The following is a 144179-nucleotide window of genomic DNA, read 5'->3' on the forward strand; positions in this document are numbered from 1 at the left end:
TTCACTCTAATTCACATGTGTTGAAGTGGATTGGAGCGCATCCAAACAAGGTCTAAACACATATGGATTGAGGTAAATTTGATAACATCTAAATAAGGGATATGTGTGTATCCACTTCAATCCACGTGTGTGTTGGAGTGGATTAGAATGGAATTTAGTTAATTCTACTCCAACATATATGGATTAAGAAAAATACATGCACATCCAAGGCCTTAGGTGGTTTCATTATGCAACTTCAGAGTGTTGCTAAAAATGGATGGCTAAATCTATGATTTCAGCGGCGGACGCAGGAATTTAAGATTGGGTGTACGGCTACATATACACATATATATGTAAAACTAAATGTCTATCAATTCAAAGCAAATAGTACTAGAGCAAAGCACATTAGTACAATTAATTAATACACTTGCAGTTGCAAGCGGTAGCAATAGCACTCATTTCAGAAGCTTGTAGGCATACGAGTGTAAGACATGCTTTCACTTTGCTAAATCTTTCGTTAACACGCATATCAGCAATAAAGTTACCAAGCTGATAGGTTCGGTGATTGAAAAGTAAACTTTGCAACGACGACGACCGGAATTGGCCGACGCCCAGTGGTGCCATGGTGGGCTCTCTGTGCGACTGCCGTGTCGCCTACTGATGCCGATTTTTGGTCGATTGGGAAGGGTGAGTCGGGTGCGAGCGCTGGAGGCGCCGTGAGTCTGCTTCTTGGGCTAGCAGGCCGGCCCAGCTTGATGGTGGATGGGAGGAGGCAAGAAACGTGGCCTTTTAACTCTTAATTGGGTCAAATATACATAGTTTAGTCTACTCATATGTATAACACATGTATATGCATAGTACCTGTAATTTTTTTTCTCAAACTTATTGGGTGTACATCATGTCCACATACTGCGTCCGCCCATGCATGATTTAACTATTCTCTAAAATGGAAACCTCCTTCATACAGTAGGGTACTGCAACAGTTTATGTAAATTTCCCTTGTCTATATTTGAAACTTGCCATGTCACCATTTTTCGATCCACTGCTTGAAGGATTCGCGTCGTTCCGCGCCACCGTGTAGACAGGGCCACAGCGTTCTGCAGCCGGCTGAGCAGGCAGCAAGCTACTACAGCCTGCTGCTCCCTGGTCTTCTTCGTTTCCTCTCTTGCTCTCTGTCTCCTTCGTTCAGCAGGCAGCAAGCCACGCCGTGTTCTTCACCCTGTTCTACCACTGGTTGAGGTAGCTTGTTGTCTGATCGAGCTCCAGGAGTTTCTGCAGGCGCCGTGTTCTTCACGCTGTGGCGGCGTCCAGGTCCACCACCACCAGCAGGTGAGGTGTCCAAACGAAGCCCCACGGAGGCCGTCAGGCCGACGAGCACTAAGAAACAGGCGCCTGCAGAGCACGGCGCCAACGTCGGGAGAGTTTAAAGCTGTAACAGGTCTCGCCGCGGCTACTGCTTCTTCTATTTCCGTGCCCGCACACCGCTTCTTCCTGCTCTCCGATTCATCTTCCTCCACATCACACATCTCTCCGACTGCCATCTCGTCGTCGCCCAAGCAGCTCGGATTCTTCCTCCACCAGTCTACCTTGACGAGTCCCTCCTCCATGCCATCGATGATGAGCAGGATAGGCCCACACGGGAGAGAAGCGTGCCACGGGAACCAAGGATTCCCTCCGGCGGCAAGAAGAATGTGCGCAAGAAGCTAGCAGACGCGCGGGAAGTCAGAGAATCGGCGCGGGAGGTCCCGTTTGGCGAGCGGCGTTCGCTGGCTATCTTTGTCAACCGGATTTCACGCCATAGCCGATTTGCTATTTTGGAATGCAGGATACAATATCTGTTGAAGTCTATTTTATGCCCAAAAAAGTCTAACGTAGATTCAAAGCTAGGAATAGCATCACTGTTGGAGTTGCTCAGTTTGCACGGCTTTTTCAACACCTTTTGCGGTTAATTCAAGGAGGAAATTCAGACTCATACGATAGTTTACAGAGGCAAATAGAACTTTTTGGTACTCTATAAACCTTTCATGTAGGATTTTTTTGCGAAGATTTTGTTGGAACCGATCTTCGGTAAGAGGCTCGGCACGTCACGGCACCGGCCGGTGGTGACCGCGGCGACTAAAATCCTACCGATGGCGTGAGCACACGAACACGAGAGAGAGCGAGCAGTTTTTCACTGCGAATGGCGCAGCTTGTTTGATGCATTCAACTTGGCCTTTCTAGGCTCTGATCCGCTCCCCCCGCCACGATTGGGCGCTGCACGGTGTGCTGTGAATTCCGGTCACCCGTGCGACATGCACGGCGTGCCAGCCATGGCGGGGAGGCGCCTGAAGACGCGGTCCTAGTGTGCACGTGTGCAATCACCATGCACCTAAGATTCTACGCGATGTTACAAACTGTTCACAACTGAAGTGAACCTATTACATGCATCTAAAACATGAAAAGATAACTTGCCACGATTACAAACGTTGGTGATAATATTTCACCCCCTTAATCGTGAGCAACAGCACTGACACCCAGCTTGTAGCGCGTCTCCACGAATTTGATCCTCCCAAGTGGCTTCGTTAGAATGTTTGCCAGTTGCCTGTCAGTGCCAATGTGTTCAACTTCTACAATTCCATCACTGACACACTCCCTGATGAAATGGTAGCGTGTGTCGATATGTTTGCTTCTCTCATGATAGACAGGATTTTTGCTCAGCTCTAAGGCCGACTTGTTATCCATCAACAGCTTGAATTTCTGCAGCCTCTCACCCGTCAGATCTGCAATGAGTCTGGTCAACCAAACACCTTGGCAAGCTGCTGAAGCTGCTGCAATGTATTCAGCTTCACAGCTTGATAATGCCACAACCCTTTGCTTTTGTGATGTCCAAGTCACCACATTGCCATTCAAGAAGAACACCACACCAGATGTGCTCTTTCTCTTCTCTAGGTCACCAGCATGATCACTGTCAGAGTATCCTAACAGTTTCAGGTTTGTGAATGAGCTAGTGGTATATCTGCAACCATATTCAGTGGTGCCTGCCAAGTATCTGACGATCCTTTTGACAGCAGCCCAGTGTTCAGTGGTTGGACACTCCATATATCTGCTCACCATACCAACAGAATAGGAGATGTCTGGCCTAGTGTTCACTAAGTATCTTAGGCTCCCCACTAAACTCCTGAATTTGGTCACATCTTTAGCCATGTCAGGTCTCCCAGGTACTAGTTTGCAATTTTGCTCCATTGGAGTATCTACAGGGTTACACCCTGTCATACCACATTGATCAATGATTCTTGCTGCATATGCTTTCTGACATAGAGTAATCTCACCAGGTTTTTGCTTGACTTCCATGCCCAAGTAGTAACTGAGTAACCCCAAATCACTCATATTGAAGGTTCTGCACATCTGATGTTTGAATTCAACAATGTACTTGTTGTTTGGCCCACAAATGATGAGGTCATCAACATACACTCCCAGCAACAACAGTGAGTCACCATTGCCCCTCTTATAGACTGCATGCTCCTCCTCACTCCTGTAGAACCCCAATCTGATCAATTGTTGGTCCAATTTTGCATTCCAGGCCCTAGGTGCCTGTTTGAGGCCATAGAGTGCCTTCTGCAACTTCAGTACTTTGCCTAGATATCTTGGGTTTTCAAAACCTGGAGGTTGTTTAACATACACCTCCTCCTGCAACTCACCATTGAGAAAAGCTGATTTGACATCCATGTGGTGTACTTCCCACTTCCCACTGGCAGCTAGAGCTAAAATCAGTCTGACAGTTTCTAGCCTAGCAACAGGAGCAAAAACCTCCTCATAATCCACTCCATGTCTCTGAGCATATCCCTTTGCAACAAGTCTTGCTTTATGCTTGACAACATTCCCCACAGGATCCCTTTTTACCTTGTATACCTACTTTAAACCTATTGCCTTGTGACCTTTAGGCAGATTAGTGTAATGCCAAGTGTTGTTATCTTGTATTGACTTCAACTTAGAATTCATAGCCTTGACCCAGCAATCTTCCTCCAAGGCATCTTCCACCCCACCTGGTTCATCAGCAGCCAATAAACAGATACCACTGTATTCATAATCTTGCATTTCATCAGTGGAGTCTAGGAGATCAGACAGAGTTCTGAATCTCAGTGGTCCTCCAAATGTATTTTCATAATGCTGACTTGGTGGTGTTGCATAATTGATGTTTGGAGCTGCAATAGATCCTGGAGTGTTTTGAGATAGTGGTGAGTCATTGTTACCTACACCACTCCCCAATCCTGCAGAGTTACTAGCTTTTGTCCCTGCACCTGGACTAGCTGGCTGTTCAGTCACTGCTTTTATTGTTGGATTTTGGTCAGGCAGATCATACGACACAATGAAGGTGTCTGTCTCTTGTTGATCTGAGTTGCACATCCAGTTGTTCCATTCCCAGGGCATTTTTTCATCAAAAATCACATCCCTACTCACCACCAACCTGTTGGTAGAGGGATCAAAGAGCCTATAGCCCTTAGTGCCTGACTCATAGCCTATAAAGACCGTTCTTCTAGATCTGTCAGACAATTTGCTTATGCTAGGACCAACCAGCTTTACATGTGCCACACAACCAAATATTTTCAAGTGACTGACCTTGGGTTTCACACCATGCCAAGCTTCAAAAGGAGTTATGTTGTTCAGAGCCTTTGTGGGTGACCTGTTTAACAGATAAACTGCAGTTCTCACTACCTCTCCCCAGAATACTGATGGGACTTTCATAGTTTTCAACAGACACCTAGCCATCTCAACAACTAATTGGTTTCTTCTCTCCACCACTCCATTCTGCTGTGGAGTATATGGGGTGGTGGTATAGTGTTTTATCCCTCCCTCACTGCAAAAGATAGAGAACAGATTGGAAGTAAACTCTCCTCCTCTATCTGTTCTCAGGGCTTTTAGCTTTGCACCAGATTCATTTTCAGCTCTAGCAATGACCTTCTTGAAGCTTTCTAGAGCCTAATCTTTGCTTCTTAGCATCTCAACCCACATGTATCTACTATAGTCATCAACTACTAGCAGAAAATATGAGGCACCCCTATGCTTTTTGGAGTAATTTGCCCACAAAGATCTGTGTGCACTAGCTCTAAGCCTTTGTTTGCTCTAAAACTTGACACATGTGGAAAATGTTTCCTATGTTGTTTTCCAAGAACACACCCATCACACACCTTCTCTACTCTCCTGACAGTTGGTAGTCCCTCAACCATGCCCTTGGCACTGAGATCACTCAAGGATCTAAAATTAATATGCCCATATCTAGCATGCCAATCCCAAGACACATCTTCAGACTATGCTAGTAAACAAATTGGTGGAACCAATCCAAACTTAGCCAAGTACAGCCTGTTACCAACTCTAGGAGCAGAAATCAATAGTGTATGTTCCTGATCATAAACACATAATCTCCCATTCTCTCCCACATACTTAAAACCCTTTTCTTCCAATTGACCCAAACTAACAATGTTGCTTTTTAACTTAGGTATGTAGTAAACTTCAGTAAGAACTTTGTGACCCTTGTTTCGATCTTGCATAACTACTGAACCCATACCTTTGATTTTGACGATGGAGCCATCACCAAACTTGACTGTCCCTTGCACACCTCTATCAAGCTGTGTCAGCGTTGACAGTGATCCTATCATGTGGTTGCTGGCGCTGGTGTCAAGCACCCAGACGCCATTAAGGACGTCCATCGGCACGACCTTCTCCTCCATCAAGTGAACGCATTGAGATGACCCGTGCACGACATCGCATGTGGCCAGCATCAGCACGCCCGGCTGATCATCGCCGTCGATGGCCACGTTTGCCTCCGGTTGAGCCTGATCCTTCTTCTTGTCTTTCTTGGGGCGCTTACATTCCTGCTCCCAGTGGCCATAGATGCCACAGTTGCGGCAACGGCCTTTGCGTCGTGGCGTGCCCTCAGAGGTCAACTTGACCTGCTTCGAGGCACCGCCGTCAGTGCACGCCGCTGCCTTGTGCTTTGGAGCGCCGCCGCCCGCATCGCTTCCTCCGGGCTTGAACCTGGATTGGAAGCGATGTTTGTGCTTCTCGATCCAGTCATCCTCAGCAAGGAGCAGCCGACCCATCTTGTCGGTGACGTGTTCGGTCTTGTCATCGAACCGCTGAAAGGTCCTTGTTTGGTTTTGGTAATTAAGTGACAACCTAGGTGGACTAATTGTGTTTATGTGAGATACACAGGTGATTAGTCCATAGGTACATATGTGTGAGCAACATATGCCATGAAGGTGAAAATGGCTTGGAGATGTTGCAAAGCTCACACATGTGATGTTGAAGGAGCTTATTGTACATGAGACATGACATTAAGTCATGTGATCAAGGTGGAGAAGATCAAGACAAGACTTGGCTTGATGGACCGGTTGTAAGCGTGAAGGGCAAGTCGAAGGCTTTGGAGTGATGGACCGCGTGGCGGTGAAGCTTGAGCAAGACTTGGCGCCGATGGACGATAGCAACGGTGAAGAGCAAGTAAAGTCAAGATCGATGAACCAATATGATCATGTGATGATATAAAGTAGATCATATCATTGTTGATCGTGTTGGTGCATGTGTTGCATCGATATTGGAGGAGATGGAATGGAATGCGCAAGGCAAAGGTATAACCTAGGGCATTTCATTTCATCGGTCATAGGTGTGTAGAGAAGTATATGTCCGAGTTTAGGATAGATGGCCGTACTATCAAGAGAGGCAAACTTGTTTGCATATCGGTCATCTAGTGCCACTCGAGTGATCTAACTTTGCATTGTCGCTAGGATCGAGTGGCGTGGCAAGTTGAGTGGCTAACATCCTTTGGGAAATGATTGTGAAAATGCTAACACACATACACATGGTGGTGTATACTTGGTGGTGTTGGCACATTTACAACGGAGGTGGTGTTTGCAGGGTTGAGATGGGTTTGGGTCCCTCTCGATTCGGCGCTTTCGGGAAAATGGAATGCCTATTTTCTATTGCGCCGGATGCAAGTTCTTGTGGTTAGCACATTGGAGCAAGGGTGAAGAAGTTAAAAGTGAAAACGAGTTGATCGCAAAGACGCTGGCGTCGGTCAACTGACCGGACGCTGGGTCTAAAAGCACCGGACGCTGGCAGGCTGCGTCCGGTCAGGCTGATGTACAGTGACATAGAAGCTGGAGTGTGACCGGATGCTGGGCTGCGTCCGATCAAGTGTGACCGGACGCGTCCGATCGAGGTCGGTACCTTACTGGAAATGACCGGACGCTGGGGGTTCAGCGTCCGGTCAGTTGAAGCTGCTGCGTCCGGTCAGGTCAAGTGACCATTGGAATCGGGACACATGGCCGTCTGCGGACGACCGGACACTGAGGTCCAACATCCGGTCAACACGACCGGAGCGTCCGGTCGGCCCGATTTTTGCCCAGTGAAGGGGTAACGACTAGTTTAGCCCTTAGGGCTATAAATAGAAGTGGCCTTCGGCCATGGCTAATGCTGAGCACCTTGAGAGACTTTGTGTCCATGCTTGAGAGTGCTTAGGAGCCCTCCATCTCACACACATACTTGATAGTGATCATTCAATTATGTGAGTGAGCGATTCTAGTGCGATTGCATCGTGAGGTTGCATCGAGTGGCACTAGGTGATCGAGTTGCAAGCCGGTGGTGCTTGTTACTCTTGGAGGTTGCCACCTCCTAGACGGCTTGGTGGTGGTCTGCGTCGAAGCGCGCAAGAAGCTTGTGCGGCACTCCGGAGAAGTGCTTGTGAGAGGCATTGTGCTCGCCCCGCGGGAGCCGCGAAGAGCAACTCTAGTAAAGCGTGTCATTGAGCTACCCTCACTCAAGAGGTAGGTTCTTGTGGCGCCCGACGTGCGGGCTTAGCAGGTGATGCTAATTAGCCGTCGAACCACCAAGTGAGCGATCGACACAACGGAGACTAGCGTGTTGGCAAACACGTGAACCTCGGGAGAAAAATCATCGTGTCAACCTTGTTCTTCCCATTGGTTTGCATCCCTATTACACAAGCTTGCAATTACTTTTATACATATTAAGCTTGTGTAGTTGCTCGTGTAATTAGATAGCTTGTGTAGCTTGCTAATTATCTTCTTGCTTGTGTAGCATAGAAGTAGCTCCCTTGCGTGGCTAATTTGGTTTTAGTAACCTTGTTAGTCACATTGCTTAGTTTGTGTAGCTAAGTATTTACGCTCTCTAATCAGGCATTGGTTGCCTTATTATTGAGCATTGCTAGTGAGCTTTGTTAGCTTTGTGCTTTTGCTTACTAGTATGTGTAGGAGCTCTCTTGTTGCTTAAAATACTAGTGGCGTTGGTTTGTGTAACCTTGCTCCTATAATTGTTTAGGAGAGCTCTAACTAGCCCGGCACCTTTGTTGCATAATTGTTATCTTTGCAAGGTGCTAGTGAACATATATAGTGGGGTATAGTCTTGGCTAGACCGATAGTTTTAATTCCGCACTTGTATCGATTAGCCGACGCGATTAAGTTTTAGAAAAGACTATTCACCCCCCCTCTAGTCGCCATCTCGACCCTTTAACCGCTCCTTCGCCGCGCGCAACCTCCCGATCAGCTCCTCCATGGTCAGATTCTTCAGGTTGCAGAACATTTCGATGGAAACCACCACCTGCGTGAAGCGAGGCGGCACCACGCGAAGAAATTTCTTCACTACGCGGACATCATCGATGTTCTCACCTAGGGTTTTCAGGTTGCCGACGAGGTTGGTGATGCGCATGCCGAAGTCGCCGATGGATTCGCCCTCTTTGAAGGCGATGTTCTTGAATTCCTTCAAGAGCCTCTGGGCATTCACCTCCGACTCGATCAGCGCCGATCCGCATCGTCCTCACCGCCTCCCACGCCTCCTTCACCGTCGCCTTTCTTCCCAACGACTGCCACATCTCCTTCGGGACTGAGCGCAGGAGCGCCCTCATCGCCTGCCGATCCTGCGTGCGCTTGACGCCGGTACCTGGGTCGATCACCCCCCAGATCTCGAGCGCCTCGTAGTTGCACTGCATCAGCATCGCCCATTCGGTGTAGTTGTCGATGGTGAGCATCGGCCATAGGAGAGAACTCTCCTTGACGCCGCTGCTGTTGGAGCTCCCGGCGTCGCCCATGGTGGTCGGTGGTGGCGTTCGCGAGGGGATGACGAACTTCTTTCTCGGTGGCTCTCTCGGTGGGCTCACAGAACCGTCGTATTGCATAAACAAGGCTCGGTGGTGACCACCGAGTTCACGATCTTGGAGTTGGCTTGCAGCTGGCCCGGCTCGTTACGAGCCTACGCTCCCACAGGTCTCAGATCCACCGGAGCTACAACATATAAGGTATTGGGCATTCCCAACCCAAAAGACTAGCCTGATAGGTGGGGCTTCTTCCGCCTTATATGTTGATGTGGGACTAAACCCCAACAATCTCCTCCTTAGTCACACATCGGGGTGCCCCCGCCATATGTGTGACGCTCTACTCGATTTTTTATTGGGTTTAGCTTTTTTGACCATGGACGGCTCCGATACCAATTGTTGGAACATGTGGTGATCACCGAGTTCACGATCTTGGAGCTGGCTTGCAGCCGGTCCGGCTCGTTACGAGCCTGCGCTCCCACAGGTCCCAGATCCACCGGAGCTACAACATATAAGGTATTGGGCCTTCCCAACCCAAAAGACTAGCCTGATAGGTAAGGCTTCTTCCGCCTTATATATTGATGTGGGACTAAACCCCAACAGATTTTATGTAGGAGTTTTATCTAATCATTTATTTATTTAAAACGACTCAAGCAGAAGAGCTTCCAATCATAATGATGATATATTGAAAAAGATAAAGAAGATACCACAAACAACACCCCGAGGCTACTATTTCCTAATTGCTATACATCTGTGCATTCTTTCGTCTGAGCTCAAAGATCAATCTCTATCCAAAATACAGATTTTTTAACCTCGTACATTCCTTTTGGATGGTCTTTTTTTTTACCTCATACAAAGCACCCATAATAATCGATCACAATGGAAGCATTGGTGAAGAAACATCTGATTCACACGTCAGTAATAGGCTGTTTGGTTCCTAACGGCATCGCTACCGCCTACCGGTCGTTCGATTTCAAGTGCCTGGGATGCAACTGCCTTGGCGAGGACCCCCAGTTCAGAACGCCACCCAAACAAGCCCTATAAGCACTAAGGAAGGCGAAATTTTACATCTGGTGGTGCAGGAGGATATGTGAAGAGAATGTATATTTTCTGAATGCCATTCCCCACAAAAGTGTGTTCTTGATTTACACTAGGATTGGGAAGCTCAGAGGTCAAACAATGAAGAATGCTGATTACTACAGAACAGCACAACATGCCATGGATATAAAAATTCCACTCGAAACCATCGAGTGACATGGCCTAAAGACTTCATTTTCCAAGCGCTAATTCTTTGGCAAGGTCTCTCGTAAGACTGAATGCCAGTGTGTTATGCCATGGGAAAAGAGTACGGGTAACTGGAAGTTTTCGCCGAAGATCCTGCCCACAAATTATGGAGAGTTTCAGTACAACTGAAACAAAGAAGCCATAATGACGAGGATGACATAGCACTGTAACTAGTATAGGAACTATCATTCCATAATGACGAGGATGACATAGCCTACCTTGAAAGTTGCATCAGACAAATTTAAGTATGATTCCTGCATATGAATAAAGCAAAACATTATTCAAGTTCATGCTGATGGCTAATTGTCTGAATAAACATCAGACAGATACAGACCTCGAGAGATGACAAATATTCAGACTCATGATGTCGAATGATGTTAGTTATTGAAACCGCACAATCGTCAGGTGACTGAAACATCAAACATAAGAAATATTATGTTAGAGGCATGGTTTAAGTTTATTTGACCCTTTACTCCTTTTTTCTTAAGAAAAAGAAAGAAGAGAGAACCAGGTTACATTTCAATGCATTATAACCAAAAAATACATGGAATATTTTTTAAGTTGCCAACACCTTGTATTAGAGGAGAAAAAACTAACACAAACAGAATATAATAACATGTGGATCGAATATTTTGCAGTGTAGACTGAACTAATTTGTGCAAGTGAGGCATATCATGTAACAAGTGACAACCACTGAAACAGTAGCGGGACTAAATGTGTGAGGTCAGAAGAAGAATGCCATCACAATATTCAGGGCTCAAATTCTTGCATTAACTAACCTGCATCATGGTGGAGTCCTTGCGATCAATGTTAGTATCCAGCTGGACATTTCCCTCTTCAAAATAGTGAGCATCTACCTGGCGTATATGCAAGTGATATTTACAAAAAATTAACTTCTGTTATATTAACATAAATTTAGAGCTCTTACCTTGTTAAGTAAAAAGGCCAACCTGTATCTTTCCTTTAATATCAACAAACTGCAACTCATAATTGAAATCCATAGTCCAAATTGAACGCCAGCTGCCATTGCTGGATGACACAATATTCAGTTGGCCTTCATCAGAGGCTAAACAATTAAAAGATCAAATCTTTTTGGAGCATTCTTAACAGTTCTATTGAGATTATGCGAAGCAATCCCTCTGATACAGAAATAGAAAGAACGGGCAGGCATTAAACATGTCATAAGGTTCTAGGCCAATGATAAAATAGCATACTCAAAACAAACAACAGTTCACAGGGATATTGACAATGTCACCCATGAAAAATCTGAAGACTAAAGGTTGCATGCTGAATGGAAAAATAAATAATAGGTTCTCAAAGGAATGCAAGGAGACGCTGATAGGAAACTAAAGTTTAAGGAATTTCCGGAATAAAGTTTTAAAACTAAAGAGAATCTAGAAACAGAGGATTGGGAAATCGCCTTAAAGGCTAAAAAGGATCTATTAAATTTTTTAGTCATTATAATGCAGAGCAAAACTAACATCCATATGTGCAAGATTTAAGAAAATATGGCAAATTTCTTCAGGAACAAGGAAAAGTCAGAAGACATGAGCCAGACAATACCAAAAGTTCTGTGGGCTACGCTTAGCAGCAGAAATAACTGCTGTGAAACTGAAATCTGCTCCTGGTCCCTCTATATCCTTTCCACTAGTACAATAAACGGCACAGGCCCCTTTGGGATAAGCTTCAACAACATATTTTGACAATTCAACATCTAAAGCACACCTGTATTAATACATAAGATTAGACAACATATGTGCAGTTGTGATATAATATGGAAACTGGAATAAGTCAAAGGAAAGACGCACAGGTAGTCTACCTAAACTCTTCAATGTAAGCTGATGGAAGCTCCTCATCTTCAGCAGGCCTCAGTTTTGTACAAGTCTTTTATCATGAGAAGACAAAACATTACAAATTAATTTGATGAAGGGTCATCTACAATTGAGTGGCCAAATAAAATCAGTAAAACTACAAAAGAGCCTTACATCCATATTTTTTAAATAAAACATGTTACCAAATACATTAATGTATTCAGGCGTTAAATAACTTATATCAACATATGACAATTTTAGTATCGACGTCTAAATCTATTGTGCAGTTTATTTTATAAACCAGAACGGAAGAAACTGTGCGATCAGATTCTGCAATGCACAGCTCATGTCTGCTACTAATTCATGTGGAGCATATTGGTTGACGTGAGTACGCAACATACCCTTCATGAGACACGTTAACACGCTGCATGAACTTTAGGCAAGAAATGTTAATGTAATGCTTCAGATGCAATGTTCCATTTATTAAATGTATCAGAATATTTAGATTATCAAGTTCAAGATGCTGGAGATGCTTATTGCAGCCATGAAGCTGCTCGGTACACTTTTCTCTAAGATGACTAGATTGTGTGGTGCTTAAGTTTTCTTACAGATTAAAACATCACTTGCACAGTTGGCATCACAGATCTGTTTTAACATAGCAAGAGAAACATAGGGTGTGATGTGAAACATTACCTGTTTCATATGATCTATAGTAGCCACTTGCGCAGTCCTGGGGTCCAGATAATTGTTCTTATCAATCTCCCCATAAGTTGAGATGATTATCTGCAAGCATACATATTCAATGATGGTCTGGTGTGATTTCCGCTATTCTTAACGAAGTAATATCACTTAGGCTTTTGCCCCAAGAAGGCATTGCAAAAAACTCCACCACCTCACCAATTTACATAACTAATAAAGGTTAAGTTTCAGATGTTCAAATAGTTAACCCAAATGTTTCACATTACAAAACATAACGAGTCACGAATAGGGATCTATCCTATTACAAGCTCACTGGAGCTTCGAGATTTTCTGTCTCAATAAAATCTCTAAGTGAACTGCCAAAATACATCAGGGCAGTGGCAGAGTGCAAGAAACGTTCTGACGGCGATTCCTGTGCGCAGTGCCTTCATGCGAAATCCATAGTGTGCTACGTTCTGAGGATGAGTCACAATCTCTTGGACTTCATTGTTGTGGTCAGGGTCAGGGATTAGCAGCAAAGAGCGGAGTTCTGCACTAAAGTAAGTGCACAGAGGAGGAAGAGCACAAATCAAGTCATGTGTCGAACAGACAGTGGCTACTTGATAAGTCCACCATGGCGTCCCACTCTTGTCATGGGGCTCAAACGCCTTCATTGGAACCTTCAGTTCTCGGAAGGTTGAAGCATATGACATATACCGAGTAATTGGATACTCAGAATTAGCACGCCCATCATGTTGAGTGTTTTAAGGGTAAGTAGGGATGTACAGGTAATTGGTGGTGAGGCACGAGGTCTCAAATGTACCAAAGGACTCAATCAACAAAGCAAGCGGCAGGGGAAGTTCAATCTCCTTGGCAAAACTTGGTGGGGTCGGATACCTGGAAGGGTGCACTCCGTAATCATGGTGGATGTTGTATAGCTTTGCATACAGCGCAGTCATGCACACATCGATAGTCGAAGGGACAATCGCTTTAAGCTCGGTATTGATATCAGCATCACACATTGATCCACTGTCAAAATACAGGATCATTAGCGAGTCGTTAAGGACGCTAGCCATGCAGTGACGTAATTCAGTGACGTTGATTTCAAGAATTTGTTTGGCCAGCTCTTTTGTAGCAGTGGTCCTCCGATAGCCAATTTCACCTCTCGCAGAGAGAGTATTGATATATGATGGATCAACACGGAGTCTAAGAGCTCGTGGAAGAGTTTCAAGCATAGGATTGTCATTTGCAGTAGCTGCAGGTGCCCCCATTGCCAATGTCTGACTTGTGGCTTGTCTCTTGGATTGGTCGGCAGAAGCTCCAGCATCCGAAGCTTGGGCTTCATCAACTTTGCGCTTTACCGTTTCCTTGCATTCAGCCATGGGGACTATCGTTGAAAGTCTATCTGCCGCAGGGGGCTTGAAAAGAAAAGGCAAAATTAAAACTTCTACATGTATTTAAGACAATGATCTTCCATGGATCATTATCCATTATCTGCAAGCATATGTCACGCAATTTAAACAAATGTTGCGCGTCATACCCAGGGGCGGATCCAAAGGGGGGTTGCCGGGGCTACAGCCCCCCTAGTGAGCCTGATGTCTTTATTAGACCACGGTTACTTAGCCTCAAATCACCATTAATCTCTAGCTCTAGCCCTAAATCTTCATTATTTAGCCCCGCCCCCCCCCCCCCCCCCCCCCCCCTGTCCCCATCCTGCATCCGCCACGCCCCTGGTCATACCCAAATTTCACTTGGCTATTATGAAAAAGGGCAGGCCTGGTGCAGTGGTGAGAGCTGTCTCACTGAGTCACCAGGTCGTGGGTTCGAAGCAGCCTCTCCGCAAATTTTGCGGGGGGAAGGCTTGCCTCGGTTTTTCCCTTCCCCAGACCCCACTCATGTGGGAGCCTCCGGCACTGGGTCTGCCGTTTTTTTTTATTATGAAAAAGAAGAAGAAAATGACAGTAACCATTTGAACACGAAACACCCCTACTTATCATGTTATCAAAGAGGGATCTGCCCAAATGTTTTCCAAGTTCTCATAAACAACAATTATGCAGTTCCCAAGTGCTCTGAGCCTCTGAGTCTAAAAACATAGTCCGGGCCTCGGGGGTTAATTTAGCAATAATTGATGCAAAGGCAGGATTGCTAAGTCTTACTGATAATTGATTCAGATTGTGATGCACATAATAAGAACACGAAAACGCCAAAACGGATCAGGAAACTGGATGTGAGAAGAGAGGTGCTCACGTCGCCACTGCGGTCGGGGAGCTCGAGGGACACGAGGCGGGCCTTGTTGTACTCCGGGAAGGCCTCCGCGGCGGCGGCCTCGTACACCGCGTCGTCCCCCAGCAGCGCGCGCACATCTGCGCACGGACGCCACGCAACACGAGTCAGATGCCGAGCTGGATTATATACAGGTATACGGATCGGAGGGAGGAGTGGGAGGGGCGAGGCGCGTGGGGCTTGCCTTTGGCGACGTAGTGGATCTCGCCGGCGGGCGCGTTGGAGAGGAACCAGACGGCGATCTCCCGCTTCTGGCGGTCACTGAGCGGCTCGCCGGCGCCGCCTTCGTCCGACATTTCGGGGCCCTGGAGCGGCGGCGGCGGTGGGTAGGGAGGAGGAGAGGAAGGGGAGGGGAGAAGCCGAGAAGGCGACGTGGAGTGTGTGGAAATGGTGGGAACGAAACGGAGCGGAGCGGAGCAGAGGGAGGAGGGGATGACGATGGCAACACGGACGGACGGCACGTGAGAGCAGGCGGGAGGCGGTCGCGACGGTTGACGATGGTCCAGGGTACCCATCTGACTGACGAGGCCTGCAGATTTATGGTAGAGGGCCGTTCTAGATTGTCACTTGCACAAAGTTTAATGGGATGTTTGGTTCGAGCTACTAAATTTTAGTAGCTGCTAAATGGTTTAGTCATTTTTAGTAACTCTAGAATTAATGGAGAGGACTGAAGTCCTTTTAGTAGCTTTTCGTCATAGCGTTCGGTTAAAAAGTTACAAAGTGACTAAAAGCTACTAAATTTAGTAGCTATTAGGCGAACCAAACAAGCTCTAAATCTAGTCATCCGTTTCAAATTCAAAAATAAAAGATACTCCCTCCCTAAGCCGTTGTGATTTTCTAGATACATTAATTTTATTTTGTATATAAACATAATTGTATCTAAAAACGTAGAAAAACTATAAACCTATAAAACGTCTTATAACGTATAATGAAAGGAGTAATATGTTTTAATCTTTTTTATATAACATATATCTAGATACATGTATTATAATAACATCTATATCTATACATTTAAATAGAAAAGTTAAAATAATTTATAATTTGTGGTGGAGAAAAAACACTTAGAACTGTTAGAGTAAATGGTAATTGTGTTTCTAATAGTTTACTAGATTTATTTAAACATTCCATCAAGCAAAGTCAAGACTGTGATACTTAGATATATACTTAAAGTAAATCATAGCTCACTTCATCCTAAAGCTTACTCTTTCTCTTCTTCTAGTTGTGTTTGCACCCACCCAAATTCAAGAACCTAACTTCTACGATCCATCTTGTAATTCAAATACTCTAGATTATGATCCTAGGAATTCGAACAATCCAACCTTTAACAAACTAACATAATCCATAACCTACTAGCTAACTTAAATGATCTGAGATTTGCTAGATTGTAGAGATGTGATTACAACGAGCGTATTCTTTTAGAGATTTAATTAAATTTAAGAATATTTAATTTTTTAAAATTAAATCATAATAATTGAATTTTCTAAGACTAAGGAAGTACCTAGCAGAAAGAAAAAAAATATCATTTTGCTGTCACGGTCACGGGCTCAAGATACTCTGCCATCCGCGATATGTCGTCTCGCCAAATCTGTTGTTCCCAATTCAAATCCCCACCCCGGTGGCCGGCGCCCGCCGCCTGCCGCCCGCACCCTTACAACGCCGCCGCCAGCCTTCCCAGCTACCGTCCATGCGCCGTCTCTCAGTGGCGTCATGAACAGCGCTGCAGCCCACAGCTGCCGCAAGCGCCGCCACGCCGATGCCCACGAGGGCGCCTCCTTACCTCGCCGCCGCCGCCGCCTCACCATCGTCCCCAACTTGTTCCAGGCCGTTCGGTCCTTCGCTATCCGCACGCTCGCCAGCGCCCCCCACAAGCGCCGCCACGACGACGCCACCTCCTCGGCTCGCCTCTGCCGTCGCCGCAGCAGCCGCCGCCGCCTCAGCCCCGTACCGTTCCCCGCCCTCCGACCGCTATCCACCTCCCCGCGCCGCCGCTGCAAGCTTCTCGTCGACGACGCCCGCCACGCCGTCTCCACTCCCCGTCGCCGCCGCAGCCGTAGCAGTCTGCTTCCCGGGGTCAGGCACTTCCCAGTCTTTGGTCCATTCGCATTCCATTTCCTCCTCACGACCGGCGGATTAGCCCCGCGCCGTCGCTGGAAACCTGCGGAGGTAGATATGGGCAACCGCACCTCACAGCTACTGGGGAAGAGCACCAGCGACGGTGTATCAGAGGCGCACACAAAGCGGCTCGATGGGTCGCCGGAAGTGGTGGATCTCACAGTGGAGGCAGAGCTTGAAAATATCTATGTCGTGGGGAGGCGAAATGGCGACTGGAGCGTCCCTGCACTGGGGTCATCAAGGTCGCTGGAGAAGAAGGCGATGTTCTGCAAGGCACTTCAGTGGTCGAAGAAGCGCGGTGGAAGATTACGTGAGAAGCTCAGACTTGCCGAGCTGCCTGATCCTCTGGACACTACACCCAAGGAGGTTACCATTTTAATCTTAATTCTCATGGAGTTTACTGAACAATGTATACATGGCCTTTTATTTTTTTATTTGAATAGTAAAAAATGGGTAATGTGTTGGTGTTTTCGGAACTTTAGTTCTGTGAAATACAGCACCTATCGAAAATGGCTAATTGTGAGCTTTTGAAACAGAACTGGTGTAGCAATTTTCTCTAAAGCCTAAATTTTCTGTACGCACACTAATGCAAAAATTAAATCATTTTCCCCAAAGGTGCTTTGCTTTGTTACATTTAGTTAGTATAGTATAATACATGCTCTCTCTGTTTTTAAGTATATACTAATTAGAAGACGGAGGATGTGACGGGCTCATCATCACAGTCGAAGCAATTGGTTGCTCAGTGTTTGGTCTCAACAGATGCAGTTTTGGGTTGGCCTGAAGGGCTTCTGAGTGTTAGTGTCAGTAGCATTAACTGTGATGTTCTATGCCAGACCCAGGCTTAAGGCCTTGTTGGCGGGCGCGCAGATACGCTTATGCACTGTGAATGTTTTGCTTTTGTAATACAAAAGCGGGGGTACTCCCTTTTCTCTAAAAAAATATTTAAAAACTGAGGGAGTAAATTAGTACACTGGCTTATTGGTTTTCTGTTGTTTGAATTGTTATAACAACTTTTCATATGTATAATATACTTTGAAACTTGATTATTGCAGGATCTATCTGAACTATTTACACCTCTAAGTGACAAAGAAGAAAGAGAAGTTGATACTCTGTTGTATAATAGGAATCACAGGTATACTTAGCATATGCTCATGTTATGGAACTTTTTTCTTCATATTGCTGGCACAACCAAATGATATTCTGGTTTCTCTTATTTTTGTAGTGATAAAGTCATAGTGATACATGAGCCTTCTAACATTGAGATTACTAATGAGAAACTTCAATGTTTGAGGCCTCGTGGGTGGTTGAATGATGAGGTAAATATATTGAGTATTCCTTTTTCATCTGAGATAATTCTGCAAAAGATCTTTAATAATCACTCAGCAAAAATATGTGATGCTAGGAACCCTAGTGCTATCTCTAACATTGTGTTTTTCGCTGCTTGCAGGTTATTAATTTGTACATTGAACTGTTAAAGGAGAGGGAAGAAAGGGAACACAACATGTTTTTGAAATGCCATTTCTTCAATACATTCTTCTACAAGAAGGTATTGGATTTTCGCTTCACATACTGCATGCATAAATGTCCTTTGAAATGCTGGTTCTATTATTATTATATTTAAGACTTATGGTCTTATACGGCATAGGAAGCAAAAGCATACAAGATCGTACAATTACTTATGAACAAGCATCTTGTCATGTGCGGGCGGGTGTACGCCCGGCGCAGGCGCGCCCGCGACATTCGCAGGGCGGCCGAGCGCGCGTCCCAGGCGTGAAACGCGCCCAGCGAGGCCGGTCATGCGTGACGTGGCTAGGAGGCCTCAGTTGGAAAGTTATCAGGATTAGTTTCCTTATTATTATTAGCATCTATTTGTTACCTTAAGAGTAGGAGTTGGTTTTCCTTTTGTTGGCAGCCGCAAGGCTATATATATATTATTGTAACCGGACTTGAGGGAATTAAGCAAGATTATTATCCTATCTCCCATCTAATCTCAAGCCTGCGGTAGAGGGGCATAACCTCACCGGAGAAGACGGCCGAAGGCTACGAGCTTCGTAGCCGAGGCCCTGCGCGTCGAGGGTTCGACGCCCTTGACAGCCTGGTATCAGTGGTCAGCCGCTCATCCTCTTCGCGTTCACAGCCCGCCGCGCCAGCACCCTCCCGCAACCAGCCGCCGCCCACCAACAGCCCACCCTCCGCGCCCAGTCAGTCGCCGCCCATGGCCGAGCCTTCCCTGACCGATCTCTTCAACGAGATGAAGAAGGTGTCCGCCAAGATCTCCACCCTGGAGGCCGATGTCGCCTCACTCAAGGAGAAGGCGCCCACGGCTGAGAGCTTCGACAACCGTCGCGCCAACAATCAGCGCGATCTCGAGTTCCATCCGAAGCACAAGAAGTGGGATTTTCCCCACTATGATGGCACGTCCGACCCCATGCCGTTCCTCCACAAGTGCGAGGCGTACTTCCGGCAACATCTCACCATGCCGGAGGAGCGCGTGCGCATGGCGGCCTACCACTTGGACGACGCCGCACAGCTGTGGTTCATCCAGCTGCAGGAGGACGGAGGCACGCCGTCCTGGGGGAATTTCAAGGATCTCCTGGACCTGCGCTTCGGTCCCCCCCTGCGCTCGGCCCCCATGTTCGAGTTGGCGCAGTGCCGCCGCTCCGGCGCCGTGGAGGAGTATGCCAACCGGTTCCAGGCCCTGATCCCTCGCGCTGGCCGGCTCGACGAGGCGCAGCGAGTCCAACTCTTCACCGGCGGCCTCGGACCTCCGCTCAGCAACGCCGTCCGGATCCATCATCCGGACACCCTCGTCGCCGCTATCAGCCTCGCCCGCCAAGTCGAATTGATGGAGCTGGACCGACCGGCGCTTCCTCCCCCGAGAGCAGGCGCGCGCGGGCCACCACCGCTCCACCGGCCGCGGCCAGAGCCGTCCTGCCGGGCCCGCCGCCCCTCCTGGCTCTCCCTGCACCGCCGGCGGCTGCGCAGCCGGGCGACCCGAGGGCTCCCAGCGCCGTCTTACGCAGGAGGAGATGGCCGACCGCCGTCGCCTCGGTTTGTGCTTCAACTGCAATGAGAGGTACACCCGTGGCCATAACCGCTTCTGCAGGCGCATCTTCTTCGTCGAAGGGGTCGAACTGGAAGCAGAGGGCGAGGACGCCGCCGTCGTGGACAACGCCGCGGCGCCCTGTTTCTCCCTGCAGGCGCTGGCCGGGGTGCCGATGGCGGGCACCATGCAGATCACGGTGGGCCTGGGGCCCCTTAGGCTCGTGGCTCTCCTCGACTCGGGCAGCACGCACAACTACATCGCGGAAGACGCAGCAAGGCGCTCCGGCCTGCCCCTCCACCAGCGCCCCCGCCTTACGGCGCTGGTCGCCAACGGGGAGCGCGTCGCGTGCGCGGGCGTCCTCCGCGCCGCGCCCCTGCGCGTCGACGGCGAGTCGTTCCCGGCCGACCTCTACGTCATGCCGTTGGCAGGGTACGACATCGTCCTCGCACACACTGGCTCGGCGCGCTCGGGGCCGTCGTCTGGGACCTCAGCCGCCAGCGCCTGTCGTTTTCAGCGCCGCGGCCGCACCTTCTCCTGGACCAGCGTCGCCCCACCGTCGTCTCCGGCACTGCGCGCGACACTCGACACCGACTCCCTCCTCGAGACGCTGCTGCTCGCGTACGGGGGGGGGGGTCTTCGCCGACCCGACCGGTCTACCCCCTGTGCGCGCGCACGACCATCGCATCATGCTCAAGCCGGACGCGCAACCGGTGGCCGTCCGACCCTACCGGTACCCGGCGGCCCACAAGGATGAACTGGAACGCCAGTGCGCCGCCATGATGGAGCAGGGCATCGTCCGCCGGAGCGACTCCCCGTTCTCGTCGCCCGTCCTCCTCGTCAAGAAACCGGACGGGTCGTGGCGTTTCTACGTCGACTACAGGGCGCTGAACGCGCGGACAGTCAAGGATGCTTTTCCCATCCCGGTGGTCGACGAGCTCCTCGACGAGCTCCACGGGGCTCAGTTCTTCTCCAAGCTGGACCTGCGCTCGGGCTATCACCAAGTCCGCATGCGCCCAGAGGACATCCACAAGACGGCGTTCCGCACCCATGACGGCTTGTACGAGTTCTTGGTCATGGCGTTCGGCCTGTGCAACGCCCCGGCGACCTTTCAAGCCCTGATGAATGATGTGCTCCGGCCGTTCCTCCGCCGCTTCGTTCTGGTATTTTTTGACGATATTTTGATCTACAGCACGACGTGAGCGGACCATCTGCGACACCTCCGGACCGTCCTCGATACACTCCGCCGCCACCAGTTGTTCGTCAAGCGGTCCAAGTGCTCCTTCGGGGCGCCCAGCGTTGCCTACCTAGGCCACATCATCTCGGCGGCTGGGGTGGCCATGGACCCGGCGAAGGTCCAGGCGATCGTTGACTGGCCCACGCCTCGCTCCCCCCGGGCGGTGCGCGGCTTCCTCGGCCTCGCCGGATACTACCGCAAGTTCGTCCACAATTATGGGACAATTGCGGCACCGCTGACGGGCCTGCTCAAGAAGGATGGCTTCTCGTGGGACGACTCCACCGCAGCGGCGTTCGCGGCTCTCAAGGCCGCTGTGACGACGGCGCCCGTGCTCGCCATGCTCGACTTCGACAAGCTCTTCATCGTCGAGTGTGACGCCTCTACGTCCGGGTTCGGCGCCGTGCTGGTCCAGGAGGGCCACCCCGTCGCGTTCTTCAGCCGGCCGGTGGCGCCCCGCCACTCCTCGCTCGCCGCGTACGAGCGCGAACTGATCGGGCTGGTCCAGGCGGTCCGGCACTGGCGGCCGTACCTTTGGGGGCGGCGCTTCATAGTCCAGACAGATCACTACAGCCTCAAGTACCTCCTCGACCAGCGCCTCGCTACGATCCCCCAGCATCATTGGGCCGGCAAGCTCCTCGGGTTCGATTTCTCGGTGGAGTACCGGTCGGGCGCCACCAACGTCGTCGCCGACGCTCTCTCGCGGCGCGATCAGGAGGACGGGTCGCTGCTGGCCATCTCCGCTCCTCGCTTTGACTTCGTCGACCGCCTCCGTCACGCCCAGGCCACGGATCCGGCCTTGGTCGCCATGCACGACGAGCTACGGTCGGGCGCCCGTTCTGCGCCGTGGGCGCTGGTGGATGGCATGGTCGCCCACGCAGGGCGCCTGTACATCCCGCCGGCGTCGCCGCTGCTGCAGGAGATTGTGGCCGCCGTCCACAATGACGGTCACGAGGGGATCCACCGCACCCTCCATCGCCTCCGCCGTGACTTTCATTTTCCCAACATGCGTGCTTTGGTGCAGGAATTCGTCAAGGCCTGCGTCACCTGCCAGCAGTACAAGGCTGACCACCTGCAGCCGGCCGGCCTGCTGCAGCCGCTGCCGGTGCCATCGGCGGTCTGGGCCGACCTTGGCATCGACTTCATCGAGGCGCTTCCCAAGGTCCAGGGCAAGACGGTCATCCTCTCCGTGGTGGATCGCTTCAGCAAGTACTGCCATTTTATTCCTTTGGCACATCCCTACACTGCCGAGTCCGTCGCCAACGCCTTCTTCGCCGACATCGTCCGCCTCCACGGGGTGCCGCAGTCCATCACGTCGGACCGCGACCCAGTCTTCACATCGGCGTTCTGGCAGGAGCTCATGCGCCTCACCGGGACAAAGCTATACATGTCCTCCGCCTTCCACCCACAGACGGACGGCCAGACGGAGGCCGCCAATCGGGTCATCGTCATGTACCTGCGATGTTTCACCGGCGATCGCCCCCGCCAGTGGATCCGGTGGCTGCCGTGGGCGGAGTACACCTACAACACCGCCTTTCAGTCGTCCCTGCGTGAGACCCCATTCCGCGTGGTTTACGGCAGAGACCCGCCGACCATTCGGTCCTACGAGCAGGGCGAAGCTCGGGTCGTGGCCGTCGCTCAAGAGATGGAGGAGAGGGCCGCCTTCCTGGACGACATTCGTGTCCGTCTGGAGCAGGCCCAGGCGGTCCAGAAGCGCGTCTACGATCAGCATCATCGTCGCGTCGTCTTCACCGTTGGGGACTGGGCGCTGCTGCGTCTCCGGCAGCGTCCTGCTGCGTCCATGCCCCGTGCGGTGCATGGCAAGCTGAAGCCGCGCTTCGTTGGCCCGTATAAGGTCACCGAGGTCATCAATGAGGCGGCCGTGCGCCTGGAGCTACCACCGGATGCCCGTCTCCACGATGTGTTCCACGTGGGCGTCCTCAAGAAGTTTGTGGGGTCACCGCCAGCTGCTCCACCGGCGTTGCCGCCCCTCTCCAACGGTGCCGTCGTGCCTGCGCCATCGCGGGTGACCCAGGGCCGCCTGGCTCGTGGAGTTCGCCAAGTCCTCGTCGAATGGGAGGGTCACGACCCCGCTGCAGCCTCCTGGGAAGACCTCGACGATTTCCGCACTCGGTTTCCTTCGTTTCAGCTCGAGGACGAGCTGGACTTCGAGGCGGGGAGAGATGTCATGTGCGGGCGGGTGTACGCCCGGCGCAGGCGCGCCCGCGACATTCGCAGGGCGGCCGAGCGCGCGTCCCAGGCGCGAAACGCGCCCAGCGAGGCCGGTCATGCGTGACGTGGCTAGGAGGCCTCAGTTGGAAAGTTATCAGGATTAGTTTCCTTATTATTATTAGCATCTATTTGTTACCTTAAGAGTAGGAGTTGGTTTTCCTTTTGTTGGCAGCCACAAGGCTATATATATATTATTGTAACCGGACTTGAGGGAATTAAGCAAGATTATTATCCTATCTCCCATCTAATCTCAAGCCTGCGGTAGAGGGGCATAACCTCACCGGAGAAGACGGCCGAAGGCTACGAGCTTCGTAGCCGAGGCCCTGCGCGTCGAGGGTTCGACGCCCTTGACACATCTCCTATATAATACATGGCCTCTTGTCATGTTAATTAATGCACATAGTGTTATTCCAGACCTTTGCCTGGAATGCCAAGCAATGCATGTGTTTCGTCTTCTTATGCTAAATTGAACAATTTTCTTGTTCTTCTGGAGTTCTCAGAAGCTAATATTGATGAATTAGTGTCATCGTTCCTCTTTTAGGCTCTAAATTCACTTACTTTTTTAACACCTAGTTTACAAGCAAGGATAATAATTTCGTAACATTCTTGTATTGTATCTTAGCATTCCTCTGAGCCTAGTTAGAACACCTGCATTTTGGTGGAGGTTAACTCTTCCTTTAAGTTACAAGTTAATTTTTCTCACATGTTCTAGCACCCAGCACTAGCAGGGCTCATGACTTCTGAATTATTGCTCAGCTTACTTGCGGAATAGCTGGTTATGATTACCAGTCTGTTAGAAGATGGACGACGTTCAAGAGGTTGGGTTATGGACTCGTCGAGTGTGAGAAAGTAAATTGCTATTTTGTCCTTTTCCTATTATTGGACTTGTCTCCGTTTCATGCTTATTACCCACATCCAACTTACCGTCAGAATTTATGTTACAGATCTTTGTTCCAGTGCATAGAAATGTACATTGGTGTTTGGTAGTTATAAACATGAAGGATAAAACATTGCAATACCTTGATTCTCTTGGAGGTTTGGGCCATGATGTACTGAAAGTACTGGTAAGCTTATCTGACCAAACAGAAAGTTACACTATTCTTACTTTCTTAGACTAGAGTGCCTGAAATGCATGGGGTTGCCTTTGCAAATTATTGATGTAATAATTGTATATGTCTTTCTTTTACGATGTACATTGTTCTTCATAAAAGGACCCAACACAAAATTAAAGGGCCTGCAAGATTTCTAGTGTTGGATTGAAGCTCTACAGTTACTTTTTCTGTTTGTGGCAGACTAGGTACATCGTGGATGAATTGAAGGACAAGAGTAACTTAGAGGTAGACCCTAGTTCATGGGTGGTAGTGTCAGAGTCTCTCCCCTTGCAGCAGAATGGGTAACCTTTCTTCTAGTACTAATCACCACAAAATTCAGCATGTGGATGCTGATTGGTTTGATTAAGAAAGGAATATATATAAAGTATTAAATTCCAGTCAACGGGTTACTGGATTTTCAACATCCAACTGTTTTTTTATTTTGAATTCATGTGGAGCACATTAATGGGCAAGCATGGCTATCTGACACTATTCTCTTCTTATAGGTGGGACTGTGGCATGTTTATGCTTAAATACATTGATTTCCATAGCAGAGGTATCAAACCATGTTTCAGTCAGGTAAAGTTGACCGGTGAAAAACATACATACATATCTGTAGATATACTTAGATTGAGGGCTTGAGTTTTGTCATACTTTAAAAAGAACTTTAACTTGCTGATATGAAGCTTAACTTCTGATGTTGGAGTACAATCATACACTGTGGTGTTATGTATTAAGAAGTTTTTGTTTAGGTTGATGTTTGTCTTAATGTTGTTTGCAGGAACACATGATGTATTTTAGGAACCGAACAGCAAAAGAGATCATGACATTAAGAGCTGACTGAAGAATGACCGTTTCATGGCCACCATTCTTTGACATTTTCTCAAGTCAGGTGTTTCTTTTCAAACAGTAGAGATGTGATTCTAGGCTGTTGGTGTGAATTCAAGTCCATGTCACCACACCTTTGTAGGTATGTATTTTTTAGGACCTGCTTTTGTTAGGGAAAAGGGAAAAGAGAGGTAAAGGTAAAACAATGCATGGTTACAGAAAATGTAGTAGTTCAGAATTAGTTCAACAAAATGGTCACACCTATGTAATTGCATTGGAACTAACTAAAGTTAGTACAAGGAACTGACACTTCGTTTTGTTTTGTTCAGTTCTTGGAATAAACATAACATATGTTGTGAAAACTAAAGCTAGTGATTGCATTACTCCAGTTTGAATCTTCTTTAGCGTTTTATGTATTTGGGAAGTTTTTGGTTGCGCATGGATAAACAATTGTGAATCTTGTTCCATGGGTTTCGCGACCTATATAAGCATTCAGTCGTTATGGGCTTAAACCGGTCCAGAAAAAAATATGTAAGATACTCTGTAGTCAAAGGAAGCATATGGGAACAACTTCAAACTTTTCAAGCTAAAATCATAAAGCTGTACTGAGAGGGCCACATATGTACACATTTGCAAGTATGCACTTGAACAACCAACCACCACTACATTTTCTCTCTTTCTCTAGCAGCTAGGAGCACAAGACAGAACATTGAATGTTAATAGAGGGTAGATCACTTTCTGTCACAAAAACTTGTGACAAAGCAAGATCTAACCAACAACAATCTTAACAAATCGAATCATCTTTCCACCAGTAGAAACTGACTATTTAGATGCCTAAAAATGCTCTGCACTGTGACTCCCAATGCTCCTTAGCCAGGCGAACACGTTCAACCCGCTCCAATTGCATTCTTTTCTCCCAGTACTCTGGACAACTGTTGAGAGATTGATAATTCATCAACACACTAGTAGTACATAACATGATCCTAGAAAGCTTTAAGGTCTTGTACTTACCTATGGCTCAACAGCATGTTGAGTTCATCCAGGTGCATAGCGTCAGGAAAGACGCTTTGCTGAAACAGGCAGAAAAGAATGGTTGGTTAGACGATGCTCAAGTATTTGCTCATTGAAATAATAAGTGATAAATTGTTTACCTGTCGGCATAGGGGACATTTTGATTTGTGATCTGCAGACTTCAGCCCATCAACAATTGTCACAGATGCAGCAGAACAGCAACATAAATAGCAGAATATGTGACCACAGGAAAGAGAGACTGGATCAAAAACTGTGTCCTGTAAATAAAAATATGAAACATGAAGAGTTTGATTATGGATTTTAAATAGAGAGGACGGGGAACCTCGGAATCTTGAATAACATAACAAGGATATACTGTTCTCTTAATCCAAGTTTACAGGGCAAAATAGCACTGTAATGTAATTGTCAGAAGTGCAACTCACCAAGCATATGGAACATGTCAAGCTAATATCAACACGCATGGAGTCAAAGAGGTTGCATGAGAGCGTTGGTCTGTCATCATCGAATACGAGGGAACAGTCGCCAAAGAGCTCCATTGCAGCGTTGTTCTTCTTGCTCCTCCTCAAGTTCATGTAGAATGCCATCAGCTCACAGAGCCATGGGGACTGAAGTATCTCAATGTGGAGGCTCTGAGCTTGAGCTTTGAACTCTTGCCCTTGCTTTGAGTAATGTATCTGCAAAAGAGTTGGTTTTCATAAATTCTCTGTGATTACCTATTCGTGTCAAGTTATTATTATAATCTGAAATGCAAATATAGATATGCATTTGATTGATGGATTTAGTTAGCTCCTATCCAGTTACTGAAATTTTTTGTAATCCAGCTGAAACATACAGTGAATGTATCATGGTAACAAGTAAAACTGATCCCTGTAAAATTCGTATGTTCCAAAGGGTTCTAAGAAGAACCAAAGTGCTACACTATTATTCGATAAATGAAAAGTCAGGGAGGTCAAGATGTAGGCCATGCCTTGTCATACTTCTTGAGAATCTTCCTCATGGCCACGGCGTTTATAATCGCATAGGTAACCAAGTCTTTGCCTTGCCGTATCAACCTCCCGTGGCTCTTGTCACCCTTGTTGGTGAACCACATGGTGTATTTCTTGAAGCCTGACGCCAGGTGCAGTTCGAGTAGCTTCTTGGCTTTCTCGTTGAAGCAGCCGACCACAGCTGACATCTCGTTCAGAAGAGATGGAAAGAAACTCCCATCACACACTGCATATATATATGGAGTTATTACTAATTCGTTAGCGAACCATCCGTGAGTCCATGACAGGCAATATACACAAAAGATGGTCATCATGCATGTCAACTCTAGTGAATAGTTCTATGTTTTTGGGGGCATTGAAGCCTTACCAAAGTCGTCCAAAAATCAGATGAAACAAGTCAAGTCATTGTTGTTAGAACAATGCGTAGTTGAACTCGTTGCTAAAGCCAAAACTAAAAAACAATGCGTTTATATGTTATGGGGGCAATATACAAATGTCATCATGCTCAACACCTGTGCAGTGTGGAAGGAAAAGAGTGTAATAAGCACTTGGAATTTGTTTAACAGGCACGACGACCTAGTCGGCCAATGGTTGCAGACGGACACCGTTTACCAAGAAATGGAGTTATTTAACAGTTAGGGCATGTTCGGCTGATATTAAAGCCGGTTACCGGCTGAAGCTGTTTTATTGTGTGAGAAAATACTGTAGAGCTGATAAGCCTGAACCGTTGACAAGGATGGACTTTGTCGATCAAGACAAGAGACCAAAACCAGGCGGGACGTGTTCCGTGCCAAATTTGCCAAGCGGCCCAAATTAACATGCAAGTAGCGTGCATGATGCAGCCACAATGCGAAAAGTCATGCTGCCACCTGGACAAGGAATTGTGATCCTGCATGCGCAATTGAAGATATCTTGTCCTTTTGCTGAAGCCAAGCCAAGATTTTTTTTTTTTTTGTATTTGTATTTGTTTAAAGCGGGGCTTTGCTGCTTAACGAAAGCAATCGATCGAAATTGAATTTGGACGAAAGGAAGAACGGAAATCACGATTCACGAACAGCAAGCAAAGGCTATAGAGAGAGTTGCTATGGTTTTACCAGTGCAGTGGCCAGTGCACCGGCGGTCACTGCTGGCGGCATCGGCCGCTGCGGCGGCGGAAGTTGAAGAAGGCGAGCGGCGGCATGTCTTGAGCATCTTCTTGAGGCGCTTGATCCCAACGGCGGGGAGCTCCGCCTCCATGGCCCTCATGTACGCCTCGTACTTCTTGCCGAACTTCATGGCTGGCGCGGCGGCTCGCCTGGGATGGTGTGGTGGAAGCGAGCTACGGCCGCCGCAAGAAGAAACGGGTCACGCGGGGCGCGGCCAGGATGGGATATGGCGAAAGTAGGAAGAAAGGCCAAGCTAAAAAGCGGAGGGATTGGATGGAGTCACGGAGCGGAGGTGGAGGCAAAGGCAAAGGCAACAACAATCAACCAACACACAGGCCGAGCTTTTATAACTTTTGTCGATCGATCTTAGCAGAGGAGAGGAGAGCGAAAGGATTGCATTGCATTGCACCGTGGGGCCGGCCGACACGTGGGCCCGCATGGCGCGGTGGGGGTGGCCAGGTGGAGCGAGAGACGGGTCGTGGACCGTCAGCCGGACAGTGGGATTTCATTTGGGGATTCGAAAGGGGACTCCACTCGCGCGGTCGGGTCGGGTCGCATCGCGTGCGCCAGCCGTTCGTTTCGTGTCGGGAAGCCTTGCTCATGGTGCGTGTGCGAGCGGCTTTGCATGCCAAAACGGAACCCGCACGTTCAGTGATGTGTGTATATCCTCATTTCTCTTTCGTCGAGAGCTTTTGCTTTTGGGATGCCTCCCAATCGGGATTGATTATTTATCTTGTTGTCTACAAACATCTTTCCTCTTGGGGGCAGAAGCAGAGAGTTACGTTAATTCCGAGTAAACCCCACGAAGCCATGCGTTGATCGTCGTCCACACGCCATTACATTTATCGTCGTCGTCGCCGCCGCCGCCGCCGCAGCCTCAAAAAGGCAAAGTTGAGTGCCGCCTTCTTCGGTTATACACGCGATCGTAGACCATGCATGAATGAATCGAGGACCATGAATGCCTGCCCGTTCGGCTGGTAGAATTTTGGCTAAAATTAGCTGAAAAATACTGTTCTGGTTGAATGGCTGAATTGTTGTGAGAGGAAAACACTTTTCCGGCTGAAAAAAGAAGCCGAACAAGTCGAATATGGGGTAAGCCGAACAGGGACAATTGTTGTATACTATCTGGCCGGACTTTGCCTTTGTGCGCATTTGGAATAATCATTTCATTCTGAGGAAACAAAAGGTAAGGCCTCGTTCGTTTTGCTGAAATTTGACTTATACTAATGCTTATGCTGATTTGTCGTAAGAGAAAAATACTATTTGTTCGCTGAAAAATACTGCTGAAGTAGGATGTTGACGAGACTAGTACGTGTCCTTTGCATGCGTTTAATTGGCGCCTCGAGTTGGATCACATCGTGTGACTAGTCGATATCAAAGAATGGGCAATGTTTACACGATATACTCCATCCATCCAAAAAAGAGCGTCGTTTTTTACTTGTTTAACCATTCGTTTTATTCAAAAAATTTATATAAATATTATCTATTTTGTTATGACTTATTTTATCGTTAGAGATACTTTAATAATGATTTATTTATTTTATAATTTATATACTTTTTTGAATAAGACGAACAGTCAAACATGATGTCTTAAAGTAAAAAACATCATTCTTTTTTGGGACCGAGGGAGTACATATACTAATGATCCATTCAGACATTGAGTGGTGATCTGCTTATTTTCTCGGTCCCAAAAAATAATACACATCTTCATTTTAGACAAGTTAGTTAATACTAGGTTTAACTACATATATAAAAGGGAAAAGTCCATTTTTGACCATCGAACTTTTGGCGAAGTCCAAGAACGACCATCGAACTCTAAAACCAGTAATCTTTGACCATTTATTTTTTGAAACCAGACACAAAAGGCTATGGACTGCAGTCCACCTGGTTTTGACGCCACCTACACATGACATTCATAGTTCACACGCTGTCAGGTAAAATTAAGCCATCAATCAGGCATTACACATCATAGTTCCTAGTTTAGATGGTAGCAACATGAACTTAAGCCAACAGTCTGACATTACACCTCACAATCCATAGTTCAGATGGTAGCAAAATAAACTTAAGCCAGTATTCTGGCATTACACATGGGCATCACAGATACTTCAGATGGCATCACCAGGTGCTGGCAGAAAGAACATAGGGCCTTTGGCTGGTCTTCTAACCGGGAGCTTCTTTGGAGGGGATGGTCCTTGAGCATTCAAACGAACTTCAGCTTTTCCTGAGTTTATAGTGATAGACACACTTGAGCCAGCTTTGGTAAATGGCACATTGGAGTGCAGGTGCATAGTTGCTAAACCAGAAGGAGTTGTATCAACTTTGGCACTTGCAGATGTCTTGGCCAATGTATTTGAACCTCCAGCCTTGCAAAAGAAGAAATAAATCATTGAACACACATATCTTGTAGAATTTGATAAGCTTCCTCTCAACTAGACCATGTTTCTTTCCACTAAACTTCATTCCAATTTCAAACTTAGGAATTTGTTCCTTCTTATTAAATCTTGGACACTTACTAGTACACTTCTGAATATCCCCATCACTCATCTCTTCTACTGAATCCTCATCATCACTGCTGCCATCATATGGGGTCAAATTTTCTTCATCCTCTATCTCATACAAATTTGGCACCTCTTTGGGACTGTCCAATATGACTTCATCTAAGTTGGCTACCTGTCCAGCCTTTAACCTCCTTTTAAACACCGTGAACTTGGTCAGAATTTCTACAACTTCATCATCATCCTCAGAAGAACACTCAACACCAGGTAAGTAGTCACTATCACTGCTATCCCCAGACTTTGGATCATGGACAACTACTTGCTTGCCTTTGTCTTTTCTTGAATTTTTCCATCCCTCATCAAGTTGTATTGGTTGTTGGATCCCAGCTCTATTACCACTTGGAACAATGGTTGCACCTAAAAATTCATTGGCTACCTACACAGGCTGAGTATCCTCTTCTATCTCAGGTTCTTCATCATCCAATTCCTCCTGCACTTCCTGCTCATTCAGTGAGTCATCTTCGTCACTTGTTCCTTCATCCTCTTCATATTCACTGCCTTCGTCACATTCACTTTCTTCCAAAGCAATAGGTTCTTCAACATAGATTTTAGCTACCTCTTTATCAAATGGCATATCAAATGGATTAAGCACTCCTACTCCCCAACCCAACATACAAGCAAAACAACAAACAAAGCGACATATCAAATGCAGCAGTGCTGCTTCACCTCTTTATACGTTTTAATCCATAAAGGATATAATGGCAGCAATATACAAAAGGCATAATCTTTACCAATCTGGAAAGCTAATGGAAAGTACTACAAGCTTCTCATATTTGGAAAGTCTAATAAGACATTTAAGGGTTTCGAAAGGCCCCTACATCCAGTTCTGTCCAGAACATTGTCATAGCATGACACCTAATTTCGAAAATACATATCTCTGAAACTGCTTGAGATAAAATCATGAAATTTCATGAGCTAATAGATCCGAAGGTCCTCTACAACTTTGTAGTTTACCAAAACACTTATTTCAGTCTCTAAATAGCCCTAATCGTTTCCCCAAGAAAATCTACAGAAACTGTTCATCTGAAATCCGAGGAACAACATTCAAGAAACTTTTCTCCCCCACTAGTCCACCTATTCCCATGGCCAAAATCCACCCTAAACACCAAACTTGTGCAGAGAAGGGGAAAATCCAACTCACCTTGGTCAGCCACAAACCCTAGGGCGACGGGAAGGGATGGGAAAGGACCGATCCACATGCAAAATGCACCTCTTCTTGCTCCTATTGTTGTCCTCGATCTGATTTGCAAGTTTCACCCAAGGATTTGGTGCTGTAGAGGGGATTTAGGGAGTGGCAGCCATGGGAGAGAAGGGGAGGAGAGAGTAACGTGAGAAGAGGAGAGGGCTGGTTTGGAGGAGAAGAATGAGAGAAGGGGAGGAGTTCTGTCAAAACCAGGAATGTGTAGGTGGACTGCAGTCCATGGCCTTTTGTGTCCGGTTTCAGAAAATAAATGGTGAAACATTCCTGGTTTTCGAGTTCGATGGTCGTTCCCGGACTTCGCCAAAAGTTCGATGGCCAAAAATATACTTTTTCCTATATAAAAGGATGTTTAGTATCAATGAAAGATGCAATAATAAGGCACCTCGCCACAAATCAAAGCTTCTGCCTCTAGCCTGGTGGCATGGGCAAAGGCTTTATAAGACAATCGCACCACCACCGATCGTCTTCAGGGAATCAGGAAAGAAAAAAAAAAAACGCTTGCACAGCTTTGCAAAATTGTAGTACTTACTTGAGTGTGAGACTTAGATATCCATGGACACGTTACGGTGCAATCTGCTACGCCGTCTTGTCTATAGCTAGCTAATCGCACAAAGGTCCCTACCAACCTTCCCCAAGTGGAGTTTTTATATCTTTATTTTTACAAAAAATTATTGTTGTCATCATAAATATTTATGCTGACATCGAAAATAATGCTTTAATTGTAAAATTATTTCTAAAAATACATATTTAAATATTATTTTAATCCCTCGATTTTCAAAATAAAAGTTAGAAAAAACAATAAAAGCTTTGCCACAATTTTTAATAGACGATATAAAAGAAAAGAAGAGAGTTACAAGTATTTACAGGCCGGCCACAACTACTGAAAACGCAACCTGCACCAAAGAAAAAACAACTAGCAAAAACGAAATAAAGGAAACGAAGCACCGGGTGACCACCACGCCAACACGCACACACCACTAGAAGAAAACTAAACGGCAGCTGCTGAGCTGCACTTGTGCTTGGTGCCATGGCCAATGTCTTCTTTGCACATGATGGCAACTTGAGTTGGGTTAAGAGCTTTCCGTTGAAATTGCTTTCTATTTCTCTCCTTCCACATGTTCCACCAAAAATAGATGAAGCGTCTGCACCTCCACCAGTAAGCGTACAGTGATCCTGAGGTGTTTACTGCCTGTATTGCAGATAGTTGGAACCGTTGCTTCATGCTCTCCAAAACTTGCTTTGTGAATGGGCAATCTTTGCACAGGTGCACCGGTGTTTCTAGTTCGTTGCCACACAATCTACAATCCATTTCGTCCGTCCACCCCCTCTTCATTAGATTGTTTGCCGTTAGGATCTTCTTGTGCAGCAAAGTCCATGCGAAAAAATGGCATTTGTGCTCCGCTTTGGCCCTCCAGACGACTGAGATTTTGGTTCTGGAAAAAACTCCAACGAACTGAATTGAGGTAAGCACTCTTGGCGGAGTATTCTCCATCCTGTGTCCATCTCCATCTCAGTTCATCCTCTAGCGAATCATTGAGCTGTACCGAGCTAATGGCCTCCCAAAGTTTGACGAATTCTTTTACTTCTTCAGTTGTTTCCAGCGGGAAAATATGATCTATCCATTTCATGTTCGTCATCCCTTGCTTAACCATGATCTTTTTTCTTCTTGTCTTTCTGTAAAGGTTTGGTGCAATCGACTTCGTCATTGCTCCATTTATCTAGCTCGACATCCAAAATAGAGCTTTCTCTCCACAATAGAGCGAGCCGAGAGTCCGAGACCGAGCCAGAGAAGGTTTCGTGTCCGCCCGGGGCTACGGTGCATGCCCACATGCATATTCGTGTGCGCGCTCGCCTCCCAGGCAGGCTACGGTGCGAACCGGAGACCGAGCGAGAGGAGGTTTCGTGTTGCATGTGGGAGTCTGGATCGACCGACGACCGCACAGTGCCGTTGCCACCGCACCTAGCCCTCGCCAAGTCGACCGCTACGGGCAAGGCCTCCGATCCGCACCCTTGCCCTCAACCTCGCCAGGTCGCCGGCCGCCGGCAAGTCCTCCATCGCGCCCTTGCCCCTTGCCCTTGCCATGTAGCCCGATGCCATGCTGGACTTATCTCCACCGCGCCATCGGAAAGGTCTCCACCGCGCCGTCGGCAAGGACAACAAGCCGCTCGCCGCCGACTTATGTGCAATCTTGCAACCGTGATTTCACACCAGCGAGGAAATCCTGGCACCGATCCTGAAGAACCAAGCACGCCTCACTGCAATTGGCGGAAAGCCCAACCCAAAAACCACACCGGAGCTCCACTCTGCAGCCACAGTCGCCGCTCGGATTCAACGGCATCAGGGCAGCGAAGCGAAAAGGTGATCCGGCCAATGTTGCAGTAAGAATAGTTAACCTCAACAGACGACAGGTATGTATTTGTTTTAATGTCGTCAGAGTTAGGCATCTACCAGCGCGCGGCTGACGGCCAGCTGCCGGTCATAGCACTTGTGCAGGCACTGCAAATAAACCACGGCCAGCTTGTGAAAGAGGCCAGCGGCTTAACCACTGCAGAGTGCATTAAACCAATCACTTAAAGCATTATTTTTCAGCGTAGAAAATAGAATTTGGAATTTTGCGTATCTCTTATAGTAGATTTCAGTTGATGTTTTATTGGGCCAGGGCCTATAGGATCCAAGGACGATGATACAAGTTTCACACTGACCATGAAAACATTTAGCTTCGAAGAGCTCTCTGCTGCTAATGATAAGCCACGCGCGTCGTCATAGGTGTGGGTATGAATTTGTAACCCCGGTACAACGCACGGGCATATATCTGTCTACCTGTTATTTGGATGTTCTGTATCCTTCCAGCAACCCGAGCAAACAACCGATGCGAGACATAAGAAGAATCGAGTGTTTCAAGAGCTTTCAGCACATGAATTTTGAACCATCAAATTCTAATCTGATGTCTTTTAATTTGTTGTTTTATTTGTTACGTGGGCCGGTTGCTTAGGTGGAAAACCCAATCGTCTCGTCTAATTATGTATTGTGTTGTTCTTTTTCGTTGTTGCTCGATGATGAGCAATAACTGGGCCATAGGTCTGATGTTTATACGGGCCAACTGTCAATAGTTATGGGAGCCATCGAGCCTAGGAGAGCGCCGGCTCGCTGGAGAAGCCCCAAGACAGGCCGGGTCGTCGAGCCCGGGAGTGCGCCGACCCGGGAGGCCAAGTGCCCGCTTCTTCGGCCCATTGTGGTCCAATGCTTGAGAACGAGAGGGAGTATATGTATTCGAGAGAGAGAGACGAAGAGAGGAATCATCGAACAGACTTGTATACTTGAACCTTCTTGCTAAGCACTCTTCGTCTGGTTCCTGCCCCTTTGCTGTGCTATCAATCCCCAATTCCGATTCCTCTGATCCAAATCCCCTCTGCTGCTAACAGATCATCACAGGTAGCCGTAGCTACTTGCTCTGCCCAATCCAAAACGACGCCCACTCCAATCCAAGCAGCAGTCTCGTTCATTCCACAGGCACAGCGCACAGACAGACAGTTGTGCTCCAGTTTGCTTCCGATCCGTTCCATTATTTCCACTGTGTTGAGTGTTTTGTGTGCGTGCGAACATGGCGGCGGCGGGGTTGGGTTTGGCTTCGGAGGAGCAGGAGCAGCCGCAGAGGAAGAAGACGGTGGTGGTGGTAGGGGTGGACGATAGCGACCACAGCTACTACGCGCTGGAATGGACGTTGCGGCACGTGGCGGCCGGGGGCCGATCTCATTCATCATCGTCCACGCCAAGCCCTCGCCGCGTCCTCCGTCGTCAGCTTCGGCGGTCCTGGAACGAAATACAGATATATATCGCCGCCGATATATATGATCTCCGCACGTCGTCATCTTCCTCCTCTCCTCTTCTAGTCTTCTCGTCACCTTAACTACCTTCCTCTGTTGCATGGCATGTGTGCTCGATCGGTCAAGCCGGCGAGCCCATCAGGTACGTGGACGCCGACCTGCGCAAGATGGCCGAGGCTGTCGTCGCGTCGACAGGGCGCGCCGCGTCTGCCTCGCCAGCTCGGTGCACCACGCCCTGATCGAGGCGGCCGGTGGAAGGTGAGTCCAGGTACGTGCTGTGCAGCGCGGCGGAGAAGCGCCGCGCGGACCTGCTGCTGGTGGTGGGCAGCCATGGGCTACGGCGCCGTCCGGAGGCGCTGCTGGGGAGCGTCAGCGACTACTGCGCGCACCACGCGCATTGCTCAGTCCAGTCATGATTGTGAAGCAGCAGCCCAGGTCCAGATGAAAAATGCTTACTTGTCAGACTGCTTGCAAGCATGCGCTGATCGATGATCCGGCGGCTGCAAATTAAAGCCATTTGCCGGTTGGCGAGTGCAGTCACAAACCCAGCGTGGTACCATGTACGCATGTAGTACTCCCTCCATCCTAAATGGCTAAATTGTAAGTTACTGTGATTTTTCTAGACAGTAGTACAAGTTTAATGAAGATCTACAGCGACAGTCACCATGGTGGTATGGTTTTCACTTTTATAGACGCAAGACACTACTAGGCGAATAAGGCCCCCACTTGGGTCAGGTCGAATCGGATGGCCCATGATAATTAATGTATATGTAATTTTTTTTCCTAATAAGTTAAATTCATTATCTAATTCGATATATAGAATTGTCTTCTATAGAAGAACTGGTTTATTTTAAGACAATTGGAGTATATATCGGTACCTAGCATTGACCTCAACCTATGGTCACGACCGGATGTTTCGCATCACTGCCCGGCTGTGAGATTTCCATGGATATGGATCTGGGTCTCTTGTTTGGTCTTGCATGCACGGATCCGACTGTCATTTAGACGATGAAGTCACTTGGTGGATATGAGGCAAACAACGCTATATATTTATAGTAGTACCTATGGTGAGGACCGGATGTTTCGCATCACTACTCAGTTGTGAGATTTTCATGGACAAGGATGTGGGTCTCCTATTTGGCCTTGCATGCACGGGTCTGACTCCCATTTAGACGACGAAGTTACTTGGTGGATATGAGGTGACCAACACTATATATTTATCGTATAGTGTGTTCCCGACATCGCACAATACATGCCTAGCTTCTCTTTCCAAAAGCATGGCGTGCACTACCCTTTCATTGCTAGGACACCTCTTGATCACTGTATTGCTCGTCCTCGCTCGCGGCATTATCACAACCGGTGTTGTCATAGCTCCACCTCCCACTCCTCTACCTCTTCCATGGCTACGTGCACCCTCTCCGACTCCTCGTCCTCCGGGTCTTGGGGCCCCTGCTCGCACTCCTCTTCTTCCTTCCCCTCGGATAGGCACTCCGCCTCTAACTCCTCTTCCTCGTCCATGGTTGGGGGCACCTTCTCCAGCTCGTGTTCCTCCACGGCTAGGAGCACCCCCTCGTAGTCCTATTCTTCCTTCTCCTCAGGTAGGTGCTCCACCTCCCACACCTCCTGTTCGTCCTCCGCAGTTGGGAGCACCTCTTCCTACCCCTGTTCCTCCTACTCCTCGGTTGGGGGCTCCCTCCCGCGGTCCTATTCTTCCTCCCCCTCGGAAGGGTGTTCCACCTTCTACTCCATTTCCAGCACCACAGTTAGGGGCACCCCTCCCATCCTCTCCTCTTCCTCCAACTCGTGCTCCTGTACTTCCTCCCCGTCGGAAGGGCGCTCCACCTTCGTCTCCTCCGCTTCCTACACCACAATTAGGGAAATCTCTCCCGTGCCCTCCTCCAGCTCATGCTCCTGTACTTCCTCCCCGTCGGAAGGGCGCTCCACCTTCGTCTCCTCCGCTTCCTACACCACAATTAGGGAAACCTCTCCCGTGCCCTCCTCCAGCTCATGCTCCTGTACTTCCTCCCCGTCGGAAGGGCGCTCCACCTTCGTCTCCTCCGCTTCCTACACCACAATTAGGGAAACCTCTCCCGTGCCCTCCTCCAGCTCATGCTCCTGTACTTCCTCCCCGTCGGAAGGGCGCTCCACCTTCGTCTCCTCCGCTTCCTACACCACAATTAGGGAAACCTCTCCCGTGCCCTCCTCCAGCTCATGCTCCTGTACTTCCTCCCCGTCGGAAGGGCGCTCCACCTTCGTCTCCTCCGCTTCCTACACCACAATTAGGGAAACCTCTCCCGTGCCCTCCTCCAGCTCATGCTCCTGTACTTCCTCCCCGTCGGAAGGGCGCTCCACCTTCGTCTCCTCCGCTTCCTACACCAAGATTAGGGGCACCCCTCCCGTCCCCTCTTCTTCCTCGACCTCGTGCTCCTGTACCTCCTCCTCGTCGGAAGCTCACTCCACGTCCTACCCCGCGGTCTAAGGCACCCATTCCGTCTCCTATTATTCCTCCCCCTCGGAAGGGCATCCCACCTTCCACTCCTCCAATTCCTGCACCACGGTTAGGGGTACCTCTTCCGTCTCCTCTTGTCCAGCCCCCTTGCACTCCTATTCTCCCACCCCCTCGAAAGGGCGCTGCACCTTCTAGTCCTCCACTTCCTCCACCACGGTTAGGGGCACCATTTCCATCTCCTCTTTTTCCTCCCCTCAACTAGGGGATCCCCCTTGCACTTCTGCTCGTACGACACCCGGCTTAGATATTGCTTCTGGTTAAATCTACATTATTTTGTTATTATTTACTATTTGTACCGATATTAACAAATAAATGTAAGCATTTTCATTATTTTTCTGCATGGAGTATATGTCGATGCACATTTCCTTGTTTTGATTGATTCCCAGCTTGATTTGTGTTGGTTTTAATTACTTAAGAAAACACGTACAGATGTAATAGCGAAAGTTCTTATAGCATCTCCAAGAGATGTTCTAAATCTCTCTGTAAGATCCAATATTGCTATTTAGGGATAAGAAAACGTCTCCAACATCCTCTCTATCCCCTTCTCTAGTGTTCCCCATCCTGTATCCCAAAAGGCGAGTGCCGTCTCTCGCCATCCAGGCTCGCTCCTCCCTCCCAGCGCTCCCCGTCTGCTGCACGCGCCCCTCTCCCGCGCTCGTCCCCTTCAGGTGCACGCCCTTCCCGGCCACGGGCAAGCCCGCAGCGGACTTTGGCATCCACGGGCTGTACGTGGCCCATCTACGCCATGCCGTGGCCGCCAGGGCCTTGCCCGTGCAGTGCTCGGCGACGACGTATGCCTTCCTCTCCGTCGTGGGGCGGCGGGCAAGTTCTGTAGGTACGAGTGGCAGAAGAAGCATCAAGCATGGCAGTTGCTCCAACATGGAGCAGCTGGACGAGTACTTCGCGCTCGCGCTCAAGGCGAGGCACGACGACCCAGCTGGTCGCGATCCTCGCGGACGTCGGGATTATGCCGTCGTACACCGAGACGTTAGCGTCAGTGACGCCATCGCACGTACAGGAGAGACCGGGTTCACGGCGAACCGGCCTGGAGTGCAACCGCGACGCGGACGGCGAGGCGCAGCTGTTCCAAGTGTACCGGTGCATGGACTGTGGACAGGGAGGAGAAGGAGCTCATCGCGCTCGCCATGCCCGACATGTGCACCGACGTCCGACGGTGTCAACTGTCAAGAACTCAAGATGCCCGTCTTCTGATTCTGACCGTTGTTTGTAAAACGCATGCAGATATATAGTTCTGTACATGTGTGCATGCTTTTTAGTAGAAAAATCTGCAGGTTTTGTTATTGCGCTTGCCTTCCGCCCTGGTCTTAATTTGTTCCGTACCATTTGTAGTTTCTTAAAATGCTAGACTAAATAGGATCTCTCTTTTCACCAGGAGGAAAAATCAAGGCATTTATATCACGCTAATTTAAACGCGTTATTAGTAGTATTGTTTAAACAACGCAGGCTGTCAGGCTCTCGATGATTAAACTCCTATAATGCAGTTATTAGTTACTACCAAATACAGTATGCAATTTATTAAACGGAAATCAGTCAATTATTTGGCGTGACAGTTGCCAAATCAGCATTTCATTTTCACTGCACTCTCCCCTATTTAAAGGCTCCCCCTCCTTCTCAGCATTTTCCACAGCGCACAGCACCTCCACTCCAACCAAAACCCCCTCATCGATCAGACGATCACCCATCACTACGCGTCATCAGCCATGGTGCTCACCATGGCCTCCGGCCAAGAGGACTCGCTCCTCCTGCTCCTCCTCCCAACCACCTCCCCTCTCCCGCCCCTGCTGGCCGTCTTCCTCCTAGCCGCCATCCTCCTATGGCTCTCCCCCGGCGGCCCCGCGTGGGCGCTCTCCCGCACCCGGCGCCCGCCGTCGGGCCCGGCGGGCGTGGTCACCGCGCTCTCCAGCCCCGTGGCGCACCGCACGCTGGCGGCGCTGTCCAGCGCCGCAGACGGCGGCAAGGCGCTGATGGCGTTCTCTGTCGGGCTGACCCGCCTCGTGGTGTCGAGCCATCCCGACACGGCGCGCGAGATCCTCGCCAGCCCCGCATTCGGCGACCGCCCCGTCAAGGACGCGGCGCGGCACCTGCTGTTCCACCGCGCCATGGGCTTCGCCCCGTCGGGCGACGCGCACTGGCGCGGGCTCCGCCGCCGCGCACCTCTTCGGCCCGCGCCGCGTCGCGGGCGCCGCGCACCACCGCGTCTCCATCGGCGAGGCCATGCTCTCTGACGTCGCCGCCGACATGGCGCGCAACGGCGAGGTCTCCCTGAGGCGCGTGCTGCACGCTGCGTCGCTCAACCACATCATGGCCACCGTCTTCAGCAGGCGCTACGACCTGGCTAGCCCAGAGGGCGCGCTTCTCGACGAGATGGTCACCGAGGGCTATGACCTCCTGGGCACCTTCAACTGGGCTGACCACCTGCCATTGATCAAGTTCCTCGACCTCCAGGGCGTGCGCCGCCGGTGCAACAGGTTGGTCCAGAAGGTTGAGGTGTTCGTCGGCAACATCATTCAGGAGCACAGGGCGAGGCGCGCGAATGGAGGAGTCGACGAGGATGAGTTCATGGCCGACTTCGTCGATGTCCTTCTTGACCTCGAGGGAGAGGACAAGCTGTCAGATTCAGACATGATCGCTGTTCTTTGGGTAAGATCGATAGCGTCTAGTTTGCATGTTCATTCACATGTATGTTAAATTTCACGTTCATGCAAAAATGGTTTGTTTTTGTGTTTGATCAGGAGATGATCTTCAGAGGCGCGGATACCGTGGCAATCTTGATGGAGTGGATCATGGCGAGGATGGCGCTGCACCCGGACATCCAAGCCAAGGCGCAGTCCGAGCTAGACGCCGTCGTGGGCACTCGCAGCCTCGCCGACGCCGACGTGGCGAACCTCCCCTACGTGCAGAGCATCGTGAAGGAGACGCTGCGGATGCACCCACCGGGCCCGCTCCTGTCGTGGGCGCGGCTGGCCATCCACGGCGCGCACGTCGGCGGCCACCTGGTCCCCGCGGGCACCACGGCCATGGTGAACATGTGGGCGATCGCGCACGACCCCGCCATCTGGGCCGAGCCGGAGGAGTTCCGCCCCGAGCGGTTCCAGGAGGAGGACGTGAGCGTCCTCGGTAGCGACCTCCGCCTGGCCCCCTTCGGCGCCGGCCGCCGCGTCTGCCCCGGCAAGATGCTCGCCCTCGCCACCACCCACCTCTGGGTCGCTCAGCTGCTACACAGGTTCGAGTGGGCCCCTGCAGCGGCCGGCGGCGGCGGCGGTGGCGTCGACCTGTCGGAGCGCCTCAACATGTCGCTGGAGATGGCCACGCTGCTGGTGTGCAAGGCCGTCCCCAGGTCCCAGCAGGCCTAGCTAGCTAAGCGGCCGCTGTCACGGTGCATGTCTCCATGCATGCCGTCGTCACAGTGTGTCTCCATGCATGCCTCAGCTACTCCAGCTTGTGGCTTGCTAGTTTTGGATGTCGAGGCCGGAAATAATGTGGTGTGTTCGACTGTTGTATGCATGCGTCATGTTGTTCTCACGACCGAAATATGGCGTGTTCGCCGGCCTTATAGTGTTCATGCTGCGATGTTGGTTGGAGGTTGTTGCCTTGTGTCATTGACAACGCATATGCTGAACGTCACTCCAGCAGTCTGGCACCATCCAACGCGCGCCTACTCCCTCCCTCTGTCCAAATACATAACAAGAAGCATTAATATTTATATGATGCATAATAAATATTAATAATACTAATTGTGGCGTATATCTACATAATAGCTAGATTCATTTATAGAGATACAGATACAAAAATGTTGATATTTTTTTTTCCATAAGGTTAATCAAATTTAGAAAGAAAAATTGTTACTCGTCAGGGTAGCTCCCCCACTCACCATGTGCACAAATAAAATAGTGTTTCTTTGCCCACGCGTAAGCGCGTTTGCACTTCTTCGTACGACTGGTTTCTTTTATTCATCCGCGACTGAATTCTCGGTTCGGTGCGTCTGGAGCATCCTATTTTCGTTCTGACATGTATGGTTCGGCAGCCACAATGTTCTCGAGTTTGATTTTGCTACGCCACTAGAGCTGCTCTCAGGAAGTAAGATGTGAATATGGAGAACGTGCGTGGTAACATGGCCGCATGCATGCAAGAAGAAATGGTTTGTGCGTGTCTATCGAACTGTAGAACACTTGTATGCGGCCTGTTTGTTTGGGCTTATTTAACTTATAATCCATGGCTGAAAGTACTATTGACTGGTTTGGTGTGAGAAAAAAATATTGTTCGTTAGGTGATAAGCCCTGACAGGCCCTGTTCAGTTTACCCCATATTCGGCTTGTTCGGTTTCTTTTTTCAACCAGAACAGTGTTTTTCTCTCACAACAATTCAGCCGGAACAGTGTTTTTTAGTCAGTTTCAACCAAATTTTAGACCAGCGAACAGATCCTTGTAAGCCAAATACGACCAAACGAACATGCTGATGCTACTCACACTCTGTCGTCTATCCCAACTCGGTCGTTAATCGTGTGCTTCATGCTTTGTTGGTAGAAACAACTAAGTGCTCAAGTCTTGTGCTGACTGCTGATGCTGGTCGTCCTATAGCTGCATTGGATGTGGTTTATTTTTTTCCATGATCTTCCATATACATTTTTTAATCTTTTCTTATGCAATCTAATTCTTGATTGTAAAAACTAAAAAGAGCGCAAATGGTTTTGGCCTCTCGACGATGTTTGTCAGATCGTGTGCTATTTTTTAAAATCTTTTCCTTTTACTAGAGTTGCGAATTACTATGGTACAAGATTATATAAGATTATGAGTTTGAGCCATTTCTTGTAGGCAAAGGGAGCCAAAGACCGGTAAAAGATTAAGGTCCCGTTTGGCAGAGCTTCACTTCACTAGTAAAACCTTTTTTTAGCTCTATGAACAGTTTCACTGGTGGAGCCGAAGACGTTTTGATAAACCGTTTGGCAAAATGGCTTCCCTGTAAAAGCATGTTTTAGGGGCCTGAAGGAGGAGCAAGGAGAAGACACTTTTTTTTTTGCTCCATCCCACCATAAATAACTGTGAGAGCATGTTTTTAGGGGCTTCACCAGTGAAGCCATTTCACTTTACCCTGTTTGGTAGAAACCGGCTCCAAACGGCTCCGGAAAATGAAACTGGTGTTTGAGTCAAAGTCAACTCTAATACAAATGCATTACTGCCGAGAGAAGATTAGTTTACTTTCTGCGTACCCAGTGATCCTGAAAGTTGACTCGTGGAGAAGTCAGTGACTGTAAATCCCCTTTTGTTAATCAACGCCTCGATGTGGCTCAGATCACGATCATCTTAGCTAGGAGTATGTGCCAACAGATCAACCGGCTTATCAACTTGAATCTACAGTATTTTTCTCTCACAATAAATCAGTTTCGACCAATTTTAATACTAGCCGAACATGCCTCAGAAACGGCCATAGCTGAAGATGCAAAATGGTGCAGCAGTTCAAGACCTGTGAGGTCAACGCCTACACTTTTCAGATATGTGTTGTGGTGCTCTGCAGACTGCAGTTGTTGTCAGGGCCACCACTAAGAAATGCAGGAAAAATTCGAAGTCCAATACGGGGACAATGAGCACTGTTTCGTCCAAGGAAACAGAGAGCTGGGCGCCGAGTAATTTTTTTTTTTGTTCAACTCCTCACGCAGTCACGCGAAGTGATGTACTCATGTGTTACTTTCGAGGAAGCAGCCATCTGTTTTGACTGTTTCACAGTGATTCTCGCACTACCCGCTTGTTCACGTTATCACGTAGTCAGCTTGCAGGCTGCAGATAGGAGCTAACTACCATATTCAAGCTCCTACTCTAGCAAGTCTCCTAATCGATCTCTTACTCTATTTTTAAGAATTTGGGGGTACAAAATCAAAAGTACAATACCCCAAATTCTCCTCTCAAAACCTACTCCAGAGATTAGGATAGCCCTAGTTTCTGCTCTGTAACACCCTCGATGTTGCACACTAAATCATTTACTAAAACATGTCATGAGCATCATATTTACGTGTTAATCCATGTGATAGAATGTGTAGATAAATTTTTTGTAATTTAAAATGATCAATAAAAATGTTAAATGAAAGTTGATTCAATAGTTCAGGTATATCAAGTAGGGTTTAAAACCAATTTTTATTAAGCAAAAATACTATAGAACATGTGTGTGATACTTAAATAAAGTTTGAAGTACAAACTTTATAGATTACAGTGAAATACTTGCTGTCAAAAAATGATATTACTAGCTAACATTTCTACTACCCTAGAAATTACAAATTGAAATCAAGTTCAGCTAAAAAACTTAGAAAATTTCTAAGTCTGTCAACAGCCAGACATTGCTATGTTTAGCAAATTATTTTGAGAGATTGGGTTAAGGGGTGGTGTAGTGTTATAGCTCAATTTGGTAGTCTCATATGACATCTTGAGCATGGTGAAGATGGTTTGGCTCCTGAAGCAACCATTTAGTCGTTTTGGGCGCTTTAAAATTCGTGCACGACACTACCTCGGGATGGTTGGCGTTGTGCGCACGGCCACCCCATGCTGCCACACTGGGTCGGTCGGGCTGCCTAGGCTTGGCCGAGGCCGGCCACAGCGAGCCGCTGGCCCCGCGCCCTACTGCCCTGCCTCGCGCTGCCGCCATTGGTGCCGCCACGGCCGTGCTGCGCTGTCGTCGCCTCGCCGTCGTGTCTGCACCCCCCTACGGCTCTGCACCCCTATCTGCCCTGCCGGTGACCCTACCGCTACTGCGTGCGCGCTTGGCGTATCCGCGGTATCGACACATAGTCGTACCTGTTGTCGCCTCGCCCATTAAGGCATGGCAGTCGCTCGTGCCATGTCGGCCGCGGACGCGCGCACGCCTTGTTCGTAGCGCCTGCGCATGTGCGTCCTGATCGCGCCGCTCGCGTCCCGCCAAGGCGAGGATGAGCCGAGCTCACCTGCCACACCCCATCTCTCTCTTTATCCCTCTACGGTCGCCACGAGCCGCGACATCTAATTTACCCAGCGAACGATCACCTCTATTCAATCCATCGTAGCCACGGCTTCACCATCATGTCCTCTCGCTGTCCGACCCTACCCAGTCTTGAACCATGCACGACCAAGCTCCAATTTGGAGTTTTGCTCGGCGTCGTGCCGATAAGGCCGCGTTCGGCCATGGACGAGGGCAACCCTTCTACCCTCCCTCCCGAGCCAATTCACTTGTGCCACCAGCTTCACCTTGCCTCCCTCTCCACCTTGCGTACGTCAGCGGAAACGCTACCGCCTCCCCATCGTCGCTGACGCGACCGTGCCATCGCGGTGCGCCGCCGCATAGCTCGGCTGCACGTGGCCAGCCCTCATCCGTCATCCTTTGCCCTAACTGTAACCTCAGCCTGGTCCAGGGTAGCCTCCTGATGCTCATAGGCTAATCAATTAGGCCTGTAGCTACCCTAGCCCACCGAAACAGTGGCACCACCGTCGTGGATGACCGCGCGCCACTGCAGCCTTCCCCAGCCAGTCGTGTCACCCTACACCGTCGCTTAGCATAGCCGCTCAGGTCAGAGATGGTGATCAACCCGTTAGGTGGGCCCGCGCAGGTCCTAGGTGGCCGGCGTAGGCGCTCAGTGCCACCGCTCGCCACGCCGCCATGCACTGAGTTACCGAGGGTGCGTAGGTGAATTAGGGAAAGGCTAGGGGGTTAAGTGAGAAGATTTGATAGAGGAGAAAATAGTGTTAGTACTTAATTATAAATTAGGAGGAGTTCGAGGTCTCTTTTGCAAAGTCATCGAAGCGCGTGGGATTCCCTGGCGTGGGCCGGCCTCGCGTGGGCCGCGCCTGTGGGCCACCGTGCGCGTGCTGTGTCGTGTGGACCACGCGGAAGAATTTGTTTTTCTTTTTCATAAGGAATTAGAAATAGTTTTCTAATTTATTTTTTGAGCTGATCTTTGGTAAATCATATAAAATCATGTAGGTGTCCAAAAATTATGAAACAAATTTTGCTAGGTTCCTAAAATTGTGCTATATATGTTAGTGCATTTAGTTTATATATGTACATGTTGATACTAGGAGCTATTAAATCATTTAAAAATATTTAATATTGTTAGGAGAATTATTCTATGAATTTTTGCGGTAAATTGGTGATAGCTTTAGCCCTAAAAATTTATATCAGCATCATGGTATTATTATGTGCTCACTATAATTTTTATAGCTTTAGAATCGACTAAACATTAGGGTAGTTAAATGCTCTTTGTTTCAATATACATTAAATCATTAGTAGAAACAAAGATATATCCTTTATTTGTAAAGCTAGGTGTTTGTTAGTTGAATCCAACACCTTGCTTGATAAAAATGATAGTTAGCTTAGAACCTTAATCATTAGAGCTAGCTTAATAGCTTAGTGTGCGTATTCTTAGTTAGGAGTTGCTATTGCTTAAATGCTAAGTGTTGTATCATCATCGCATGCATGTAGAAAACGAGTTGGCGGAGATCGTGACCATCGGCGATCATGAGTTCGAGGAGATCGTCGAGGAGTAAGAGAAGGAGATTCTCATGCAGGAGAAGGTCTCGGAGACGCCACTGACTGACTCAGCTGACACCGCGCCTACCCAAGGCAAGCCCCGGTGCATAACCCTTATTTTTTATAATCACTAAGATATATATATGTGATGTGTATTTACATTACATGAATTTTATGAAAACCACATGCATAGATATAGCTGTCCTATGAGTCCTACTAGTACAGGTTCGAGTAGCTGCTATGCTTAGGTTTTCGATAGCGTGAGTAACCTGCTGTTACTCACAGTAGGTGATTATTATCCAGAGCAAAAAATGGAGATATGGCAGGGATATGGTATGGATATTGGTGGGTGTAACAGGTTATGTCCCATGGCTAACGGGGCTTCGCTTGGTTACACTATTTTTTCTATTCGTGTTGATTAAGGATCGTCCGTTGCTGTGGATGATAGTCAGGACATAGACTTATTATCCAGATCACATACTTGCTTATAGGAGCGGGAACGCTCGTTATGATTTTGTCATGGGTTTCGGCTCTTTTTGAAGCGACTGATTGGAGGCGGGAAAAGATGGAGGTCTAAGCACCATACTGAGACAGGGTCTCAAGTGTGGGGCTTGAAGTCTAAGTTTGGATGGGAATCTAGACCCCATGACAGGAGTGGAATGGGTTGGTCTTGTGTTGTGTCTGGGGTACAAACGGGATATGTGTTTCGGGGTACCCAGCTAGGATACATTGGTTTACGAATCACTATTTCCGTGAGATGGTATGACTTGGCTATGGTCTAGCACCTTAGTAAGTACTGGAAGATGAAAGATGGTAAAATAGTTTTGATGGCTCAACCCTTGCTTAAAAGTAGAACATGTGCTTACCTAGAATGGTTAGCTAATGAAGTAATCATGATTGCTAATAAAACTTGACTGTAAGGACGAACTATTAGTAATGCTTTTCGCAAACAAAAAGAAAATAATAAACCCATATTGCCTATCATACTCCTTGGAGTCAGGAAACTATTTTCACTAGTCGGGTAAGTCTTACGAGTACATTGTGTACTCAGGGTTTATTTTACCCCCTTGCAGGTGCAGTTTGAAGAGTAGCTCTTGTGTAGAGGATTCTTCTGGTGGGTATAAATAGATCCTTGTATAGTTTCCGCTAGATGCTTATTTTCATTTTGTTGTTTAATTATTGCACTCTGAACTCTGGTATTATAATAAATAATTTCTAAGAACCCTTGTTGTATGAAATGGACTAAGTATTGTAAGCTCAAACTCGTTATTGGATTCTGGATGTAAAACGTGGATTGTTTCGAGTTCTCCCTTAGGGTGTGCTCGACGAAACTGTCCGATGTAGCTCTCTTTCGAGGTGCTGAGTGTCTAGTGGAAGACGAGCGCCTCCGGAAGTGTGTTATTTTGGGCGGTTCTACCACATGCTCCCATCGTTGTTTCCCTTGTGCCCCTTCGGATCGAGTCCCGAACCCTATTCTTCGGACCCTGCCATCCAATCCACCATGTAACGCTCATGTCGTCCCTGAGCTTCAGATCCGGTGGCCCTCCGTCCCTGACGTCGGCCTCCCTCCGTCTTGGAGGGGCTCCCTCTTGCCTGACGTCCTGTCTCTAAACGCAACTACCTCCTCCCTGGATCCTACCCTATCCCGATGCAGCCTTTACCACGACAGAGTCCCATCTCCCGATGTGGCTCCTTCCTCTCGACCTTCCTCCCATTTCCCTCCATCCTCGGCCTCTCTCCTATACCCTGCCTTGGTGCAGCCTCCCCCACTGACCTCCCACAACTACGGTGCCCCTCCACCACCATGTGCCCCTCCCCTAACCGCCTCCACTGCTGCTCGAAGATCTAAGTTGAAGTATATACTTTATTTTTAGTTGTTTATCAGTGTAGTTACCGATATACATGTGATATTTAAGTGGATTTATTTGATACAATTGACAACCAATTTATATTTAGGATTCATTTGATTTAATTGATATTTCATTCCTACGTGCCAATTAGCGGATGATGGTAGCACATAAATACGATGTGATTTTTTGGCGATTCCGAGCAGAGCTCTACTGGGAGAGTCTGACTAAAAGTCTAACTTTCCTCAATTTGACACTCCCATGGACTTATGTTCGCAACCATCCTACTTTTAGGGGGCAATGCTAGAGTTGCGAGATGGATGGATCTTGGCTATATCTAACTCATCAACCATAGTTTTCAATGTTTTTCGTGTGGGCACCCTTGACTCCCAATGAAAGTCATGTTAGACAGTTATAAAAAAAAGAGTCATGTTAGACCGTTCACGGCCTGAGGAAGGCTAAGTGTAACTATTTTTTTTTTCTTGCGAGTTAAGTGTAAGTGTGTAACTACATTTTACTCCTATAAGACGCAGGGAGTACTAAATTTCATTTTATATAAAAAATGATTCAAAACACATTTATTTGAATGAGACAATATATAAAATGACTGACTTAACCAATGGTTAGTGATTTTCCCCCGTGCTGTGATTGAATCCATTGGACCACTCCTGTTTGCTATAATAAAAATTCTAGCTCCAAAGATATCTATCATGCGATTTATATATTGTTTTAACCATATACTCCATCCGTCCTAAATTATGTATAATTTTGGTTCCATAGATACATACATATGTATTTGAATATAAACTATGTCTAAATAAACAGTAAAAACTACGTATAGAAAAAACTAGACCTAAAATTCGGAACAAAGGTAATACTATAGTTTGAAACTTAAGTACAATTTCAATTACATGTAGTCACTCACTCATTTATGATGCAGCAAGTTGCCCCTCATCTAATAGCATTTGTATAAATCAGATTGAAGATTGGTTCCTAGTAGTATATGGACAAGTCTCAACAAACTTTAAACTTTAAAATACGCATGCATCAAATTAAAGCGTTTTTTCCAGAAAAGAAAGAAAATATGTAAAAAAGGCAACGATATATATATATAACACATGGGGATATTTACCATAACATTATAGTAAACCACTTAGTAAGGAGTTACTATAATCTCGTAAATTAATATAGTAATTATTGTAACTCAAAGTAGCTACAGAATAAGTTATTTTATAACCGACTAGAGGGTAGTAGTTCTGTATATATGTTTGGACATTCTCCAAAATTAATTGACACAAAGGAAGATACAGCACCACCAGTCGATACAGACAGGACAGGACGCAGGGGAGACGTGCCTCCTAACGATCGATCGATCGATCCGATCAGGCCCTCTTGACGGGGTCGAAGTTGGAGACGGCGACGACGGCGCCGACAATGGCGACGAGCACGACCCCGCCGGACACGATGCTGAGCAGGAAGTTCTTGAGCGACGGCGTGAGCGACTGCGCGGCCTCCGCGACGTCCGGCACCACCAGTGCGGCCGCCAGGGCCGCCGCGGTCAGCCCGGCCGCCGCCTTCTCCTTCACAGACGACGCCCGCACGACCGTCATCCTCGCTGCCCTCGGCCGCGCCTGCAGGGGCCGGAACGACGACGCGCCGAGCGGCTTCCTGAGCCCGGCGACGGACAGCGGCGCCGCGACGGCGGACAGAGACGCGGTGGCGGCCATGGCAAGCGAGCGACACAGTGATCGATCGAGCTCACGAGCGCGCTGGCGTGTTCTTGGAGCGGGGAGGCAGGACCTGAGCAGGAGTGGGGATGGTTGGCGAGGAGAAAGGCTAAAGTAGGTTGGGTCGATAGGGAGGAGCTTGTTCGACGCGCCATGTCAGCGTGGGAGTTCGACGTGGGGCGATGTGGTCGCGCCATTGCAGGATAAGGCTTATCTTGAGGATGCGGCTCCGTGGCTGTGGTGTGCTCGTGTGTGAGGTTTAGATTTTGCTGCTTTCTGATTTTCATGCGTACGTCCTTGTTAGGCCTCGTTTAGATTGCGAAAAAATTTCAACCTGATGAATAGTATCACTTTTGTCTTATTTGACAAATATTGTCCAATCATGGATCAACTAGGCTCAAAAGATTCATCTCGTGATTTCCAACTAAACTGTGTAATTAGTTATTTTTTTACCTACATTTAATACTCCATGCAAGCGGCTAAAAATTGATGTGATAGAGAGAAAGTGAAAAAACTTGGAATTTGGATGGCATCTAAACAAGGCCTTAGTAACTTTGGAAAGGTAGGTTAGGGAGAAGATTTTTTTTCTTGAATACACAAAAGCTTTGCATATTATTGTATTAAGTAGAAGAGTTTAGACCAGAGAGAAGCCTTTTCATGGTTTCTTTCCTACTCGTTAGCCAACTAGTTCGATAAGTGCGCTTCGCCGCGCCCGCTTTTGTGAGCGGTGACTGTGGACCGTGTGAGTAGGGATGAGAGTAGATTGAGTGGACCATATACATTGCGTGAGGCGGCACTGCTAGTGCGCGGACGTCGGGACAGACGCCCATGGCTACAGTGACATCGGCGTCTGCTGCTCTACACCCCCACTTCACGCCTCTGTCCGGACGCCCGCACCCCCTTCGCTTGCCGCACCCGCATGCCACGTGGGGATCGCCTGCGCTCCTGCCGCCATCGCCCTCCGCTTCCCACACCCACTATCGAGGAGCGCTCCATCCATCCGCTCTGCCACGCACATGCACGGTACCCAAGTAGCTACAACAGGTGGTTGTGATAGGGTGGGTCACATTGCAACATGTGCAACATCTCGATCTACTTTTTAAAAAACATCTAGATGACACTTGCAACATACATACTAAACAACTGAAACACTTGCAGCACGTGTCTAAAACACTTGCAAAACACTTGAAAACTCTTGAAAATCATTGCAAACGTATGCAACATCCAGATAAAACACTTACAACATACATGTGAAACATCTGCAACATACAGATGAAACGCTTGCAATGAACGTCTAAAAATAGATGAAATATTTGGAACATACATTTGAAATATACGTGTATAGCCATTGCAACATGTGCAACATCACGATCTACTTTTACAACATCAAGATAAAACACTTGCAACATCCAGATGAAACATCTGAAACACTTGAAACGTAAGCTTGCAACATGTACTGCGCAAATGACACATTGTTGCTTGGACATTGTACCCGAGCAGTGCGGGCACACCGGCGAAGGAGAGCACCGCGACGCCCAGGAGGTTCCACATGCCGAGGTCAAGGTCCCCGCCAGGGAGGTTCGCGTTGATGAGCGCCTAGAGGATGTCGTCGTTGTCGTCCCCCGCGTCGTCGAAGACGTCTGACACGTCGACCACTCCAGCGTCGATGAGGTTCTAGAGGAGGAGTGGGCGTGGCGGCAGACGTAGCGCGGAGCAGGATGGGGGCGTCGTGCGACTCGCGGCGGCGAGGCGGAGTGGGGTGGGCGCTTGATGGGGTGAAGCCGTGACGAGCGAAGCGAGTGGGGATTTTTGTTAGTGGGAGTTCTGTCGCAGGGTAGAGATGGAGGAGAGAGCATAGAGAGAAGCAGACCGATTGCCTATTGGACCCGATCGCTGCGTAGGCCCGGGAACAGGGGCGTCCAGAGTCCAGACACACACGCCCGGAGAGACGCCTTAATCATAGCATTACCGTTTTCAATTCAATATATATAAAAATATTAATATTTATGGTGCACAAATAACTAGTATCACAATATCATATCTAAGCGTCAAATATATTTTTATAATAGACTTATTTTAAGAAACAAATATTATAAATATTTTCTACAAAATTAGTTAAGCTTAATTAAATTTGACCGAACCATGTAGCGATACTTTTTTTTTAAGGATGAAGAGAGCACCGCATATTCACATTGGGAGGGTTTATAGGCACGTTGAACCAAGTGCCTGCAAAAGAAACGCTAACGCTGGATGCCACTGTTGCAGTCTTGAAAAATGTGTGCTCATGAAAGAGGCAAAGAATCCCTAGAATGGACCTACAGATTGAGCCTACACCGCGTGTGTGGTTACCTATCTCTAGGAAAAGTGATCGAAACGATTTGCACACCTTAACAGAACGGATGTCAATGGCACGTAAAGAGCACATCAGCCGCGGATAGAAAAGGCAAGGGACCAAAGGGGGCCGGCCAATGCGACGCTTCCCATGCAACCGATGGCCAGGGCCCGGTGGACGGGGCGTGCTAGAGTTCGCCGTTCAGACCGCAATCACCGTCCGGCATTCCCGCCCAAAAGTTTCCCGCCGTTCCGTTCTCGTTCCCAGCGCGTGCGCGTCGAAATTCCCGTTCGCGTTCGGGAGCTGCCGGCAACAGCGCTCGCAAAAAATTCGCAGAGGGAAGCACGGGTGCGGATGCTGGCCAATCGCGTACAGGCCCACCTCCGCCATGTCAGATCTGAGCTCACATTAAATTCCGATTACACCATCAAATTAACATTCAAATTAAACATTTAAATTAAATTCCGATTACACCATCGGATTTCTTGTAATAAATTCTTCAAAACAAGATCTGACATTGATATATTTAGATAATTTTTTAAAGAATATTTATCTTATAAAAATAGAATATTTTCTTTTATTGAGCAGGACGATGATCTAGGTTCAAAGAACAATGTTCCGTCTTTATAAAAAGAATATTCTCAATTTAGGTTTATGATATTGGTATTATAATATACATAAAAATACATAAATAAATAATAATAAAATCTAGAGTAAAACATAAGGAATAAAAATATAACGTAATAGAGAAAATTTTAAAAAGAACATCACAGGGATATTTTTCAAATATCCTAAAATATACTATAGAATATTATATGTATACTACATCATAGAATATCGCTAAATACATTATAGAACATCGTATATATATTGCGTGAACATCACTAAGTATATCATAGAACATCACATGTATACCGTGTGAATATTATAAAATAGATCATAGAATATCACACATATACTATGTGAACATCACATGTATATTACGCGAACATCGCAAAATACAGCATAAGACATTACATGCATACCATGTGAACATAAAAAAAAAATCATAGAACATCACATGTATAACACATGAACATAAAAAACATAGAACATCACATGTATATTAGATAAACATCACTAAACACATCATAGAACATCACTAAATACATTATAGAACATCGCATATGAACATCAATAATACGTCATAGAACATCACATATATACTGATGTATACTGTGTGAACATAAAAAACATCATAGAACATCACATGTATCTAAGTGAACATCACTAAATACACCATAGAACATCACTAAGTACATTATAAAACATCGCATATATATTACGTGAATATTACTAAATACATCATAGAACATCACATGTATACTGATGTATACTGTGTGAACAAAAAAAACATCATAAACATCGCATGTATACTACGAGAACATCACATGTATATTACGCGAACATCATAAAATACAACATAAAACATTACATGTATACCACATGAACATAAAAAAACATTACGAAACATCATATGTATAACACGTGAACATAAAAAAATATAGAACATGACATGTATACACATGAACCACGTAGCGACACTTTTTTTAAGGATGAAGAGAGCACCGCATATTCACATTGGGAGGGTTTATAGGCACGTTGAACCAAGTGCCTGCAAAAGAAACGCTAACGCTGGATGCCACAATTGCAATCTTGAAAAATATGTGCTCATGAAAGAGGCAAAGAATCCCTAGAATGGACCTACAGATTGAGCCTGCACCGCGTGTGTGGTTAACTATCTCTTGGAAAAGTGATTGAAACATAAATATCACAGGTATATTACGCGAACATCACAAAATACAACATAAAAACATTACATGCATACCACATAAACATAAAAATTATTACGGAACATCACATGTATATTACACGAACATCGCAAAATACAGCTTATAACATTACATTCATACCACGTGAACATAAAAAAGCATCACTGAACATCACATATATAACACGTGAACATAAAAAAACATAGAACATGACATATATACACATGCACATAAAAACAACAACATAAAACATCATAAAAAATAAAAGAAAAGAAAGGTAAAAAATATAAAAAAAATGAAAAAACTAATAAACACATAAAACATAAAAAGAAAATAAAAAATGAACGATGCACGAAAAGAAAAGGAAAAAAGAAAAGAAAAAGAAATAAAATAAAAAATAAAAGAAAGATTAAAATATAAAAAACATGAATCAAAGAAAAACATAATTATAAAAGAAAAATAAAACAAATAAAAAGAAATCAAAGAAAAAAGAAAAGAAAAGATAAAAATAGAACCTCACATTTACAACACGCGGGGGCCATAAAAAATTATAAGAAAAGGGAAAAAAAGAAAAAGAAATAAAAGAATAATAAAATAAAAATATAAAGAATTAAAATAATAAAAAAAAATCACATAAAACAAAAAAAAATAGAAAATAAAGTACAAAAAAGAAAAAATAGAAAGAATAAACAAATGAAAAAAATGAGAGAAGAATAAGGAAAAGAGAAAAAGAAAAATTAAAATAAGAATGAAAACATAGAAAACTTAAAATGAAAAGAAAAAGAGAGAATAAATAGAAACAAGGAAAAACAATAAAAAATCAAATGAAAAAAGAAACATAAAAGGTAAAGAAAAATAAGAAAAGAAAAGGAAATAAAATATGAATGAAAAACATAGAAAACAAAAAAAGAAAATAAAAAGAAAGAATAAATAGAAGCAAGGAAATAAAATAATAAAAAACAAAAGGAAAAAGAAAAGAAAGAAAAAATAAATAAGAAAAAGAAACAGAAACATTACGTACTGCCTTCCGCGCCTGGTCTGACGTGTACGGTTCCCGCGCGTGGCCTCCCACCCACCGTTCCCGCGCTCTGTTCGGGGCGCGCCTCCGGTCCCATTCGGACCGGATGCTTTCAGCCGGTGAACAAGCACCGAGCAGCGCGTGCGGCGTGCCCCACCGGCTACCGCGTCAAAGAGACGCAACGTTAAGCTCTTGTTTAGTTCCAAAATTTTTTCCCAAAAAGTGTTACAGTACCTATCACATCGAATCTTGTGATACGTGCATGGAGCATTAAATGTAGACGAAAAAAAACTAATTACACGGTTTGGTTGGAAATTACGAGACGAACGTTTTGAGCCTAATTAGTCCATGATTGAACACTAATTATCAAATAAAAACGAAAATGCTACAGTAACCCAGAATCCAAAGTCTAGCCAGCTGAACACGCGCTAAAGATCTGGCACCACGAACATGGAGACAACACGCAGCAGGGCATGTTTGGATGCAACCCTGAGCTATTTGCCTGGGCATTCCACCTGCCTGTGAGCTGCCTGCCACCGGTTATAAAAATGCCTGGTCAGGCAGATGAAGAAACTGTTGTACCGTTTGGTTAAAGTCCTAGATATTTGCCTGAGTGGACAGAATCACAGAAGAACGGGGCAACCGTTTGGTTCGTTGGTTGCATGGAGATAAGACAACAGTGTTTTACTGTGATTAAAAAACCAGGCAGCTCGGCGGCCTCCCAGGCGATCAATTTCATGCGCCTGGCCACAGGCAACCAGCACAGGCATTCACACCAGGCAAAGAAACTCAGGGCTCCAACCAAATGACATTCAGGCAACGTACAGGCAAGGGGCCTCCCCAGGCAATTTTGGCCAGGGTTGCATCCAAATAGCCCCTGATGCAGATGGCAGGCTGCACAGATAGACAACAGTCCTCCCACGGGTAAAGATTTCTGTATATAAGCTCTGAATTTTTTATGGTCGAGTACACATGTCTTGTATACAGGCTCTGTTTGGACTTTGGACGGCACCTACGGATGCCGTGCCAAAAGTTCATCGTACAAACTAGAAAACCAGGCGCGGCAGCAGCCAGCCAGCCAGGACAGCAAAATGATTAAATTTTTGAGTCTTCCTTTGATGTGGCTTGGACACATGACTATGTAAATGTAAAGTACATATAAAAAAACAAAATGGGAGAAATATATAACGTGAATGATATTTCCAATCCGTTCTAATGCAGCTAGCTAGCTAGCTCTTTCACTCTGTCTTCAAGAACAACATTACTCAGCTTTTATGAAACGAGATTAAGGCCTTGCAGCATCCAGATCACAGGAATTTGTAAGTGCTACTAGGAGGGCTAGCCAAAACGATAGACCAAAACAGTGAGGATAATGCATAACCAGCACCAACTGATCTACAACTTGTGTGCTAAGGGCAAATCTCAAATTTTATAGTCCAATCAGCACAGGTTCATGAAGCCTTCACTACAACAACAACAACAACGAAGCCTTCACTAATCCCAGAAATCCATTTCGTAGCTTCGTCGCACCAGCCTAGCATTTGTCTCTTACTTAGTACTTTGAGTACTGGTATCATTCTGCGGCTTGTTCAGATCCAAGTGTTGTACCTAAATTTGGAAATACACTAAGTAACTGTATAACTCATTCTCTAAGTTAATTAGATTGCGATTTCATCGAATTTCCATTCAGCAAACCTACATATTTCAGATAACACATCGAATCCATTGAATATCGTCCAAACTGTGACATGATGCTCACTTTTCCTGAAACTAAGCAGTCTATAAATAAAGGATCAACCCTTTATATAATAGCACAATAGTGCATTGAATTAATCATTCCTTGTACAGGAGACTACTTTATAAATACCAAACCTGCTACCGGTTACTAAATACACATTCTTGCAGTTCATTTCAAATTAACTACGAAAACATACATATAGGAGGCATATAATTGTTACATCCATTTCGTTAGTACACAGGGAAATCAGGATCAACATCTCATCCCCACGCCTGCAGCCCACCGATGATATCCTTCGCAGAAGCAAATCCCTTAGGATGAGCGGTCCTCGGCTCCTGGGCGACCGTGAGGGCGAGCGAACCCCGGCGTCCTCGCCGGCGGGGGACGCCATTCCGAGAGAGAGGGGCGAGGATTCCCAACCACCTCGTTGCGGCGGTGAGGTTTCGACGCCTCTGCATGCCAGGGAGTCGTTTCCGACTCGGGATTCTGCCGACCGACTCTCCTCGGCGAAGCTTCTCCGACTTCGAAAAGAACTCCTTCGTCTTCGGGATGCATGGCGGGCTTCCAACATCGCGCGCGAAGATGAGGCAAGGGGGACGCCTGTTGTGGAGGCCACACCTGCATCCCCCTCTCCTTCGCTGACTTCATCCACCATCGCCTGCTCTTCCCCGACGACTTCATCTTCGGTGCCTGCTCCGGGATGGAAGCCAATCCAGAACCAGTTCGTCGACGACAAGTCGAGGGGAGCGGAACCGAACAGAGTGGATTTGGTCAAGTTTGTGGTGGATTTTCCGACGATTGAAGAGAGTTCTCGTCGGTGAATCAAGGGGAAGGTCTTCGGGTTTCCGGTTGATATCAAGCAGCGTGGATTCGAGCGGTTGGAGAAGACGAATTCATTCCCGTTCGAGGTCATAAGTCGTGATGAAGTGAAGATCAAATCAGTCCCCATTAGCTTCCACTGGGCCTCCAATGACGACACGGATGAGGATCCCCGGTGGGGGAGGAAGAAGACAAGCTCCAAATCGCATTGTTCTTAAGGGACCTACGCGTCAGAGACCCTGGTTCCGCCCACCACCCCCGGTGCGAATTATTCCAGGGATCCTAGGGCGTGCACCGTATGAAGGGACACGCGTCGCTCATTAGGCTGGAGGTGAGCGAAAGGTCAGTGCAAGAGGGGAATCAGGTTACCCCCAACCCTTTTCCACCGCAACTCCACCAGATACGCAGGCATCCCTATCCTCGGGGTCTCCCAACCCTAGGCCGACTCCACAATCTGAGCACCCAATCCCTCTGGCCAGATCTAATCTCTCAAGGTTCGTCGGGCACTTGCGGAAAGGTTCACCCTCTAGATGCTTCGCGGCTGCAGTTCGATTTGAACCTGCAGTCGCGATCCGGGTCAAGATGCATCCAGGAGGGGGCCGTAAGAATTTCTATGGTCCTAATCAAGGGTGGGGGCGTGGATCTAGGGGACAAGGATGGGGCAGTGGTGCTCAAGGGAGGGGACAAGGAAGAGGAGGTCCGGGAAGAGGGAGAGGTAACAACGTCTGGGATCGTAAAGATCATCAAGAAGGGAATGTCAAGAAAGTTGCATCTGAAGAGGCACCATCTAACGAAGAGAAAGCTGATGAGAATTGGGAAAAGGCAGCTGAGAAGACTGGAGAGAACCAAGGGCGAGAGGTTGAAAGGCAGTAAGAAATCCAAGAGAATAAACAAGGTAACATCACCCTTGAAGCTCCTGAAGGTCCTCGCAACCTGCCTAATCCTGCTCAGAATAGAGTTGCCTGCGAAAACTGTGGTCTATTCAACCATTTGACTAGAGAATGTAGAAGGTTCCTGGGGGTATGGCCTCCAAGACATGGGCTGCACTATCAGAGGTGGCCCAGCCCACAAGATCAAGGTGTACACGGCGCTGCTCGGCGTGCACCGTAAGCTATTGTATAGTACCAAATAGGCTACTTTCCTTGTAACCCTGCTCCTCCATACTATATAAGGAGAGGCAGGGGTCCCTAGCGGACACGATCCATACATCATGTATTCAATACAATACACCAAAGACACGGGACGTAGGGTATTACGTCGATCAAACGGCCTAAACCTGTCTAAATCGTTGTCTCTGCGCCTTGTGTCACCATCCGGTTTCTGATTACGCGCACCCCCACCGACAAATCTACCATCGCGGGATACCACTCGATGGACTGCCGACGATATTCTGTCGACAGTTGGCGTGCCAGGTAGGGGTGTGCACTTGATCCATGGCGAGCCAGATGGACCTCAAATCAACAGCGCGTTCTCGTCATCAATCTCGTGGAGATCCATGCTGGTCCATGACGACGATTCATCGTTGACTATGCTAGCCCCCGCGACAGCAGATCCGATCTCAGAACCACCTCCGAGGTCGTCTTCACCAACAACTCACCGCCCACCAGGTGCTCGCTGTCAACGCCAACCAGATAGCGTCATACGCCTCCGACCAGACGCTTCGTCCAAAGCTAAGTCACGCTTTAATATTTTTCTAAATATTCTCTAGTCTCCATATATCGCCGCAATGTTTCTCCGAACTGTTTTCTCCATGTTTGCTCTTCAAACGATTTTCCGAACCCCCGAACAGTCATGTTGATGCTCGGACGCCTCCAGAAACGGCCCTGTCTTCGGCTCCTCCCTACACATGCACGAGCGTCTACCCTCTGCGTTATGGGTGGTCGGCAGCGGCTCCTTGGTCACGCCTGTTCCTCCTACACGTGTACGGGTTCCGCGCTCGACGTTATGGACTATGGGCTAGCTAGAGCTGGAGACTCAGCTACACATTAACTGTTCGGATGGTTTATATTAAATATAAATATATTTTCACACCAACTGATCGCCAAGCTACATACGCTATTTTTTCCTCTGGAGTTCATATATTTTTACATCATGTACTACCCGTTCTACATGTTTGTTTTGCAAGATCATCGTCCAGGTGATCGGATCACCTGGTGCTCGGACTTCTCCACCGATCAACTGGTCAGACCGTTTGGTTCATGGACTCCATCGCCGACCAGTTGATCGGACTGTTCGCCGCTCGTGCTTCATCGCCAGCTACCCCGGTTACTCCTCAGCGCTCGGATTCTTCGTGCTCGAGGACTAAGTGGGCACACTTCACCGCACGGACGTTGCCAGCTACGCCAGGGACTCCTCGCTCCTCGGTGCTCGGTCATCGCCAGCGACGCCGAGGACTCCTCGCTCCTCGGTGCTCGGTCATCGCCAGCGACGCCGGGGACTCCTCGCTCCTCACTGATTCTTTTTTTTTTTGAAAGATCGAATCATTGAATATGTTGTCTCGGAGGGACTATGTTGCCACTATCCCTGATTCCATGTTCCCTTCATTCCCAGAGGACTACACTTCCGGAGCCAATTGTAGAAGAAGATCGAGAAGGGAATCTAGGAAGGGGATAGATCCATCATGAGATGAAATTCTGCCTGTACCTCATCTAAGCCTAGGAAAGGCAATGTAGGAAGGGTCCATATTTATCTTCAGTTAGAAACATATTCGTCTTCAGTTAGAATGCAGAAGAAAAATTCAGGAGGGAGAATTTACTTTTGCTAGAACTAAAAATCCTAGGGGTCCACATATGTTAGACCTTGTTGTACTTGAGAATGCAACATCATCACAAGCACATATACCTATAACCAGTGAAACCTCAAAATCACAGAATAAGCACATATAGATCAATAATCCATTTGCATGAGTTAGAACTCCAGATTCCAGGATACGGATACTTGAGGAAATGTTTGCCAGAATGGCCTTGTATTCTGATCCCTAGAGAATGGCTTTTTTTTATCTCAGGTCCTACAAACATTTTTTAGCATATAATTGTGAGGTCAATCGGTCATCATTTTTATACCCTTTTTTCATCTGAAAAAAAACATTTATCAGAAATACAATAAGCCTATTTGTAATCTTATTAGACAACAATTCTGGTCTTGTTAAAATGACAAGGATAGCTATTTGAGTAAACATACGTCAGTATGGCCTGTTTGTTGGGAAAGAGATATGTATATAACAATAATTGTTGTTAGGTTCTAAAGTAATTGTTGTTTGATCTAATTCTTCGTCTAATCCTTCATATTTATTTAAATGGAGAAACCAATACAATTGGCAGACAAACTCGAGGACAATCTTCCTGATGCTGTGTGAATTAACACTGGCAGTATGTACAGTCAGTGGTCAGAACTATATATTTGTATTTTGTAATGTAAAAACAACAAAACAGAATTGCTACGCTTTTGGCTGTGTAAAGCAACATGTCAGTCCAATGTGCATAACACTGAGAATGACTGTGGCGCTTACCATGTTAGCGGGCTGTGCATTTTGTCAAACTCCTTGCAGGCAGTAGAGGAAACTTGGTTGCGCGGATAGGTCGCAATGTCTTGCAAGTCGCACGCCCGTGTTACCACCACGGCTCCACCTTCCCCCGCAGCATTGCTGTCCCGGCAGGCAGCAACGCTATCCTTGGCGTGCGAGCATAGGGTCGCGGAGGGAGCGCCGCCGGCATCTCATCGAGGACGCCGCGGGAGTATAATGCCCTTTCCTCGAGGCCTGACAGCCGGATTAGGCGGAGGCTCGGGACGCGGGAGATGCAGGTGCCGAAGCAGCGGCGAGGTCACAGGCGCAGGGAAGTCCTTATTCCAGTACCGAGCCGCGGCTGCGAGGAGTGGGGAGCGGCGATCTCGATCCGGGGATGCGTGGAGTGGGACGGGCTGCCGCTTGGCATCGCCTATGCGCCGCGGCTTGAGGAGGCGGCCGCGAAGGGGGCTGGGAGCTGCGGCGCGTGGGCAGGTCAGCGCCCGGAGGAAGGGGTGGCAGATGGCGGCGACCAGCAGGCGCAAGACGGGGCAGGAGGACGAGCGGGATCGCGACGTTTCGCCTTTCGCGACTGATTGGGTTGGCGGCTTAACGGGGACGGACCCGCTGTGACCCAGATCGAACGGTCCAGGGTTATCGGGCGACGTGGCACTATCGGGTGCCCAAGCTTGGACTCTGGATTCGAAAGTTAGAGATTGTGTGCCACAGTTTTGATGAGCTTTGGCTAAAAAAAATTGTTTTGCGCGGCGTTGGCGAGATGCGACAGCGCTAACACTGGTAATGAACCAAACGCTTTGACAAAACTGCGGTGTCAGAAGAGTGGCAGGCAGTGACGCATGTTGGTAATGAATCATACACGTTCATAATTATTTTTCTTTTTCATTATAAGAAAATTATCGTAATCCATGGGCAAATACAAGTGCTCTAAAGTTGTTCCCCAAGTCTATTTCTACATAAAAATGTTTCTTATTCTTGGTAATGAGTAACAGGTCCCAACAAACAAGCCCACATTATGGACATCAACTCTCTGCTACGCCGTTGATTTCGCTAAGCAAAATCAATGAGGCACTACTCGAGCTTCTCTTATGGGCGAAAAACTATTGTAGAATAAATTCAAGGAGAAATTGTATTGTGAAACTATCCTATTTAAAATTAGGGAATTTGGTGTTTCTACCCTTATTCTATAGTGCAATGGTGATTTTACCCCTCATTTTTTAACTTTGTGATTTTACCCTCCTTATATTCAAACGAAGCTCCCATCTACCCCTCCTTTGTAACAACATCTAAAAATATTGGATTAACTGGTTAAAAAAAAGAAAAAAGAAAAGTCACCTACACAAAAAGACAATGGTACCCCTCACTCCCTATCTCCTCTGTCACGGTCTCTCGAATTGTCCCTGAAGGGAGTCGCGACTCACGGCTCGACGCCCGGACTCGCGCTAGGGTTTCGCTACCCGGTGGCGCGGCAAGCGGCGGCGCCACTCCTCCTCCCTCCGGCACGCTTTCCCCTCGGCTCGTCTCCTCCTCCCTCGGCGGCGCGGCTACCGGTTGGGAGCGCTGCACGGGCTCCGCCCAGTCCACTACCCCCGGCTCACGCCCTCGGTGGTGCGGCTGGGGGTCTCGCTCAGCCCCGCCCCACAGGCTAGAGCCCGCAACAACAGCATCTTGACCGACATCTCCAGTCAGACACCATGGAAGAGGCGGCCACCATGGAAGAGCCCAGGTATATTCAGCAATTTCTGATATGTGTGCTTCAATGCAGTAGAAAAATAGCCGCGATTAATAAATGTGTTAACTCGTTTCTTCCCTGTTGTGATTTGTAGGCTAAATCATAGTAAATTGGAACTTGTTGTTAGAGTGTGCTCGTTTTTCAACTTGCCAGACAGTGGTCCAAAAACATGGTGGCAAGGTAGAACTTTTGTCAACCAAAGTTGTTGACACAAATAGCTTTGGGCTGCTGCAGCTAGTTGATTTTATTATTGAGCATTGCTTGTGGGGTTCTAAACTATACATTACCTTGTGGCATGATTTGGAAAATGATTCTATGGAAATTAAATCTGATAAAAATTTGTTAGAGTGGTTTCTAATCAATGTAGAGAACGGATTAGTATGTATCAATGCTCAGATAAATAATTTTGAGGGACCACTGTAATTTTCTTCAACAAAGAGAAGGTTTCACCCTACTATGAGGGCTAGTGTGCTCCTAATTGAGGAAGGCACCAGTGAGAGCCACAAATGAAACAGCTACAACCCCATCCAAAAAAGACAATGTCCACCAAAAAAAGAGAGCTGCCACCAAAGAAAGTGCTTATGAGACTATTGATGCAGAGGTACTAAGTGATAGCAGCTATGACACTGATTTGGTTGTATCATCTGACTTTGATGATGCTTGGTCTGACTCTGACACTGAATTTGATCCTGATGGTGAGATTGTTGATGAGGAAGATGAGTACGATCCTCCCATATTTTCTTATGATGCTGATGATCCATGTATTGATGTAAATATGGTGTTCCTAGATGTGGATCAGTGCAAGTTAGAAGTCACACATCATGCTATCTTGCATGATCATGCTTTTCATACCTTGCAAGAAGACGAGACAAGATTTAGGGCCATATGCAAGAGAGCTGAACAAGGTTGCAAGTGGACTTTTTTTGCATCTACAAGCAAGAAATACATTGGCTGCAAGGTAAATGACGATTATTTGGTTCATTTTGTTGCAAGCGCACCTATTCTAACGACTCATTTTTGTACTTTTTCTGTGTAGGTTAAGACAAGCAGACCAAAGCATATTTGTGATTCATTCAACAAGTGTGGTCAGACAATGGCCTCTAATAAATGGGTGGCTGACAGAGTGGTCGATTTGTTGATGGAAACCCCAGAAATAGGACCGGGTGCGTTGAAGGACAAACTGAAGAAGAAATACTCGGTGGATGTTCCATATGACAGAGTTGCTAGAGGGAAGTTGAGAGCACTTGACATGATTTATGGCAAATGGGATGAAAGTTATGATTTGTTGCCTACTTATCAAGCTAAACTTCTGAGATTAGTACCTGGTAGTGTTGTGGAGCTAGAGACTAAAGAGCACAATGGTGATATGTGTTTTTTGAGGTTCTTTATTGCTCTTAAATCATGCATAGATGGTTTCTTGCAAGGGTGTAGACCATATATTGCAATGGATGCAACACACTTGTTCCCAGTATCATATGGAGTGATTGAGACCGAGTCTAATGAAAGTTAGACTTGGTTTGTCAATAATTTGAAGAAGGCTATCGGTACTCCTCCAGGTATACACATTCCCTAGTTCTAACTCTATTTTGTAAATTTCAAGTTTGTAACATTTTCTGGCATAGTTCAATGTTCATACAGGCTTGGTCCTTAGCACAGATGCTGGAAAAGGGAATATAATTGTGTCGGGTTCATAAACCTGGGGTCCCTCATGGACCGGCTTTCGAACAAAGGCTTGGCCCAATAGACAACGTTGCGAGCAACGCGCAACTCATGGGCCGGCCCAAATACCTAGACGATAGGCCAGAAGGACAATCTAATATCTGATCGGAAGGCCTGGCCGAGGAGGAACGGCGCCCGCTTCCGACTCCGGCCCACCTCTCCAACCGGAGCGCTCGCTTCGGTCTCTAGCCCGTCTCCGGACGGCCTCTCCGATCAAAAGGCCAGGCCAAACACCACTTCCAACTCCGACCCGCTTCTTCGACCGGGAATGCGCCGAACCCCTGCTTACAGCTCCTCTCCGACTAGTGCAATCAGAGCCGACTGGGACCAACCAATCAGGGACACCCGCTCGGTAAGGACTAGGAAACAAACGGAGAAAGTAAGGCAACGCACTCAAGTCAACCGCAATACCAAGGATCGTACCCTATACACATATAGGACAGTACCCCATGACCTCCCTGACATGACAGAACCCAAGCAGTGTTGTAGGCGCTGACATTTTCTCCTACAGTGTTGTGGGCACCATCAACTCCCATACTAGACAAATATGGTAAGGCTCCCCCACGTGCCTCTGAGGCGTCGACAGTGTTGTGGGCGCCGGCATTTATCGTACTAGACAAACATGGTAAAACCCCTTACATGCCTCTGGGTATCAACAGTGTGGCAGGCACCGACATCTACCATACCTAAAGAAGATGACGCAACCTCCCACGTGCATCTGACATCAAACAGTATTGTGGGCGCCTACCATCATCTTGTACCCACCAGCATGGGCAGCAAGACTTAGCAGTATACGTACTTTCTCCCTCTCACTTGCAAGGTCATCTCCTTCATCTATAAAAGGGGATGCGCTCTCTCCCAAAAGATAGTGGATTCAGATCGATCAAGTTCACTAGTACACAATAATAGAACCACCAAGTTTAAACCTCGAGCACATGCTCGAACACATAGCACATAGCGGAGCTCCCGTCACTCTCGGCCCCTCTGACCAGAGTCCGACCGGACCTCTTGTACCCCCATCTGTCTCCTTCTCATTTGTAACCCCACTGTAAACTTCGAGCACCTGGGCTTAGGAATAAAGTCACCGACCGACTCAAACTGGACGTAGGGCACATTGCCTGAACTAGTATAAACCCCATGTCATTGAGTGCTAGGCCACCTCCAATCACAACGTACGGAAAAACTATAAATATTTACGTGTTGGTCACTTTCTGCATCGACAGTTAGCCCGTCCGTGGGAAAGACGCTGTACGTTCAACACTTTTTGGTCATCGAATGGCCCACTTTTCTGCCACCTTCATCATGGTGGGCTCAAGCAATACGACTCGCCTTGGCTCACTGGAGTTTCTCGCACTCCCACCTATTGGGATGTGGATTCAACCCGTCTTCAAGCCGTCCCAGGCCTTCCTCTTCGAAAGCCTGGACTTCGTCGCTGACCGGCTCGGCATACTATGCCTCCACGAGGAGGCAACCATCCCGGCACCCGTCGGAGGGGCGCCCCCTACCGGCTCCGAGACACCCAACGACTTCAACGATGAGGCGTCTGTGCTTCATTCCGAGCAAACTCTCTGCTCAAACCCCATTGTAAGTAATGTACATGCTGTTATTTACTTACTATTCACTATCTTCCGCCGATTATTCGGAGGGACCCAGTTGTCCCTGCCGCGACCGCCATGCGACCGGTTCCCCTATGGCCTCGCGCCCCCCGCAGATGCGTATGCTCGGGGGCTTCGAAGGATGCCGGCGCCACCCCCTCTTGTGTCCAAATTCGTGGGGATGGCGAGCTATGCTCCCACCTATTTTCTTGACCTCATGGATGATGATGTTGAGAGTGACGGCTCCAGCATCGGCGACGTGGCACCTCGCCACCGTCCGTCCCGAGAGTGCACTATGGTGGACGCTCTGGGATAGCCGCCGATGATAGCAGAGTCCTTGTAGACTCACACCCCTCTAGACCTTGGTGCGGGGACCCTCGCGCTCACACAAGAGCACGGCGAGGAGCTACAACAACAATGGCAGAACCAGCCGCCACCTACGCCGGCATGCTCGACGCACCACACTACGCCCTGTGCGCATAAAATGGCAAGCGGCGCTCGGGGTCGCGCCTGCCAGTTCTAGTGCAACATTATGCATGGGGGAACGATCCCCATAGTTTGCTTGGGCTAACCAGAATATCGCCGCTACGACAATGCTTCTGCGTGGCCTTCCTGAGCCGAACAACCCCCAGGAACAGGCGATCCACCAAAACCTCTGGGCACTAGTGGAAACCACCACCGTTCAACAGGCGGAGAGCTCCGCATCGCGACACCGACTCGTGGCCTCTCTCCCCACCAGGGGAGTGGGGACGCACTAGACGAATCACTCCACCCGCTCACCGCTATAGCCACCGAACGCGGCACAGGAGGCTACATCCGCGTCCCGGTCTGACCTGGCGCCTGCTCCAGACCGACCGCCTGTACGCGAGCGGCTCGGGCTGAACCAAGACGCTCACAGCATCATCAGCAACCAGCATCGGTCCTGGCATGATGATGACGTCCATCGAGTGACTGTGATGGCAGGCGACACAGACCTTGGCCAGACCGTCACAAGGAGTAGTGAAACACACCCTAGGCGCAGTCACTGGCCGGACGACCGAAGTCCTAGCCCAGATGGTCCAGGACCATGGGCCTTTGCTCGACGCATTCAAAGAGCGCCATTCCCGTGACGCTTCAACGGAGGCCGAGGCAAAGGCAAGGCCAAGCACGAGGATCAAGACGAGGGCCCTCCACGTAGAGGGGAAAAAGAACAGAAAAGATCACCGCCGACCGGCCAAGTCCGCGTTGGTCGCCACGGCTGATCACATGGGCAAGCAGCCCCAGCAGAACCTTCCAAACCACTTCAACGAGCTCATGGAGAGCCCGTGCACCAACCATGCCTACCCCATCAAACACCTCTACAAAGACTACGAGCTAGCGCCTTCTATGACAGGCCGACGGGCCGAAGGAAGAAAAAGGCGAAGAAGTAGTGGCCAAGAAAGGGGGCGTAGCGGGCAAGGATCCAAACGACTGAAGGTCGAGGTGATCCAACCGGATGCCTACCGACTGAAGGATGACAACGACGATGTTCTCACCAATGCTTGGAATAGCTATGTCATTTCTTCCCCTAAAATCCAGTCTTACCATTGTTTACTTAACGTTTGCTCCTATAAAAGCGCCCCGACCCGAACACTTTTGGCCCGGGTCGCTCGGGGGCTCCACGGGGATGCACTACCACCTCTCTTTTCGTTTACTATCATATGGTAAAACTCCTTCCTACCCGAACAAAAGGGTAGTTTGTCCCTTTAAATTACCTTACGTAGCTTTATTTTAAATATTCCAACCGATCACACCCCGCCTCTACCTACAGCTACGAGCAGCTGAGCCTCGCGGGCCATGCCCAGGCTCCTAAGGTTGCAGCCTATGGGACGAATGGGCAAGTGTGAAAAAGAAAGAATAAAAAACAAAATTATGCTAAGGTAAAACTAAGGAATGAATGGGACAAGCTTCCTTGAACGGAGTTATTCCTTCACAAAAAATGAAATCGATTGTATTCATTGAGTACACAAGAACGTTTACATGGGGGCTCCCCCACGAACTTAACTTTTTACATCTGCTAAACTACTTATACTTTACAAGCTATTGTGGCTGCTCGGCGGCATCTGTTGTCGGTACGACCGGCGAAGGCATGGGCTACTCGCTCCCCGGTTGGACGACATTCGGCTTGGTTGAAGGCAGGGCGACGTCCACTTTTGACCTAGGCTCCACGCCATCCGTAGGCTGGGCGACGTCCTCCTGAAGCACACTTCTGGCCATGTCCGCACGATGAGCATCCATCACCCACTGCATGGAGACTTGCTCGGCCAACAACTTTGCATGTGGCAGCAAGCTCTCCCCGAGCAACTGGATGTCCTTCGTGCTACAGCCATCGGCATACCCACCGTAGATGGTGGCAAAGTCTTGGTTCGGGTGGTACGTCGCCACCAAAGTCGACACCCTCGACACTCCATAGAATAGCCCATGGGTGATGAGGGCTCGGACCTCATCCGGAACCTCCACCAGCCGGATGGCAGGTGCACTAGTACTCGGCGCTGACCCAAAGATCTCTAAGACAATGAGCTAGGCAACATTGTAGATCTGGTCAAGTTCCCCCTCGAGAGCACGTCGCTCTTCAAGGGACTTGGCCAGCGCCTTCGCATTCCGACCAAACGTCGCCTTGGCCGACTCTAGGTCCTACTCCAATGACTCCACCTTCCCACCCAGCTCTGGAAAAAGGATGACAAGCTTAGAATCAAGCTAAAGAAAGAAACCAACATGCCAAAAGTAGAAAAGGTACTTACCAAGGTGGGAGTTCTCGAGGATGGAGAGTCCCTCTGCCTGCCGGGTCACCTGCTCGCATAGTCGAGCGTTCACCTCCTCCATCCCCATCACCCGGCCCTAGAGCACGAGCACTTCCTAATCGGCCTTTGACCGGGCCTTCTGCTCTGACTCCAAGGCCTTCCGCTCCATATCTAGGGTCTCTAGGGCTCTTTGGAGTGCCGCCTCGATGTCCGCTAGGGACTTCTGTAGTGCCGCCTCGGTCTCCGCCTGGTAGGCCTTCACCACCTCAAGCCCCCGCTCGACGGCAGTCTCTCATTCTACCACAAGCACTTCTGCCGCCCGCACCTCGGTCACCTCCACTGCCCGATCCTAAGACTCATGGCAGGCGGACTCTAGCTGACGCTCAAGCTTGGCCATCCAAGCATGCTCCATCTAGAGGAAATGGGACTTGCGGCACGACATCTCCTCCAGACCCTACAAAAATGAGAAGTAAGCATGTTGAGGCAACCGACGAAAGACCAAGGGGTCAGGGACGAGCATGGGAAACTCACCGTCACGGCATGGCGTAGGTCGACCTTGACCAACAACTGGATGGACTTAACCCGCTCCTGGGCGTCCTCAAGCTTCACCGATAGCTTGGTGAGATCGGACTCCATGGCGAGTCCTCTCCTCCCCCCAAAGATGTCCTAGAGCTGACACTCCTACGAATCCCAAAGGATGAACCGAACCTTCATTGGGTCCTCAGGATAGGGCCACTCCAGGTTAGTCTCCTCTAGCCTGCTGGAGGGCCCAGCCCTAGACCGAACCACCACCAGCTCCTGCGATGACGCCGGTAGCTCCACCACGTCATCTGCTTCATCATCGGAGGGGATCTCCACCACCTTGGTTTCATGGGCCACCGACTGGCATTCTAGCTCCATCCTAGCCACATTTCCCCCCTTGCACCTCCAGCGCTGACCGAGAAGGAGAGCCATGTAGTCCTCCGCCTAGCAATGTAGGGAGCCCAGTCTCCCTCTCCTCTTCCGCCACAGCTGGTGGGGGAGGGGCTGCAAGGGACACCTTCGACGTGGCCTCCGTTATCGCCACCGAGATCGCCGCTAACACCATCACCGTCGCTGCCGCCATACTAGCGACTGGCCCAGGGGGCACCGCCCCTGGAAGGGAAGGACCCGCCGCCACCACCCTGCTCTCTCCACTGCTCGCCATGGCACGCTGCAAGGTGGGCCTCCAATCCTTCCTAATGGGAGTTCAGGCAATGCTCAGCCCCAACAACATACGACCACTGTCAAAAAGGTACATGTCAGTCACACTCTGAAAAACTCAACAACAAGATCGAAAAGAGACAAAGAAAGGCATATCGGGATGTAAGCTGTATGACTCTAAAACCCAATGGGCCCATAGGGCGAGGACCACTCCCGGGCTACAACCCACGCCCCCTCACTTCAGCCAGGGGTAGAGTCGACTCAACCGGCTCCTACCTAGTCCATGAGTCACCATGACCTATGGTTCAGGGCACGCTAATCAAAGCAGCTGGTGGGGCATTCTCCCGCTGTGAGTCACGCGCCGGTGCCATCCCCGACGACGCGCAGGTATGACTCGCTCCTTTGACTGCCTAACCTATCCCACCGCGCCCACGGCAAGTTGGGATGAGGCCAGCGACACCTCAAAAGGGCGCGGTGACCACGTCTGCTTCACCTCCTGTTCACCGACGGCGTCCGCACTCGCGGCATGCTTCCTTGGCGCGGGAACATCACCGCGCCTCTCTGCCTCCTGCTCGTCGCCAGTAGACGCATCCACAGGATCACGACACTCCACCGAGGTCGTAACGACCTCCTGGCTTTCCTCCTCCTCGGAGAAGATCACATCATCGCCCACCTCTATGGGGTCCTCTGACTCGAGCTCTGACTCGACATCGCTCCTATTTTCCCTGGCCCGCACGCGCCGAGTGATCTCCTTCTCCTTCTCATGCTTTCACCGAGCCTCCTCGGCTTTCTTCTTCTTCCTGGCATCCGCCGCCTCCTTCTGGGCAGCCTAATGAGCCACGCCCTTTGGCCCCTTTGAAAGGTGTGACCGGGACTTGTAAACTCCAAGTCCCTACGAAACAGGTGACTCAATCAAAAACAGGAGAACAAAGGGGGAAAAGAACATAGAGTAAAGAAAGGGGAGCATACCAGTTTAGACACCGCTGAGGAGTTGAGAGGTCCGGGCTTTCCATCGACGTTCTCCTTGGGCTTCAGCTGCAGAACCCGATCAAGGCGACTCCAGACCTCGTCGTTCGGCAGCTCCTCCGGTAACGCGCGGTCAGGGTCCATCGGGCCGCTGTACTTCCACATCGGCCGCGTCCTCTCCACCAACGGAGCAACCCGACGGTGGAAGAGGGTGTGGAATACCCGCACCCCATCAAGGCCGCGCCGCACGAGCTTCTTAAGCTCTACCTCGATAATCTCCACCTTATACTTCTACCGGCTGGCGGGGCCCCACGACCAGCTATCCATCCTCTCCGGCCTCCTACCGGTGAATGGAGGGAACGATGCCTCCGTCGGGTTCTTAATGTAGAACCATTCCCTGTGCCACCCCCGATTAGAATCATAGGGGATATACACAGGGTATGAACCCCCCACGCTCGGTTTCTTCTACAGGGCGAAGCCCCCCACCGGCGTGGCCTCGGGCGGATTCTCCACCAACAAAGTTCGCCTAGAGAACATCCGTCGAAAGAAGTCCACGTGCGGCTCCATCCCAAGGAAGGCCTCACACACGGTGACGAAGCCGGCGATATGCAGCACCCCAGTCGGATTGAGGTGCTGCAGCTCCAAACCCTACTCGTTGAGGAGACCGCACAGGAACTAGTGCATGGGATATCATAGCCCGCGCTCATGGAAGGCAAGGAAGGAAACCACCATGCTAGGCCAAGGTTGCGGAAAATCCTCCCTCCAGGGAGCCCTCCAGCGCGCCACCTCCTTCGGCGGCAGAAACCCCTTTTCGACGAAGGCCTCCAACACCGGCTCCCTCATGACAGATGACCTCCAGCCTGACATTTCACTCCAGATTCGCGAATGGATTTGTGAGTTTCTCCTCTCCCTGACTCTATCCCTTTTCTCTCCTAGGAACCACTGCGGCACTCATACGCTCTTGGCGAGAAGGAAGAAAGAGAAGAGACAGCATATGAGGAATAGACAAAGGAACGGGCCGAAAGCCCTCTCCCTTCTCCTACTTAAAGAACAAGGCGCAATAATTGGGGAAGGCACGGCGATCGGGGAAAGGCAAAACGACGAGGGCAAAAAACCCTCTCACTTCCCATTTAATGTAGATGGGATATGATGGGACACGTCCTGACCGATGAGATGCACCCTGCCCGATGGAACGGCGCCTGATCAGACAGGACGTGGCTTAGGTATGGTCCACCACTACCGCACGACCGGGCGTGAAAAACAAAGCGCCACCACGCGCAGGCGGCTCTCCGCCTCCCTAGGCGGGACTTGGAAAAACCCAAACAATGGGATCTCCGCTGGGAGAGACCATCGGCTTCCTAAGTCAATCGAACGGCTCAGAAAAACACCGAGAGACAGGTAAGGAGCAAAGGGACGCCCCATGTAGGCTATGCCGACTCTGTCACGAACGACGAGCACGGATCCCAGTCGAACATTTCAGATTGAAGCTCTTCAAACCCCATCACTCGAGTCACCAAGGTAACATTACCAAACTCCACTATTTCTTTATATAATCATTCATACATCTATACACGCATTCATTCCATACGCCCGCGCCCCCCGGACGATTCTACCTGAATCGCCCGGGGGCTCGAGAACTAAAGGCATCGCACATGCGGCTAAATGCATCACAACGCTCCGTGTTGCGTCACGAAGCGGTAGTTGCCTCGTTCTACATGAGCAACGACCGACCGAGGTTCGAAGGCTGGCCCATGAAGGGCTCAAGGCCGCCTCACGTCAAACAGAGCCAGGGGAGAAAACGCAGATGAGCCCCGTACGACCCTCGCCTAGTCTGCCCCAAAGCGGACAGGGTCATCTCAACTTTCTCGTTCAATCCTAAAGCTCGCCAAACCCACAGAATCTCCATCGAGAGGAGGCCAGCGGGCCCACCCGGGTTAGTCTCTGGAACGACCCAGGCATCTGCGGGGCTGCCGGTAAAGGAGAAGTGGAATGATACAAGAGGGCTATGCCGACCTAGTCACGAACGACGGACCCGGATTCCACTCGATCATACCCGTTAGCGAGCTCACCGAGTGCGTCACTCAAGCCCGAGCGATCGAGGCAAGCGACAAAGCTCAGCCCCTCCGGTTGTGAGAAACCGAGGATGGGGTAACGCACAAAACTCAAACCGACCCCTACCAAGCCCAAACGGGGCTCAGGGGCTCAAGACACATAAAACTAACTGCCTCGGCTGCGTGGGCTGCATCGACGCCAGGATCCACCGATCCCAAAACTAACTGCCTCGGCTGCGCGGGCTACACCGACGCCAGGATCCGCGAGCTTCGCCTCGCTCGATCCCAAAACTAACTGCCTCGGCTACGCGGGCTGCACCGATGCCAGGATCCGCGAGTTCCGCCTCATCCGGTCCCTAAAACTAAGTGCCTTGGCAGCGTGAGCTGCACCGACGCCAGGATCCGCGAGCTCTGCCTCGACCGATCCCTAACCAAGGCAACCAAAATCTCAATTTCTTTGGCAGGCTGCATGCTCAGGCTCTCACACTGGCTGCCTTGGCTGGGTCTGCCCTGGTGGAGTACTACGATCATCAACAAGGTTCAGGATCCAAAGTCCACCAATATGCAAAGCAGTTCCTATCATCTGATAGCAGTAGCAGCCCACAAAAGGAGTAGCTAGTGTTGGTGGGTCAGCCTGACCTTACGAAGTACCAGCAATGGAGTGGGTGTTATTTTCTGATCAAATAATTTTGCCTATGGCATTCCGTGGGAACTTAGGCGGAGCTTTGCCTGCTTTTCTATGTAATGTAAGCTCCTGAAACATGTGCACTTCAAATGCTGTTGTGGTATGCCGTATGCAGATGGTACCATGCATGTGTTTCCCTGAATGTCTTGAAATGAAATAAATGTTTTTTTTTCGGCCGCTCGGTATGCATCATCAGCCGTCACACCGATTTAGCTGTTTGTCTAAGTTGAGTTCAACAGAATGTTCTCCGTCTAGCTATTGGTATGAATACTCTCTCTTTTTTTTTTTCTTTATGAGAATTTACAATTCTATTACTCGACCATGTCAGCTAAATTGCTTGACACCAAGTACGTGATACAATCTGGCACTCCGGCCAACACTGAAGGCTGAGCCTCCTGCATGACTCTCTTGGTTGCAAAGGACGGAGCTGGATTTTATTCCTTTATCTAAAAAACCCCTCAAGAGGAAAGAACTTCCATAAAACCAAACATAGAAAAAGAAATGTTAATCGGGTGGGCCATTTCAATCCGTTAAACGTAGCCGAACCCAAAGAATGCAACAAGAAAGCCCAACTAAATACGAGTGCTGCTCCATTCTCTACTGGGCCCGAGCGAATCATCATCAGAACGCAACGGCCCAATTCCAGCACAACCAAATCACTCCGCTCCATCAAACCGGCCCGCCAGCTCGCCGCTCTCGAATGGGAGCCCACGTAGCTTATATATATGTCGACAGCCGCATCGGCACCCTCTCTCGTCTCGGAAAACCCTAGCCGCCACACCTCACGACCCACTCGAGCACCAAGCCGAGGGAAGGAGGGGAGGGGCGATGGCACGCGGCGTGGTGGCGGCGAAGGGCGGCGCGGCCGCGGGCAAGAAGAAGGGGTCGGTCGCCTTCACGATCGATTGCACCAAGCCCGTGGAGGACAAGATCATGGAGATCGCCTCGCTCGAGAAGTTCCTGCAGGAGCGCATCAAGGTCGCCGGCGGCAAGGCCGGCAGCCTCGGCGACTCCGTCACCATCTCCCGCGAGAAGACCAAGGTCACCGTCACCTCCGAAGGGCCCTTCTCCAAGAGGTATACCACGCTGAACGTGCTTGCGTACTGTTACTGTCTGCCACTAAAAGTCGTGAATATGCTTGTGTAGATCTGTGTAGTTTCTGCTGTGTATGTTCATGATATTGCTAGGTTGTAGAAACTTGGGTTAGCCTATTTTCCAGTTCAATTATGTGGTTCACTTGATTTTTGTGATGGAGTAATTTCGCTTATTACTAATTAGCAGTAAGCTTTTGTGCATATAGTTCTGTCAATGTAGGTTGTAGAAACTTGGGTTGGCCTATTTTCCAGTTCAATTATGTGGTTCACTTGATTTTTGTGATGAGGAGTAATTTCGCTTATTACTAATTAGCAGTAAGCTTCTGTGCATATAGTTCTGTCAATGTGGACGCCCAAAGGTTTGGTATAGCCTATCTTTAACCCTGTGTGATTTCAAATGGAAATGGTTGTTCTTTTGCTAATTTTAGCATATATCTGTGGTTCTTTTATGCACTTTTGTTGATTGAAAAACAGCTATTTAAAATTTCGGTTTACTCCCTCTGTCCCAAAAAAATAATGCAATTCTCACTTTCCAAGAAGTCAATCGATTTCAAGTTGGACTAAGTTTATAAAAATAACATCAATATTTATGTCTCCAGATAGGTTTTCTATGAAAAATGAATTCCATAATCTATTAATACTTATTTGGTATCATACATGTTAGTGTTTTTTTTATAGATTTAGTCAAACTTGAAATTGGTTTACTTCTTGTGAAGTGACAATTGCACTCTTTTGGGACCGAGGGATTTGCAGGTGTTTGATATGCTTATATGACATCATTATTTAGCAAGAATGCTCAGCTAGCAAATGTATGGACTTAGGCCCTGTTTGGATCCATTAGCTGCTAATAGTTAGCTAGTTAATAGTTCATAGCTAATATTAGCTGCTATTAGCTAGTTTGATCCAACTAGTGAAATATTTGTTAGTTGGGTATTCAGCTATCAATTAGCTAAACTATTAGCTAGACCTGTTTGGATACAAGAAGCTAATTATTAGCAGCTAACTATTAGTTCTATGGATCCAAACAGGTCCATTAAATCTTTTTCTGCTTACCCTTAACTGAAGCATACACTCGATGGAACAAACAAAAGTTATTTGCTGTTTCTTACCATATAATATAATGTAGCACACTTAATTTGATCAGTTTAGTCTGATGGTATCATTATCCATTGTCACCAGGTACCTGAAGTACTTGACCAAGAAGTACTTGAAGAAGCACAACGTGCGGGATTGGCTACGCGTGATTGCAGCCAACAAGGACCGCAGCGTCTATGAGCTCCGATACTTCAACATCGCCGAGAATGAGGGCGAGGAAGAAGATTAGAATGCATTACACTTATATCTTAGCTTTGAACTCATTGAATTTTGATACTTGTACCCGTAGTTTTGCAACTGTCCTCATGTTATGCTGTGTTGAATTTTGGATGGTTAATTTGAAGAATCCCTACATTTGGCTGCCTCAACATCAGAGTGCCCTACTCAGTCTGCACAAGTTATGTTTTGACTTGTGAACAGAGAAATGTAACGTGCAGGATTTCTTGCATTTCTTATTTCTTAATAGTTTTATACTCTGATTGGGGCCAAAGGTGATTTTCATTGCTGGTGGTGTGAAATTTGTGACCAGTACTTGAATTCTTGTTGCCTTCTCACTGCTGGTCTGAATCTGGATGTACTTGACATCAACGAGAGTAATTTAGAACTATGAGTATGCAATTATGCATTATCGAAGTGCTTGCTTGTATTCTTTGCAAGCCACGAGAGTTCCTGATTATTTTGACCCGCTTTCGTTTCTTGCTACACCGTCAGGCAAATTTGGTGTTCTCAGGCTCAATGTTGAGGTATTATAGGCATCTTATGGTTTGTAGTAGAAAGGTTTAGTGTACTCCAAAACAGCAAAATTGAATACTGTAAACCTATCTTTTTGTTTAGAGCACGGGGGGAGTCTCCCGGATAATCTTAAGGATAAACTTGTCAGTTCAGAGCTATTGATTCAGCAAAATAGGACACTCTAGGCTGCAAACAAATTGAAGAATATGAAGTCATGAGCAAGGAAGGATCATCCAGGCCTTCGTAAGTTTGCCAGTCTTTGGACAAGGCTACGCCAAGTGCAGCTAACTGAAACTGCAGACACCATTGCATGGGGATTCAGCACAGATGGACTGTACCGAGTTGTTTGGCCGATGGTTTCTGCGGCTGATAAGCCGGCTGAAGCTGATTTGTTATGATAGAACAGGCGATAAGTTCAAACAAACGGGGCCTACATTAGCAGTTCAGCTCATAGAGCAACTCACAAGCACCTATGCCGATCAGCTACGAGTGTCGATTCTTCTCTTATAGCTGCAACTGCAAAGGAAGGTATGCACTTTGAGACCACCAGGAACCATGCATCAATACAAGATATATATACATCACATTACATCTCAAGACTAGAAAGAGAAAACTGGGAAGTGTTAAAGGTCACAATTACATCAATACAACATGTATAGACATCACATAAAATCAATATGAGATACTCCGAGACATCCTATCCTATATTAAAACGGTAATACTACTATTAAGACATCCGGAAGGCCGGACGTCTCGCACCACTCACTGCCGCATGCATCGTTCGTCTAAAAAAACCAACATAAACTCCCGCACGTCTTGCTCCGCTCCCGCCCTTACCCCTTCCACACTCCTCATCTCCTGCCGCAGCATACCAACGTCCGGTGTCCTCCGCAACCGGAAGCCCCCAACACTCGCAGGTCCGGCGCCCCTCTCCCCAACCCCGGCGAGATCCATGGAGGTGGTGCGGCTCTCCTCCATCCCGCGCGCGCGTGCCCTTCCCACCCCGGCGGCGCCCTTTCTCACTAGTGACCGAGCTTCCCCCATCCCGGCGGCCATGGCATTCCTCGCCCCCCATCCCCTAGCGTCGCCGCCAAGCCAAGCTCGGTACTGGTGGCAGTGGTGCTCATGCGCCGCCGCGGGCTCTGACCCTGAGGCTGGAATCGATCGGCCCAGGCTTTCCTTCCCCTATGTTACAAATGTATGTTTAGGTCTTTCGGTCGTTTTAAAGGTATGTTGCAGTTATTTCTTATGGACGTTGCAAAAGTAGACCGGAGGATGTTGCATATGTTGCAAGTGTTTCAGAAGCATATCGTAAGCGTTTGTTCAAAATGTTTCATCTGTTTTCCGACGTATGTTGCAATCGTTTTTTATTTGGATGTTGCATATGTTTTTCACAAGTGTTGCAACAGTATATTCCAAATGTTTCAGCTATTTCAGTCTTATGTTGGACTAAGTGTTTTTTTATATTGCAATTGTTTTATATGGATGTTGCATATGTTTCACATACATGTTGCAAGCATATATCTCAAATGTTTCATCTGTTTTAAATATATGTTGCATTCGAGTAGACCGCCGACGTTGGTGTTCATGAGGGTGGGAAGGGCCAAGCCGCGGTCACCGACGCGTGGAGGAGACGCAGGCCGCTGCCGACGGTGTGGGAGGAGGCACAGGCCGCGCGGTGCTGTTGTGAAAGAGGTGGGGGCGAGTCTTCCGGGCGGCCTGGAAGAGACGGGTGCTGCGCCGGTGTGGAAGAGGCAGGGACAAGTCATTTGAGCAGCATGGGCAGCGGATCTAAAGCTGGCGGTTCGAATGCGAGCGCAGGAAACGGAGCTGGCACGGGCAGCGCGTGAATCCGAGCGGATGGGGTGGAGCAGCTTCGGCCGTCGAAACATCAGTGCGCTAGTGCTGCCGATATTAAAAAGAAAAGATACTCCCGGATATGATGTATCCAAAAGCAAAAGTGTTATGCAGAGACGATGCGGCTCCGTTCATACAATCAACAATCACCGATGTCAAGAACATAAAGCACATATTGTAGGCATTTTGCCAAGTTACTGGGTTGCACGCAGATCTTAAAAAAGAAAACCGAGATGTCCCCAATCAGATGCGATCAATGGACAAGCACCAAAGGAAATTGCTCCGGACTGTAACAGGCTAGCGTCGCCGTTGTGCGCTTGCGCTGCGCACAAGCAAGCAGATGGATGCAGTGACTTCACCGTCTCAACACTGACGATAGCCTTCGTCAGTTTGTCAGTCTTTGGAGTGTGGACGAGGCTACAACAAGTGCAGCTAACTGAAACTGGAGACACCATTGCATGGAGATTCAGCACACACTAGTTCAGCTTACAGAGTGCAACTCACAAGTCACAAGCACCTATGCCGATCAGATTTGGGACACAATTTGGAAAGCAAAAGTGGAAAACCAGTGTCGATTCTTTCTATGGTTGCTACAGTGCTACTGCAAAGGAAGGTTCCCACATAATCAAAAGGGATGACCAAGCAATACAATTTGTCAACTGTCTCACAAGACAAGAACAAGAAACCACATTGTTGTAACACGGCCTCGGCGGGTGGCGAAGGCCTCCGACGGCGAGGTGTGCGTCTTCGACCGTCTTAGGGCGGAGATCTGGCGCTGACTAAAGGAACTTTCCTAGCTATGCTCGTAGGGTGATGCACGAGGCTCAGCGAGATTGTCGCGGATTCCGCCCGGGCCAGGCACAGGCATCTCCGAACGCTCAGGCGGACGCCGCCCCGCTTCGGCTGACGGGCGTCTCCGGCGAGGAGGGCGGAGGCCGCCCTACCCCCGAACTAATCAAACAAACAATCTTGCCTAAGTGTGTGCAGGTACTTAAGCGCAGGCGCCCGTGGTCCGCGCGAGCGCGCCAGCATGGCCCCCGCGCGGCCGGGCGGAGACTTACGGATGATGTCTTCGACCGGACCAGCGGAGACCCGCGTAGGCAGCGGCGCGCCCCTGAAGACGGAGGCCAGCGTCGGGAACCCAGGCCTCTGGGCCGAAGACCGAGGCACGGTGGGCCGGTCGCTTATGGAGGCCCATTACTTGAAGACGGTGTGGCAGGATTGCCCCGCAAACAAGAGACTAGTGGCGGAATATTCCAGAAATGTACTGTAGCAGTTGAGGGGCATTGTAATAAATTCTGTCAAGGAGTAGTTGAGTCCTATAAATAGGGAGCACTTGTAACAGTGCAGGAGGAGGGTGAATGAATTAATGAAACCTTAGTTTTGCGTGCTATTTTTGTACACGCCCACCTGTCGTGCCTATCCCACGAGCCTCCGCCTGAGGGCGATGCTTGGTGGGCGGAGGCCTCTGTCTCCTCCACGCTGTCTGAGACCACTAGTCTCGACATTGGCGCCCACCGTGGTTTGGCCAAGGCAAACCAACGATGGCAGGGAAAAGAAAAACCACCACCAGAGCAGCAACGACCACGGGTCAGAGAGGAAGGCCTAGGCGCACGGCTCATAGCACCTACGCAACCTCGCCTGCGGAGGATGACACCAGAGCAGATGCCCAGGGTCAACCACCGGAACCCCAAGATCCAGAAATTCAAGATCCGGAGGCCCAACCAAATTCAGGCACAACACTCGAGCAAGAACTGCAACAGCTGCAAGCACAGTTGCAAAGAGCGCAACAAGAGAGGGACAGAATGGCAGCAGCATTCGCAGCTAATCAGCAAGCTACTCAAGCGTCAGCACAAGCAGCAAAAATAAGGCAGTAGTTGGCAGTCCTACATGCTGAGATGCTAAGTATGCAGCATGCAGTACCAGCGTCAACCTCCGCAATCCCAGCCTCCGCAGCAACACCTCCGCTAGTGATAAGCCCGACCATGATGCTATCTCAGGTGATGCGAAAGCCTATCGATCCCAAGTCCCCACTCTCTGAAGGCATACAACAGTCGTCATGGCCAACGGCGTACAAGCCAATCACACTATCAAAGTTCAACAGCAAGACAGACCCCCATCAGTTTATTATGAATTACGAGGCAGCAGTAGCCTCCGCCGGCGGAGACGACGCCGTCTTGGCAAAGTCATTTGTCATTGCAGCCGAAGGTGACGCGTTGGCTTGGTATTCTATGCTCAAACCAAGCACAGTCTATTCTTGGGAGAACCTCCGGGACAAGATATTGGCAAACTTCAAGGGGTTAGCAGCACAGTCGCTGACTTCCACAGATCTGTTCCAGTGCAAGTAAATGCAGGGAGAAACACTACACGACTACTTCCGGAAATTCGTGCAACTAAAGGCGAAGGCACCAGACGTCCCAGATGAGATCGCCATCGAAGCAGCGATCAAAGGCCTCCGAATTGAGCCATTCGCTGCACACCTAGCAAGAAAGAAACCAACTTCCATACAACGGTTGTATGACGAGTTCAAGAAATACTGCAGATCAGACAATGACCTCCAGAAAAGGCTAGAGGAGCAGGGTCAAAATAGACAGCAAAACAGCAGCAAAAACTTCCAGAAAACCTATAATAACTAGAATGCATCAAATCAGAAACCAGGCCAGGGGCAAGTGCTCAGCATCGAGGGTCAACCTCACCCCGAGCAAGGGCAACTGGAAGCGCCAGCACGGCTGGAGACCCACACCAGGAACCAAGGTCGGCAAGGTTACCAAGGCAAAAACTAGAACAAAAACCACAGCCAGAAACAACGCAGGCCATATTACATTTTTCACGGCGAAAACGCAGGGCACAGCACCAAAGATTGTCCGGAGACAAAAGAAACACAGGAAAGGATGAAGAACAAGCAGACTGCCCAGCCCTCGACACAGCAGAGCACAAGAAAGGTCAACACCACCTACACAACTGGCCACCAGCAGTACTGCCCAATGTACCCAGCGCTAAACACAACCCAAATACATCCCTCTACACTGGCCTCTGCCTATTACCCAAACTTCCTACCAGCATGGCGGTCATCGCCTTCGTAGCAGCCTCCGGCGGGCAACTATAGGTCGGAGGCAAGCCTGACCTACATAAACCCAAAATCTCCCCATATAACCTACCTTGAAACAAACCCACCGGCACAAAACCAAATAAGGTTCGAGCCTCCGCCGCAACAGCACCACATGCAGCAACTGCCTCCACAGCCACCTCACAACCAACCACCAGCACCAAAAAATGAGCCAAACCAAGAAAACCAAGTCAACCCCCATGGACCGCTACCAACAATAGGCATGATACTACCAATTGCCGGAGGATCATCAATGGAGTTTCAAACAAAAAAACAAAAAAAGGATCACCTCCACCTGGTAAACAACGTAGCAGTCCAAGGCCTAGCGAAATACACAGATTGGTCTAGAGTCCCAATCACCTTCACAAAAGAAGATCTCTAGCTAGAGAGCTACCCTCACGCAGACGCAATGGTGATCAATACCAACATAGCAGTATGGGAGATAAGCAGAGTACTAATTGACACTAGCAGTTCAGCAGATATCATCTTCGCAAATACCTTCGACCAAATGAAGCTCAGCAGAAATCAACTACAGCCCTCCAAATCCCCTTTAATAGGATTTAGAGGCAAGCAGATACAAGCATTAGGAAAAATCTCACTCCCAGTGTCGTTTGGAACCCAAGCAAATGCTAGAACCGAGTACATAACCTTCGACGTTGTCGATCTATATTACCCATATAATGCCATCTTAGGCAGAGGATTCACAACCAAATTCAACGCAACCCTGCATATGGCCTACCTGTGCATGAAAATACCAGCACTCTATGATATTATCATAGTCCGAGGTAGCCAGAAAGAAGCAAGAAACATAGAAAAAACAATCTACAGAGCCCAAAGAAACATCAATGCAATCGAGTTGGCAGACAAAGAAATAGAGCATCCGGATATGCCCAAAGGAAAAACAGATATGGCAGGTCAAGAAGAGACAAAGCTGATCCCTCTAGAAAAGGAGTTACCAGACAGAAAAGTAACAATCAGCTCAGAATTGAGCAAGGCAGAGGAGGAAGAGCTCATGAAAACTCTAGTAAAAAACAAGGACATCTTTGCCTGGTCAGCCTCCGACCTCCAAGGAGTCAGTAGGGACATCATACAGCATGAACTGGATATCAATGAAAACATGAGACCAAGAAAGCAGAAATAGAGAAAAATATCGGAGGATAGAATCCTAACAGCAAAGGCGGAGGTGCAAAGATTGCTAGATGCAAAAGTCATCAGAGAAGTCAAGTATTCAGAATGGCTTGCAAACGTAGTACTGGTACCAAAGAAGAATGTCAAAATTAGAATGTGTATAGATTTCACAGATCTGAATAAAGCTTGCAAAAAAGACCCTTTCCCATTGCCAAGAATAGATGCCTCCGCCGATAAGGCAGCCAGATGCCAGAGGTTCTCTCTCCTTGACTGTTTCTCTGGGTACCACTAAATCTGGATGAAAAAAGAAGACAAAGACAAGACAAGTTTCACCACTCCATTCGGGACATATTGCTACACTAGAATGCCGGAGGGCCTCAAAAATGCCAGAGCAACCTTTGCTAGAATGACAAAGGAAGTTTTGGGCTCGCAACTAGATAGAAACATCATAGCCTACGTCGACGACATAGTGGTCATGAGCAAGAACAAGGATGATCATGTCTCTGACTTACAGGAGACCTTCGCCAACCTCAGGACAGCTGGCCTCCGCCTCAACCCAGAAAAATGTATATTTAGAGTCACAAAAGGGAAGATGCTCGGATATATCATGAGCAACGAAGGCATCAAAGCGAACCCAGACAAAACCAGAGCAATAATGACAATGGCAGAGCCCAAAAACAAGAAAGAAGTGCAAAAGCTGACGGGAAGAATATCAGCGCTCAACAGATTCATCTCAAAATCAGCAGAATGCAGCCTACCCTTCTTCCAAGCCCTGAGGGGCGGAGGCAACTTCGAGTGGGGGTCCAAGCAGTCGGAGGCATTTCATAACTTGAAAGAGTATCTGGCAAACTCACTGGTGGTCTCCGTCCTAGAATCAAACATCCACCTATTGCTATATATGGCGGCCTCCGACCATGCAGTCAGCACAGTCTTAGTTCACGAGCTGGAAAAAGAATCAGGCAAAACTCAAAAGCCAGTTTATTTTATCTCAGAAGCACTGTCCGGAGCCAAGCTAAACTACACTGAGGTAGAAAAGGTTGCCTACGTAGTGCTGATAGCATCAAGAAAACTAAAGCATTATTTCCAAGCCCACAAAATCTCAGTTCCAACGTCACTGCCACTGCAAGACTTGCTCAGAAATAAAGAAGCCTCCGACAGAATAGGCAAATGGGCTACAGAGCTATCACAGTTTGGTATCCCGTATGTCCCCAGAATAGCAATCAAATCACAAGCACTAGCCGATTTTGTAGCAGATTGGACACCTCCGACAAAGCCCAATGTACAACCAACCATTCAAGGCTAGATAGCATTTACGGATGGAGCCTGGGGCCAAGCTAGAGCGGGAGCCTCCGCCGTCCTAACGGCACCCTCCGGTGTTAGACTAAAATATGCAGCAAGGCTAGAGTTCAGATCAACAAACAACATAGTAGAATATGAAGGCCTGATCTTAGCACTGAGCAAAGCAAAGGCCCTAGGGGCAAAAACATTGACAGTCAAAATAGATTCTCAAGTGGTCACTGGCCAAGTAGAGAAAGAATACACAGCAAGAGAGCCAGAACTTATCAAATACCTATCCGTTGTCAGAAACTTAGAGTGGAGATTCGAGGGCTTCACCCTGAAGCACATCCCAAGATCAGAAAATGCAGAGGCAGATGAATTGGCAAAGGCTGCGGCAAACAACCTACCACTGCCACCAAACACTTTCTACCAGATCTTGAAGTCTCCGACAACTTCGGAGACATCTAAGGCACCAAAGCCCATACTACACCTGCAAAATGAAGATTGGAGAAAGGCGATAACAGAATTCCTAGAAGGCAAAACCACTGAAGAAGATGAAGCAAAAGCAGCAAGAATACAGGCCAGGGCAAGAAACTACACAACCATAGATGGTGTATTGTACAAGAAAGGTGTAGTCCAGCCTCTCCTCAAATGCATATCGTAGAGCGAAGGCATAGAGTTGCTTCAAGAAATACACTCAGGAATTTGCGGGTTGCACATTGGCTCTAGAGCATTATCAGCAAAGGCCATAAGGCAAGGGTTTTATTGGCCAACACACATACAAGACATAGAGCAGACAGTCAGAATATGCAAAGCATGCCAAACATTCTCTCTAGGGTAGTCAAAACCATCATCGGAGACCCAGCTTAGACCTCCGACATGGCCGCTACAAAGATGGGGTATGGACCTGGTTGGCCCATTACCACCATCCCAAGGAGGAAACAGATTCGCAGTAGTGGCAGTAGAATATTTTACAAGATGGATAGAAGCAAAGCCGCTGGCGAAGATAACCTCAGAAACTGTCAGAAAATTCTTCTGGCAAAACATCATTTGCAGATTCGGTGTACCGAGGATTTTGATAGTAGACAATAGAAAACAATTCGATTCAGAGAACTTCAAAGAATTCAGCAAAAGCATTGGGACAAAACTAGCCTTTGCCTCAGTATACCACCTAGAGTCCAATGGTGATGTGGAAAGAGCAAACAGAATAGTGTTTTCAGGAATATCAAAAACATTGTTGGGCCTACACAAAGGAAAATGGGTAGATAAATTACCCAGAGTGATTTGGTCACACAATACATCTATCTCAAGGACAACAGGATTCACACCATTTAAACTGCTTTATGGAGAAGAGGCCATGATGCCAGAAGAAATCAAGCACGAAAGCCTCCGCACAACGAGACAACTAATGTTGCAAGATGAAGAATATGCAAAAGAAACAATAGAAGCCATAAGACTGGAAGCAGTCGAAAACATTGCAAAATATCAGTCCCAAACCAAGAAGTGGAGAGACTCTCAGGTGGTAAGGAAAGACATAAAACATGGAGACCTCGTACTCAGAAGAAAACCCAACACACAACTTGTTGGCAAACTACAACCGAAATGGGAAGGCCCATACACAGCAACGGCAGCAGGCTGCCCAGGCTCTTTCCACCTGACCGACAGCGAAGGTGTCACGACAACCCACACCTAGAATATCGACAGCCTCTGTAGATACTACATCTAGGCAATGTATCAAAGGACAACCTCCGCAGATAATAAGCGAAGGCCCCTACGCTCATTTACCTTTCAGTTTTTTCTTCAACCAAAAAAATGTAAAAGAGCCTATACTCTTTTCCTCACAGGGGAACTCCAAGCGGAGGTGAGGTTTTTAACAAGGCAGGCTCAATGTAAAAATCCTCTACAAGTATAAAGAAGTAATCCCCCAAAAGAACGCTTGAAAAGTCCAAAACCGAAAGCGGCCAGCTCTAGCGCCGCAATATTCGGTGAACAAAAATAAGCACAGGTCCTTTCAAAGCGCCGGCCACATGCATTGGCAATTTGAAACGACCTCTATAGCCAAATAGGCCTCCGACCTTGACAAAGACCTATCCAAATTCATGCATCAAGGCAGAAATCAACTTGGCCAAATAGGCCTCTGACCCTTGACAAAGACCTGTCCCAATTCAGGCATCAAGGCAGAAATCAACTTGGCCAAACAGGCCTTCGACCCTTGACAAAGACCTGTCCAAATTTAGGCATCAAGGCAAAAACAACCTTGGCCAAATAGGCCTCCGACCTTGATGAAGACCTGAACAAATTTAGGTAGCAAGGCAAAAACAACCTCGGCCAAAATAGGCCTCCGAAATTAACAAAAAACCAACACAAGCATCAGGGGCAACACCATTATGGCGCTAGAACCAAGAAGAAGGTCTCCACCATCGAAAACAACAAAACGAGGACAAGGTCTGACAAAACCCTGTCACTTAGGCACTAGGCCTATTTACTTCAAAAGATCTCAAAAGATACGAATAATACAACCAAGATATAGGTCATTAAAGCCAAGATACGTTCCAACAAACAACGTACCAAAAATTTAACAACCAAAAGCCACCACCCCACTATAAAACGGGTTCCCCCAACGCCCTTAAAACCTCAGTCAGCATAAGGCGCAAGGGGGAAGAAGGCAGAGCACAAGCACAAGCCACAACAATGACCATGGAGGCAGGGGTCTCCTTAGATATCTAAGTCGGCTGTAGATATTGTACGAAAACTCATAAAGTCAGAGGCACTAGTAGACGATCGAAGACAGTGGGTAAAGAGACAGGAACTACGATACGGTGATGAACAGCGCAGGCCTACGGAAGAAGGGGGATATCGTACGAAATCTCGTAACATCCCCCTGACGCCGGAGACCTAACCTGCCATCTCCACAAATGAAACACGTCCCACGGGGGTGCAGCGTCAGAGGCCCATACCACTAGATAGCTAAAACACCCAGCTAAAGAAATACCAAAAGTCTCCGCCGTCTGCATAAGCTGCGCCAAACCTCCTATCGGATCACACACCGATTCAGCAAGCCTCGCCAGGCGGACTTCAAGTATGCCTACCCCAGTCAAAAAACTGTCAACACTTCTACCCTGGCCATCAAGCAAGCACAGAGAAGGAGAGAACATGGGGCGGAGGTCATGGCCACCACCTCTGTATCACGCACGTTCACCCAAGCAAAGGCCCACAGTGTGCAAGCTCGGGACTAGACGAGATATGTAAACTAGCACAATAGACCTAAGCCCCCGCTCAAACAATCAAGAAAGTGAACCTGTTTTGTATTCCATATAACATCAAGTAGCATTCTTACAGGACGCAAACTTACAATAAAATCCTAACTATTGTGGCGGAGGTCCGCGCCAAGCAAGCGCGTGAGTAAACCCAACGCGCTCGTCGTCTATGTCAAACTTAACTGACTCAAACATGTCGTGCGCAATGCTACGGGGAAAGGCCGAACGCCAATACACCCAAAGCTCTCCACTCACATAAATACCATCGTTGTAGAGAGTCAAAGGCGCAACATCTTGCGTAGGCTCCCGATTCGGAACCTACGTAAGGTTAAAATTTCCCACAAAACCATTCAGAACAAAAGAAACTTTATTTACAAGAGTCCAACTGGACTGCAATATACAAGTCAAAACAACTAAGTGCTACAAAGAGCCTAGACCTCCGGTGCATCGGCCGCAGCAGAAGTCCCTGGAATGGAGCCCGCATCAACTATGGGCGGGGATGGCGCCTGCGTCCTCCGACCATCAACACCGCCGATCGCAGTGCCCACCGAGCACCAGTGGTGGTGGAGGCACCGCCCGTGGTCACCGAGCGTGGAACTGACGGAGGCCTGCCCGCAAGACTCTTCTGCGCATCCTGTAGCAAAGGCTAAAATATCAGGGGCACAAGCAACGAAAGCCTTTGCAGCTTCGCAAAAACAAGGAGACAAAAATAACGGCTATAAAGACTAGAAATACCTTCGCCCTCTTTTCCTCCGCCAGTTTCCGGGCGGCAGGTCTCCCAAACGGAGCCCAAAAGTATCCAATGAAATTTTTCAAGGTTTTTCACAAACCAAGAGAAGTCTCACCAAGCTCCTCCAGACTCGGAAGCGCTCCCTCTGGAATACTTTCGGTATGCGTACACCCGCTGCGCACCAAAAGCTTGGCATAATTCGATACTCCCGCCAGCGCCCCATAGTCCGTGCAGCCATTGATCAGACCGGGGAGCTTCGCAAGGTGACACTTCAGCTAGGAGGCGAGGGCGTAGACGCTGTCTTCCTCTGGAGGAGCGGAGGTTTCGCCTCCAAACTCGGCGACGATGTCCCAGTAATGGCCAATGGTTGAAGCAAGGACCCCCTTGACCGAGTCCAAACGCCTCGTCATCAAAGACAACTGCTCCCCCACCATAGCCACGGATTCCTTCTTAGAGGACAGCTCTCGTTAGAGACCATCAGCCAACTCGTTCGCCCTACGGGCCTGCTCGATGGACAAAGCTTCCGCATCCTAGGCCTTGGTGAGATCGGCCCTCAAAGCCTCCTTTTCTTGTTCCTTCTCCACCAAAGAAAGGCGGAGAGCTGCAAGGGAGTTGGACAAACCTCCTTTTTCACCTTCTAGGCGCTCGTTCTCCACCTTGAGCGCTTCAATCGTAGTATCTCAGTCGGAGACCTCGCGAGTGCAGTGCTCTTCCATAACAACGGCCGTGTGATACCCCTGCATCTAGAAAGAAGAAGACCAAGGCGATCAGCAACAGAAACAAAAACAAGTCTAAAGGCGAACACACACCAAAAAAAGGCAAACCACCGAAGACGCACCAAGCTCTGGTGTTCTAGATGAACATGGAGAAGTTAGAAGAAATCCATGTCCCTCAGACGCTGTTTGAAGTGATCTGTTCAAAGAAGAACAGACAAACACAAAACAAATAAGGTGAGAAAAGCAAATCTCACAATAAATACACCAACAGCCACAGACCACCTCCGACGTCTCCAAGAACCCCAAGATAGCACTCTTTCCAACCTGAGATAGAAGTGTTAGAGGAGTCTGCGTAGCAAAAAAAACAACACCAACAACTCAGGTCAGAGGACCGATCAGAAACAAGCAATAACAATAGGCCAAATGACGAGTAAAATAAAAACACTCTATACTCACTCGGACCCGGTGCCATCAGCCCTGGCTGCCCCAGGCCAAACCTGACGCCGGCAGCGGCCGCTCGCTCCTCCGAGGTGAGGAGTCTAGCCATGACATCACCTACAAAGCAACATGTACACAGTATTAGCACTTGGTACAATACATAAACAAATAAACCGGGCGAAGACAGTAAACACAAAAATGTGCACCAGACAAACTTACTCATAAAAAGCCCAGGCTAGGCCACTTGCCAAGCCCCCTGGGCAAAAGTCTCTACCATATCATGCAGCGAAGGCCCAAAGGGCTGGATCTCCTCAGCCAGCGGCCTGACGGGCAGAGGACTCGAAGAAGACTGAACCATCGGGGCCTGCTCAGCAAGCACGACCTCTAGCTGCCCGATGTCGGCCACCGGCATGGGTGAAGGCGCAACAACGGTGGGAGACGAAGGAGCGTGCCGCAAGACGGCCTCCGCGCCCTCTTTAGAACTTGAATACAGCCCGCTAAGAATGTCGGGCATAGGATCGGCGGCGCTAGCCTCTAGCTGTTCGTCGACACTCACAGCACCATGCGAGGTGCGCACCGAAGCAGCGCTGGCCCCCAGACGCCCAGCACCGCTCACAGCACCGCTCATAGGGCACACCGGAGCTACAGGAGAGCCATGATCCTCTCCGCTCACAACCTGCACGTCCACTGATGGGACAGAGGAGCTCTAAACGTCTTCACTGCCGGCAGAGGCAACGCCCGCACTACCAGCAGAAGACACGGCCGGCGCGATCACTAGAGCAATGCTCTTCTTCTTCTTTTTCGTAGGCGCCCGAGCAACAATGGCGCCCTTCCTCTTCTTGGACTCAGCCTCCACCATAACATTCTTCACGAAGGCCTTCTTCTTCTTCCTCTCAATCGAAGCTAGGACCTCGGCGGGAACCTCGCGCTCCCGGTAGACGATCCCGACCTCCTCAAAAACTCGATTGAGCCACGGCATGGTGCCTGCCACAGCTCTCCGAGACATGTACTCACGCTCGGAAATCTTGCTAACCAGCCCGATGGTGGCTTCCTCAACCTTGGAGATGAAACTATCCTCTGTCACCCCCTCCCCCAAAGACTACCCGAAGCGGGGAAATGGAATCCCAGCCTCCGGCCCAAAAACGGGAACCTTCACCTGTTCTAGCCAAAAGGCTGGGTTGTCTTTGCCCAGGGGCCAGTAGTTGGAGGCCATAATCTCCTCCACCAGGCCATGGCCCCCGGAGTAGCGGCACGCTGCCACAAAAGCCTAGTCGCAAGCCACCCTCACCGGAGACATCTCTTCCGGTGGATCCACGCGCGTGTGCGGCGCCATCTCCTCCATCCTTGAAGTCAATGGATACTCTAAAACCTCCGCACCATCCTCGGTAGTGCCGCGGACCCCATAGGTCTTCACGTAGAACCACTGCTCAAGCCAGCCGCGGTCCCACTTGCCCTTCTAGCAAAAAGAAATCTCCAGGCGGTCTACGCCTTGGTTCCTCTTCGACATAAAGGTGCAACTACCATACTGGTAGGTCACCTCCACCTCCTTGTCATCCCGCACCTCCTTCTTCTTTGGCTGCTTCTGTAGCTCGTAGTATGCGCAGAAGGTGTCCACATCCAGCTCGGCACCATAAGAAACACACGCCCAGCAGAATTTGCTGAGCGTGAGGAAGGTAGTAGGAGTCAGATGATGGAGCTAGACATTGAAGGCCTCCAACACCCGGTGGAGGAAGGGGATGTAAGGAAGGCAGAGGCCGCAGGTGAAGAAGTCCTGAAACACCACCGCATATCTCTCCTCCGGTTCTGGAACAGTCTGGCCAGGCAGAGGGATTTTTACCCTCGAAGAAGGAAAACACGATTCCTTCAACATCTCCGCGATTGCCTCTTCAGTAATGGATAGGGATGAAAACGGATCGGATACGAACGGATATCACTCATATTATATTTGTTTTCATATTTCTGTTCGGATTCGGATTCGGACATGGATAGCGTTCGGATACATATACGAATACGGATTGACTCGGTTACGGATACGAATAATGAGTATCAAATACGGTATGAATCGGATTCGGAGAAGGTCGGATACAAATATCTATTCGGATATTGAGTAAAAGCAGCATCTATTCCGATGGGTGCAGGGTGGTGCCGGTAGGGTTGCGGACGGAGCGAGCTATTTTTTTTGGTGAAACGCCGAGCTGATTGGTATTGAACCGCAGAGAACGTGGGCAGTGGGTTGGGGAGCGGTTCCAAAATCTGATTGCAAGCCGGGCCGAGTCATCGAAAGGCCGGGCCGGGTGGCTGAGCCAGAAGGCCGCCCCAAACCCCTTGACGTAGGTGCCTGAGTCTGCGGAGGACGGTGAGCCAGGTGCGCGGTTGGAGGCTCGGGTACTAATTAATATTCAGTACCCAGGATATAACATAGAATATCTATATATATATATCATACGTGCGCAAACCATTACACCACTCTATGAGTCCATAATCCATCTAGATTAAGCCAAAAGACTAAAGAGTAAAGAAACAAATAAGATAAAGATACAGATACATCATACATCAAACATCATACAAGCACCAATCTTCACGGCATGAGTAGAAATAGCCAAGCTCATGGCTTCATGGGTCTCATGGAGTCATGGTCATGGATTCAAGATCTACAATCCTTATATAGGCCATTTTTTCATTTGAGAAAGTTTAAACAAAATGTAGTTCAAATTTCACAAGTGTGTGACATAGTTTTAGAAAATCTATATGAGATTCAAGAATTTATGACTAGTGTTTGATAAAACTTTCTCAAATGGGAAAATGAGCTATGTAACAATTGTAGATCTTGCTGAGATGATCAAACTTGGTATTCAGAGTTTTTTCATCTGAGGTCATTTAGTGTCTCATTTGAGCAAGTTTGACCAAGTCAAATTTGGTCAAATGGAATAACAACACTTTGACTCTAGTATTATGAACTCTAAATGACTTCAAATTGAAAAGTTTTGAATACCAAGTTTGTTCAACTCATCAAGATCTACAATTGTTGTTTTGGTCAACTTTCCATTTGAGATAGTTTGGATGGTTCAAATTTGTGATTTTTAAATTTTGATGCCTACAAACTAGTTTTTGGAACCCTAGATTGTCTCAAATTGAAAAGTTTTGAATACCAAGTTTGTTTAGATCATCAAGATCTACAATCCTTATATAGGCCATTTTTTCATTTGAGAAAGTTTGAATGAAATGTAGTTCAAATTTCACAAGTGTGTGACATAGTTTTAGAAAAGTCTATATGAGATTCAAGAATTTGTGACTAGTTTTGATAAAACTTTATCAAATGGGAAAATAAGCTACATAACAATTGTAGATCTTGCTGAGATGATCAAACTTGGTATTCAGAGTTTTTTCATCTGAGGTCATTTAGTGTCTCATTTGAGCAAGTTTGACCAAGTCAAATTTGGTCAAATGAAAAAACAACACTTTGACTCTAGTATTATGAACTCTAAATGACTTCAAATTGAAAAGTTTTGAATACCAAGTTTGTTCAACTCATCAAGCTCTACAATTGTTGTTTTGGTCAACTTTCCATTTGAGAAAGTTTGGATGGTTCAAATTTGTGATTTTTAAATTTTGACGTCTACAAACTAGTTTTTGGAACCCTAGATTGTCTCAAATTGACAAGTTTTGAATACCAAGTTTGTTCAGATCATCAAGATATATAATCTTTATATAGTCTATTTTTTTATTTGAGAAAGTTTGAATGAAATGTAGTTCAAATTTCACAAGTGTGTGACATAGTTTTAGAAAAGTCTATATGAGATTCAAGAATTTGTGACTAGTTTTGATAAAACTTTATCAAATGGGAAAATAAGCTACATAACAATTGTAGATCTTGCTGAGATGATCAAACTTGGTATTCAGAGTTTTTTCATCTGAGGTCATTTAGTGTCTCATTTGAGCAAGTTTGACCAAGTCAAATTTGGTCAAATGAAAAAACAACACTTTGACTCTAGTATTATGAACTCTAAATGACTTCAAATTGAAAAGTTTTGAATACCAAGTTTGTTCAACTCATCAAGCTCTACAATTGTTGTTTTGGTCAACTTTCCATTTGAGAAAGTTTGGATGGTTCAAATTTGTGATTTTTAAATTTTGACGTCTACAAACTAGTTTTTGGAACCCTAGATTGTCTCAAATTGACAAGTTTTGAATACCAAGTTTGTTCAGATCATCAAGATATATAATCTTTATATAGTCTATTTTTTTATTTGAGAAAGTTTGAATGAAATGTAGTTCAAATTTCACAAGTGTGTGACATAGTTTTAGAAAAGTCTATATGAGATTCAAGAATTTGTGACTAGTTTTGATAAAACTTTATCAAATGGGAAAATAAGCTACATAACAATTGTAGATCTTGCTGAGATGATCAAACTTGGTATTCAGAGTTTTTTCATCTGAGGTCATTTAGTGTCTCATTTGAGCAAGTTTGACCAAGTCAAATTTGGTCAAATGAAAAAACAACACTTTGACTCTAGTATTATGAACTCTAAATGACTTCAAATTGAAAAGTTTTGAATACCAAGTTTGTTCAACTCATCAAGATCTACAATTGTTGTTTTGGTCAACTTTCCATTTGAAAAAGTTTGGATGGTTTAAATTTTAGATCATTTCTCCATCCAAGGTCGTTTGAATAATATCCGGATAATATCCGTTTGGAATATCCGGATATATCCGATACTTAACCGGATTATCCGATATCCGCCGGATATCGATGATATTACATCCGTATTTGATATCCGCCTAAGATATCCGTTTTATTATTCGTATCCGAAAAAAATACGGATATCCGAGTAACTATCCAGATAAGTGTTCATATTTGTTCGGTCGAACGGACGGTCGAATAAATATCCATACCATTTTCATCCATAGTAATGGAGGAGGGGCCAAAATCCCATGACTTTATCGCCATGTCTCTAGAATCCACAGCGATCAGGTCTCCGACGGACGTAGAGACACTCCCTAAATCCTCCTCCACTAGCTTTTCAAACTCCAACGCGGAGGCAGAGGCAAGCATGCACTCCTCAAAACACGCACCCCAGCCGGCGGCCCTAACACCGAGAAGGTGGCGATAGGGTCCGAAGAAGGTGGGTCAACGAGTATGGGTGGAGGTGGAAAAGAAAGCCACCGCGGCAGCAGCCTAGGCGCAAGATGCAGGCAGAAAGACGGAACGTGCGAGGTCAGCAAAGGCGAAAGCGAAGAGAGTAGAGAGCGATTTCTCAGAGGCAAGGAAAGCGAATGAGCAATGCGGGGGGGGGGGGGGACCCCGCCACCAACCACGCCCTTATATAGGCCGTGGGCAGGCGGTTCGGCTCCTGCCATACAACGGTCATCTCTGGAGAATTCGCTTACCGCACAACGGTCATCTCTGAAAAAGTCACAAGGTATACAACGAAAACTGATACGGCATAAACGGCCACAGCGTAGGACAACAGCTAGATTTGCTGCCCAAAGGCTACCCTCAACGAGACCAGCGGCCGCGCTAGAGCGGGCTAGGGGGGAAGTAGCGGGGCCTCGCTCGGAGACGCCAATGCATGTGGCCTCCGCCCCCGCGGACGCCTTTGGTCAAGGCGTTTTGAGCTCATGGCACGCTTAGGCGAACCGTGGTCTCAAAAGGGGGGAACTGTTGTAACACGGCCTCGGCGGGTGGCGAAGGCCTCCGACGGCGAGGTGTCACCAAGGCGTCTTCGACCGTCTTAGGGCGGAGATCTGGCGCTGACTAAAGGAACTTTACTAGCTATGCTCGTAGGGCGCTGCACGAGGCTTAGCGAGCTTGTCGCGGATTCTGCCCGGGCCAGGCATAGGCATCTCCGGACGCTCAGGCGTACGCCGCCCCGCTTCGGCTGACGGGCGTCTCCGGCGAGGAGGGCGGAGGCCGTCCTACCCCCGAACTAATCAAACAAACAATCTTGTCTAAGTGTGTGCAGGTACTTAAGTGCAGGCGCCCGTGGTCCGCGCGAGCGCGCCAGCATGGCCCCCGCGCGGCCGGGCGGAGACTTACGGATGATGTCTCCGACCGGACCGGCGGAGACCCGCGTAGGCAGCGGCGCGCCCCTGAAGACGGAGGCCAGCGTCGAGAACCCAGGCCTCTGGGCCGAAGACCGAGGCACGGTGGGCCGGTCGCTTATGGAGGCCCATTACTTGAAGACGGTGTGGCAGGATTGCCCCGCAAACAAGAGACTAGTGGCGGAATATTTCAGGAATGTACTGTAGCAGTTGAGGGGCATTGTAATAAATTCTGTCAAGGAGTAGTTGAGTCCTATAAATAGGAAACACTTGTAACAGTGCAGGAAGAGGGTGAATGAATTAATGAAACCTTAGTTTTGCGTGCCATTTTCCTACACGCCCACCTGTCGTGCCTATCCCACGAGCCTCCGCCTGAGGGTGACGCTTGGCGGGTGAAGGCCTCTGTCTCCTCCACGCTATCTGAGACTGCTAGTCTCAACACACATTTCACATATTTGCCATTTTGCTGCGTTGTACTGTATAATTAAAAAAAAACTGCACTTACGCACGGCAGGAATGGGGAACACTGCAGCAACAACAAATAACTGACGGCGCATTGGAACTTGGTGGGAGCACGTGCTACAGGCTAGAACTGCTGACCAGATAACACATTTACAAAGTGTTATTTACACAACCTGGAATTTACAGAAAGAAAAGTGCACAAGGGTATTCGACAACAAAAGTTTTGACCCGATACAACTACTAGCAATCATCTAATACGACATCACTGTCCACAAAGTCGCACACACTATGAGGCAAAAATCTGAAATATGAACCCGCAACATCAAAGTATTGGAGAAACAATCTATTGTTGTCCCTGTAGTTCTCCTTTTCTCTCTCTTTTAATCTGTGATTTGGCACTTTTAACAGATCCTTTGTAATCTGTATTATAGTTTGTACTCCTGCTTCTGCTATAATGAAAAGGGAAGAGTACCTGCCACAATTGCTCAAAAGAAAGAAAAAAAAAGCAACAACGTATAAATGGCACTTTTCCAGCCATGAACTTGGGTCCAGTTTAGTTTGTAAAAAATTTTGCAAAATTTTTCATATTCTCCGTCACATCGAATTTTTGGACGCATGCATGAAGCATTAAATATAAATACAAAATAAAACTAATTACACAGTTTAGACGAAATCCACGAGACGAATCTTTTAAGCCTAATTAGATTATGATTGGACACTATTTACCAAATAACAACAAAAACGCTACAGTAACCATTTTACAAAATTTTTTGCATCTAAACAAGGCCTTGCCCATCTACCCCCATTACAAGGCAAGGCAGCAACATCCTATTTATATTGCTTCATTCCCCCACACTTCAGCTTATTTAACATGCTAGCATAGCAAATAGGCGTGAAATCCACACCAACAAATGAAGCTGAGAAGAAAAAAAGGGGACTCAGAGCACAAGGGAATAGGAGGCATCGGGGAAGAAACAGTGGCTTCAGCTTGCTCTGAGAGATCTAGGACTAGTCAGGAGTCCGCGCTGAGCACGCATTGGTAGGAATACACGTATGGTTCTTACGTTGTAACCTCCTTTGTTCCTGCAAGAGATTTAGAGTCCGTCCTATAAGGGCAGCTCCAATGACAACTTATGAGCTAGCTTAAAGCATATTGTTTCATATTTTAATAGAAATGAGAGTTGTGTAAAACGAAGCGAACACATTAAGCATACCATCTCAACAAGCTGGTTGATCCACGGATATTTTTATCAAATTGCTTTTGTAACCAAGACACAGTTACATGCCATTGTAAATTGTACTAGTAACATATTAGAAGGTAGGCAATTTGAGCTCATGTTTTTGCTGAACCGAACCAGGCCCAGTTTAGTTCCCAAAAATTTTGCAAAATTTTTCACATTCTTCGTCACATCGAATCTTTAGACGCATGCATGAAGTATTAAATATAAATAAAAAATAAAACTAATTACACAGTTTAGACGAAATCTACGAGACGAATCTTTTAAGCCTAATTAGACTATGATTGGACACTATTTATCAAATAACAACGAAATGCTACAGTGCCCATTTTACCAAAAATTTTGGAACTAAACTGGCCCCCAGTAACATCCGACATGTACTGTCCAGATTTATATTGGGGTTTGCAAAGGTGATCAGTTGTGTGAATATGAATATAGTCATGTAAATTACTGCTGTTGCGTGATTGATAGATTATAATGTTAATGTTAATACCACTTCAAAATTAATATCATCCAAGGACACACAAAGCTTGATGCAACACAGATGTTCTAGGATGCATACTTCGAAAGGAAAGTAAGTTAATATCAATGAAGCATTTGCCATGCACCTAATAAGCATGTGGAGTACCAACCTACCTGTGCAGCGAATTATGAGAAGAATTAACACAGAATTAATGCTGTACCTACCATGGTACTATTGGTGGCGCAGAGAGCTTTGCTCCTTTCGCCTTCACTTCCGCTGCACGGAACTTTATTTTACTTGATTGCCATTGTAGTGTAAACGAATTCAATAGTCATAGGCGCACCTTGTCACAACCACCCTCTGCTTTGTGCATTAAGCTGGATGCAGTCAAAACCTACCTATAATCCAGGCCTGGTGCAGTGGTGAGAGCTGTCTCACTGAGTCACCAAGTCGTGGGTTCGAATCAGCCTCTTCGTTTGCCTCGGTTTTTCTCTTTCCCAAACCCCACTCATGTGGGAGCCTCCGGCACTGGGTCTGCTCAGTCAAAGCCTATCTATAATCCGTAGCCTCATATTTTGACTACCAAAGCCTAAACATCATTGCCACCCAGCGTGTAAAAATAAACAAGGCATCAATCAAATCTGTAGTAGTTTGGTGAAAATTATTCGTACAAATTTAAATAAGCAATATAACCTTCTATACGGTAAGAAATATTGAGGAGCTATTTTAAATGTCTAGAGAATTTGATGGAATGCAGAAGTTTTTACATAGGTCTTGAAGGTGCCAACATATTATCTCCATCCAAGTAGTATTCGTCGGCCAGTTCGGCAGCCTATATTCGGTTTATAAGCCTTGGCTTATCAGTCAGCGAACAATATTTTTCTTTCACACCAAACCAGCCAGCAGTACTTTCAGCCATGGCTTATAAGCCAATCCAGCCGAAACGAACAGGCTCTGCAAGCTTGAAATGGTAAGTTGCTCACCCAGCAACCACATTAAAGTACTGAAGAAAACAAAATAAAAGGAGTCACCTGGGAGTCTGCAGAGGCTAACCCTTACATTTGAGGGTTCTAGATCAAACAAATATTTATTTCTGAAAGATACGAACTTATGAATGAGTAGAGATAGACGACCTGACATTCTAGACAGTGATGCCACCATAAAAGGTTGCTTATATAATACACTCCCTCCCATGATGTAACCGCAAGCCAGAAGTGTATAAATGGTTCTTTCCCAAACATGTACTAGCCCATCTTCACCCATTACGAGATCAGGTAGCAAGATCCCCTGATTGTTTCATTCCCCAAACTTTCTCTTATTTAACATGCGAGCATAGCAGATAGGCGTGAAATCCACAGACAAGTGAAGGTGAGAGAAGAAACAAAGGGGACTAAGAGAGCCATGGGGATATGAGACACTGGGGAATAACAACAGCTTCTCAGAAGAATTAGCTTCCTTTGATAGATTTATGTTCAGCTCGGAGCCCATGCCAAACATGCTTTGATAACTATACTAGTGTGTTTCTTACTTCTTATGCCCCCTTTCACCTTCAACACTCAGTGTGGTTGGCAAGATAGGGTTGCCAAATATGGAAAACTTGAACTCACTCTGAAATTTCTTGGACCATTCGACAACCACTAGTTCATGATAGTAACAATACCCAAATGAAAATTTCATCTTCCATATGCATCTTTGGAACTTGTCACTTTGATTAGAGATTCAGAGCCATTCCTTATGCTACTCGAGAGTTGTGTAAAACAAAGAAAAATGCCTCTGTAAGATCCAAACTGGAGCATAATCAACTTAAGAATACTATCTCTCCAAACTGGTTGATCTGTGGACATTTTGATCTGATTAATCCTGTCCTGAAGATGCAGTTACATACCATTGTAAATCATCATGGTAGTGTTTATCATTACAATATTTGAAGGTATGCAATTTGCGTTCGGAAGCATGTAGTTGAAGTTTCTACTGCAACCGAACCAATAACATCCAATATGTACTGTCCGAATCTCTATTGGGGCTTCCAAAGGTGATCAGTTGTGTGAATATGATAATATACTATATAGTAATGTAAATTACTGCTGTTGCATCATTGATAGATTATAATGTTAATGTTGCACACCACTGCAAAATTAGTATCATCTAAGGGCACACAAAGCTTGATGAAACACAGATGTTCTAGAATGCATGCTTTGAAAGGAAAGTAAGTTATATCTATGAAGCATTTTCCATGCACCTAATAAACACGTGGAGTAGCAATCTACCTGTGAAGCGAATTATGAGAAGAATTAACACAGAATTAATGTTTTACCTACCATGGTACTATTGGTGGCACGGAGAGCTTTGCTCCTTCCGCCTTCGCATCCGATCCACGGAACTTTATTTTAACTGAATGCCATTGTAGTGTAAACGAATCCAATAGTCATAGGCGCACCTTCTCACAACAACCCTCTGCATATAGTCACAGCTTATATCTATAATCTGTATATTTTGACTACCTAGGCATAAACATCATCACTACACAGCGTGTAAAAATAAGTCAATCAAATCCGTAGTAGTTTGGTGACAATTATTCATACAAATTTAAACAAGCAACATAACCTTCTATACAGTAAGCAGTATTGAGGAGCTAGATGTCTTATAATTTTAAATGCCTAGAGAATTTGATGGCCTGCAAAAGTTTTTTACACAGCTCTTCAAGGTGCCAACATATTATTTCCATCCAAGTAATACTCGTAACTCTGCATGCTTGAAAAGGTAATTTCCTCACGCAGCAACCACATTAAACTACTGAAGAATGCAAAATAAAACGAGCCACCTGGGGAGTCTGCAGAGGCTAACCCTTACACTTGAGGGTTCTAGATCAACCAAATATTTATTTCTGAAAGACATGAACTTATGAATGAGTAGAGATACGACGACCTGACATTCTAGACATTGGTTCTACCATAAAAGGTTGCTTATCTGGATGGACATCCTCCCAAGATGTAGCACAGTTTTTGGTTGACGTTCCACCTGTTGAACATACCGAATAATCGTCCTGTTCTTTGGCTGGTTCATGGTGTTTCCTCGTCCTAGGTAGTCATTTCTGTTAAATAGCCAATCTCCTATAAAATCTCAGCTTTGTTATTGACGTATCTCACTAGCTCCATCCAAATGTTTGCTTGAGAGAGGCTCCTCTGTCATCTGCAGAGCTTTGATTTGAGCCACATTTTTTTTTAAGCAAGAGCCACATTAAACTTGGGGAGATGGTTGCTCTCTCTCCTCTTGTTCCTCACCCACAACCACAGTGATGTAGTGTGCCAGGAATCCTCCCAGTCACATCAACATGTGCTTGGTGTTTTCTTTTCATCTCCTTAACTGATAGCGCAGCTTCTTTGATCCTTGCTTGCAGGCAGTGTCTGTTACTATATAGGTTGCAGACGACACTGGGAGCAACCTGGAGAAAACATCTAGTACTCCATGCTATTTGGGTGGTCCAATGTTCTAGGTGCTTAACACCAACTGGTTCAAAGTTCTTGATTCAGCAAAATGGGATACTATAAACTGGGTAAAAGTTATGCGATCCTGTAAACAAATTGATGAAAAATGGACAATTATGGATCATCTAATTGTATATAGAGAGTAAACTTCGATAAAAAGAAATTAGAGGACAAGGCAATTGCTAAGGTATAAAGATAGAGAGTAAATGCATCCAGGTCCTTTTTCGGATTCTCGTCTATGTCCACGAACTCTCAAACTGAGGATTTGGGTCCTTAAACTTTTAAAGTGGTTCACTCTAGGCCCAATTATGGACCTGGATTCTCAATTGGAGTGAACCATTTTAAAAAAAGTTAAGAATCTAGAGCCTCACTTTAGAGTTTGTCGAGCTAGGTAGGTGAGAATCCTGGAAAAGTTTAAAGACCATAGGTGCATTTTACTCAAACATAAATGTATTGAAAATCGATAAAAATATGACACGAATGGAACATATTTTGTTGTTTTCATCGGGAATGCTTACCCCAACTCCTGCCTCACAAATTGCAGCTTGTTCAGAAACAAACTGGCCATCCCATTTGAAACAAATGGAACATAACATGGCCCAGAAAAATGTGTTCCTATTTGTTATGCTATTGATTTTTCTACTTAGATCATCAGAAACCTTGCATCAATACAAGATATATACAATAGACATAACATTAAATCTGACAACCAGAAAGAGAAACCTTGGTTTCATGCCCGGAAGGTCAACCATGGAAGCCATTTTCTTAATAAGACAAGTTATGGAGCGGTATAGGGAGAAGAAGAAGGACCTACACATGGTTTTTATTGACTTGGAGAAGGCTTATGATAAAATACCAAGGAATGTTATGTGGTGGGCGTTGGACAAACATAAAGTCCCAACGAAGTACGTTGGGCTCATTAAGGACATGTACAGCAATGTTGTGACTAGAGTTCAAACAAGTGATGGAGACATGGATGACTTCCCGATTAGGATAGGACTACATCAAGGGTCAGCTTTGAGTCCTTATTTGTTTGCTTTAGTGATGGATGAGGTCACAAGGGACATACAAGGGGACATCCCTTGGTGTATGCTTTTCGCGGACGATGTAGTGCTAGTTGATGAAAGCCGGACAGGAGTGAATCAGAAACTGGAGTTATGGTGGGAGACTTTGGAGTCCAAAGGTTTTAGACTTAGTAGAACTAAAACTGAGTATATGAGATGTGACTTCGACACTACTACTCGGGAGGAGGAAGATGTTAGTTTGGAAGGTCAAGTAGTGCCTAGGAAGGATACCTTTCGATATTTAGGATCAATGCTACAGAGGGACGGGGATATTGATGAAGATGTTAGCCATAGAATCAAAGCAGGGTGGATGAAGTGGCGGCAAGCGTCTGGTGTCCTATGTGACAAAAGGGTACCACAGAAGCTAAAAGGCAAGTTTTATAGGACGGCGATTAGACCTGCTATGTTGTATGGTGCAGAATGTTGGCCTACGAAAAGACGACATATTCAACAGCTAAGTGTCGCGGAAATGCGTATGTTGCGTTGGATTTGCGGTCATACAAGAAGGGATCGAGTTCGGAACGATGATATACGTGAGAGATTAGGGGTAGCGCCAATTGAAGAAAAGCTTGTCCAACACCGGTTGAGATGGTTTGGACATGTGCAACGGAGACCTCCAGATGCACCGGTGCGTAGTGGAATCCTAAGTCAGGATAGTAACGTGAAGAGAGGCAGAGGAAGACCGAAGTTGACTTGGGTAGAGGCAATAAAAGGAGACTTGAAAGGATGGAATATACCCAAAGACTTAGCCTTAGATAGGAGTGCTTGGAAGACAGCTATTCATGTGCCTGAACCTTGATTGCTTCTGTTGGGTTTCAACTCTAGCCTACCCCAACTTGTTTGGGACTTAAAGGCTTTGTTGTTGTTTGTTGTTGTTGTATGTTTCTGGAAATTTCAACTCCAGATGGCGCGAATATTTCATGAGCAGAAAAAGTTTCAGTTAGCTGATCTACTGCCCTCCAAACTAGTCTTCAGGGACGATAGAAGGAACACCTGTTCTACAGTAGCCCAAACACCTTTTTTGCCACTGTAGAGAGTGGCTTTCTTACTGAAGGTTGATTATCTAAGTTCTCAAGGCCATCTCCCCAAGTTATATCACCCTTGTCAATTGTTGTTCCCCTTGTTGGATTATCCATCAGACAATTTCCATGTTCTTTGGTTGCTTTAGTATTATCTGGTGCTTCCTCCACTGTCATTTTTGTTGAGTACCCAACCTCCTCGGCTTCAGATTTACTAGCCATATCTGGTAAATAACCAATCTCTTCCTCAGTCTCAGCAGGGTTATTATCCTCATTAACTTCATGAAAATTTTCAGATGATGGCAGCAAAGGCATCATATCTTTAGTCAAGACGAGAGGCTCCACTCTGTCTTCTGTAGAAATTCGATCCACATCAAACGTTTGATGCTGGTTCCCTTCTTGGTCTTCCTCATCATAGTGACGCAGTAGAATCCTCCAAGTAACAGCATCAGGTGCTAGTCCATTTCTTTTCATCTCCTTAACTAACTGGTATGCTAACTTATTCGATCCCTGCTTGCAGGCAGCGTCTATGAGTATGTTATAGCACACTACACTGGGAGCAACCCCACAATCCACCAACTCGTACATGAAATCACACGCCTGTTCCAGTTTGCTCTGTTTGCAGAGACCTCTGAAGATTGCACTGTATACATAGTTATCATGTATCCCTGAAGGCCAGACGACATTGTCCCAGAATTCCTTTGCCTTCTCGAGCAGCGCTGCATCACAGAGCCCTTTGATCACAACAGTATGAGTCACAGAATCAGCAGAGATCTTATTGGCACTCATTTCCTCAAGCACCTGCATTGCTGTATCAACTTGCCCAATGCCAAACAATCCCTTGAGGACACAGTTGTAAGTAACAACAGTTGGGGAGCACCGACGCCTAGGCATCAAAGAGTGCAGCACTTCAAGGGCCTCTGCATGATCACCTGCACCCAGGTATCCAGATATGAGTGTGGTGAAGGTGACAACATCAGGAGCACAAAACTTCCCACTAAGCATGTCGTCCATGATCCTCCTTGCCTCCTGGGTCCTCCCAGACTTGCAGAAGCCATGGATGACAGTGTTCATGGTGATCACATCCGGTTTGCATCCAGCCTGCAGCATGGACACAAGCACGCCAAGCTGCTCGCTTGGGTTGTCCACAACACGCAGTGCCCCAAGAAACACATTGTATATCCTTGTCCTGGTCTCCTCACCCAGTGCCCCAAGAAATACATTGTATAGCCTTATCCTGGTCTCCTCACCCGCATCTCCACTACTGTCCTGGCCACACCGAACGGTTGGCTGCAGCATCAGTTCCAGGACATCCTTGGCCTTGGCGAGCTCATTCTCCCGGCACAGCTCGTCCACGAGCACCTTGTACGTCACCTCCCTCGGGCGGTACCCGAAACTCGTGCCTTCCATCACCAGCTGGTGCGCTCTTAGGCAGGCGCCGGGCTTGGGGCTGGTGCACAGCCCGTGAACAATGCAGTTGTAGGAGACGTCGCTCGGGCGCATCCCTCTCTTCCTCATGATGTAGACGATCCTGGACGCGCCGTGGTGCTGCCCGGCCCGGCACAGCGAGTCGATCATCTGCGCGTACGCAAAGTCGTCGCCCACCCCGCACCGCCGCTGCGGCATCTCCTCGGCGACCCGGAACACGACATGGAAGAACCCCTCGGCGCAGAGGCACTGCACGAGGTTGGCGAAAGCGGCGTTGGTGATCTCCTGGTCCTCCCTGGCATCAACGAGCCGATCTCCGCCCGCCGTGCTGGGCGGCCAGAGGGCGGTGTCGACGAGCTCCATCGCCGCGCCGACGTCGCGGGCGCGGAGGAGCGCCTTGGTGAGGAACGAGCGCGCGAGGGAGGTGGGCGCCACCCCGCGTTCGGGCATTTCGTCGAGCAGCCTCCGCGCGGCGCGAGGGTCGGGCACCCGCGCGTACCCGTCGAGGAGCGCGGCGTAGGACACGGAGTCCGGAGCCGCGCCCATGCGGAGGAGGAGGCGGTGCGCGAGGAGGACGTGCCCCGCGCGGCAGAGGTGCGCGAGCAGGCGGTTGCGGTTGGGGAGGGAGGGCGCGGACGCGGGCGCGGTGGGCAGCAACTGGAGGAGGCGGAGCGTGAGGAGCGGCGTGTCGGCGCGCAGGAGGGGGCGCAGGATAGCGTCGGCGGCCCGCGCGTCGAGGCGGCACGCCGGGGAGAGGAGGAGCAGGGACGCGCGGTGGTGCGCCTCCGCGGAGCGGCCGGACGCGCAGAGCGCGTCCACCAGGCGGAGCAGGTGGTCCGGGTCCGGGCCCTGGTGGTGCAGGTGCGGGGACGGCAGCGGAGGGCTCACGGCGCCCATCGCCGACGCCGGGCCGGGGCCGACCTCTGTCTCCGATCAGTCACAGTTCGTCGACGAGGGAGGAAGCGGCGAGCAGTGGGTCGGTTGGCTGGCCATCAGTGATCAGTCCCAGCTGAGAGGCCGAAAGAAGTGGAGGCCCACGGTCTGGGCCTCGAAGCAGCACAAACAAACATTGGGCCGACAAGGACAAGGCAGGGCCCGTCGAATTGGAACGGCTTGGACTGCAGAGATGGAACCACAGGGGCCGCTGGGCCGGGTGGAGGACATGGCCCAGGTTGACCGACCACTGGCCAAGGCGCAGCGCAGGAACAGGAACAGACTGATAGGATGACTGCTGACACTTTAACATGGTGATGACGCCTAGTGACAGTGCCGCTTGCGTTGCGTCTGCCCCAGCACACCAGCAGTGACCACCGTTGCCCTAGGCCATTGCAGCAAGCTACTACTCCTACATGTCATTCAGGAGCCTGCTGCGTGTCTGTCAGCTCGATCAGCTCGGCGCTTTCGCTTTCAGCTTTCGCAGAATCCGACGCGGGCGGTGACACACTGACATGGAGTAGACCGACAGACTCGACGCACAGCCATCAAGCGCTCGATCAGGCTGCCACTGCTGCCTCTACGACTCTGCCTGTCAGAGTTGACGCACTGCAACTGCTTCCAGTCCATCGTCAGGGACACATAACACCACCGTCACATCACCCAATCTCCAAACCTTTTCTTTTTTTTTTTTTCTCTCCGCTTCCAGTCTTCATTGCAGCCCTAGCTTGCATGGAAATGGAGAGCAGTACTACGTTTCTGAATTCTGATTTCTGAAAGCAGTGATGCAGAGTGCAGAGTGCAGAGTGCAGAGTGCAGAGTGCAGTGCAGCAGTGGTTCTTGCTCGTGAACGTGAACGTGAATGTGTAAACCCTGTCAGATCATGGCGCCCCCGCGAATCCCGCCCGGCTTCTTCTTCCTTCCTTCCATGCGCTGATGGGCCATGGCTGGCTCGTCCGTGGAAGCTATCGTCCCCCGGAAAACACGCATGGCGATCGGTGCACGCATGCAGACATGCAGACTGCAGTGCAGTGCGTGACTGACCTGCGAGTTGACGGCCGGCCTGACGGGCCTGTCTGAATCTGATTCGACCCAGCTGCCTTTGCGTGTGCGTTTCGCACTTGGGTGCATGCTTTTCGCCCATCTCTTCAGCCTCCATGGCTGCAGTGCAGGCTATGGACGACGATGGCCATGCTCCGCTAGCTCTCCTCGGCCTCCTTGTTGGTTGGGAAACTGAATGAATTGGACCGTGCGATGGTGATTTTTTTTTTATTTTTAACACTTTTTTAAAACTATTCTTAATTCTAAAACTGTTTTTTAAGTAACACTTTTGGCCGTGCCTATTTCCAGAGCGCGGCGAAACAACTCTGCCGCGCCATGCATGGCGGCGCGGCAGGGGTGCATACATGGCAACGTCCCGCCCTGTTGGTCGCTGATGTGGCAGACCTTGCCGCGCCACCGATCAAGGCATGGCTGTGACGCGCCACCCGTCAGGGCGCGACAGAGCTAAATAGGGCCCCGCGGCCCAGTCCCTTTCCTCCCTCTCTGTTTCACTCCGTGCCGCACAACGGTCGCCTCCGTGCCGCCCAGCCCCCGCCGCCGCGCACCATTGCCTCCCGGCTCCCCCACGGTCGGCAGTCGAATTTCGCTCCCTTGCCGGCCCCTCCATATCTTCCCCGAAGCTCCTCCTCGGCCTTGTCAAGGTAATGAAGCTCCTCCTCGGCCTCCACGGTGGATCGAAGGATTTGAATGGGTAGTTAGGGTATGGAGAAAAATATGAGTTCGATAGAACGTTGGATTAAAGGATTAGCATTAGGATTAACAATGTTAAGGTTAATTGGTTAGTTAGAATTATGATTACCATATATTTTGCTTGTTTGAGTTTGCATCTCAACTTTTATATGTGAATAAATATATAGACACACTGTTGATGTACCAAATTTTATTTTTTACTGACCGAAGTATAGTTTTTATATAGTTTTCATGTTTGCATCTAAGAAAGAGTTTGCACCAAAGTGTAGGTTATATTTTATTTGTTGTAATGCAAATGGTTTTCATTGACATTAATTTATGATGTTTTGATTTTTGTTTGTTAAATTACAACCATTTTTTAGATGCAAGAAATGTATCGAGAGGAGTTTTGACGAAAACGGGGTCGTCCTCGAGAATTATACCCCGACGCGCCTAGTAAAGAAGCCCCCGTCCCTCCTGACCTCCCTGTCCCTAACCGTGACTGTGGTTTTTCGGCCGACGTGTTTTAATCGAGACATCCAGACACAGCGGCGCGTTGTTTCTACACATCCAGTCGTTTTAATGTAAGTAATTGTTTCCACTATCTTTTTTTTCATTTGTATAAGTAGGCTACTAATATTTTGTTGAAATCTTGTTGTGTAGGCCCATGAGAGGTGCTTTTTCTTTCAGTGGATCGACGGTATAGACAAGTTTGACCCTAGGTACCTCATTTTCGACGATTGGTGTAGAGGGAGACATCCAAGTGAGCACTTCCAGCAGTTGGTTACACCCCCCTAATCCCCCGCCAATGACGGCTAAGGAGAAGCACCTAGCCACAGTTAGACGACTCGATTAACCTCCTCTGTGCGAATGCAGAGATCGAGCTATGATAAACTCAGAGAATACGTTGAAGTTTGTGTGTCCGAACAAACACGAAGTAAGTGGAAAGTATATCTGTCTAAATGTTTATCTCTATATGTGTGCGTGTACTAATATATTCTCTTGTAGCGTTATGGATTTGCGAAGTGTCGTTTCAATGAGTGGCTCTACGGTCCTAAGAATAAATGGCCAGAGCCACCAAGGGCAAAGAAAAAGAAGAAATAAAGGTTAATTTACAAAGCACCTCCAGTCAAGTGCGAATGTGATGTTAAATCCAACTACGGTCTAGTCCCTTTGGAGCTTGGAATAGGCCATTATTGCGGCCATATGGTTGACTAAGATGAGATTGGTTATTTTTGTGGTAAACAAGAAATCGTATTTTGTTTCTTTTGCTAAGACATATATGATATAATTTTTCGTTTGAACAGAATACTAGGAAATGTAGGTGGAAATATTATGATGGTCAAGCTAAGTTCTTGGATGAACTAAAGGGGAGACAAGTAATTGCATGGAAGAGGGGATATGGACCTGACTACGTCAACCTATTCGTTAAACATCACAAAAACAAGATGCGTGATTTTTCTAGACAGCGCGGTATTCGTAACCCGATCGATGTTGGGCTTGACAAATGGGGATTTGATAGACGGACGGTGTTAGAGGAGAAGAGGGCAAGGAATGAGGCAAAGGAGGAGAAAAGAGTACAGATATAGGTCTTGAGCGACCATGTTGTTGCATTGTGTGCCGGTGAGTCATTGGAAGCCTTGTTATTTTCATTGCCTGCTTTTAAATATAATATAATCGCGTTGCTAACTTATTACATTTCATACATGAAGGGATTAGATGTAGCGAGGACCATGCCACAGAGGTGGCCCATGTAAGATTTGAGGAAAATAAGTTACATGAGCACAGAACGCGTGCTGGTCGCACCGTTCAATCACTGATTGTGTTGTCTGATGAGGGGGACGATGATAAGGACGACACTACCAGGTTGAGTGATCTCATCGCTCTTGTTGAGGCGGGCTTACAGGCGGTGGAGGCTAAGGACGACACTAGGAGACAGAGTGAGCTCATCGCTCTAGCAGAGGCGGTCTTGCAGGCGGAGGAGGATGATGACACGTTCTTCACTCAGGCCATAGAGACCGCAGATGAAGCGGAGGCTGCTTACTATAGGCGATAGACAGATCAAGGCAATGCAGGTGAGTCTAGCCACATGAGCCAGACGGAGGAGGACGCGTTCTTGACTCAGGCCGTAGAGGCCACAGGTGAAGTGGAGGCAGCTTACTATAGGTGACAGGCAGATCAGGGCAATGCTGGTGAGCCTAGCCACAACAACGAGGTTGTGGTAGAGGACTGATACTCGGATGATGAGTTGCTTACTCAGTATGTTTCAGACTGAGGATTGGTACAGGTGTGCTAGTTCAATGTTTTAGATTTGGTATTTGTATTGTAGTAGAACTTTCTCGGTGCTGTATTGTGTTTCATTTGAACTATTTATGTATTGTATCCATGTAACAAACACTGTTTAATTTTTGTAACGGATATTGTGTAATCTCATAAAACTTTCGCCACAAAAAATGGTATTACAATGCTACAATTTACATGTATTTGTTATGTTCTCATTATATAATGCTTTTGCAAGTTGTTCTCACCATTGCGATCTTTCGAAACCCCCTAAATTATATGCATCAAAATCTTGCTGCTGCTGATGCGCTCAGAAGGGAGTCTAGCCAGTGCCCAGCATGGGTTTGCTGCGCCACCGTCCATCGCGTGGCAAGGCTGACGCGCCCCCAGCCATGGCGTAGTGGTCAAAAGCGGCAGCAAATAGAACAGGACACTTCTGTTATGTTCTCACATGAGCCAAGTTATTTTGTCATGTCGGTTTAACAAATAGGTCAGTAGGAAGGTTAAGTGCATGAGACAATCAATACACAAGTTCAGCAATGCTAACTTGTACACGTCCCAAATTCATCGCAAGTTCGATAATACCATAGTTCGACATAAGTTTAGCAAGTCATAACTATGACACAAGTTCATCAATACATAAGTTCAACATTACTCGACATACTACATGTTCCATCAGTATATGGGTGTCCGAGTACAAGTGCATCATATCATCCTAAAGAACTCCTATGACCTAGGAGTATATGGGTATCGCGGACGTCGATGCCTCTTCGGACGTGAAGGCAGCACGTTAGGGGTGAATCCAACGTTGATACGGTCTCGCTAGCGGTACACCCGGTTGTACTGATGAGTATAACTAGGACCCTACAATTACAATATAGGCATTGTTACTTATAATGTTTAAGTAATTGTGACGTATATGGCGAAGGGTTGTTTCAAGTACCTGTTCATCGAACTGTGTAGAAAATGGTGCATCACCAAGCTGAGACATCCAATCTCATTGTACTCCTCCTCCTCCTCCTCGTCCTCATCCTCATCCTCCTCAACGTCATGCTCAATAGGACCCTTGCTTGCATTGCCGGGAGTACGAACATAAGAGGTCCCACCAGCCATCGTGTCGGAGGAACCTGTTCGTGTTGGCATAGTGCTCGAGCATAAGGAACTAGATAGGTCCGGGTCATAGGGCATCTCCCACGAAGTATCCATGCAGTTGAGCTTCTGTGCCAGCTTCTTGCAGCTCCTCCTCACTTTCTTCAAAAAAAGAAAACACAGATGAATGAGTCATGGGAACTATTTAACCACTGTCATACCTTTGTGAATAGAACGTACATCGACGAAGACGTGTAGAATGTCGTGCGGCTCCCCTCTGGTCTTGTGAAGTCGCATGACTGCTTCGTTGGATAGGCTTATCAACTGTGATGCCTGCATACACAAGCGAGCTAAGTTCGTATCACTACAATTCATAGGAACGTTGACATGCAGTTGTATTAAAATTCAAATTTCTTACCACGTATCTCTGTAGCGGGGCTCTCTGAAGTTGTGTCTCCATCCTTGTCACCTCGTCGTACGCATCAGGGATGTCATCCTCGTCTTCGTCCTCATCAATTGGCTTGTTAGTGTAGAGGCATGTATATGTGTGTGGGTACTCCTATGCAACCATTGGAGGTAGCGGTCGAAGTTGCGTTGGTTGTGCGGCGGTATCTCGACGATCAGGACCCTTTGTTGACTGTCCCATTTGTGGATGAATGTGGCGTGCGTCACAGTCCAATTCTTCTCCTTGTACCTATTCCTTCGATCATACCTACAAGTTTAACGTAAGTTAGTGGTTGTATGTATGCATATGACTGCTAAATTATTATGTTTTAGTTGTCGCACCCATGCAACTTTCTGTTGGTTGTGTACAATGGTGGTGGGCATGGCTGCAATCTTCCGAACTGCCTATACACCCTTATAGGGTAGTGCATCTCGACCACGTGGAAGAAAATTAGTGGCCCGTTAAAAAGCCACTCGTCCGACTCTTCCTCAGTGCGAGGACTCAGGTACCCCTCTAGCTCAAATCTGGACCAAGGACACTAATTCACCTAAAAGTTAGGTAACTACAATTAGGTTTTTGGAATAATAAAAAAGCAACAACACCGACTAGTAGTGTCAAAGTGGTCATTACCTAGTGCTATGCCAGGACGTCTAGCGTGTCCGAGTACTACCTGTTCTGACGCTTCGGGTTCCCTCTAACTACCTCCGCTTCTTGCCAGACGTACAGAGCAGTCGGTCCTATGTCCACGTGATTCCATGCCTATATTGAATAGGATAGTCAGTCATAAGTGCAGCATCAAGTTTGAGGAAAATAAAAAATCGACGCACTTACAGGTAAACCATGAACAACGGGCCTCCCGACTAGCTATCGCTCCCAACACAAAACCTGTAGTAGGCGGGAACAACCTCCTAGGTTGGCATCTCCTGTACTATGTCGACAGGCAACATAGAGCTGATGATAGATCCATGCTAGGACCGTGCTGCCCCAGTTGTACGCTCTTATATTCTCCCATGACTGGCTCAGTATGTTGAGGAAGGCCCAGCTAATGGTGTTACCCGACGCGTTGAGGAACAGGAAGGCGCCTAAGAAGCGCCACTGCCACACCCTAGCATACATCTTGATCTCCTGCTCTGGACAATTTGGGTGCAACGGCGCCTCAAAGTTTTCTGTTATCCAGACCAAACTGACACCGGATGTTTTCCTAAAATATTTTGCAAGCATTAAATTAGAGCTGACACCGGATGTTACATGAGAGCTAAGGGAACAAAAACAAACATTAAGTTAGACAAAGACAATACACATTATAAAAGTTATGTACTACACCCTCCATCTAAATAGCAAAATAATTTGCAGAATGTGTGCTGGTTTCAAAATGGTAAATGTTTGGAATGTGGAATTGTTACTTTGCTCTCTTAGCATCCTTGTCCTTGGGTGGTCTTCTGTCATAGAACTGCTCTACCAAGTCCATCCAGTGATCATTATCAAGGATCTCAGTCACTGGAAGACCCCCCAACCGCAGAGACATTATCATCTTCATGTCCTGCATCGTGATAGTCATCTCACCGCACGTAAGGTGAAAGGTGTGGGTCTCTAGGCTCCACCTGTTGGTTTTTAATTTAATACAAGTTTTTTAATTCAAACAATGAGACAAATCAATGCTTTGTACTGTCGCAAACGTGTATCAAATCATACCGATCAACAACAGTAGTGAGAAGTGTAGGGTCGAGGATTGGTAGCCTAGTGTTGAAGACCCGGATGATCTCAAGGAAGCTGGCACGCTGTATGTATGGCCGGTATCGCTCGTCCTAGCGGTGTGGCTGGTGTGTGCGTAGTCTAAGAGGTTCCAAGTCCTCCTGAAGCTCTGACATGCGCTTGGCTCGGTGGTCCTTGTCGTAGTGCACCTCAAGAATGAGGTATTACAGATGATGATCCCCCATCCTGGTTCAAATTTCAAATGGATATGTTAGAACAAACATTAAGAGTACTATGATATGATAGAACATTAGTGCATAAAAAACAAAGTAAATGTAAAAGGAATAAACTATTATGCAAAATTAGAGAATAAACATATATCATAATAAACATAGCTCCAAGGTTCCAACGTACTAACATAGTAGTTTTAAATAGCATAACAAATACTTAACATTAATATAATAAAATGTATGATATATGCACCTGCTGCCCTTGTCTTCTATGCCTGCTAGCTTTGTGACCAGGTTCTTTGCAAACGGGGGAAAGATTCCTGCCATGGGTCTTGTTGAAGTCTCCCCCTCCGTACATGTCTTCATCGTACCCTCTCATAGCGTCCATGTCCCCCTTGAGTTGCTTCTTCTTTCTCCTACCCTTGTCTACCTTCATTAGATCTGGATGTGGCACGTAGTCATAACCATGATAAGGTGGCCACTGTGTTGGGTCAAGGTATGGCTCAAAGCTCCTCTCCCAAATACTAACGGTGTTCGAACAGAGATACAAGGGTGACATATATAACAGATCCTTATAGTTATACCTACGAACCCTGCAGGCCGTGATCATATGAGAGCAAGGGGCATGCATGATCTGAGTGACGTTGCAACTGCACTCTACTTTTTCAAGATCAACTTGGTAGTTTTATCCACCATAACATTTGCCACCCAAGCTTGTGCCACCCTTGCCTCGTACACTAAAGATATGGCGGCGGGGTTTATATGGCTCGACGGTGTGCTGCTTGGCCAATTCCTCGGCCTCCTTCAAATGTTCTGCTCTGGCCTTTTTAAAATGCCTCTGCTCAGCTATATTCCTCTGCACAAGTTCCCACCTCTTGACAGAATATTAGTTGCACTTATGAAAGGAGAACTCAACAATTCTAGACATAGGCAACGATCGAACTCCGATGAATATATGGTTGAAAGACTCTAAGGAGTTAGTGGTCATGATGCCATACCTAAAACCCCCCTCGTCATATGCTAATGCCCACTGAGCCTTCTGTTCCATCTGCGCCTCTAACCAGGCCTTTCCCGCTTCATTTAGCATCTTATTTAGTTCTCTCTTTGTCTCCTTGAACTGGTGCTCTGTACATACACAACATAGAGCCTTTACCTTGTCACATACCTTCTTCCTCTGACGTCACCAGAAATTAGCGAAAAAGTGTCTCATGCACCATCTGTGCACTAGAGGCGGGAACCAATCTATATGCTCAGCTGCAGCATTAAGAAGCCTTGGGTGCATATAGTGCGAGATGAGCCAAGCACTTATACACGTAGAAGCCGCATAAACCATGACCACGATTCATTGTTCTCTCCCTCTAACAAAGCAAAATCCATAGGTGCTATCTGATCCTTAGGATCAATGGTAGCAGCCATCATCAAGGTGCCCCTATACTTTCCTATCAGGAAAGTGCCATCAACAAGTACGACTGCCCGATAAAACTGGAATGCATGTTCTATTTGCACGAACGACCAGAACACAAGATAGAGGACATGCCTCAATGGGTCCCAAAATACATTCCTCCGGTGTCCATAAACCATTTCAAGCTAGGGTTGTAGTAATGCATTACACATAAGATGTGGGGCACCCTGTTGTATGCTTCCTCTCAACTACCCCAATGAATCGCTAGGGCAATTTGCTTAGCACGCCAAGCCTTTCCATACTTTACATTATACTTAACGAATCCAAATATGGACTGTTGTAATGAAGACACCGAAATGTGATTATTGTCATCAACGAGCCCCAATATATGACGGGCAAGGTAACGTGTAGTGAGCTGCTGATGATTTTCCTTTCCCCTATTTTTTAGGCAAGTGTGGGGTTCGACCACTTTACTTATCCTCCACTTGTCATCACTCTGTCTCTTTCATGCATTTAACCTCCACATACAACCATTTTTGCATATCACGTGGTACCTCAACTCCTGGTTTGAATGAATGACGCTGTACAGCCTATGGTGATACACAGCATAGTCCTGAAGGAAGAGCTTCATCTCTGACATTGTATTGAATATCGTCCCCTTACTAAGGATTTCTTTCTCATGGTCATACAATGATTTCCTACACATCTAGAGACCGGTGTCACAAACAGCCATATCCGTCATGCTGACATCCCTATAGTCCAGAACGCCCCTGAAAGGTACGTTCATCGACCTAAGTTGCTCAAGCTCAGTCGCTGTGTAAGGTGGTAGTGGAACATACTATTGCGCTTTGCTAATTCTACCCTATGAATCATAGGGGGTATGATCTACTAGTAAATCTATGACTAGTCTACCCTGAGTCTAGATAGCATGCAAAACCTCAACTAGTACTGGTAATGGCATAGCATGAATAGGTACTGGCATGGCATCAATCGGTGTGGGCATAGCATGTCTACCTCCCTGGTCATCATCTGAATCGTCCGAATCACTGCTAACTATATCACCAATCATGTCCTCCTCCTCCTGCTCCTCCTCTTCTAGTTTGAACTCGTTCACATCGAAGTCATTACTTATACAACCTACTTGACTTGAATAAAACTACTTCTACGTCAACTGATCGTCCAAATCTATGTTACCCTTAGTTACTTCCCCTTCGACCCCCAATTCTTGCTTATTGCCTCCAACGCCGTCAATGGACGGCCCATCTAGGACACCCTACATCCTATACCCATTCTCCACCACCACCTTAGCCATGGACACATTAGAACCTTGGAGCACCCTATTGTAGCAGGACGAGTGAGCAGGGTCACGCAAGGGCATTAGGACATAGTGTGCCCTAGTCTTCCCAATATCAAACCTTCCCTTAAGTGTGAAATCACCGCCAAACTTTGCATTCAACCGTACACAAAGGTCGTTGAAGCTAGGAGGTTCATCAAACCATTCCAATTCATCTTCCATATCCTCAAACATACCATCTTCTCTTCTAACACTTCCTCCGTAGAAAACTCTAACACAACAATCCATCTACAAAAGCGTTTCAGAAACATCATCAGATCATCGAAATCGTGTACATACTAACTAACTAACTAACTACACCTATACTAACTACACTAGCTAATCTAATATTAATACTTATACCAACAATTCTAACTAACTATACTAACTAACTACACTAAACACACTAATATTAATACATATACTTACTATACTAAGTAACTTTACTAACTATATATATCTAGCTAACTGTAAAACTAACTGCAAAACTATACATAACTTATATTTACTAACTTCACTAAATATCTTTACTAACTAATTGTATAAATCTCTATCTAGCCAAACTAAATTTGAATCCTAACCCAAGCAAAAAAATTGACAGAGATGCAGAAGAGCATTACCTCGACAAAGATTATGTGTCACCACAATCCACCAAAGGAAAGGAGATGGCCGGTGGCCGCAATGGCCGGCCAGCAACGGCCTACTTCTAGAGATGGAGTCAGGGAGGACTGGCACACGGTGGGGGGCGCAGTGTCCGGGGTCGCGGCGTGGTGGCGGCGCGGTGAGCGGTAGCGCCGGGCAGGGTGGGTCGGGCGTGGGCACGCTGGGCGGGGAACGGCGGGTGTGGTGGCCGCGGGCTCGCCGGGAGGGCGAGGGCGCGGCGTGGTGGCGGTGTGGCGGGTAGGGGCAACCGGGCGGGGCACGTCGGGCGGGGCGTTGGGCGCGGCGCGGTGGGCGGGTGCGGCCGCGAGCTCTGGAAGGGGCGCTGGGCGCGGCGTGGTGGCGACGCGGCTGGCGGGTGCAGGGTGGCTCAGGGCGCGGCTCCTCTCTCCAACCCAATGGCGAAGCGTGACTCAACATCAAGGGGGGGCTAATTTAATTCAGTGCTAAACATTATCCCAATTTCTATGGTAAGCACCACGGCATGTGAATTTATGGAGCATAAATAGTGATTAAGAACTACTTCTAGCACCAGTATACGTAGGTCTAAGCCTAGTATTGTAGGAGTAGCAACCAGTATACGTAGGTCTCAGCCTAGAACTGAATGCAAAAGCTAGCAAGTCATCATGATAAAATGGGCAGGTATTATGACTCACATCCTAGTACTCTCCTACGTCTCTGGCTCTTTGCAGCCACCCTTTCCTAATAACAGGCCTAGTACTCTCTGTCGCAGTATCGCCTGACATGCTGTTGCCTGTCCTTCGTAACTTGGGGCCGGAGCCCAGTTTCGCCTCCACTGAGCTCCGCCCCTGCTCCAACCGGTTCGAGTGAGACAGAGAGAGAAAGGGAAGCGAGGCTGGGTACAAGAGGCTGTCACGCCGTGATGCGTGGCATGGTAGCCCCACGCCGTGATATGTGGCGCGACAGGTCCGCCGCGCCGTGACGGGTGGCACGTCGGACCTGCCACGTCAGCGGTCGCTGCAGCCGTTGATTGCCTTTGCCGCGCTTCCATGCATGGCGCGACAGCGTGAATTAGCCGCGCCGTGCAAACAGACGCGTTCAAAAATATTAGTTTTGAAAAAAAAATAAACAGTGTCAATTTTAAAAATAGTTTAAAAAATATGTTAAAAATAAATAAAAAATCGCGATGGTCTGCTGCCCGACAGCGGAAAGGATGAAGACGGCCATGCTCGTGCAAGTACGTGCACTCCTCACTCGCTGTTTTGTTCGTTGTTCCTTTCCATGCATGCTTCCTTTGCGACGACGGCGTTGCCACAGCGGAAACGTTGCGTGCTGCATGTGCTCTATCATTTGGTGCTACGCTACTGCAGTAGTCGTCGTACGTAGTCCTTGCTGTTACATCGATTTTGGAGCAAGTAAGAGAACATAGGTCAACTACCAGCTGGACAGGCGCATGCTAGCTCGTCCTGGCAAGTTTCACCAAAATAATTGTACTGTACATGTACGTGTTGAGAGAACGTTCACAGAGCTGTGGTATATGTTTCACTCAGACAAAGAGAACTACACGATGCAAGATAATGTCCGTAGAGCTGTAATATGTACTATTTCACTAAGAGAAAAAGAATTACGTGACCCAAAACTACGAGAGAACGTTCGTAGCGTAGGTTATATTTCAGGAACATGCATGTAACCCTTTCTGATTATCATATTTAGATTGGTGATAAATATTAATGATAGGTAATATGCATGTGAATGAGATACCTTTTTAAACTGAGTTAGAGAGTTAGTTCATCTAGAATCCTTTGTAATTTAAGGACAAATTTTGAATTTTTAGATACCTTATATTTCAAGACAGAGTGTGTATAATTATAAACACTACTTAGGTGTGTGTATATATAAGTGAGTTATATTTTCCATCACTAGTCTAACTGAGCAGATTAGGTGTGTATGTGCTTGGGATCACACTACAACATAAATGTTTTGTAAGGGCGGCTCAAATACCATTTGTAGGAGCGGTTTGGCCAGCCGCCCCTACCAAACCATCTCTACAAATCATGTATTTGTAGGGGCGGTTCCCAGACCGCCCCTACAAATCGATTTGTAGGGGCGGCTGTAGTACCAGCCACCCCTATAATACCTGTTTGTAGGGACGGTTCAGCCTAGAACCGCCCCTACAATACATTTTTCCGCAAAAAAAATTTAAATTTACAATTTAAATTCGACTAAAACACTGTTTGTTTCCGTGTATTCCATTCAACGTTTGCGTTGCCGAACGCCCCGCGACCAACATTCCGCCGAACGCCCCGCGACTAACGTGAGCGAGGAAAGCGAGATAATCCCGCCAAACGCCCTGCGACCAACGTTCCGAACCGCGTTCGCTCAAGAGTATTATATAAACTACAAGCACAAGAGTATTATATAAACTACAATTACAAGTCCAATTCACAAGAATATATACAATCCATCATTAAATAGACATAATTCATAAAGTAAAACCAATGTCAAATTCCATACACATTGTTATCAACGTCCTAGAGCTAGCCTTTCGGTCTCACAAATGTGTTGGTACTGAGGATTTCTACCTAAGTCAGACTCTCGGTCATGGTAGGTGCCTTTGATGTGTATAATCTGGTCCAATATGAAGTTGCAAAGGTCATCGACGAGCTCTAAGAGTTGGTCATCCTTGTATGGGTCTCTTTTTATTTCTTTCTCTTCTTTCCACTACAAGAGACCAAGTTTCGGTTTAGTATTTCATACCATGTACGAAGTTTTTATACTACGGGTGAAGAGGTTCAAACTTACCCTTAAGGGGTGTCTCCTGTAGGCACCGGTGTTACTCATCATAGAACATACATAGTATCCACAATGTACACTCCCAGGCTTCTGCTTGAGGCACTGTGTGTTTTGCATATGAAAATATTAAGTAATGCTTTTGACAGCCATGTAATGGAGTACTAAAGTAAGTTACACTTACCGCACATAGTGTTTTTATAGCAAGCTTTTCCTTTATTACTGGATCATGCCTTCCGTGATGTTTAGTGACATAGAACCTAAATGTGCTGTTCGAATTATTTTAGCAAATACAACTTGTTAGTATCCAAAAGTGAACGTTACAAGTATGTATACAAACATATAAGCTAATGAGGATTGTTGATATGTATATGTCTTGAGAATCGATATGAAGTCTTTGTATATCACCAGGTCCCTATCTATTGAATCAAAGATCCATGCCATGCTCCTCTCGACATCGACGCCTATACAAATCCAGTGGTTACTGCATGGATTTAATCATAGAAGTAGATAAACTCTTTTGCATCGAATAAAATATATCGAACAAAGCTTTAAGTATAGAGTTGAACTTACTCGAAGTTGTATGGTAGCCATATAGTAGAGTGCTGTTGGAGAATTTTAAAAGCCAAGGCAATGTATGCCGCAACCTTAAGGGACTCTTCGCTTAGTTTCGCCGTACGGATATGCTCTTTCTCCCAAAGTGTCTTTCCAGCAGCTAGCTCTTTGGCATCCAGTTTCCACTGTTTAGGGTAATTAAAATTTATTTGTGCTATAGCTTGAGGGTCTATATACCTAGCTTTCAAACTTGACATTTGTTTGACAATGTGCACTTGCATTATACAAATCACGGCGTGGATTAGTTACAACAAAATTCAAAGATTACATTCATATCATATCGGGAGGACAAGGACTTACAGGCACCACGTACGAATTAGATTTATCTCAATTTCTCTGAGGTGAAAACATGTCTGCATGTCATTGAAGTCAAAGACAATTTTCCCAGCTGGGCTTCCAAATGTACCGGTGGGGAAGCATGCTTGTACGAGGTCTATGCTCGTTGGGAGAACACGCAAGTACTAATCATGGAACCTTCTCATTCCAAGTGTTAGGCGCTGGATGTCCCGGTTTGGTAGGAAGGGCTTGTCTCTTTCATATGTTTTCGGGCAATCCTTTAACCATTTGATGGCATCAACATTTGAATACTGCTTTAGGTACGTGAGAAGGTATAATAAATCAAAAAGGTCTATAAACCAAAATAGTCCTATAAAACAACAATATATCAAAAAAATGAGTAGTAGCAGTAGTAGAGGCCTCAGAAATATGTCAATCATCATTTGATCATGAACTTGGAGCATCAAGGCATCATAAAAGAGAAGAGAGGAGAAGGTAATATAGGGGCGGCTGCTAATGATGCCAAGTTCCTCACAAGTTCTTGATCATCAGCTTATATTCCATATAATGTATGGACTTAGATAATTTCATCATCGATAAAACAAAGGAGAGGAGAGGGGAGATTTGGTAAAAAAAGCAACATCTGCTTAACAAACATAGAGAGGAAAATGTGTAAAAAAACAGCTGCTGCTTCCTAAACATAGAGGATAGGAAAGGTGGTAAAAATAGAGGAGAGGAGGGTAGCACAGGGGAGGAGCCGAGGAGAGTAGCAAGTTAGCAACTAGCGTGCGTCTGTATTTGCACGCCATCTCTATCATCCCACCAAAACCCGCTTCGAAGCAAAACAAACATGCCGTCTCTGGTATTTGCACCAGCAGCTCTAGAGAGAGAGAGAGAGGAAGCACAGCAAGCACCAGTAGCACCAAAGATGGAGAGAGCAGGCACAACAAGCACCAGACAGCAGCAGAGAGGGAGAGAGTAAGCATAGCAAGCACCTGCCTTGCCCTATGCTAAGTCCTTCGGCTGTTTCAAATCAACTCCGAAGGGCTGCCCGAAGCATAGAAGAGTAGCCAGAAAAGAGCAGTTCAGTCGAGCCAGAAAAGAGTGAGATAGAGACATAGCAGAGTAATAAATGTAGAAAAGCAGAGTAGTAGTAGTTAGGTAGTAGTAGCTGCACAACAAAGCAAGCAAAAGAGAGGAATGGAGTATAGTACAGAGTTGTAGCAGTAGTAAGAGAGCAACAACAGCATAGTAAACTGACCATAACTGGAGATTTACAAATCCAAATGACACGCAAAAAGACAATTTGGAAAGCTTATGAAATTGCCTAAAATTCATTTTTAGACCTCAAGGCATGATTCCAACTTTTACCAGGTCGAAATCACTTAACAACAGAAATCTATCTTCACAAGACAGAGAGCAGACAAAACTGGACTCAAACTAAGAACAGCCATATCTCCTACTTGGCCAAATGCCACCAAATTTTAACACAAGCTAGTTTAGTAAGTTAACTACAACTTTGGTATTCACCTGATTCCTAGCAAACATCATTATCAAAGCCTAATTCACCAAGTGCTAGAAACTATCAAGAATTATAAAAATGCTAAAATTAAATATTTACTTATGTGCCAAACATGATTTCTGACCAAACCAAGTGCATCACAAGTTCACACATGATATAAGATCACCAGAAAGTAAGGTGTTCACCACCAATTCATTTCTTTTAATGTCTTTTTTAATTTATTTAGTTATTTAAGTGGAATAATAAACATATATGAAAATTGCAAGTGATGTAGCTTCATCAAATTGTGGAAAAATCCAGTAGTATAGTCTCCTAATTAGGTATAAAGGATAATGCAATTTTCTTGGCAAGCATCGGGATCTCCTAAACGGTGTGATAAGAGAAGAAGGGGAGATGAGGTGTGGGTCAAACCCTAGCGGATCCAGAAACTACTACAATGAAAGAGATGAGGTGCACTGACCTTCGAGACGGATGGCAATGGCGGTGGAGATGGCGACGACGGACGAGGAACGAGGTGGCGGCGGTGGAGGAGCGCCCGAGAGCGACCCCCGCGTCGATGTCGCACACACGAGAGAGACCAAGCGACAGTGTGGTGGAGGGATGTTGGAGAGCATGCGTGGGCCGGCGAGTTCGGTGGTCGAGGTCGGAGAGGGAGCGCCGGTGACGGGGACACCAGCTAGAGCACGCGGCTGAGCCGACGGAGCTCAAACCCTAGCCTCGGTGGCCTGCAGAAAGGCGGCGGTTGGGGAACGGTGGATGGAGGTGCGGTTAGGTGAGGATGGAGGAGGTCAGAGAAAGCGGTTGTAGGCCACGAAGATGGCGGTGGCGACAATGGGGGCGGCGAAGAAAAAAATTGGCAGCCTGCCGATGTCCGAGAGGAAGAAAGCGCCCAGGACTTAGAGTAATTTTGGCCTCCCGCGAGATCTTGGTTTTATATCGCATGTCATTTCTAAGGGTGGTTCCTGAGGCAGCCGTCTATACAAATCGATTTGTAGGGACGGTTATATATATACAAATATAATTTTATATTTTCTTCTTTACAAAAATAATATTTTAAAATTTTAAAATTTGAATTTCAAAACAACAAAGAGAATTTTAGGACACTAAATGACCTCAAATAAAAATTTTATAAACATCAAAGTTGTAGAACTCATTAAGATGTACAACTTATATTTTGGTCATCTTTTTATTTGACCAAATTTGAATAGTTCAAATTTTGAATTTTAATAAATATCAACTTCAAATAAGATTTTGAAACCCTAAATGGTTTTAAATAAGAAAGTCATGAACATAGAAGTTGTTGAACATATCACTATCTACAACTTTTATTTTGGTCATCTTTTTATTTAACTAAATTTGAACAGTTAAAATTTTAAATTTCAATAAATGGCAACTTCAAACAAGATTTTGAAACCTTAAATTCTTTCAACTATAAAAGTCATGAACATAAAAGTTGTTGAACTCATCACTATATACAACTTTTATTTTGGTCAGTTATTCATGTGACAAAGTATTAGTAAATTTTATTCACAAATTCACATATGACTCATAGTTTCATGAACTATACGAGACGTATGTTGATTTGTGAACAATGTTTACTATCACTTTATTAGATGAAGAAATGACCAAAATAAAAGTTGTAGATCTTGATGAGTTATACAACTTTGGTATTCATCACTTTTTCAGCTAAAATCATTTAATGGTTGAAAATCTCGTTAGAACTTGTTATTTTTTAAATTTGAAAATTTAAATTGCTCAAACTTTGTCAAATGAAAAGAATGACCAAATCAAAACAGTAACTTGATAGGGCATGATTTTAGAAAATTTTAGAGAAAAAATCATCACATTTGGGTTAGTATGAGGGAGAAAGACTAGTTACAAATTTTATCCAGAGATTAAAAAAATCACAACTGTTTATGATGATCAATGATGAACAAGTGTGATTTTTCTTTTTAATTTGTGGCTGAAACTTGTAACGAGTTTTTCTTCCTCATACTAACTCCAAATATGATGTTTTTTTCTAAAATTTTCTAAAATTATGCTCTATCATTTTAGTCTAGTCATCTATCTTTGTCACTAATTTTAAACAATTTAATTTTTTTATTTCAGAAAATAACAGCTTCAAACCTGATTTTCAACCATTAAATGATTTCAGTTGTAAAGGTGATGAATATAAAAGTTGTTGAACACATCACTATCTACAATTTTTATTTTGGTCATCTTTTTATTTGACAAAATTTGAATAGTTCAAATTTTGAATTTTAGAAAATAACAGCTTCAAACCTAATTTTCAACCACTAAATGATTTCAGTTGTAAAGGTGATAAATATAAAAGTTGTTGCACACATCAGTATCTCCTACTTTTATTTTGGTAATTTCTTCATTTCATAAAGTGTTAATTGATTTCATAAAGTTTTAGTAGTAATAGAGTGGATGTTGAAATAGATTCATCTAGATGTTGCAAAGGGTAGTCTCACACACATGCATAAATGTAGTCTCACACACATATATAAATATATATTCTTACACATATATATAAATATATAGTCTCACACGCATGCATAAATGAAGTCTTACAAACACATTTACATAAACACTCCACGTTCTACAACTAGCTAGCCCGCTGTAACGACTTTCCCCTTGACACATTTTTGTTCCCGTGGCAATATGTCTTTGGGTAGGTTTTTTTCCATAACACTAATCTTCTTAGGAAAGTCTATGAATAGCGGCATCTCATTGTAGTTATTGTAAGCTTTAACATCGTCCATGTCATCAACTCCGATAATGTGATGTTTCCCGGAGACAACCACATGCTTTGTCTTCTTCTTTGGGAGAGGTTACTTTATGGGTCAGACATATAGAAAACTTGTGCGACACATGAAGTGAGCACTCAAGGGTCATCTTGGTAGCCTAGATTCTCGAGGTCTAGGACTCTTAATCTGATCTTGTTCAGTTGGTGTTGTTTGATCCAGCGACATCGAAACAGGGCCATCATTATATCCCTTCTATAGTCAAGTTTTCATATCTCTTCAATAATGCTAAAATATTGGATCTTTCGCCCTAATCCATCGAGAGACTCTATTCGAACATCGCTGTTTTGGTTTACATATTTACTATCCTTTGTGTGGGTATAGTACGTATACCCATTGATGTCATAAGCATTCTAAGATGTCACTTGTCTCGATGGCCCCTCCACCAACCTACTGATGGTAATAGAGTCTATGGTTTCTCCAGGCGGTATGTTTTGGTCTTTCAACCATATAGTTAGTTGTTACTTATGTTGTTTCATGATCCAATCATCTGAACGACCATTTCTCTCCACCATAATGATAGCCAAAAGTTTATCAATGTACGGTTGCTTCAGTTGTATACTCTGTAAGACATTATAATGCGCCCGACTCACCTCTTTGTAATCACGGTCGATGAACACTTCTCTACCACTGGTGCCCTTCCTAGCCAGCCTACCCTTGTGATGAGAATCGGATTTATCAATCTCTTTTTGTACTTTTAGGTACTCTTGACAGCACTCTATGACTTCTTCAGTACTGTAACCCTCTATCATGAAGCCCTCTGGGTATACTCGATTATGCATGTATCAACTTAGAATCGATACGAACCGCTCATATGACCACATTTTATGCAAGTAGCAAGGGCCCAGCGCCTGTATCTGATGAACCATGTGAATCATAAGATGTGGCATTATATCAAAAAAAAGCAGGAGATAAACACATCTCTAGTTGGTTTTGTGTCTCCACCACAAATTCATGTAGGTCACTCAGCTCTTGCTTGCCAATCGTCTTCTGTGAGATCTTTGAAAAGAAGTAGCACATGCGGGTGATGGCCATTTTTAAAAACTCTAGCTTTATAGCCCTTATTGCAATAGGTAGAAACACTGTCAGCGTCACATAACAATCATGAGCCTTGCAGTGTGTTATTGATAAGTCCTTCATCGACACTAGCTTCTTCATATTTGCTGAAAACCCAGTCGGGACTTTGACCCCCCTCAGGAAAGTGCATATATCTCTCTTCTCATCTTGTGTTAGGTTGAAGCACGCCACGGGCAGAGTGTATTTTCCATTAGCCTCAGATACCGGGTGAAGCTGTGGTATCACGTTTAGCTGCACCATGTCTTTCCATGCTTTTAGACCATCCTTTGACTTGCTTGTGTCCATCAAGGTAGCAATGAGACTCTCAAAGATATTTTTCTGCATGTGCATAGCATCAATGGCATGGGGGACCTCCAAGTCTGGCCAATAAGATAGATACTGAAAGAAGATCGATTGTTTCTTAAAAGGTACATCTTCGATAGGAGGTGTGCTTTTATCTCTGTTCGTCCCATCCGGATTCTTCTTTCCATAGATGACACATATGTTTTTCACTATTCTGTACATGTGTTCTCCATTATAACGTCTCTCCAGAGGGGGTTCAATCTCTGGGGTGTTGTCATAAAATCTAAAGAACAATTTGCTGCGGTACTTGTGCCTTGTCTTTAAAAAGCGTCGGTTCCTTAGGTAAACTATATTCTTGGATGCATCCAGGTACATCAATGTAGTACCATCCAAGCAAACCAAGCGTCCTGTCTTCCCTTTGATCTGTCCAGACAAAGCAAACAGCGCGGGGTAATCATTGGTAGTAACAAATATTATTGCTCTACATATGAAGTCCTCCTTTCAGAATGCATCGTACATCGGCTCTCATGCCTCCATAGCCTCTCCATTTCTTACATCAAAGGCTCGAGGAACATGTCTATATCAATACCTAGTTGTTTAGGGCCAGAAATAAGAATAGTGAGGATAATATACTTTCACTTCTAACACAACCATGTTGGGATGTTGTACATGGTTAAGATCATTGGTCAAGTGTTGTGGTCGCTCATCCTCTCATTGAAGGGGTTCATGCCATCGGTGCTCAAGCCAAATCGTACATTTCTTGGGTCATTGCTGAATTCTTTGTGCTTCTCATCAAACCTTTGCCACTGACTACAATCAGCCGGGTGTGCAATCTTATCATCATCCACCTTGTACTTATCATCCCACCATGTCATGAGTGCGGCTTCTTTAGGGTTTAGGAAGATACATCTCAAGCAGTCGGTCACTGGCAGGTACCACATTACCAAGGCAGGAATTCTTCTCTGCTTTGCATCATTGCCTAATGAAGTGTCCTCTAGGGGATGAGATTCTTGTACCACCTTTTTTTACCCTTCTTATTCCTTTTTTCTCTGTGGAGGCTTCATCCCCACCGTAAAGGTCATTATTCTTGTACCGGCTGGCCCCACACCGGGGACATTTATCCAGTGACTTGAACGTTTCGCCACGAAAAAGTATACAGTGGTTGGGGCATGCATGGATTTTTTCAACCCCCATTGTTAATGGACTTATAACCTTCTTTGCTTGGTATGTGTTGACGGGAACTGAGTTTAGTTGTGGCAGCACCCATGACAGGAGATGCAATAGATCATTGAAACTACAGTCTGACTAGCCGTACTTAGCCTTCAGGATGAGTAGCTCAAGCACAAAACGTAACACTGTCCAATGTATCAGACAACCCTTTTCAACACCATACACAGTCTCCTTCGATGCATTTGTCACTCTTTTCAAAATTTCTAGATCTTCTGGGCTATTTAGTAAAATCTCTGGTCCAATGGCTCGAATCATATCCTCCAAATTATCTTCATCCTGGACACGTGCTCCACCATCATTATTGGCACCACCTTCGTCGTTACCATCCCAACCACCAGCATCACCACCTTGTTCATTGCTAAACTCGGAATCCATTCGTGCATCAAGCTCTGCTGAATATTGGGACAGGGATTCTAGGGTTTTATCATCGTATTCCTCCCCATCCTCATTGTTAACAATAACCGTTTCATCATGATGAATCCACACTGTGTAGTCCTCAACAAATCCTCGCATAATCAAATGTGATCTGATGATAGTCACATATGTCCATGCCATACGGTTCTTGTAATCTTTACAGCGACAAATAATTATATCCTTATTCTCTGTCAATGTCGTTGCATGCTTCTTTGCGGCTTCAATAAATTTATCCACCTTCTCACGAAAACCTGCCTTGAACCTTAATGAACAATACATCCAAGAGTTCCTGTACTCCATCTTTTACAATAACAACAAAACAAACATTAAAGGACTACTTATTCAGATATATATAAAAATGAATCAAATTAATAATTACTTGAGAATAATTGTATATACTTCAGATATATATGAATATAAATCAAATATAATTACATGAAGCATACAAACACACCATGGTAGAGGAAAATTAATTAATGACCTATTTATCCATAAATAATTAAAATATATATTTGTTTATTATAATAAACAATTTCAAAGACAACAATTAGCAACAAATATATTTTACCCAATATCTTTCATGCAAACCCTAGTCCAATTTCATCAAACATAAATTTACAAAAATGAAATTAATAAAAAAAACTCTAGATCTAGATCTACATGCACATAAAACATCCATAAAACTAACTAATTGTTCACTAAAATCAAGAAACATGGACCAAATAAGGGTATGATCTTGTTCCCCTATCTAATTTACTCTAGTACATTCAAAACTTGGGTCTAATTTGCTTCATAAGTAGCTCAAGCATCATAGAAGAGAGAGAAAAACAAAACTCTAATTACTCACTAACCAACCATTAAAACTTCAAAAAAGTGTGGAATAGCATTTTCTTACCTTCTACAATCTCTCCACCAAAGGATTTGAGACCAAAATCTTTCTCCCTTAGTAGAGCAATTTTTGAGAGGTGCTCAAGGCCTTCCCACCTTTCTTTCACGGGTTGGAGCGAGTAAGAAGGTGCTACAGGTTTTTTATATGTGGGTCATCTATATGGGCGGCTGGTGATTGAGCCGCCCCTACAAATGATAAGTAATTATACGCGGGATATTTGTAGGGGCGGTTCAATCACCAGCTGGCCCTACAAATAAAAACACCGAGGGCGGCTGGTGAGTGAGCCGCCCCTACAAATCAGACCCATTTGTAGGGGCGGCTCGTATCACCAGCCGCCTTTGCTATTCTATTTGTAGGGGCGGCTGGTCTCTGGGCTCCTGAGCACGCCATTGTAGGGGCGGCTCCATCACCAGCCGCCCCTACAAAAAAATTATCCCGTTGCTACAAACCGTTTTTTACGTAGAGTCATGTTGTTGTTTCACTGTGTCATCACACATGCGTAAGCTGGTGCCTGGTGGTCAATGAGTTGCCACTTCTAGTTAGTGTCGGGGAGTGCAAGCCCGTGGTTAGGGAAGTTATCTTGGAAATCAAATGGAGCTTCTTGCATGCAAGTTTAGGCAGAGGTAGATGATGGTTGTTTGTTTGTTCGGTGAGTTAGAAGATGCAAATCCATTGTCTTCAGGAGCTAAGTTGTTATGCCCCCTCGTTGTACCACCCCTAGGATGTGAGTAGTTCGTTTAGTTCTTTTTACCCAGCTTAGCAAACCTATCTAATCTGGGAAGCTGGTTGCGTTTGCCCTTCCACATATATATATAGAAATAGAAGCATTCTCTGGCTGCTGGTGCACTTATCAGCTGCATGCATTTTGTCCCTCCACCATGCTAGTGGACCAAACACTGAAACAAACAGAGGTGGTCACTCGAGTTCCAGGACACAACAACGCCCCAAGCCTCGTCCCAAAAGCCCATGGGTCATCGCCAACCAGTAGAAATGGGTTGAATAATGAATTATAGGGCCTGTTTGACTACAACCAAATTATTATAATCTAGATTATGTATAGGATTATAATAACTGAGATTATGTATTTTAATAATCAGTGTTTGGATCCCTAGATTTTTTTAAAATGAGAAATGCCTATAATCACCAAACAACAAGTCTGACATGGATTTATAGGATTATTGTAATTTAAGGTTTTGATTATAACTGTAAGTGCAATCAATCCTTAATTATGGGTTTTGGTGATAATGATCACACGATTAGAGGACTAATGAGTTTTCTCGAGATGATAAGCAGGTAAAATAAGAATGATGATAATACCTGTGATGGTGGAGCCTCAAATTACAAAAAGATGCGGTGATGAACTCAAAGGCATTTAAATTCTTTGATATTTGATCTTGAGTTTAGACTATTACGCACTATAAAGAGGGATGCAGATCTAGGTGGTCTGAGGAAGATAGAGTGCTCAAGAATTTAAGTAAAATAAACCAAAAAGGGGCACACAAGCACTACACTGCTTACAATAGAACCCTGCGAAAGTCAGAAGTTCTGGTCCCATATCAGAAGTTCTAACTTTGGGCATAACCCTATGAAAATCAGAAGTTCTTGTCTCCTATCAGAAGTTCTGATTTTGGCGGCAACCGTGCGAAAGTCAGAAGTTCTGGTCCCCTATCAGAAGTTCTAATTTTTGCTGTAACGGTCAGATTTGAGCTGGACCTATATATACTCATCCCCTCTCAATCTAACTGTTACCCACTCATTCACTCACACCCCAAACTTCATAAAACCACCTCTCTAGCTTCCAAGGCCTTCTCTCTTCTCCCCTTTTGCTCCTAGATCCAAATCTTGCAAGGGATTGAGTGAGAGAAGGATTCTTGGTGAGGGAAACATCGATTCAAAGCTTGAGCACTCAATTTCTTCGCCAAGCCGGTTGGATTTGCGTTTATTACTCTTGAGGCTTTGCCCCTAGCCGGCTAGGCGTCGCCCAAGAGCTCCCTATATGTGGGAGAACCTTGGAAAATTTGTATTACCCTTGATTTTCTAGTGAAGAACTCAAGTTGATCTTTGTGGTTGCTTAAGAGAGGCAAGGATGTAAAAGAGACTCCGACCTTAGTGGTCACCTCAACAACGTGGACATAGGCAAGCCTTAGTGGCGAGCTGAACTATGGCGTAAACACCTTGTCTCTCTTGTGTTCTTGTTTTGTATTGTTCTATACTTGTTCATCGTTGTCTCTCTCTTTCCCTCAAGATATTTTCTAGGGTTTGGTCCCGATCTACAAATTGGTGGCACTCCAAGGACAAGGAGGTACTTGGACAACTTCATCTATCCATAAGGAAGTGGGGTAATTCACAGATCTGAATTTCATATTGTTTTAGGCACATATTTCGTAGGTACCTCGGTGGTCAGAACTTCTGGTAGTTCGTGTGGGAACTTCTGATCTAAGTCAGAAGTTCTGACCCAAACTCAAAACTTCCGCCCCTAAGACTAATCTGTTATTTCAAGTCTATGTTTAAAGAAATTTTAGGTGCGCCTATTCACCTCCCCTCTAGGCATCTCGGTCCTTACAATAACAACCCACCCTAAAATCCAGAATGTTTGGATCACGGTTAGATTAGTTTAACTGATTATTATAATCACAGTAGATCAAATGGGTCTTAATGGATCATCACTAGATACTCACAACAAACTTGCGCATATGCATCTATATGTATTATTTCTCAAAAAAAGGTTACTTTGGGCGTCACTTGGTTGGTCTTGGTTTCCAATTTCTCCCTAGACTTGTGCCAAAAAGCCCACAGATGATGATGCATTAAGGACACTCAATCGAGTCACCAACCAATTTCCTCGAAGGCCATTTGTGAACATGATGCATCACTTGATGTCCAACGAGGCAACGACCAAATTTATTTCTGCCAACAGGAATAAATCAACGACAAATTAAAGCAATTAGTTACCCACAAGAATAAAACGTCGACCGTTAATTCGCTTAGTGGACGTGTTTGCTAGCTTGTACCACACTTTATTTGATTGCAACCCAACTCCGGTCCAGAAAAAAAGTTACTACTGATAATGAGAAGAAAAGATAATAAAATAAAGGATCAGAATGAGCACATGTGAATAATTGGTACTCCATCTGTTCCAAATTATAAGATATTTTAGCTTTTCTAGATACATTGTATTTGCTATGCATGTAGATATACACTATGTCTAGATACGTAGTAAAAGCAATGTATCTAAAAAAGTCAAAACGTCTTATAATTTGAAACTAATTTAGTAGCTGATAATATGACAATGGATTTACGTGATGCACAAATCATTGGAAATCCGAAGTAATTGACACTGCAAATCACAGCAATCCGGTGGATAATGACCGTCACTAAATGCTTGTAGCTGACGCGTCCATCCACCTTGCTGTTAACAATCGTCTAGTTGTTGAATAGAGTCTAGCTTGGTGATTTGGCTTGGCATTGATGCTCACAATTTTCTTAGACTTAGGGCCTGTTTGGCTCCTTCCTCTCCTCCTAAAATTCATGTCACATCGAATGTTTGGACACATACATGGAATATTAAATATAAACTAATTACGAAACTAATTGTACAACTTGCGACTAATTTGCGAGACGAATCTTTTAAGCCTAATTAGTCCATGATTTGACAATGTGGTGCTACAGTAATCATGTGCTAATGATAGATTAATTAGGCTTAAAAAATTCATCTCGGAAATTAGCCTCCATCTATGTAATTGGTTTTGTAATTGATTTATATTTAATGCTCCTTATTAGCCTCTAAACATTTAGTGTGACATAAATTTTAGGAGCGACTAAAGAAACATTTACTCTAGGCTTTGACATTTTTATTTTTATTCTTGTAGTAAATGGCGTGCCTTGTCAATAACAAGACGTATGTGGTTAACTTTATCACCTCTGAAATCTGTTGGCTCGGTTTTTCAGAGGTATTTAGAGGGTTAGGATGTGTGTGCCTATGTTTATGTGTAGATGAGTTTGCGTTTGGACTATAGTATTTTTTAAAAGAAACAATAGTCTACTCCTAGTTGAAGTGAATTAACTATGGTGAAATAAAAGAAATGCACACGGCACCCCCTCTTTTTTACCTAGCTGACGATGTGTACTACTCTCATTTTCGGCGGCGTGTGCAATTTGTGTCGTAACGTAATACGCGCTCGCATTTTTAAGATAGGATTAGGGACAGGAGAAGAAGTTGGTTTCTTCGGTTGTGATAGCAACATCTGCGGGGATTGAGACATTGGTTATGTTCGGCTTACCTTATATTCAGTTTATTTGGTTTTTTTTGTTGGAACAGTATTTTTTTCTTATAATAATTCAATCGGAACAATATTTTTTAGCTAATTTCAGTCAAGTTTCAGACCCGCGAATAGAGCCATCTTTTTTTTACCAACCGCATGCGTCATGCCCGTGCAATAAACAAAGTGGGAAACGGAAAAAGGCGAAAGGGACACATCTGATTTTGTAGCTGCATTATATATTATATATAATAGTTGTTGTGTCAAACAATAATATATGCATTCAGCTGGAGGTAGCAAACTTAGAGGTGTTTGGTTGTCTCTTCTAAATTTTAGTTGTTGTTTCATTGGAGGTTTAGATACATACATAGAGTATTAAATATAGACTAGTTACGAAACTAATTACATAGTTTGCGATTAATTTGCGAGACGAATCTTTTGAGCCTAATTAGTCCATGATTCGACAATGTTTTGCTACAGTAAACATATGCTAATGACTGATTAATTAGGCTTAAAAATCATCTCGTGAAGTACCGACAGATTATGTAATTTATTTTTTTATTAATATCTGAACATCCCATGCAACATCCTCTCGACACACCTTCTAAATTTTAGTAGCCGGATCAAACACCCCCTTAGACGGCCTCACTATGCGTATATAATAACCTTCGGAATTATTAATTTGCTTATTCTGGGAGGAAGATGAGAGCAACACGAGGAGACAAATGGCAGGAATTCTTGGCAGCATATATATACACAAACATAAACCGGCCGCTGGCCGGCCATCAAGGCTGAAGATAGGAGATCGAATTGGCAATTTGACAAGAAGATGCATGCACAGTGCAGTGTGTCTTCATTGACAGAATTAAAACATATGCTTAAGGGCCAAATATAATACAGAGGTGGGGAACTCCCCCGGTGACATTCAAAAAAAAAAGAATTAAAACATATGATCAACTACATGATCATGAATAATAAACTATCAGTATGCTCGCCGGTGGTGATCACGAACATACCTTTGGATCTCGAATGGCGGCGAGGGGTAGGGTATACGTACGTATCGATCAGCAGTACGGGTCATCACCGACGACCACCGATAGCTTGCAACAATATGACAGATTCGATTCCATGGCCATGGCGAAGTGAGAAAGACCGTGATGGAGAAGGAGAACACGTGCGTGCAGGTGTAGCATACTAGCTAGCTTAGCTTCTCCGGTCCAGTCCATATTCTTCCATATGGAGATGGTGGAGAGGAGCGAGAATGGCGTATATGCATGCACGTGCCCTGCTTCTCCAGCGTGGTCCTTCTCACTGATATACCTCGACCTCTCATCATCTCATCCTCGCCGGGAACTTGGAGCGGTGGTGTGGGAGCAGTGGACGGGAGGAAGGAGTAAGAAGAAGGTTGGAGCCCTCCCTTTTTATGCACCAGGAAGAGAGAGAGTGAGACGATGGATCGGCCGTGGAGTGTGAGGGTAGGCGATCGATGAGAGAGACTGAGAGAGAGAGAGAGAGAGAAGAGAGGAGGGGCAGGTGATGCGAGGTGCAGGGTGCAGGTGTGTGTAAGGGCCGGCCGGGACGGAAATCATCAGATTTAAGTACTAGTGGGAGGCGAGTACATCAGAGAGGCCATGGGTATCGGGGGTGATGGATCGGACTGTTGGCGGCGGCATAGCCATAGCGATAGCCATAGCCTGTGAATGAAGAAGCTTTGGTTGGTTGGTTGGTTTGCTTCCCTGCAACATCTGTCGGGTTCGATTAATTAGTAGAACGAAGGGAAGGCGACGCCTGAGTATTTCTGTTTCGCAACACCTGATCGATCGAATACATACCTGATCCGACACGCAAATACTCCATATAACAGATGGCCTCTGCGTACGTACACGTACGTAACGTACGTGGACAGTAGCTAGTGTGTGACGCAGTCTCCGCACGCGCCGCTGTTACGTTTTCTCTGCCAAACTAAACTGGCTAGCCATCTACTCCTATGTATCTATCATCATCATGGAATAAGACGGACCCGACCCGACTGTTCACAAACGCTAACCCAGGATGGCGCGAAACCTGCTGGGCTGGATCATCATCCATGACCCATGAGCGAGCCAGCCAACGCCATGTGGTGTGGATCTTCCTTCCTTCTCCCCCTCTGCAAACACAGCAGTGCACGTCGATCGTCTGTAGGATCGGAGTACGCGTTGGTACGGTGGTGACATGCACTCGACTCGACAGCCAGCGGTCATCAAGTACGGACGCTCCCGCTAATATATAATCCATGGATCCATCGATGTGGCGTTGCCGTCTATCTACTACTGGCTCGCTGTCCTGTGCTGTTATGCTCACTCGATCAGGGTCATGGCCTTAACCCCGGCCCAAACCATATCTATATCTATATACCTAATATTAAAGACACTAAATTAATTTCAATCTATTTTTTTCGTCCACCAATCTCTAACTACCCGAATAATGGAGAGTTCTGTCCGGGCAAGTAGTAGCTAAAGCTGGGGCACGACCGTTAACAACATCTGAGCTGCGGATTAATTCATCATGCCGCATCATATCATGGTGTGGCGCTGTCGCGGTTTAGGTTTGTTTGCACGGGATGAACAAGTCTGCTTGTTGGTGCAGTGCAACCTGGTTGGGGATTGGACGGATTGCAAGTTGATTAAGGTCTAATTAAAGGGAGGGTTGTAATAATATACGGAGTAGGAGTACCTAGCTACCAACAACAACAACAGATTGTGTAGTGCAGGGAGGCATATAGCCGGCGGCTCGATCTCTGGCCGGTCGGCCAGAGAAGAGTGGCTGCGTTGCATGCATGCATTCTGAGGCACTTACATTTGGCAGGTTCTCCTATGTTGTGCTGGCTTTTTGTCGGTTGATTAGGGCCGCGATCCATCGAGATAAAGAATCCCGTTAACAGCCCCGGTCCTGAGATTTCTGGGCCCTGGAACCCTGGAACTGAAATAAAAATTCAGATGCTCCTATTAGTTTAATAGATCGAGGAAGTCTTTAGGTGAATGAAACGATCTATAAGACATTTTAGGAAATCACAATTTATATCAACTCATGTACGAAGTAAGGAAAATGGAACATATGGTGTCCAATGTCATGAGACCTCGCTAAATGGGCCAAGCTTGGCCGGTCTGATGGGCTGGGCTGAACGGGCGAGCGCTGTAGCTCCAGTCGCCGGCACTGCAGCAGCGGAACACTGTACCTACAGGACTTTAGTCCCCGAACCTGAGGAGAAACTGAACCAACTTAAGAGCCTGAGTCTGGGAGGCAATTAACTCCAGATCGATCCTTTTGCGCGAAGCGAGGATGAAAGCGCAAGAGAGTTAATTAGCATATGTGGTCCATTCAACCTGTAGAGTGGATCTTAGCCGTCTTCCCGGCTAGTGTGTTACAGATGTAACCTTATGTGGACTGGCACCCTACTGTCACTGAGTCACGTCTAATGGAGATGGTAGTTGGTGGATCTCTCTGGGCGATCAACGAGTCGTTAATTGGCGATACGTCTCAGTGATCGGCTGCTGCCTTCTTGAGTCCTTGGACCTTTAGATGGGCGATGGATGTCCGGATATAAATAATTGATCCAGACGCTTCCGCTCTACCCGTCCCACCTCAGCGCTCCTTCTCTTTCGTATTTAGGGGCTTCTGTTGTGCTCTTTTCCTTTCGGATTATGAGGTTTTCGCTCTACCCATCCCACCCAGCACTCATCCCTTTTGGTTCCCTCCTTTCTCCAGTGGTGCAATAGTAAACCACGGTAATTAATGGTGGTTTTGCGCTTCCTATAGCGCTTGCAGACACATCACCTTGTTGTACGTGAGGGAGAGAGATGGAAAGAGAGACAAATGGATCATATGTTAATCAATGCTTGCAACATTCAAGAACAATGGTTTGCAACATACTGAAACCTCATGTAACATCCAAAAAATATGTTGCAACATCTTAAATCGACACTTGCAACATCCAAACAAACATGTTGCAACATCTTATTGAATCGACTATTGCAACATTAAAAAAACATGTTGCAACATTTCAAATCGAATGTTGCAACATCAAAAATAAAACACATGTTGCAACATCTCAAATCGACTATTGCAACATTTAAAAAACATGTTGCAACATCTCAAATCGACTGTTGCAACATCCAAAAATACATTGTCGACAGTCCTTCGAGGGGTATCCCATGAAGGTAGATTGATCGGTAGAGGTGCGCGTAAGCAAGAACAAGAAGGCAACAGACACACAAGAGTTAGACAGGTTCAGGCCATCTGCACGACGTAATACCCTACTCCTGTGGTCTGTTGGTTTATATTGGTTATCGTATGATATTGCGTATGTTTTAAGGGAGTCCCCTACCCGCCTTATATAGCTGAGGGTAGAGTTACAAGTCGGTTAGATCTAGGAGATAACCGGTAAGTAATAATAGGTTACAGGAATCATGAGATCGAGCATACGCTAACAGATCTCGTAGCATCTTTAGAATATCGCCCTTGATGTCTTGCGGTACACGCCGAGTAGCACCGTGCACCATAAGTCTTCATCTTGTGGGCTGGACCACCCCTGGTGGCGCAGCCCATGTAGTCTGTCGTGGGTATCCGGGGTCGTACCCCCACAGCTAGTCCTCGAGCGCCTTGTATTCGTTGTGCAACGCTGTCTTGAGCTTATCCGAGCAGATGTAAACAAAGCCGAGCAGTCAGACTCATAGTCCGACCACCCTAATGAGTCGTCGAGTAGTTGTGGACCGTAACCGACTAGCTCAACTGTCCGGCCGAGCCCGGGCTCACCCAAGTAAGGTTTGATAGAAGGATGTAAGGAGCTCATGTTCAAAATAAAAAAATTTCTCGCTATGAACCAATTGTGCCCACTTAGAATCCGACCACGAGAAAGGGAGATAATCTTCTTTAACTTCGGGAGGCACGGAGTCTTCCAATGAACAGATTAAAGAAAACACACTTACCGCAAGGTGAAGTGTGCCCACTTAGTCCCCGAGCCTGACAGTAGGTGACGTGGTCACATGGTGCCAGGGTCTAGAAAGTAGAAGAAAGACAGAAGACCAACCGAACAGGCAACTAGTCCACGGGCTGAGCCCTAAAATGAAAAGCGCACATTCACCGTAAGGTGAAGTGCGCCCACTTAGTCCTCGAGCCTGACAATAGGTGACGTGGTCATGTGGTGCTAGGGTCAGAAACAACAGTAACCAGAAAAAAGTCACCAGTATGGTGAGAAACCGAATCATAATGATGACGTGGTCCCCGAGCCTACTGAAAGATTTCGAAGATATCTTGTAGCGGGGTCAAAGAATTTTTAATGAAAAGCTTACCAATGTCATCTGCCATGTACTTTACAAGCCCCCGGACGTGCTGCCTAAGATCAGCACCCTAATTCAAACAACATGGAGCAACTTGATAGCACACCGATGATATGTAGCAAGATCCGACCACCAAGGGAGTCCACAGCTTAGCTAGCGACGCTTGCACGAAGAATCCGAACACCGAGGAGTCCTAGCCTAGCTAATGATGAAGCCCATGCGATGAGCAGACGAACCAACTAGTCGGCAGTGAAGTGAATGTCGACCAGGAGTGAGTGTCGAGCAGTCCGACCAGTTGGTTGGCGGTGAAGTCTGTCCGATAGGTGGTCCGACCACCCGGATGATAATCATCTTGTCCAGTCCCTGAGCGTAAGCTCGTTGACAAAACCACGCCCCTGCAAAACAAATGTGTAGAATGAATAGTACATGATGTAAAAATAAAATATATGAACTGCAAAGAAGAATCAGCAATGGTGATAAAATAGTGTATGCAGCTCGGTGATCAGTTGGTGTGAACACTTAGTGTTATTCTGAAGATGTATTTATATTTAATATAAATCGTCCGACCAGTTAGTGTGTAGCTGAGCCTCTAACTCTAGATATCCTGTTAACCATAACGCGGAGTGTGGAGCCCCTGTGCATGTAGGAAGAGCAGGGCGTCGCTAAGGAGGCGCTGCCGACCACCCCAAACGCAGAGGGCAGGCGCTCGTGCATGTGTAGGGAGAAGCCGGAGACAGGGCCATCTCTAGGAACATCCGAGCATCAACATGACTGTTCGGAGATTTGCCTTAGACTTAGTTGTATGTCATCTTTAAGATGGTATACATGAAAGAAAATCGTTTCGAGAGCAAACGTGGAGAAAACAGCTCGGAGAAACATCACGGACATATATGAAGGTTGGGGAATATTTAGAAAAATGTTAAAGCGTGACTTAGCTTTAGACAGAACATCTGGTCGGTGGCGTATGGCGTTATCTAGTCGGCGTTGATAAAATTGCCCGACCCTCGAGTTTCCGGCTTGTCGTCATGGCGGTGGTCGCAGTTGTCGTGGCGCCGTTCTTCACGGCGATCATCATTGCAACGCGACAGGCGATCGAAATGAGTAGTTCGGACGACTTCGTCTTTATGCGGATGGATGGAGTCATAGTCAAACGGGCGTAGTCGCTTGATATGCAGTCGAACGAGGTGTTTTGGTCTCGTGTATGTGCGGAGTTGGCCCTTGCATGCTCCGGGAGTCGATGCGTACGTGCATGCGCACATGCAAGTACCCTAGCAATCTGTAGTTGGCTTCCATGTAGATGTACACGTTACACCTTCCTTATTTGCTTGCATGCCCGTCGATCATGCATGAGCCTGAATGGACCACGTTCAAGTGCCTAGGCATGATGATGAGATCGGATCTGATCAGCAGGGGTTTCTCGGAGATAGGGATCTCATCATGTGTCACAGACAGGCTACCCATCGTGCCCAAGTCCCGCACGGTGCTCGTAGGCTTTCCCTCGGAGAGTCAAAGCCGGTCAGGGCAGATTGCCCACGTGTCGGAGTCGGCATGGACTCGGGAGAAGTTGGACGCTGGAATCTAACTCGATGATTCGACGAGGTGCCTTACGAGCAGGTCGAGGCGGTCGCACTAGCCCCTGGTGCTCTGTAGGTGGCCGAATCGCCGCAAATGATGATGAAGAAGTTTTCGTGCAAAACCGAAGAACGATCTTGCAGACAACGTCACATCTTGAGGTTCATCGGAGGATCAGCGCGCACACCCCTACCTGACGCGTCAACTATTGATAGAATATCGTCGGCAGTCCTCCGAGGGGTATCCCATGAAGGTAGATTGATCGATAGAGGTGCGCGTAATCAAGAACAAGAAGGCAACAGAGACACAAGAGTTAGACAGGTTCGGGCCGTCTGCACGACGTAATACCCTACTCCTGTGGTCTGTTGGTTTGTATTGGCTATCGTATGAAATTGCGTATGTTTTGAGAGGGTCCCCTACCCGTCTTATATAGCCGGGGTAGGGTTACAAGTCGGTTAGATCTAGGAGATAACCGATAAGTAATAACAGGTTACAAGAATCACGGGATCGAGAATATCCTAACAGATCTCGTAGCATCTTCAGGATATCTCCCTTGATGTCTTGCGGTACACGCCGAGCAGCACCGTGCACCGTAAGTCTTCATCTTTTGGGCTAGACCACCCCTAGCGGCGCAGCCTATGTAGTCTGCCGTGGGTATCCAGGGTCATACCCCCCACACACATGTTGCAACATTTTAAATCGACAGTTGTAGCATAAAAAAAACATGTTGCCACATCTTAAATTGACTATTGCAACATGCAGAAAAACATATTGCAGACATCTCAAATCGACTGTCGCAACATCTCAAATTGACTGTTGCAACACCGCAAAATCCAATTTTATGTTGAGTGCCATAAAACATGTAACATCCCAGATTGATTGTTGCAACATATCACATACTACAACATAACCACCGTAGAGTGCAGATCCGGTTGCGCTTGCCTGTGAAGGAGCCCGGCCACCATGGGGTAGCTTGTCGCCAATGAGGCCGCCACACCTCCACCATGTAGTTCGTTGTCAAGAGACACCCGACTATAGAGGATTTCATTGCCGAGAAACACCTCACCGTAGAGGTGTCCATTTAGATCCACTTTGCCGCCATGGAGGCATGGTAGGAAGGCGAGCGGGTGCAGCGGTGAGGGAAGAACAAGGACGGGCGCAGGCGGGGCCACGAGGGAGGAAAGCAGGCAGTGAGGGAGTAAGGCGACCAGTGGCGTCGGGGAGACAAGCAGACGCATCGGGGCGACGAGCAGCCGCGTCATCGTCAGGGAGACGAGAAACCGCGTGAGGAAGACGAGCAGCGGCGTGGGAGAGAAAGGTGAAGACTGTCGGGCTGTTGGCAGACCGTATGGATTGTGGTACAGTTAAAAAAATGTACGACACGAAGGAAACAGGCCAGACACCCGTGTAGGAGCATTTCCGCTTAGATAGACCATATATATATATATTTGAGCAAAAGATTGACCATATATATGCCAAATGCCACTGCTACATATTGTGTACTTTTTTTTTTGAAACTGCAGAGGGAATCTTCTATTCGGGTCCTGGAATGGCCGCCCCTTTGTCCTACGTACCCAGGATCGGCCCAGCCCAGCCCATTAACAACACGCTTGTTTCAAAGAGCTTCTGGGATAATGGAAGGCGAGCAGACGTGACCATGATGAACGCATGTATCGAAACCTAACACGGTGGTGATATGTCACGGCTGTGTGTCAGTGTGAGACACAACCTGTAAAAGACAACCCAGCTATCACTATCTAGGCTGCTGCTATGCTATGCTATATGCTACGTACTCCTGTCTGGTTGTCATATAATTTGTCTGTTGTTGATGCGTCGGCATCCAGGTGAATGTATAAGCAAAACTTGCTTTACTAGACAGCGTTGCACGGCCGGCGTCCGATCGGCAGACGGCCGGCCGTCGCCACGGAAGAATTAACCGCGCGGGCCGGGTAGCGGCTAGCTTTTGGGTCGGGCACGGCATGAGCGTGGCGCCACGAACGCGGCTAGCCAGTGGATGGATGGAGGAGCCTGGACTCCTGGAGGCTCGCCGGATCCGCGACGACCGCGAGAGCGATCCAGCGCTGAGGTGGATTTCATTTCACGGGATACACACGCAAACACATACGAGCGACTTTGCATTGAATGGGTTGCCCGAGCTGGGTTGGGTTGCGTATCCGCCCGGCGACGCAAGGGCAATGCAAGGTCCGGGGCCTTGTTTAGATCGAAAGTTTTTTCAATCTGATGAATAGTACCACTTTCGTTTTATTTGGCAAATATTGTTCAATCGTGGACCAACTAGGCTAAAAAGATTCATCTCGTGATTTTCAACTAAACTGTGTAATTAGTTATTTTTTTTTACCTATATTTAATACTCCATGCAAGCGTCTAAAAATTGATGTGATGGAGAGAGAGTGAAAAAACTTGGAATTTTGATGTAAACTAAACAAGGCCCTGATCATATCGGAGGTGAGGAGGCCCCGATGGACGCGCGGAATCCGATGGATGGATGGACGGACAGCGAGAGTGGGAGACGGCCGGGCTGCAGGTGGGCGGAGGAAAAGCTAGCAAAGCGCCACCGGCGGATGACGTGGTGAGCGTGATGGACTGACAGTCAGTGGACTGCACGGGCCTCCCAATCCCATCCATCCAATTTATGACCCTGGTTTGATCTCATCCACCAAATTTATGACCGTTTACCCGACGCCATCAAATCAAATCAAATTCCTTCTGATTCTCGCCCAGGCCTCCACAAGTTACGATAGCTACTGCTCGACCCTGACGTACTCCATCTGTCCTAAATATCTATCACTTCGCAAGAAATAACTTTCATTTAAATATATATTAAAAATATTAATATTTATGATACATAATTAATATTATTAGAAATAACTTTGAATATAGTTTTTTAATAAATTTATTTAGAGATACAAATATTGCACGTATTTTCTATAAATCGAGTCGAACTTATGGCACGCACACTAATGATTATAGATATTTAGGGACGGATGGAGCACCTACCATGGTCATAGATTGCCGATTTCTTTCCCCACGGTTTCCTTTTTAAACCCAATGTTTTTTAAAATGAACGGCTGGACCTCTACCACTCAATTAAGGTAGAATAAAAGAGAGTTTATGTACAGATTTTAGCCTGACCCAGTGGCAAACACACAGAAGCACAACCTCGGTGCAGCTCTAGCACCGGCTTGCTAGTCCCCCTTTCTAAAGCCCTTTTCCTTTGCTCAATGTCCTCCTTAATTCTCACATCAACATATGAAGCCGATTCCTGGATATTATTGAAGATTCTTGGGTTTCTTTCCTTCCATAGATTCCAACATGCATGTGTAAATCACCAAGCCATTAAAATGCCTTCTTTCTTCTTTTGTGACCTTGGGCACAGCACAGTCTTCTCCCACCAAGCACTCTAAGTGGATCGGGTCTTGGTCGAATTGCATCATATGCATACCAAAGTGCTCCCAGGTTAGACTTCATTCCATACCGCCTCGGCGAACGGGCAAAAAAGGGACAGATGCAAGCATGTTTCTAAAGGGTCATCACACAACACACAGTGATCTTGGTGAGGTCACCCTCTTTTTTTTTATAGATTGCTCGCCGTTAGTATCTTTTCTTACACAAGAATCCGTGCAAAGATTTTACATTTGTTTTCCGCCTGAGCCTTCTAAATTAGTTTGCTTCCGAAGATGCTTTTAACTCCAATGTTAGAAAAATAGTTTCCCATGATGTTTTTTTGAGTAAAGTCCATTAGCGTTCCTCGAACTTGTTCGGCTAGGTCATTCCGGTCCCTAAACTCTCAAATCGCTCGTTTACGTCCT

General features: G+C 46.8%; 7 protein-coding genes and 2 pseudogenes across 9 annotated transcripts; 5 read left to right on the top strand and 4 right to left on the bottom strand.

Annotated features, from left to right (window-relative positions):
• Nucleotides 1-10142: 10142 nt before the first annotated feature.
• On the bottom strand, nt 10143-15641 carry LOC136550569 (F-actin-capping protein subunit alpha-like). Its single transcript, XM_066542180.1, has 10 exons — nt 15296-15641; nt 15076-15191; nt 12844-12933; nt 12159-12223; nt 11903-12064; nt 11290-11368; nt 11119-11196; nt 10674-10748; nt 10558-10593; nt 10143-10432 (listed from the first exon to the last, which is right to left on the bottom strand). The coding sequence occupies exons 1-10, from the start codon at nt 15624-15626 to the stop codon at nt 10325-10327; spliced, it is 1140 nt and encodes a 379-aa protein (XP_066398277.1). The 5' UTR covers nt 15627-15641; the 3' UTR covers nt 10143-10324.
• Nucleotides 15642-16633: 992 nt separating this feature from the next.
• Nucleotides 16634-26028, top strand: LOC136550572 (ubiquitin-like-specific protease ESD4). Of its 3 annotated transcripts, none has more exons than XM_066542184.1 (9): nt 16634-17589; nt 18276-18355; nt 18446-18539; nt 18671-18769; nt 24489-24581; nt 24677-24796; nt 25025-25069; nt 25330-25402; nt 25605-26028. In XM_066542184.1, exons 1-8 carry the CDS (start codon nt 16819-16821, stop codon nt 25354-25356), a joined length of 1329 nt encoding a protein of 442 aa, XP_066398281.1. In that variant the 5' UTR covers nt 16634-16818; the 3' UTR covers nt 25357-25402; nt 25605-26028. The 3 variants fall into 3 exon arrangements, with proteins under 3 accessions (XP_066398281.1, XP_066398282.1, XP_066398280.1); XM_066542183.1 differs by having other exon boundaries at nt 16637-17589; nt 25025-25125; XM_066542185.1 differs by lacking the exon at nt 25025-25069.
• Nucleotides 26029-26181: 153 nt separating this feature from the next.
• LOC136550573 (probable E3 ubiquitin-protein ligase BAH1-like 1) lies at nt 26182-29112 on the bottom strand. The gene is made up of 6 exons (XM_066542186.1): nt 28764-29112; nt 27651-27895; nt 27106-27357; nt 26803-26940; nt 26663-26721; nt 26182-26583 (listed from the first exon to the last, which is right to left on the bottom strand). Exons 1-6 carry the CDS (start codon nt 28942-28944, stop codon nt 26478-26480), a joined length of 981 nt encoding a protein of 326 aa, XP_066398283.1. The 5' UTR covers nt 28945-29112; the 3' UTR covers nt 26182-26477.
• A 7060-nt stretch (nt 29113-36172) lies between these two features.
• Nucleotides 36173-36811, top strand: LOC136549227 (uncharacterized; annotated as a pseudogene).
• A 3814-nt stretch (nt 36812-40625) lies between these two features.
• Nucleotides 40626-42391, top strand: LOC136550574 (cytochrome P450 78A5-like; annotated as a pseudogene).
• An 8043-nt stretch (nt 42392-50434) lies between these two features.
• LOC136552903 (uncharacterized) lies at nt 50435-51092 on the bottom strand. The gene has a single exon (XM_066544476.1). It carries the CDS (start codon nt 50981-50983, stop codon nt 50639-50641), a length of 345 nt encoding a protein of 114 aa, XP_066400573.1. The 5' UTR covers nt 50984-51092; the 3' UTR covers nt 50435-50638.
• Nucleotides 51093-63915: 12823 nt separating this feature from the next.
• LOC136549228 (uncharacterized) lies at nt 63916-65463 on the top strand. Its single transcript, XM_066540478.1, has 4 exons — nt 63916-63947; nt 64048-64133; nt 64553-64911; nt 64990-65463. The coding sequence occupies exons 1-4, from the start codon at nt 63916-63918 to the stop codon at nt 65461-65463; spliced, it is 951 nt and encodes a 316-aa protein (XP_066396575.1).
• A 10193-nt stretch (nt 65464-75656) lies between these two features.
• Nucleotides 75657-77554, top strand: LOC136552904 (large ribosomal subunit protein eL22z-like). The gene is made up of 2 exons (XM_066544477.1): nt 75657-75986; nt 77184-77554. Exons 1-2 carry the CDS (start codon nt 75739-75741, stop codon nt 77326-77328), a joined length of 393 nt encoding a protein of 130 aa, XP_066400574.1. The 5' UTR covers nt 75657-75738; the 3' UTR covers nt 77329-77554.
• A 26536-nt stretch (nt 77555-104090) lies between these two features.
• LOC136552905 (pentatricopeptide repeat-containing protein At3g18020-like) lies at nt 104091-106486 on the bottom strand. Its single transcript, XM_066544478.1, has one exon. The coding sequence runs from the start codon at nt 106437-106439 to the stop codon at nt 104094-104096; it is 2346 nt and encodes a 781-aa protein (XP_066400575.1). The 5' UTR covers nt 106440-106486; the 3' UTR covers nt 104091-104093.
• Nucleotides 106487-144179: the final 37693 nt, after the last annotated feature.

Source organism: Miscanthus floridulus, chromosome 4, assembly GCF_019320115.1.
Source record: "Miscanthus floridulus cultivar M001 chromosome 4, ASM1932011v1, whole genome shotgun sequence".
NCBI classification, from domain to species: Eukaryota; Viridiplantae; Streptophyta; class Magnoliopsida; order Poales; family Poaceae; genus Miscanthus; species Miscanthus floridulus.

What these genes read in the sequence shown, in the direction of transcription:
- LOC136549228 (XM_066540478.1), top strand. Translation starts at nt 63,916, where the DNA reads ATGGAAGAGGCGGCCACCATGGAAGAGCCCAG. An exon ending in GCCACCATGGAAGAGCCCAG is followed by an intron (nt 63,948 to 64,047) that starts GTATATTCAGCA and finishes TGTGATTTGTAG; the next exon opens with GCTAAATCATAGTAAATTGG. An exon ending in AGAAATACATTGGCTGCAAG is followed by an intron (nt 64,912 to 64,989) that starts GTAAATGACGAT and finishes TTTTCTGTGTAG; the next exon opens with GTTAAGACAAGCAGACCAAA.
- LOC136550573 (XM_066542186.1), bottom strand. Translation starts at nt 28,944, where the DNA reads ATGAAGTTCGGCAAGAAGTACGAGGCGTACATGAGGGCCATGGAGGCG. An exon ending in AATGTCCCCTATGCCGACAG is followed by an intron (nt 26,722 to 26,802) that starts GTAAACAATTTA and finishes TGCCTGTTTCAG; the next exon opens with CAAAGCGTCTTTCCTGACGC. An exon ending in AACATGCTGTTGAGCCATAG is followed by an intron (nt 26,584 to 26,662) that starts GTAAGTACAAGA and finishes ATCTCTCAACAG; the next exon opens with TTGTCCAGAGTACTGGGAGA.
- LOC136550569 (XM_066542180.1), bottom strand. Translation starts at nt 15,626, where the DNA reads ATGGGTACCCTGGACCATCGTCAACCGTCGCGACCGCCTCCCGCCTGC. An exon ending in GCTTACATTGAAGAGTTTAG is followed by an intron (nt 12,065 to 12,158) that starts GTAGACTACCTG and finishes GTATTAATACAG; the next exon opens with GTGTGCTTTAGATGTTGAAT. An exon ending in CGTAGCCCACAGAACTTTTG is followed by an intron (nt 11,369 to 11,902) that starts GTATTGTCTGGC and finishes TGTGTCATCCAG; the next exon opens with CAATGGCAGCTGGCGTTCAA.
- LOC136552903 (XM_066544476.1), bottom strand. Translation starts at nt 50,983, where the DNA reads ATGGCCGCCACCGCGTCTCTGTCCGCCGTCGCGGCGCCGCTGTCCGTC.
- LOC136552905 (XM_066544478.1), bottom strand. Translation starts at nt 106,439, where the DNA reads ATGGGCGCCGTGAGCCCTCCGCTGCCGTCCCCGCACCTGCACCACCAG.
- LOC136552904 (XM_066544477.1), top strand. Translation starts at nt 75,739, where the DNA reads ATGGCACGCGGCGTGGTGGCGGCGAAGGGCGGCGCGGCCGCGGGCAAG. An exon ending in GAAGGGCCCTTCTCCAAGAG is followed by an intron (nt 75,987 to 77,183) that starts GTATACCACGCT and finishes CATTGTCACCAG; the next exon opens with GTACCTGAAGTACTTGACCA.
- LOC136550572 (XM_066542183.1), top strand. Translation starts at nt 16,819, where the DNA reads ATGAACAGCGCTGCAGCCCACAGCTGCCGCAAGCGCCGCCACGCCGAT. An exon ending in GTGGGTGGTTGAATGATGAG is followed by an intron (nt 18,540 to 18,670) that starts GTAAATATATTG and finishes CGCTGCTTGCAG; the next exon opens with GTTATTAATTTGTACATTGA. An exon ending in ATGATGTACTGAAAGTACTG is followed by an intron (nt 24,797 to 25,024) that starts GTAAGCTTATCT and finishes TGTTTGTGGCAG; the next exon opens with ACTAGGTACATCGTGGATGA.